Source organism: Budorcas taxicolor, chromosome 5 (assembly GCF_023091745.1).
Source record: "Budorcas taxicolor isolate Tak-1 chromosome 5, Takin1.1, whole genome shotgun sequence".
Classification (NCBI taxonomy): Eukaryota; Metazoa; Chordata; class Mammalia; order Artiodactyla; family Bovidae; genus Budorcas; species Budorcas taxicolor.
This window is the reverse complement of record NC_068914.1, coordinates 93044268-93188446: the sequence shown is the minus strand read 5'-3', so window position 1 is coordinate 93188446 and position 144179 is coordinate 93044268. Positions and strand designations below refer to the sequence as shown.

Below are 144179 nucleotides of genomic sequence, written 5' to 3'. Positions count from 1 at the left end.
CAAGTGAAAACAACTCAAATACCAACAGAGGAATGAATTAATAAGCTATTATTACTGGTACAATGGACTACTTACACAGCAATGAGAATATGCAAACTAAGATCATGACATTGGTCCCATCACTTCATGGCAAACAGATGGATGAAAAATGGAAACTGTGACAGACCTTATTTTTTTGGGCTCCAAAATCACTGCGGACTGTGACTGCAGTCATGAAATAAAGACGCTTGCTCCTTGGAAAAAAGCTATGACAAACCTAGACAGCATATAAAAAGCAGAGACATTACTTTGTTGACAAAGGTCCATTTGGTCAAAGCTATGGTTTTTCCAGTAGTCATGTACAGATGTGAGAGCTCATGTACAGATGTGAGATGTGACATCATGTGAGATGTGGACCATAAGGAAGGCTGAGCACCAAAGAACTCATGCTTTCGAACTGCGGTGTTGGAGAAGACTCTTGAGAGTCCCTTGGTCTGCAAGGAGATCAAACCAATCAATCCTAAAGGAAATCAGTCCTGAATTCATTGGAAGGACTGATGCTAAAGCCAAAGCACCAATCCTTTGGCCATCTGATGTGAAGAACCAACTCGTAGGAAAAGACCTGATTCTGGGAAAGATTGAAGGCAGGAGAAGGGGATGACAGAGAATGAGATGGTTGTATGGCATCACTGATTCAATGGACATGAGTTTGAGCAAACTCTAGGAGATAGTGAATGACAGGGAAGCCTGGCATGCTGCAGTCCATGGGGTTGCAAAGAGTTGGACATGACTGAGCGATTGAACAATTGCATGCCACACAGATGACTCCTGTAGACCTCAGGCTGAGCTAAATAAGCCCAAAGGGTACATACTGCATGATTCCATTTACTAAAAATCTCAAAATAGGAAACACTATCCATGATATTAGAAGTCAAAACAGTGAAGGGATTGACTTTGGAAGGGGGTAATGATTGGAAGTAGCTATAAAAGGTGCTTCAGGGTGTTACTTATGTTTTGTTTCTTGATCTGGATGTTAGCTACATGGGAATGTTTATTTTGTAAAAATTTGTTAAATTGAATACTTATGATTTGTGCACTTTTCTATGTGTATATTTCAATAAAACATTTACTAAAATGGTGATTGCAGCCATGAAATTAAAAGACGCCTGCTCCTGGGATGGAAGGAAAGTTATGACCAACCTAGACAGCACATTCAAAAGCAGAGACATTACTTTGGCAACAGAGGTCCGTCTAGTCAAGGCTATGGTTTTTCCTGTGGTCATGTATGGATGTGAGAGTTGCACTGTGAAGAAAGCTGAGCGCCGAAGAATTGATGCTTTTGAACTGTGGTGTTGGAGAAGACTCTTGAGAGTCCCTTGGACTGCAAGGAGATCCAACTAGTCCATCCTAAAGGAGCTCAGTCCTGAGTATTCATTGGAAGGACTGATGCTAAAGCTGAAACTCCAATACTTTGGCCACCTCATGCGAAGAGTTGACTCATTGGAAAAGACTCTGATGCTGGAAGGGATTGGGGACAGGAGGAGAAGGGGACAACAGGGGATGAGATGGCTGGATGGCATCACTGACTCGATGGACGAGGGTTTGAGTGATCTCCAGCAGTTGGTAATGGACAGGGAGGCCTGGCGTGCTGCAATTCATGGGGTCGCAAAGAGTCGGACACGACTGAGCGACTGAACTGACTGACTGACTGACCTGATCATATAAAACAAAATTATAAAATATCTAGTAGAATACATACATGAGTGCTAAGTCCCTTCAGTCGTGTCTGACTCTTTGTGACCCCATGGACTGTAACCCACCAGGTTCCTCTGTCCGTGGAATTTTCCAGGCAAGAATACTGGAGTGGCTTGCCATTCCCTTCTCCAGGGGATATTCCAGTTTAACGGGTACAAAGTTTCAGTCTGGGATGATGAAAAGTTCTGGAGGTGGACAGTGGTAATAATTGCACCATAAGGTGAATATGGTGGCTCAGCTGGTAAAGAATCCGCCTGCAATGCAGGAGACCCCGGTTTGATTCCTGGTTGGGAAGATCCACTGGAGAAGGGATAGGCCACCCACTCTAATATTCTTGGGCTTCCCTGTGGCTCAGCTGGTAAAGAATCTGCCTGCAATGTGGGAGACCTGGGTTCAATCCCTGGGTTGTGAAGATCCCCTGGTGAAGGCAACAGCTACCCACTCCAGTATTCTGGCCTGGACAGTCCATGGAGTCACAAAGAGCCAGACATGACTAAGCAACTTCTACTTTCAATGTGAATATATTTAATGTAATCTTAAAATGTTAATAGTAGCTCTCTCAAGTTATTTTCTCCACTTATTTTTCCTTTCTTCTTTTTGCTTGGTTTAATTTTATTTGCTTATTGTTATATTCTAACATCTCTATAACAAAAAAGTTACTTCAATATTGAAAATTATTGCTGAAACAGTAGCTATGGATTCTTGTGAAAGAAATGGAGGACACTAACTGTCACATTAGCCACTTCTATCTATGAAGCATTTGTTTTATTAATTTACTCCTCACAAAAGTTTTGTCAGGGAGTCACTATGCATGTTTATAGAAGAGGCTCAGTGAGGTTAGGTAACTTGTATAAGGTCAAGCAGTGAAAACTCCACAGAGCCAAACAACCTCAGGAAAGTTTAATTCCCAAGTCTGTGTTCATGTCATATAGAGCTCATGACTATGGCCTTTTAAATTATTAAAGAAGCAGGTCCCAGTGAAACGAATTAAAACTCCACCCAGTTTGTGAAGCCACATCCTGTATGAGAAATCATGACAGGAAGGAAGGCACTGGGGTCTGCAGTCGGACCTGAGAGTTGAGTTTGAGACGGACAGAGAGGTTGGACCCATCCAGGAATGTAACTTTCCCAGGCAAGAGACAGAGAGCTGAAAAGGACGGCAGAACACAAATATGTTGTTTCAACAATAACTACACAGTTTATGTGAAAGCACTTCGTAATCTGCAAAGCCCCACTCATAGCTAGTATTTTAGGAGCTCCAGCAGCAGCGGCCTGAATAGCTAAGATGCATGCCTGCCCTCACCTGGACGTCTCAGGCTCTTCTCAGGACAGAGGAGTGGGAGGGTTTTCTTGTGCTCACTGATTTCTGAAGTCTCCGGAGCACTGTGAATCTTCCTCCCTTGATTCTTCTTTCCAGTTTATTTGCTAATCTTCTAAATTCTAATCTCATCTGAAAGTCATCACAGACACAGACATCCTAGAACACAGACTCCTGAAGCAACAGACAGTTCCATGGGTAACAAATACTATACAAAGGAGCTTTTTTCAGAATGAGCCTCAAAAAAAAAAAAAAAAAGAAAGAAAGAAAGAAAGAAAGCAGACCAGTTTTGACATAGAACTTTGATGAGGCCATTTTGCCTAGAGCAGAAGCAGACACACCACTTTCACTTATCCTTTCGAGAGGGCTGTTTTGGCACCACTAAGAATGGTACAATTACCACCACAAGATAATCCTCACTCCTTCCTTCCTTGAGTCTTTCTGTTTAGTAAGGTTGGGGGATGGCAAAGAACTGACAGGATGGGTGAAGACATCTAGTTTGCACACCACTTGGGAAAAGAAAATCTTGTGTCTGATAGTTTGCAAACATTCTAGAAAAAATATAGGTGAGCATTTGGCAATCTTTCTAAACTAACACTCCAAACATATGTGTGGATACACATCATATATATGTATGAAAGATACATATATAAGATATACATATGTATCTTTACCTATATAGATACATATATATATATATATAACCATATCCATATCTACATCTCAGGGATATAAGAAATAATATTAAAAGGTAAATGATATCCTGAGGGAAATGCTGGGTTAGGTTAAAATCCTTCAGTTAAGTTCAGTCACTCAGTCATGTCTGACTCTTTGTGACCCCATGGACTGCAGCACATCAGGCTTCCCTGTCCAGCACCAACTTCTAGAGCTTGCTCAAACTCATGTCCATTGAGTTGGTGATGCCACTCAACCATCTCATCCTCTATCATTCCCTTCTGCCTCAATCTTTCCCAGCATCAGGGTCTTTTCCAATGAGTCAGTTCTTCACATCAGGTGACCAAAGTATTGGAGTTTCAGCTTCAGCATTAGTCCTTCCAGTGAACACCCAGGACTGATCTCCTTTAGGATTGACTGGTTGGATCTCCTTGCAGTCAAAGGGACTCTCAAAAGTCTTCTCAATACCACAGTTCAAAAGCATCAGTTTTTGGCACTCAGCTTTCTTTACAGTCCAACTCTCATATACATAAATCCTTAATAAAGACAATTCTTGCCAAAATTTTAAAAAGAGATGACTTTCCAATAGAAAAATGGCAAATATGGGCAAAACACCAGATAATTAACATACACATACAAATAAATTTAAAACTATGGCTGTTTAAAGACATGGAACCAACCGAAATATTCACACACAACGGAATATTAGTCAGCCATAAAAAGAATGAAATAATGCTATTTGCAACATGAATGGACCTAGAGATTGTCATCCTAAGCGAAGTAAGACAGAGAAAGACAAATATCATATGATATCGCTTATATATAGAATCTAAAATATGACACACAGGAACATATCTACAAACAGAAGCAGACTCAGACATAGAGCACAGTCTTATGGTTGCCAGGGAGAGGGGAGGGGAGGGGGGTGGATTGGGAGTTGGCGATTTGCTGATGCAAATTATTATGTATAGAATGGATAAGCAATGAGGTCCTATTGTATAGCACAGGGAACTATATTCAATATGCTGTGATAATCCACAATAGAAAGGAATATGAAAAAGAATACATATATATGTATAACGAATCACTTTGTTGTACAGCAGAAATTAACACAACATTGTAAGTCAACTAAACTTCAATAACATTTTTTTTAAGCTATAGTAGTTTAGCATTTTAAGATATCCACCTTTGCTGGTAATTGTAGAAATGCAAATAAAAACAATGAGATTATTCTCTTTAACCTTTCATTAAAGAAAAGATGAAAATGATTGATAGTATTCTGTTGCGAGGGTTAGGAATTAGTGCAGTCTTTCCAGAGAGTTATATGGTATCTCATATCAACATTTATTTATTTAAATGTTGAATTTTGTATTTGAGTATGGCCAATTAACAATATTGTGATAGTTTCACGTGAATAGCAAAGGGACTCAGCCATACATATGCATGGATCCATTCTCCCTCAAACGTCCTACCATCCAGGCTGTCACATAACATTGAGCAGAGTCCTCTGGGTTATACAGTAAGTCCTTGTTGGTTATTCATTTAAAAGACAGCAGTGTGAACATGTCCATTCCAAACTCCCTGACTATCCCCTCCCCCCATCCTCTCCCACCCTGGCAACCATGAGTTTGTTCTCCAAGTCTGTGACTCTTTCTGTTTTGCAGGTAAGTTCATTTGTATCATGTCTTTTTAGATTTAATATACGTCTTTTTAGATTCCACATATAATGATCACATCAAATTTTTTTCTTTTTTAATTTAATTTTTATTTTTTTAACACCAAAAACATTTTGTACTAGGGTATAGCCAAAAAACCTGTGGCTGATTCATGTCGATGTATGACAAAAATTGTGGTGACAAAATTGTAAAGTAATTAGCCTCCAGCTAAAAAAAAGAAAAAAGTGTTGTGATAGTTTCAGGTGAACAGTGAAGGGAGAACCACATATATATACATGTATCCATTCTCCCCCAAACGCCCCTCCCATCCAGGCTGGCACATAACACTGAGCAGAGTTCCATGTGCTATACAATGGGTTTTTGTTGGTTACCTAATTTAAATATAGCAAAGTGTATATGTCCCTCCCAAACTCAACTATCCCTTTCCCCCCATTCTTCCCCTGCCCCGACAACCAGGGTTTGTTTTCTAAGTCTGTGAGTCTGTTCTATTTTGTAAATAAGTTTCTTTGTATTGTCCTTTTAGATTTCACACATATGTCTTTTTAGACTCTGCATGTAATGATCACATTAACGTTTTAGATAGGCGTATTCTTTTAACAAAAATTTTTACTTCTGAGAATTGATGAAATAATTAGATAGGAATGAGACATACATGAACAAGAATGTTCTTGACCAACTTTACTATATTAAAGAACTAGAAACAATTTTCATCAAAACTGAACAAATGACCACACAGTAGAATCCTTTGGTGCAAGTTAAAATTGGGTCTGGGATTTCTCTGGAGGTCTAGTGGTTAAGGCTCCGTGCTTTCACTGCATGGGTTCCATCCCTGGTGCGAGAACAAAGATCTGCATGCCATGGGTGGTATGGCCAAAAAAAGGGGGGTCTGATGGAATTTGTTGACATAAAAAGAAGTACTCATTATTTTAAATGAAAAAAGCATGGGTGATCATGGTACTCTCAACAGTATAATTACAGAATGGCTTAGAATATGTCTATGCATGTTAACATATTTGTGTATATCTGGACACTACTTATGTTAACAGTGATTAGATGATTACTTTATCACAGATTTTCACTTTCTTCATCTTGTTTAGTTTTATTATCTAAGGCTTTTACAATAAAGGTGTATTAATAAGAAAAAGCAGTAAAGCTATTTCAGTGGTTTGAAAAATATTTAATGGGTTTTTTCACCGCAAGCAAAGAGATTGAATCAAAATGTCATGTGCCTCTGCAAATGATGACTATTTGAGAGTCTGCAATAGCATCATTTGAGGTTAGCTATCAACAAGCTTGATTAAAATCAGGTTTTACAAAGACTGTTCTCATTTATGCAAGAATACCAAGGGACTGAATGCTGTCTGGAGCCTTGTTTATAATATATTTATAGTCCCACAAAATTTCACCTTCTCTTTGGGCTTTTAGTACCACTTGGGAGGCAATGTGGAGTAATGGAAAAAATACAGATTGTGGAAACAGGACAGAGTCCTCCCTTCCCTACACCCCATCAACTGAATATTTGAGGATGCTTTGTTTGATTAGCTACTTCAACTCAGATTTAGTTTAAGGAATGTTTCTGGCTTTAAAGTGTCTGAAATATAATAGGTATTTCGTGAGCATCTGCAAAATATACATGGAAAGATTTAATGCAATATTTGGATCCAAATGGCTCTCTCCTGTAAATACTAGCTTCTTCCAAGTTACTAGAGACTGTCTGCAAAACTTTACTCTCAACAGAGGTTATTCGAATGGCGTAAATGTCTTGAATATTTATCATTAATGTATATGAAGCTATATAACTTGGGCCTCAAGAAGAAACTTTGCTCTGCCCTTTGGTTATTACAATAAAAACATTACCATTAATAGACAATGGGGACATAGGTCTAGCTTCAGAATCTGCAAGAACTTAGCAGCATCAACTAGTATCTCAGAAAACTAAAAACTCTTCTCACCTAAGAAAAAACTCTCTTCATAATTAAAAAACATTTACCAAGGCTTTTATAAAATATACTGTGGAAGCTGCCTTATTTAAAACCATAATAAGGGTTGAATTCTCTCTTGCATTCATTCCTGAGGATACTCAAGTTTCTTGAGGCATTTTTCTCTGGTGAACATAACACCTTTTCTTTCCATTCATGGAAATAATCACAATCAAACAGTGCCAGTTTATGTGACTGGCTTCATTTATGTAATATACTTAGGCCAAAAAAAAAAAAAAAAAAAGGGGGTTTCCCACATGGCTCAGTGGTAAAGAATTTGCCTGCCAAGCAGAAGATGTGGGTTTGATCCCTGGGTCAGGAAGACCCCCTGGAAAAGGGAATGGCAACCCATTCCAGTATTCTTGCCTGGGAAAATCCCATGGACAGAGGAGCCTGGCGGGTTACAGTCCATGGAGTCACAAAATAGTCAGACACGACTTAGTGACTAAACAATAACAACTAAGGCAAAACAGATTTTTGCATGTAGTAACCTTAAAAAATATGCACTTGTGAAGTTTTGAAAGGACACATTCAAAATTTTCAAGGGAGATTAATTGTGAAAGTAAGACCTATTGAGGAAAAAATACTTTGGCAGAGTTAGGTACAAAATAGGAAATTAATTGTGTTGCTTTGAAGTTGATGAGGTTTTCAGAGACTGTTTCAGGCTAAACAAACTCAAAACAGAACTGGGATAAACCAAATGATAATCTGTTAATCTCTAATATGGGGAATCTATTTTTGGAGACTAGAATATAAAAGTCAGCACTCCAAGACTTCCCTTTCCTAGTATGAAGGTACCTGCAGAATTCACTTGGTAATCAGAAGATCTGTGAATGGTGATCTCCACTGAGAGTCTTGGCTGGCATGAGTTACTTCATCTTGGCCAGCGAGTCTCCACTGCCATCCGCCGGGAGGCATTTTAGAAATGCTTTGTGGGGATGCTTTTGGTTATTACAACAGTTGGAGGGCACTGTGGGCTCTTAAAGGGTGTGAGCAGGGATAGCAGATGTCCTGCTATGCACAAGACAGGACCACACATGAACTGTCCCAGAGTCTACGTATCTTTTGATGACTGCATTGGAGATTTATGTAGATGAAAACCTCTTATAAGTATCTGAACCTAGAGACCTAGCTCCATTCTACATATAAACATACAGTTGTTAATATACACTGAATTTCCAGAAGGGCAACTACTGGGAGTAGTGAGATTCTGTGAAAAGTAAGACTGTATTTGGTTTTGTTTGGATCTTTACCAAGAATTATTCACCTTTTGGAAAAATCACATCACACCTCTGCTTTTTCATTTCCTTATACTTTTATATATAATACCTTCTTATCTTCTTGTTTCCCTTAAAACCAAACTTTTCATTAAAGTAGATGCAAACATCCATTTGGATTTTATTTAAGGATCATAATGGGGGAATAACAAAATATCTAAAACATTGGATTAGCCAGAAGTTAACTGGGTTTTTCCAAAAGATGTTACAGAAAAACCTGAATGAACATTTTGGCCAACCCAATAAAAAGGCAACTTTGGGGCAGTCTAGGCTATATATTGGGAGAAGACAATGGCAGCCCACTCCAGTACTTTTGTCTGGAAAACCCCATGGATGGAGGAGCCTGGTAGGCTGCAGTCCATGGGGTCGCAAAGAATCGGACATGACTGAGCGGCTTTACTTTCACTTTTCACTTTCATGCATTGGAGAAGGAAATGGCGACCCACTCCAGTGTTCTTGCCTGGAGAATCCCAGGGACGGGGGAGCCTGGTGAGCTGCCGTCTATGGGGTCGCACAGAGTCGGACATGAGTGAAGCGATTTAGCAGCAGCAGCAGCAGCAGCAAGCTATATATTATGTAATACCATTTATGTGACATTCTAGAAAATCAGGGATACATCAATGGTTGCCAGAGGCTAGGGGTTCCCAGAAAGGTTTAATTACAACCGGGCATCAAGAGGGAATTTCTTGGGGACAATGTTAACTGTTTTGAATCTTGACTGTGGTAGGGACTACTATATGACTGCATGCATTTGTTAAAACTCAGACATGTATACCAAAAAAGGTTGAATTTTACTGTATGTGAATTTTTTAATGTTTAAAAACTGTGGGGAGAAACCCACAAACAAAACACAGAAAATAAACAACCAAAATGGTAGTGTTGGGCCTTAGCGTTGAGAACCACTGGACTAAGCCGTAGACACCCTGATCATATCTACGTTTCCACAGTTCACATCTCTGGTGACTGAACCACTCATTCTCCTCAGTCTTCCATACAGTGTCAGATATGTGGAGAGGTATAAACTCCTCTTTATAGCACTCATGACAGTGAAGGAACGACATCTCAATCAAAGCTGGCAAGTTATTGGCAGTTAGGACTAAAATCTAGCCACTTAATTCTAGTGATAATTGACTACATCATACAGCCTCACTGATGGCTCAGAGGGTAAAGCGTCTGCCTACAATGTGGGAGGTGGGGGTTCAATCCCTGAGTCGGGAGGATCCCCTGGAGAAGGAAATGGCACCCCACTCCAGTACTCTTGCCTGGAAAATCCCATAGACTGAGAAGCCTGGTAGGCTACAGTCCATGGGGTCACAGAGAGTCAGACACGACTGAGCGACTTCACTTCACTTCACAGCCTCACTAGTTTTGTGCTTCAGTGGAAGAATGTTGTGAATTCTTCAGCTTTTCCACTCACTGCTATGTTACAACTCTAAAGTAAAATAAAATAAATTACCAGGACTCACATTATACAACCTCATGAGTTTACTAAGAAAGCAAAAAAAAAAAAAAAAAATCTCTTTTTGAGAGAAGAAAAGTGTACTATAATATTACTTCTACAAGAGAAAATACAAGTCTCTTGTATTTTTATAAGGTGTTTACAATTAGTCAGTGTTTGGATTGGGGTGTTAAAGACCTTTTGCCATTTACAGTATTTATTCTTCAGCCTTCTGAAACTGCTTTGGGAAATTTTAACATGTAGAAATGTTTAGTTCAGTTATTGTAGGTGATTAAAACAGTTAAGGAACATTAATAAATGCCTTAATTTGGGTAATATTCAAATAATAGATGTCAAAATGATGAATTACTAGCTTTTTACATTTTCTTATCTAATGATTTAACCAATTAAGTTATATTAATATGTAATAAGGATATATGGTCAGATAATCATTAATTGATACCTGTGCTAAGAATCTGTAATTGATATTCAGTATGTTGGCTTTCTAAAAGAAGAATCAAATAAATGTCACTTCATTAAATTTGCTTACAATAATTGACACTGGGATTGAGTGTGAAGTCAAATGATTTAAAAATTGAAAAAACCAAACTGTACTTTATTGACAGTAAGTTGAACCATGGATTTGAAGGCAAGATGAAGCCTCCAATGCTGATACCGTATGTTCTATTATAGTATCTATTGTAGTGGCACATCATCAACCTTCAGGTGGCACTCCTATTTTACCTACTCACAACTGTAGTTGTGATTGTCCCATTCATCATCAATTGAAAATTGGAGGGGTGGGAGTGGAGATGGAGGTATAGGTGAAACACGATTGGCCGTGAGTAGATAATTATTGGAACTGAAACTTCCTCTGCTGCTATGATGAAGTAACTGGTGCTAGACTTGTCCTTCTATTGCAAACAACGAGAAAAAGTGGACAAAATATAAGAAGCAACTGTTTTAAGACATTGAATGATAGGAATTGTTAACTTTGTAAACCCTAAAAGAAAAGAAAGCCCAAGATCACTCTGGATGTTTTTCTGAAGGCACTTTCCTGACTATGGAGTAGAGAGAGGGAATTCAAGCAGAGCAAGTTAGTCTCTGGGGAAACAGAGATGGGGAGACCAAGGCAGATAGAATTTGTGAAGCAAAGAACTTAGAAGAGAGATTGTGGGGTTGGGAGGAAGCTCAAGAAGTGTTTGCAGAAGTTCCCTTACTAAGCTGAAAATCCACAGGGAGGAACTTCACAAGGCTGGTTAAGGATCTACTCAGAAGCAATAACCTTAAAAGTTCCCAGAGCTGATGCAGAGCAGGGAGATATTTGAGTTCCAATCAACCAAACTGTAGAGACTTCACTGAACACCTGAAGCACTTGGTGTGGAAGGATAATCCTTTAATGGCAGGGTTCAACTAGCTCTAGAATGCATATTACTCCAGAGTCACTCTAATGGCTTCCCTTGTGGCTCAGCTGGTAAAGAATCTGCCTGCAATGCGGGAGACCTGGGTTCGATCCCTGGGTTGGGAAGATCCCCTGGAGAAGGGAAAGGCTACCCACTCCAGTATTCTGGCCTGGAGAAGTCCATGGACTACACAGTCCATGGGGTCGCAAAGAGTTGGACACGACTGAGCAACTTTCACTTTCACTTTCCACTCTAATGAAGCTTAACAAGATTCAAATGGATCTAACTAACCTGCAAGTTAACTCTCTTCAAAAACAAGACTCAACCCTTAAAAAAAGTTTGTTTTTTTTTAAAATCCTGACATTTAAAACCTGAAATTCATAATGTCCAGCATCCAATAAAAAAATTACTAGATGTGTGAAGAAGCAGGAGAAGGTAATACGTAAACTACAAGACAAATGAATCAATAAAAAAGAGTAAGAAATGACAGAAATGATGAAATTCACAGATAACTACTTTTAAGCACCTACTTGAAACATGCTCAAGGGTTTAAAGGAAAACATAAATATAATGAGGCAAGAGATGGCAGCTATAAAAAGGATACAACTGGAACTAACACACTGAAAAGTGCGATATCTAAAATTTAAAAAATTCACTGAATAGGCTTCAAATCAGATTAGACATTACGGTAGTTTTCTATAAACTTGACATAGCACTAGAAATTTTCTAAACTGAAACACAAAGCAGGAAAAAGACTGAAACAAAATGCAGCTCCATGTCTACAGAACAACATCAAGCAGACTTACACATATGTAATTGAAGTCTCAGAAAGACATAGGGAAAGCAAGAAGGAAAAAGTGTTTGGAAAAAAGAATGCCTAAAATATTTCCAAATTAGATGAAAACTGTAAATGAGCAGATTCAAGAAGCTCAACAAATCCCAAGCAAGATGAACAGATGAACAGTGTAGATGAACACTAAAGCACATCTTAACCAAACTGCTGAAACCAAGTGATAAAGAGAAGAAACTTTAAAGCAGGCAGAGAGTAAAAGACACATTACTTATAGAGGAATAAGCTTAAGGCTTCTTTTTAGAAACAATTCAAGCTAGAAGAGAATGGATTTTACAGTGCTGAAAACACCACCTACCTAGAATGCTATATTCATTGGAAATGTTCTTGAATAAATTAAAATGAAACAAAAACTTTTTAAACAATAGTTGAGAAAACTTGTCATCAAAAATCTGATACAAAAAATACAAAAGGGAGATTATATAAGATGGAAATCAGAAAAGCTAAACATGAGGATAAATACAAAATAATCTTTTCTCTTTCAAACATTTCCTTTAAAGCAACTGACTCTTTGAAGCAAAAATAGTAATAAAGTATTGCGAAGTTTATAATATATAAAAGTAAAACAGATGACAGCAATAGCACAAAGAATGAAAGGGAAGAAACTAAGTATAGTCTTATTACTTTCTTTAGTATACTTGGAGAGGTACAGTATTATTTGAAGGCAGACTGTGCTTAGTTATAGATGAGTGTTGTACATCCTAGGAAAAACAGTAAAAAAAATAAAGAGGTACGGTTAATAAAATAATAGTGGAGATAGAATTCTAAAAATGATCTAAAAGAGGGGGGAAATGAAAACAGAATAGATATAATAAGTAGAAAACAAATAGCAAAACGGTAGACTTAAAACTAACCTAAGGGGCTTTCCCAGGTGGTGCAGTGATAAGAAAAGAATCCACCTGTCAATGCAGGGGACACAAGAGACGTGGTTTCGATCCCTGGTTTGGGAAGATGCCTTGGAATAGGAAATAGCAAACTTCTTGGAAAATTCCATGGACAAAGGAGCCTGGCAAGCTGTAGTTCATGGGGTTGCAAAGAGTCATACACAACTGGGCAACTAAGCACAGCATAAATCTAACTATATCTTTAATCACATTAACTGTAAAAAGTCTAAATACCTATTTAAATAGCAGAGATTATCATACTGGATTTTATAAAAGGAAGACTCAACAATGCTGCTAACAAAAGAAGTGTTTTAAATATAAAAACTCAGGTAGGTTAAAAGTGAAAGGAGAGGAAAAATGAAAAATGTGTATCAAGCAAATATAAGTCATAAGAAATAGAGGCATTATTAGCATCAGAGAAAACTGACTTCAAGACAAGGAATATAAGCAGAGATAATTGTTGAAGCTGGGTGATGGATATATGCCAGTTCATTATACTATTCTCTTTAGTCTTGAAAATGTTTGGCATTTTTCATAACATAACATTAAAAATTGAAAGATGAGAAACATATGTTAAAACAAAAAAAATTTTTTTTCTGTGTAGACTGAATATACTCATCCTTATTTCATTTACCCATTTTGAAACAAAAATAGCTTATGCTGTGGGTTTGCATTACCAGCCTTAGTACCATAGAAACCTACTTTTTCTTTTTTCTATTATAATCATTTTAAGAGAAATTAAAGTAATACATATTTTGAAATCATACTTAGGATCCTCCCTGGTGGCTCAGACTGCAAAGAGTTGGCCTGCAATGCAGGAGACCCAGGTTTGATCCCTGGGTCAGGAAGATCCCTTGGAGAAGGAAATGGCAACCCGCTCCAGTATTTTCGCCTGGAGAATCCCATGAACAGAGGAGCCTGGTGGGCTATAGTCCATGACTAAATACACAAGCACTCACAGGAGTATTAGAGAAGGTTAATAATTCCCTTGGTGGATGTGGATATTAGGTTCTGGAAAGCTGTGGGTGGATTTCAGTTTTATAGAGTTCCCAGAGTTACTACATATTTGGAACACTGTATTGCAATTCACATTTTATAGCTACTTTTTTCAAACACTCCCGAACAGAAAAGAATGTTTTCCATTATTAACAGAATATTTTTCTTTTCTCTTCTTTTTTGCAAAAAAGAGAAGCGATTTGAAAACTGCCAGATTGAAAATGGTATATAATTTACATGACAATAAACCATTTCACAGAGAATAGCCATACATGGCATTTAGCCCAGTTTAAAAAGATTTTGTCATTTAACTTCCATCTTCTCCATTGTTATTTACCATCCTTACTAGAGTTTCAAACAGTTTGTCACAGATAAGCATAATTTCCAATCTCAGACAAGACTTTGTAGATAAGCTGTGCTTCTCATATACAGAAGTCTATGCATATTCTTCCCTAATACACTAGGTAACATTCAATAAACTTCCAACAGAAACTGAAAGATAATGTTTAACAGAATTTTACCAAAATACACCTTAAACATGAAGCATTTTTTGTTATAATATTGAGATCTTCTATTTTTATAACACCATACTTATATACAGGGCTTCCCTGGTGGCTCAATCAGGAAAGAATCTGCCTGCCATATAGGAGGCCTGGATTCGATCCCTGAGTGGGGAAGATTTCCTCGAAGAGGCAATAGCAACCCGCTCCAGTATCCTTGCCTGGAGAATTCCATGGACAGAGGGGCCTGGCAGGCTACAGTTCATGAGGTCACACAGAGTTAGACATGACTGAGAATGCAGGCATGCATAGGTTTCAAGAAATATTTTAAAAAAGAAAACTTAAAAAAAAAAACAACCCACCTTTTTATTTTGTATTAGGGTATAGCCCATTAACAATGTTGGGATAGCTTCAAGGTAAACAGTGAAGGGAGTCAGCTATACATATACATGTATCCATTCTCCCCCAAACTCCCCTCCCATCCAGGCTGCCACGTAACATTGAGTAGAGTTCCATGTGCTGTATAGTAGGTTCATATTGGTTTTCCATTTTAAATATAGCAGTGTGTACATGTCCATCCCAGATTCCCTAACTATCCCTTCCCCTCATCCTTTCCACAAACAGCCCTTACCCTGCCCTGCAACCATAAATTCACTCTCTAAATCTGTGAAACTCTTTCTGTTTTGTATGTAACTTCATTTGTAACATTTTAGATTCCACATGTAAGGAATTTATATGATATTTCTCCTCTGTCTGACTTACTTCACTCAGTATGACACTCTCTAGATTCATCCATGTGACAGCAAGGGAGATTTCAAGTGGTTTAAAAGATACATTGAATGTAACTGGATGGCATACATTTTCAAGACAGGGATTCTTAAAGTTTAAATTAGAACATATAATTCACCCTGCTGCTCCCTTCCCTCTCATGAAGAAGCTTTTCAGTTGCTTACATTGTTCACATTAGCGGTTCTCAATCCTGGCTGCATATTAGTGATCTTGAGTGGCCACGGAGCGGGTCTTGGGTTCCCAGGCAGAGATGGAGGGTGGGTCACTGTGGTGAAAGCACCAGCTCCTAGCCACTAGGCCAGGGACAAGGGCCCTGGCCTCCAGCCTTGCAGAAAAGAATTTCCATAAAGATAGAAAGTAGTGAAGCAAGTATTTATTAAGAGGGGCAAAAAAGTACAGTACATATTGATAGGCACACAAGGGTCTCAGGGAGAGGGAGAATTACTGAGTCACGTCCTCATAGCAGTTTGTTCTTTTACGGGGCATTTTTTCTGGGTTTCTTTTGGCCAATCATGTTGATTTGCCTGGTTCATAGTCCATAGTTAATATATCTTGGGATCCTCCCATGTTTGTGCACACATCTTTTAGCCAAGATGGATTTTACTGAAAAGGTGTCTGGGTAGGACATCCCTTGACATAATTCCCCTGTGGCCTCCAAGGAGCCTTTTCTGTACCTGTGTAGTCAGCGAGGTCTCCTGACTCTGAAAAGAAATATGTGGTCTGGGCAGGGCTCAGCCTCCTCCCTTAATTGTCCTGCTATTCATGTCTTGCAGTTTCAGTCAATAGGGAATGAATCTCCTCAATTGCTTTACCCTGTCAAGGGTTGGGATGGGGGACGGGGTGGGCATCTGCTTCCTACCTTATTAGACTCTCATGGGGCTCTTTGGAAGCCTACCCATGCTAAGGTCCTAACCAAGCCCAAATACATCAGGATTGGCAGCATCAAGCTGGGACTTTCGTGGTGATTCCTATGTGCAGTCAGTGTGTGTGGGGACCTATGCCTATCCCCACACATATACTCTTTACCTCTCTGACTTCTATAACTCTTCCCTAGATCATTTCACTCCAGCCACACAGGCTCCTCACCAACTTTCTAGCCCATCCATCACATTCCCTACTCAAGGCTTGTGTATCTACTATTCTCTCCACCTGAAATATTTTTCTCCCAGACAGGCTTGCTCCCTCACCTCCTTCAGGCCTTTGCTCAAACTCATCTTTGCATTGAAGTTTCCTATCCCTCCTATTTAAAACCATACCCTCCTCCACCCTGCTCCAACATTTTCATCTCCCTCCCTGCTTTATTTTGATCGGTAGTCTTTCTCGCCATCTGACATATCTTACGTATGTTATACACTCTCTCATCTCTACACTCCCCAAAACTAAGTTCTGCAAGCTTAGTCTGTTCTGTTCACTACTACATTCCCAGGACCTGGGAGAATGCCTGGCACTTATTTAGCACTCTATGCATATTTCTTAAATCAATTAAGAGAGAGAGAGAAAGTAAAAGGCCTTATATAGGAGCCCCAGGGCTTCCCAGGTGGCTCAGACGGTAATGCGGGAGAGCTGGGTTTGACCCCTGGGTTGGGAAGATCCCCTGGATGAGGGCATGGCAACCCACTCCAGTATTCTTGCCTGGAGAATCTGCATGGGCAGAGGAGCCTGGCCGGCTACAGTCCATGGGGTTGCAAAGAGTCAGACACGGCTGATCGAAACAGCACAGCACACAGCACAGGAACCCTAAGTGTGACGTACTGGGCTGGCCAAAAAGTTATGGACATATCTGAACGTACTTTTTGGCCAACCCAGTATTTTACAGTTAACCGTTACCATACCATTAGGAAGAGGATACCTGTAATTCTTTCCACAGCTTCCCTCCTTCTAAGACCACCTTCCTGTAACATGGTACAGGAGAGATACTTCTCTGGACCACCGTGGGTTTTTTACTCCTCCCTGCCACCTGAAACTGCAAACCGCTTGTCATTGTCACGTGACGCTCTTAGCCCCACACAAAGATCAGGAAAAGTGACTGTAGGGTAGACCTCACTGTTGGGTCTTTTTCAACCCATCGGACTGGTCTTTCCTTTATGACCCAACCACTCACTCACATATAAGTACAGATAGGTGAGATTTTGATGAAATCTTGAAAGGGGGGTTAAATCAAAGACATGCAAACACACACTTAGACATCCCTTTTCCTTCAAGTTTTTTATTTGTTCACCTTATAGTTCCCACTGGCAAGCTTTCTCCCCAGGTCCCAGCCTTGTCCTCTCACTCTTTTTTCTTCTCTTCCCTCCCACACATTCTCCCTCATCTCTCAGCTGTTAGTTTCTCCACTAAGCACAGTTTAGGTAAAATTTCCTCTTTCAGTATATGCTCTGCAAGCCCACTTGCACTTTCCACTTATTGTTAAGATGTTTTCCTAAATGAAAACAGCTCTCCCCACCAATTATGGTGACGGCTGTAGAAATCATTCCTCTCAATGAAAAAAATGTATATACAATGAAGGGAAAGAGAGAGGTTAATGACTATCCAAGGTAAAATCTCTAGTAATCAGGATTCAAACCCAGGTCATCTGTGATACTTTGTGTCTTACTATGTTAAAAAAAAAGAATCTTGTGTTAGGCAGAGATTAGTGTGACCATTTCAGAGAGAAAGACACTAGCTCACAGCAATAGTGCCTTGTTCATTCAGACGTGTTTATAAATGTGGGTCAACCCATCAGACTGGTCTTTTTATTACATTATAATAGCAGCTGTAATACCTTATGCTAAGAAACCATCAGTTTAGTTCATATAATTAATAGAACTGTATTAGTTAATATAGCTAACATATCTGTAGCATTTTATTTTGAGGAACTAAAAGTTTAGAGAGATATATAATTACAGCCAACAATTATATGGCATTTACCAGGTGCCAAGCACTCTTGTAAGCATTCTACATGTGTCAGTGTATTTAACTCAGAATCTTGGTGAGGTCTCTAATAATGATGATGATGATTGCTTCCACTTGACAGTCAAAGTCACACAGCTAATGACAATGACAGCTGGGATTTTAAAACAACTAGCCTGATTCCAGAGTGTTGGTGCTTAGTCGCTCTGTAATATAAGGAAACCATCTCTCCTTTACATTCTGACTCCACCCAACACATTTGAGGATTGACTTATTGGCCAGGCTCTTCTACGTGCTTTACATGTTATCTCATTTAATCCTTACAAAGTCCGGTGAGGTGGGTACTCTTATTCACATTTTACAAATATGGAAACTAAGGCTCATAGTTAAATAATTCATATAAGATCATGGAGCAAATAAACAGTAGAGCCAAGATTTGACCCCATGTCTTATTTACTACACTGTATTCTCTTTTCAGAATATACAGTACCTATTTAAATGAACATATACAAATACATACATACCACATGGAATCTAAGAGCTCAATGAGCTTAAGAAAAAAGGCAAACATATGACCTTCTGATTTCATTTCTGATTTTAAAAATATGATTGGAACCACGTTTTCCCCTTGACCTTGAGGGCAAAGATGATGTCCTATTTTTGTTTATATCCCCAACACTAGGCACAGTCTTAAGTGGGTAAAAAAGGAAACATTCGTTCCCATGAATAGTGACTTACTTCTTAAATCATGAATATTGGAATATGATGGACTCCTGTAAAAATGACTTTTTATGCTTTTAGTGTGAGGGAAATTGGAAGTGACCATAAATATAAGAGACAGTGCAATATTTGGCAGATGTTTGGCTTCACAAATAAATTTCACTTTAGATATTCAATATAGCTCGTGGGATTCAGCCAAATGTAAGTTTGAAAAAAAAAAAACCAGCTATGAATAAGTGGAATTTGGTGACTGAAACTGCTCTTTGGGTTATGGAGAAAATTGCCACAGTCAACAAGGTACTTTAATATTCTGTGGGTGATTTAAAACAGAAAGGGGATGATAAAACAGTTTTTGAACAAAAAGGTAATTTGAACCTGGTAAGCATGCTTTAAAAATATTTTTTGAAGGAGAGTAAGGGCAGTGTACCTAGGTAGGTTTCTATACTGGACCATACTATTAAAAGAATGGGGTGGTGGGAACTGGGGTAGGCAGAAAAACGGCCCCCAAAGATTTCCTGTGTCCTAATCCCCAGAATCTGTGGATATATTACCTTGTGTTGTGTGTTAGTTGTTCAGTTGTGTTCGACTCTTTGTGTTCCCATAGACTATAGCCCGCCAGGTTCCTCTGTCCATGGAATTCTCCAGTCAAGAATCCTGAAGTGGATTGCCATTCCCTTCACCAGGGGATCTTCCCAACCCAGGGATTGAACCTGGGTCTCCTGAATTGCAGGGAGAGTCTTTACCTTAAATGACAAAAAAAAAAAAAAATTCAGATGTGATTAAGTTAAAGATCTTGAGGTGGTGAGATTATGGTGGATTATCCAGGTGGTCTCAATGTGATCAAAGGGTCCTTCTAAGGGAAAGTGGGAGGCAGGAGAGTGAGACAGGGGAGATGGAACAACAGAAGCATGGACTGAGTGATGCACTTTGAAGATGGAGAAGAGAACCACAGGCCACGGAAGGCAGGTATCCTTTAGGAGCTCCAAGAGGCCAGAAAATGATTTTCCCTCTTCAACCGCCAGACACAACACAGCCTTGTCTACACCTTCATTTTAACCCAGTAAGACCCATTTTGGATTTCTGACCCTCAGAACTATAAAATAATAGATTTGTATCATTTTTAAGCCACTAATTACGAGGCAATTTGTTACTGCAGTGGTAAGAATCTGATAAAGAAGCCAACTTATCCATCATTATCACAATTCAAACAAATCATTTTCAAAGAGCTAATCAAGCAAAAGAATATATCATAAAGAATAAGATTAATAAATTTGACTATGTAAAATTTCCATGTATCCAAAATAAAAGACAAATAACAAACTGAGAAAAATACCCAAGACAAATATGACAGAGAGAGAAGAAATCATCTTCGTATTGAAAAAGAATTCTATCAAACTAGAAAATTTCCTAGTGGAAAAGTGGACAAAGAACATAACTAGATAATAACCAGGAAGAATGCAAATGATAAAAAACATTTTTTAAAAAAATTCTCATTTTTAAGGAGGAAATGCAAATTAAAACAAGACTAAGATACTATTTTTAGTTTACAAAACCTGAACAGGGGACTTCTCTGGTGGTACACTGCTGCTGCTGCTGCTGCTGCTAAGTCGCTTCAGTCGTGTCTGACTCTGTGTGACCCCATAGACGGCAGCCCACCAGGCTCCCCCGTCCCTGGGATTCTCCAGGCAAGAACACTGGAGTGGGTTGCCATTTCCTTCTCCAATGAATGAAATCGAAAAGTGAAAGTGAAGTCACTCAGTTGTGTCTGACTCTTAGCAACCCCATGGAGGAGCCCACCAGGCTCCTCCATCCATGGGATTTTCCAGGCAAGAGTATTGGAGTGGGGTGCCATTGCCTTCTCTGGGTACAGTGGTTAATACTCCACAATTCCAATGCTAGAGGGCACAGGTTGGATGCTGGTCCAGGAACTAAGATCCCACATGCCCCATGGCCCCAAAACCCACAACTGGAACCCTTTAAAAAATTTCATATTCAAAGTTAGCAAGTGTTTCACCAGAGAGACAGTCAAAACCAATGCTGGCAGAGGTGTTTATTTATGAGTACTTTACAAAAAAAAATTTGCTATCATGTATTAAAAGGTATGGGGCATCCCTGGTAACTCAGCAGTAAAGAATCCACCTGCTAATTTAGGATAAGCAGGTTCGATCCCTGGGTTGGGAAGATCCCCTGGAGAAAGAAATGGCAACCCACTCCAGTATTCTTGCCTGGGAAATCCCCTGAACAGAGGAGCCTGGAGGGCTACAGTCCATGTGGTCACCAAATTGTACCAAATCGTCAGGTACAACTTAGTGACTAAACAGTAACAACATTAAAAGGTATAAAAATGTTTACATTTTTTTCTTCAGTGGTTCAGGTTTAGGGAGTGGCTGGTTTTTCTCTTTCTGTTCCTCCATGTCACCATTCCACCGTTCTTGGTTCTACTACATGTTGTCCACAGAAAGATCCCTGGGCTCCCTTGCTCCCTAGCTTCTAGTTGAGTCTAGCCAGTGAAGGGGAAGAGAGAGCAGAAAAGCGGAGGAAATCTGAGGACATTTACCTCCCATCACTTGATCCCTCCCTGCTGCCATGGCTTTGTGAACAACTTTGTTCCTTAAGCCATTGGTTCTCAAACTTCAGAGCATCAGAATCATTTGGAGGCCTTGTTTCCAAATTGGTAGAATGGGGAAGGGCCTGAGAATTTGCATTTCTGATAGATTTCCAGGTGTTGCTGATACTGCTGATCCAGGAACCACACTTTGAGAAGTACAGATTTAAGGCCATGGTTTCCTGTAGGGCAGCTCTAATTGCTCGGTTGAGACTTTCTTTGTGAGCCAGTAACAATGTGGCCCTTTTCTCTCTTGGGCTAGGCATGGGAAGTGTGTGTTTGCCAATTCCTGAGTGCTTCACCATTCCTTGTTGATTCCCTTTAACCCTGCCCACACCTCTAGTAATCATCAGTAATTTCATGAAGCTCTCTTGAATTAAACATTTGGAATAGGTCATCAATTTCCTGCTAAAACCCGGGCTGATGTAAGGGTTTACCCTTGAGAAATAATCAAAGGTGCAGACAGACTTTTGATCAAAAATGTTCTTTGCAGCATAATTTACAATAGCAGAAATATTAGAAACAAGGTGCATAGCCAACTATAGGGGTAAGGTGGAATATGAGGTAGTTATGAACAGCTAGCTGTATAACTATCGGCTAACATAGGGAATGCCCATGACGCAACGTTTAAGTGAGAATAAAATATAAATATAAAATATAAAACCATATTCAGCGAATGTTCACAATTCTTATAATTTTGTGTGGATGTGCTTATATAGGTTCAAACTGAAATGAAGTTGAAAAGAGAATAGTTTACGGAAGTAGGATTTGATTTACTAGTATTATTTGTATTTTTCTGATTGAGCGTTTTGAACCCAGAAGTAACTCCAATTAACATTTTCTTCCTTCATTTCTAGTTGGCTTCAGAATTAAAACCATACTTAATATTACATAAATATAAATATTTATATTATAATTAAGCGATTTAAATTTTATGATATTTAATTAATGAAATTAAAATGTGCTTAAATATGAAGGAATAGGAACCAATTCTTCATGTCATAACCTCTTTCTTTATTTTAAATACATGGATTCAGACAAATTTAATCCACAAATTTTTACTGAGTACCTTCCCTCAAGGCAGTAACAGTCTTGGAAGGCACATAAGATACAAATAAGCAAAAATAAACAAATGGGACTTAACTTATAAGCTTTTTGTACAACTTTTATACCATAAACAAAATGAAAAAACAACCCACGGGTAGAGAAAATATTTGCAAATTATGCAACTCAATTCAGTTCAGTTCAATTCAGTGGTTCAGTCATGTATGACTCTTCGTGACCCCATGGACTGCAGCACGCCAGGCCTCCTTGTCCATCACCAACTTTTAGAGTTTACTCAAACTCATGCCCATTGAGTCGGTGATGCCATCTGACATGCATCCATCATGATGCGACTGACAAGGGTTTAATTTTCAAAACATGCAAACAGTTCATAAAACTCCATAACAAAAAAACAAACAACCCAATCCAAAGATGGACAGAAGACCTAAATAGACATTTCTCCAAAGAAAACAAACAGATGGCCAATAGGCACATGAAAAGATATGTGCCTTTAATTCTCTAAATGCAAATCAAAACTACAATGAGTTACCACCTCACACCAATCAGAATGGCCAAAAGTCTACAAATAATGATGCTGGGGAGGGTGTGGAGAAAAAGGAACCTTCTTACACTGCTAGTAGGAATGTATATTAGTGCGGCTACTAGGGAAAACAGTATGAAGTTATCTCAAAAAATTAAAACTAGAGTTGCCATATGATCCAGCAATCCCATTCATGGGCATATCCAGACTATAATTTGAAAAGACACATGCACCCCTATGTTCACAGTAGCATAGTTCACAACAGCCAAGACATGGAAGCAACCTAAATGTCCATCAACAGATGAATGGATAAAGAACATATGGTACACGTATACAATGAACTATTACTCACTCATAAAAAAGAATCAAACAATGTCATTTGCAGCAACATGAAAGAGCCTGTTGAGATTAGCATACTAAGTGAAGTGAGTTCGAAAGAGAAAAACAAATGCCGATGATATCACTTACATGTGGAATCTAAAATATGACACTAATGAACACATCTACGAAAGAGAAACAGATTCAGAGACATAGAGAACAGACTTGTAGTTGCCAGGGCTAGGGGAGGGAAGGATTGGGAGTTTGAGATTAGCACATACAAGCTATTATATATCCAGAATGAATAAACAACAAAGTCCTACCGTATAGCGCAGGAAACTATATTCAGTATCCTGTGATAAACCATAGCAGGAAAGAATCTGAAAAAGAATTTATACATGTATAACTGAATCACTTTGCTGTACAGAAGAAATTAACAACAGCATTGTAAATCAACTATACTTCAATACTATTTTTTAAAAAGACACAAGATCAGTGTGGAATAGTGGAAAAACCACAACTTGGGATTAAAACACTAGAGTTTGATTTTAGGTTTTGTCACAACCACAATCAAGCAGTCCATGAAATCTTTCACAGAGTATGTAGTAGAACATAAATTATAAAGCTCAATTATGTAATCAGGGAATCAGGAAGAGCTTTTTCATCATTCTGAATGCTCTGTGGCATGCATAGCAAGTGTGTGTTTACTAAGCTGGAGTTAACATTAGTCTATCCTTTTAATTCTTCTCTACTTCAGAACAGATGTACACATTATTCTCCCTGCATATGCATAATTACGAAAGTTTTGGCATATTAGTTACACTGAGAATGAAAATTCAAAACCAGAGGATAGTTAAAACAGAGGCGGCATTTTTCATAGATGGGAAAAGCAGTATCTCATCCCTGATTCTTAACAAAGATATGTTTCCATGAAGAAAACTGGAAAGGCTGCTTAGGAATCTAGCTTATGGAAAAATAAGTAACTCAAATTTGTATGAGTCAGAGAAAAAAATTACTTTAAAAATTATACAACTGGAGGAAAGACAACCCAACAATGAACTGGTATCATCAAACTGTTAATGACTATGGGATTCAAATAAAATATGAATGTAGGATAAACCTGAAACTCTGAATTAAAAAGAATATGAGCAACTAAGATGCAAAGAGATTTTCAATTCTACCATTTCAGTTCTGATCACATCATTCTAATCATCCGTTTCTTTCACTCCTATTGAACCTCCTGGGCTTCCCAAGGGGAGCAGTGTAAAGAATTTGCCTGCCAATGCAGGAGGTGCAAGAGACATAGGTTTGATCCCTGGGTCAGAAGGATCCCCTGGAGAAGGAAATGGCAACCCCTTCCAGTATCCTGCCTGGAAAATTCCATGGACAAAGGAGCCTGGCAGGCTATAGTTCATGGGGTTACAAAGAGTCAGACACAACCGAGCAACTACACATGCACACAAACCTATTTGTCCAAATAATAAATTCAAGTTTTACTTTTCCCTGCTCTTTCATAATATCTGCCGGCTGCAACTTCATTTATCTCCCTATCCACTAGACTGGACCCTTTCATCACTACATAAATTTATGCCATAGTCTGTTTGGCCAGACCTCCACTTTAGGAATCCCTAATGTCTTTTCTTTGCTCAGACTCTGAAGCTGCCAAACCCAGCTGCAGAACCACAGTACTAACCTTATCTTCTGCCTAAAATTGTGAGAAAAGGCACAGCGAAGAATCTCTCCCAAATTGCCTCCTAGTTAACCAGGAAAAAAACTTATATGAGAAAACTTGTCTATGAACATATGGTAAAATAAAAGATATAGTCAGACTTTGTTAAGAAACAAAATAGTCCTGCCTATCTGCGAAGTAGGATTGAAATATCAAATAAGCTTGTTCTTGCTCATTACTTGTTGCCACAGTGACCATGGCTCAGTAGCTAAAGGCACTGACTTTCCATCCACTCTGAGCTACCTACACCATTTATTATCAGATAGGAAAGGCATAGAATGACTTTTAGGTATCCAAGAACACAGAAGTCATATTGTCTTTCCAAACAAATGCCCTAAAGGCTTGCTTCAGAATCCCAACATATAATAAAAATTTAGATTCAAGAAAATAAAAGTGATGGCTAAAGGAATTAGGGTAATCAATAAGGTAAATTAAATATCTAGAGAGAAGTTGAATTTTTACAAATAGTGTATAAATTTGAAATAAAGTTAAGTTACTTGAAACAGGTGATTTATACTATTTAACATAAAGATAATGATGTAATTTTTGACTACAATCTAAAATAACCCTCCCCCCACAGGAAAAAAAAAAAAAAAGAAACCACAGGAGAGAAAGGAGAAGCTTCACCAAAGGAAATCAAAGCCCTGGGTTTTGCATCCTTAGTAATAGGGAGTACAGTTCTTATGTTGCTCTTGATTTTAATAATTAGATGGCAAAAGTCTAAGAATGGTTTAATTGAAACAGGATGCCTTCCTTCTTAATTATCTCAGACTGTAAGAACAAACTAACAATCCATGTCTAAAAGAGGAAAGGGATTAAAACCTAGGAACTACAAAATAAGACCTTTGCTTTTTGTAACAATTAAGATGGTCATTTACCTCTTTTTCTGCCCAGAACCCCTGCATTTTTCTGAGCAAAGAACCTCATCCTCCATCCTCACTCTATCCATAGACTACAGATGGAAATAATACTGGTTTACATGATGTTATGTACCTGGCCTAATTATGTAGACGTGAATATCTGACTTAAGCTAAACCAGTCCTAGAACCTCACCATTCCCATCCACTCACCACCCAGCCCTGAACATCATACTCCTTTTCCAGGGTTTGTTCAGGAGTTGTGCAAAAGGGTTTTTTTTTAACTTTGAAGATAAAGCTGGGAAGATGGGTGGAGAGGTATGTGTGGACAGTATAGTAAGAGAGGCAAAGAAGGAAAGCGAAGCAAGAGGATCTTGGAGCCTCATGTCTCTGATTCAGGGCGTCTCTAGCAGCACTCTTGCCCTTTCTGGTCACAGGAGCCAATGCATTTCCATTTTGCCTAAGTTAATTCAAGATGAATTTCTAAATCTTGAAACAAACATACATGTAAGATTTATGATTATAAATGCAAATGAATTTAATTCTCTTAGTAAAAAGTCAAAGACTCAGATTCTAGTAGGAAATAAATCCAGTTTTATGGCCCCCTCTACAGTACCTGACATCTTGAAATCATCTGAGATTTTACTTCTGGAAAATTAATTTTTTATTTTGTGTATTAATAATGAATTAATTATAATTAATCTGTGATAAAGTTCACAGATTCCTTTATTGTGATAAATGAACTAACGCATGAAAAGTGATGCTTGGGAAACACTAATCATTCAACAGTATTTGCAGTGATGAAGAGGTTTTATCAACACTCCACACAGAGCCCCTTTCTCTCTGCACTCATCTCAGACACTAGCAAAGTAATGCTCAAAATTCTCAAAGCTAGGCTTCAACAGTACATGAACCAAGAACTTCCAGATGTTCAAGCTGGATTTAGAAAAGGCAGAGGAACCAAAGATCAAATTGCCAACATCTATTAGATCACAGAAAAAGGAAGGGAATTCCAGAAAAACATATATTTATGCTTTACTATGTCAAAGCCTTTGACTGTGTGGATCACAACAAACTGTGGAAAATTCTGAAAGAGATGGGAATACTGGACCAGCTTACCTGCCTCCTGAGAAACCTTTATACAGGTCAAGAAGCAACAGTTAGAACTGGACATGGAACAACAGACTGGTTCTGAATTGGGAAAAGAGTACATCAAGGCTGTAAATTGTTACTCTGCTTATTTAACTTCTATGCAGAGTACATTATGAGAAATGTCAGGTTGGATGAAGCACAAGCTGGAATCAAGATTGCCAGGAGAAATATCAATAACCTCAGATATGCAGATGATACTACCCTTATGGCAGAAAGCGAAGAGGAACTAAAGGGCCTCCTGATGAAAGTGAAAGAGGAGAGTGAAAAAGCTCGCTTAAAACTCAACATTCAAAAAATGAAGATCATGGCATCCGGTCCCATCACTTCATGGCAAATAGATGGGAAACAATGGAAACACTGACATTTTATTTTCTTGGGCTCCAAAATCACTGCAGATGGTGACTGCAGCCATGAAATTAAGACGCTTACTCCTTGGAAGAAAAGTCATAACCAACCTAGACAGCATATTAAAAAGCAGAGATACTACTTTGCCAACAAAGGTCCATCTAGTCAAAGCTATAGCCTTTCCTGTGAGAGTTGAACCATAAAGCTGAGAGCAGAAGAATTGATGCTTTGGAACTGTGGTGCTAGAGAAGACTCTTGGGAGTCCCTTGAACTGCAAGGAGATCATACCAGTCAATCCTAAAGGAAATCAGTCCTGAATATTAACTGGAAGGACTGATGTTGAAGCTGAAGCACCAATACTTTGGCCACCTGATGTGAAGAACCAATTCACTGGAAGAGACCCTGATGCTGGGAAAGATTGAAGGCAGGAGGAGAAGGGGACAACAGAGGATGAGACGGTTGGATGGTACCACCGACTCGACAGACATGAGTTTGAGCACTCGGGGAGCTGGTGATGGATAGGGAGACCTGGCATGCTGCAGTCCATGGGGTCGCATAGAGTCGGACAGAACTGAACTGAATGAACTGAATCCTCAGCTTTCACTGTCTCAACTACCTGGATGATTTCCAAACTGATGTCACCTACCTGGTCACCGCTCTTGGGCTCCCCTGTCTTATTTTCAATTTCTCATACAAATCATCGCTTAAATATTCCATTAGAACCTCAAGCTCAACATATCCAAATTAAACTACCTCCTAATTTCCCAATGCCAGCTAATAGAACAAGCATTCTCCTCATTCCCTAATCTGGAAAGCTTTGTTGATCCTCTTGCCCGAATCCTTCAACAAGACAGTGGAGCCCAATGCCCAGATCATGCAGCTTCTCAGTCCACGTTAGTCTTCTTCCTTGTTCTCCTTTAATTTCAATGCACTGCCAAGTCCTGTAAAAACTTTTTAAAATGCCACTTGTGCTTACCTTTCTCTTTATGACTCCCTCCTTCCAATGTATTACCTTTTACCAGAATTGAATTAGACTCCTAGTTTTCCTCCTAATTTTCCAGTTTCTTCTCTCTTCTGCTGTCCTTATAGATTATCCTCCTCAAACATGCCATTTGTGCATTTCTTATGTGTTACCTAACAGGTTCCCTGGTAGCTCAGATGGTAAAGAATCTGCCTACAATGCAGGAGACCCAGGTTTGATCCTTGGGTTGGGAAAATCCCCTGGAGAAGGGAAGGGTAACTCACTCCAGTATTCTTGCCTGAAGAATCCCATGGATAGAGGAGCCTGGCAGGCTATAGTCCATGGTGTTGCAAAGAGTCGGACACAACTAAGCAACTAGCACACACACCAGGTTCCTTGGGGCTTCCCAGGTAGCTCAGTGGTAAAGAATCCACCTATAACGTAGAAGATGCGGGTTTGATCCCTGGATCAGGAAGATCCCCTGGAGAAAGAAATGGCAACCCACTTCAGTATTCTTGCCTGAGAAATCCCATGGACAGAGCCTGGTGGGCTACAGCCATGGGGTCACAAAGAGTTGGACACAACTTAGCGACTAAACAAAGACTCTTCTTTGCTTTGAACATAAGTCTAAACCCCTCAGCTCAACACACCAGACTTTCTACTGACATGAGTCTAACCTACATCACCAACTGCCCCCTTTATGGACACTATGGGTCAGTCGACCTGGCACACTGGTTCCTACCCAATAACCCAAACACTTTCTGAATTCTCTGATATTTATCCTTGATATTTCTTCTGCCTAGAAAGTATTCTCGAATCATCTCTGCCTATCAAATCCCAGCTATCCTTCCAGGACTTTGTGAAATATCACCCTTGCCAAAATAGGCCTTGTGCACCACCTATAACTTGTTCTTTCTTTAAGCCACTATAGCATTCTGTACGTTAGTGATGAAAATATTTTTTTTCAAAGATTTTCAGAATTTGTTATCTTGACCTCTTACTGGATTTTAAGTGTTTAAGGGTTTTTGTCCCACTTATCTTTTAATTTTATGAAGGCCCTTTTAGTACAGCATATTTCACAGAGTTCAATGAATATTTATTAAATTTAATAAAGATTGTATCCTTTAAGACAGAGAAAAATTATTCTGAAAGCATGACCAATGTTTCTTGAGCAGACTATGTAAAACAAAGACTTGTTCAAATACAAAAGGCTATTTACTGTATGTAAATCTTTGCTTAGAGAATGAACTAGTTAAGTATGTCTTTGCACAACACAGACCTGAATGAATCATGTACTCTGCAAGAAAACCAGGCCACAGAAACACATGTAAATAGAGGTCTTTCTGAATATTTGATGAAGTGCCAGAAGTTAACCCTTATACACAGTTTATTTAGAAATATTTGACTCTCTGTTATTTTTGTTAACACGGAGATAATAATAGCTTTCACACATTACACTGCATAGCCTGAGTAGATGTAAGAAAATAATGGAATACAGGTCTAGGAAAGCAGATTGCAACTCAATTCTGGAGGACCCTGAATGCTAGTATTGAAATTTTATTTAGTAAGCAACTCATAAATTTTTGTTTCTGTTTTTTTCTTACTGTTTGTGCTTGATGTTGTTGGCACTATCATAGACATGTGCTTCAGGAAAATTAACTGCAGAGCAGCAAGTAGGTTGGATTGGAAGGAGAGCCTAGAGGTAAGGACCTAACGCATCTACTTAGAGTAGTAAAAGGTCAATTGGACTAAAATGGCATAAGTAATGGACAGGAGGGAAAGGATGCTGATGAAGGAACTATTACAAAGGACTTACCAAGTGACCTGTAAACGATTATGGTGGTCAGGGTAAGGAGAAATCAGAAATTGCTCTCAACGTTTTGACTCAGAAGGTGGAGACAGTACCATTCAGCGGGGGCTGGGATGGGGAGGAGAAGGAGAGAGAGGCCCTAGAGGAGCTGGAAATGTTATTTTCTTTAATCCTCTGGTGGTTCAGATGGTAAAGAATCTTCCTGAAATGCAGGAGACCCAAGTTCAATCCCTGAGTCAGGAAGATCCATCCCCTGGAGAAGGGAATGGCTACCCACTCCAGTCTTCTTGCCTGGAGAATCCCATGGAGGAGGCTGGTGGCTACAGCCCATGGGGTCACAAAGAGTCAGACATGACTAAGTGACTAACACTTCCTTCCTCTGAAAACAGGTTTTCCTCTTCCTTCTCCATCTTTTATATTGGTTACTCTTCATTTGTTTGCCCTTTAAAAGTTAGCATTTCAGACAAGTCACTAATACCTGGGTCATGCAAGCCAGTTAGATATCTCTTTTTGAATAGCAAATGGAACATAATTCTAAAAGATTTATCACCTGCAGTTTATCAGTGTGGGAAAACAGATTATGGTTATGTGCTCCTGGGGCAGGGAGAATATAAACTGGGAATTAGATTTTCCATTTAGAGATATGTATATGGTTTGGATTTCTACAGTTTAAATCAATTTTATTGAGATTTACATATAGTAAAATACACTCATTTAAGTGTATTGTTAGGTATTAAGATTCATATTTAAATCTTTGAGTGGATACGTTTCCTTTCTAATTGAGCAAATATCCAGGAGTGGAATTGCTAGATTACATGGTGAGTTTATGTTTGACCTTATGAGAAACTGCCAGATTGTTATCCAAAGTGGGTGTACCATTTTATATTCTCACCAGTAATGTGTGAAAGCATTGGTTGCTCCACATCCTTGTCAAACTTGGTGTTATCACCTTTTTGAATTTTAGCCATTGTAGTAGGTATGTTGTTGTATTTCACTGTGTTTTAATTTGCTTTAATAAGCAAATAACTCAAATAACTAGTGATGATGCACATACTGCCATGTGTTTATTGGCCATTTTATATCTTCTTTTGAGAAGTGTCTACTCAAATACTCTGCCCATGTTTAAACTGTGTTGCTTGTCTTCTTACTGAATTATAAGTATTTGAGATACATGTTCTTTATCAGATATATGTATTGTGAATATTTTCTCCCAGTATGTGGTTTGCCTTTTCATTTTATTAAATGCAGTCTTCAAAGAGCAGAATATTTTAGTTTTAATGACAATTTACCATTTTTCTTGATGACCATTACTTTAGGAACTCTAGTTTAAGAAAATATAAGCCTCAGCATTAACTTGCTACAAATTGCAAATTGTTATCAGTTTGCTTGCAAATTGCAGAATTAGGTTAGAATCTAGATAAACTGTACAAAAGTCCTTGAATGTGACTTCCACCTTTGTTTATATTATTAGGTATCATTTTGTGGGTATATTGTATACCATTTCTTTATCCAGGGGATCTTCCCACTGAAGGGATCCGACCTGGGTCTCCCACATTGCAGGCAGATTGTTTACCATCTGAGCCACCAGGGAAGCTCTGTACACAATAAGCAGTATAATAAATACTCCATATATTTCATTTAATCATTACAGAAAGCCTTAGTGAAGAGGAAACTTATTTGAGTAATAACAAAAGTAAAGGCTTAAATACTATCAGTGGCAGAACTAGAGTCTACCTGACTCCAAATCCCTTTGAATCTTAAACACTATGCAGTATCTTGTCTAGGAAATTTTTGTATATGTAAAAGTTATGAAGATATTTTCCTATGTTTTCTTCTAGAAATACTATACTTTTAGTTTTTATGCTTGTGATCCATTTAGGTTCATTTTTATATACAGTGTGAGGAAAGACTGGAATTCATTTCCTCCTATGAATTGAAGTTGCTCCGTCATCATTTTGAAAAGCGTCTCCTTTCCCCCGCTGAATTACCTTGACACCTTTCTGGAGAGTCAACTGGCAGTTTGTGTGGGTCCATTTCTGGAACCCACTGTTCTGTTCCATTGATTTGATTCTCTTATATGGATACCACACTGCATTGCTTACTGTAACTTTATATCTTTGTGATATTGTGATTTATAATAAAAAATATATAATTCTGGCACAGCACTCCTATAACCCTTCAAATTACTTAAGTGTGGAGAGTGATAAAGGTGTCTTTTATTATTCTGATGAGGTGATCTTTGGAATACTCCTAAATTACCTAAAAGTCAGGACTAGTCACCAGAGGAATCAGTGAAGTGATTAATGGATTGGAACTTTCGGTCCACGTCAGGAGCAGGCAGAAGGACTGGAGGTTGAATCAATCGTCAGTGATGCCTCCATAAAACCCAAAGTACAGGGTTTGGGAGCTTCTGGTTTGGTGAACATGGAGGCACTGGGAGGACTGAGCAGCTGGACAGGGCATGGAAGCTCTGTGCCCTGCCCAGTGCATCTCTTCCATCCAGCTGGTCTGAGTTATATCCTACCACAATAAACTGGCAATCTAGTAAGTAAAATATTTCTTTGAGTTCCATGAGCTGCTCTAGTAAATTAATCAAACACAGGGAGGGGGGTCTCAGAAACCTCTGATCTACAGCCAGTTGGCCAGAAGTACAGGTAACAACCTGTAACTTGTAACTGGTGTCTGACAAGCCTAGACAGTGTATTAAAGAGCAGATACATCACTTTGCTGAAAAAGGTCCGTACAGTCCAAGCTATGATGTCATAGTACGTAGTCATGTAGTCATGTACGGATGTGAGAGTTGGACCATAAAGAAGGTTGAGCACTGAAGAATTGATGCTTTCGAACTGTGGTGCTGGAGAAGACTCTTGAAAGTTCCTTGGACAGCAAGGAGATCAAACCAGTCAATCCTAAAGGAAATCAACACTAAACATTCATTGGAAGGACTGATGTTGAAGCTGAAGCTCTAATACTTTGGCCACTTGATGCAAAGAGCCGACTCACTGGAAAAGGTCATTTTTTAAAATGATCTACTTCTCTATCACAAATCCCTTTCTGCTTAAAATACTTCAGATGGCATCTCTTTCTAGCACTGTGATACACACACTTAGGAGACATTCAACAAAAGTTTAAGCAACCAGATATGAAAATAAACAGCCAGTTCAGGGACAGAAATTAAGTTCCTGAAAGAGACAGGTGTGGCAGACACAGTCTCCATCACAAGAAAACAACACACTAGCCTAGTTATCGGGCAATCAGAATCAACTTCAGGCCAGCCTATGTCTTCAGTCAGTAAACCTCTATCCTGGGGCTTTTGCGGCTCCTGCCATTTCCTATGCCTAGGAAGAAGTTGGACCCCAATTTGCTGGGCAAGATGACACCTTTATCTCAAGGTGAAGACATCTCAGTGATGACAATTAGAGAGATGCAGGGACAGGGCAATAAGCAGAGCACTTTAAAGCTTAAAAGAATAATTTCAAGGTGAATAAAAGGCAAAGCTACTTCATAAGGTATTTAGTATATGTGTGGTACTCATTACCCTCAAGATATGAAACAGATATATAGCTTTAAATGCATTTTTCCTCATAGACCATTAAGAACTGTAAGTAGTCAAACACGTCATTGAGCCTATTTGTCATCCAGTTTAGAAATCCCCTCCATGTTACTGACTAACAATTATACAACCCTTGCTTGAATAGAGTGATAGTTCACGATTTCAGAAGCCTGGCTATTCCACTTTCCTAACCATCAGAACAATCAATGGGATTCTGTTTTTAATGTCGAATACCACATAATTTCTCTGTAAGTTTTCTGTCTGAGGGCAGGCACGTGGTCTCTTGCTACTTTATCTCTATTTCAAAGTATCTCTGATAACCATTCCCACTCACAGAAAGCCTCAATTCCCTTTTCGGAAATCCTATTTCTTTCACGGTGTATGGTTTTCAGAAGAAAAAACCTGTCTGCTTGCCTCCCACTTTGGAAACAAAGGGCAAATCCTTCCTTTCTTTGCCCTCATAAAAGTAGTATATGGATGCGTCCTAGGTTTGGTACTACACACTTTCTCTTCAGTTTTTTAATCTTAGAATGTGGAATGAATTTTAAAAAATAGACATCATTCAACACAGAGGAGAGGCAGCGAGCCAATTGCAGTTTGCAGTTATGAGACAGTGGCTGCATTTCATCTTCCACATCAATTTGTGTTACCTTGGTTATTGTTCATTTTAGAAACTGGTTCTCTAATCTCAAGGCTAAGCGCTGCAATAGCCTCTCAATGGTTTAATTATCTTTTAGTGTTTGATTCCGTTGCTTATGATTCAAATCTCTAACCAAAACAATATATATGAATGAGTGGATAGTTTTTTCCCCTGAAGTGTTTAGTCTCTGCTTCAATTCAGTTCAGTTCAGTCGCTCAGTCGTGTCTGACTCTTCGTGACCCCATGAATCGCAGCACGCCAGGCCTCCCTGTCCATCACCAACTGCTGGAGTTCACTCAGACTCGCGTCCATCGAGTCTGTAATGCCATCCAGCCATCTCATCCTCTGTCGTCCCCTTCTCCTCCTGCACCCAATCCCTCCCAGCATCAGAGTCTTTTCCAGTGAGTCAACTCTTTGCATGAGGTGGCCAAAGTACTGGAGTTTCAGCTTCAGCATCATTCCTTCCAAAGAAATCCCAGGGCTGATCTCCTTCAGAATGGACTGGTTGGATCTCCTTGCAGTCCAAAGGACTCTCAAAAGTCTTCTCCAACACCACAGTTCAAAAGCATCAATTCTTCAGCACTCAGCTTTCTTCACAGTCCAACTCTCACATCCATACATAGGGACAATTTGGTTGCAATACATAGAACCCACTGTGGCTGACTCAAAAAAATTAGTTTTATTGAAAGAGTACAAAGAAACTTCAAGACACTAACAGCATGAATTAGAACTGGGTCCAAGAGAATTGGAGCAGGGAAATGGGAAGTCAGGAACTGTGGTTATTCTTTGCATCTCTCAGGGGTCAAGTGTTTCCATTCATATTTGTGTCTCTCTTGTGGCTTCACTGCCATTTTCTACACATATATTCTGGTGTCTATTCCTTCTAGGTTTCTGTTCAATCATCTCACACTGACTGCTCGTGACCTTTTAGCTTAACCTACAATCAAGTGACTACAAATCTATGTCAGATTATCCAAGGAAACAAAAATGTGCTCTCTGACCTGCCAGTAGATTGGCTGACTTTGAATTAGGTATTCATCCTGAGTCAAATCAGCTAGGAAAGAGGTGGGGGCAGGTTAATTGTATATCCCTCTGCAGGCAGTGGATGTGGCAGGTCAAGGTAGAAGGTGCAGTTGGGAGTGACTGGCAAACTGACTGATTGGCCCAGTGTGCGTTTGATGGCAAGTGCTCCCCACATGGTCAGACATTTTGAAAAACTGTAGTCTGGGAATTGGAAGTGATCCTTTTTTAAGAATCATCCAAGATTTCCTGTATGTATGCATGTATGTGTACGTGTGTGTCTGCTCAGTCATGTCTGACTCTCTGCAACCCCCTGGACTGCAGCATGCCAGGCTCCTCTGTCCGTGGAAATTTCCAGACAAGAATACTGCCAGGGAGTGAACCCACAATTTCTGTGTCTCCTGCATTGGCAGGCAAATTCTTTACCTCTGAGCCACTAGGGAAGGCCACATTTCCTATTCACTAAGAATAATCTTTCTCACCAAAGGACACCAGCTTGTTTGTAAGTAGTCATACTGACCAGTTGTTGCCCCTGAGAGGCTGACAGAGACCCATCCTGTTTCTCCTCATTCCCTGTCACATTCCAGGGTGTCTACAGACCTCCTGCATTAGAATCAACTGGGAAACTTGTTTAAAATGGAGATGGATTCTTGGGATTCACTCCAAACTACCAAATCAGCATTTCTGCAGTGGCAGGATTGGAAGGAGCTGCCCATCTATCTGAATTTTAAATAAATTCTCTAGGTGATTTTCAAGTACATTAACATTTAAGAACCACTGGACAAAAATATAAATTACTTGAGGACAGGGTACAGTTAATCTTATTCAGCATTAAACCCCTTATACATTGCCTGGCACATAGAAGATACATACAGAATCAATAAATTATCTCTTGCATTAACAACATAATTCTGATTATACAGAAACATGTATTGGCGATAAGGCTTAACTTAAAATTACTGATTGAATCATAAACTTGATTATATTACAATACCAAATTATTTCTATCTATTACTAAGAATACTTGTAAGGTGTCAAACATCTACCAATTATTAAAAAAAAAAAAAAAAATAACTCCTTGCAAACAAAAGTCTAGGACCAGATGGCTTTACTGGAGAATTCTACCAAATATACAAAGAAGAAGTTATACCAAACCTTCTCAAATTCTTCCAAAAGGTTGAAGAGGAGAGAATATTCCCAAAGTCATTTTATGAAGCCACCATGATCCTGATACCAAAACTAGACAAAGACACTGTCAAAAAGAACATGACAGGCCAATATCTTTGATGAATATAGATGCAAAAATTCTCAACAAAATATTAGTAACTGAACTCCAACAACACATAAAAATGATCATACATCAAGTAGAATTCATCCCAGCATCACAAGGATTGTTCAAGTTATATAAATCAATCAATGGAATGCACCACATCAACAAAAGACAAAAACCACATGCTAATCTCAGTAGATGCAGAGAAAGCATTTGATAAAATTGAATATCTATTCATAATAAAATTTCTTCCCAAAGTAAGTACAGAAGGACCATACCTCAACATGATAAAAGCCATTTATGACAAACCCACAGCCAATATAATACTCAATGGTAAAAAGCTGAAAACCTTCCCACTAAACCTGGAACAAGACGAAAAGGCCCACTCTCACTGCTTCTACTTGTCATAGGATTTGAAACCCTAGCCACAGTAACCAAACAAGAAACAGAAATAAAAGGCATCCAAATTGAAAGGAAAGAGGTAAAACTGTCATTATATGCAGATGATGTGATACTACATACAGAAAATCCTAGAGACTCCATACAAAAACTACTTGTTGTATCCTACAGCAAGGTAGGAAACAAGTTTAACAAATAGAAATTATTTGCATTTCTTTATATAGCAATGCAATATCAGAAAGGAAAAGTAAAAGAAAAACAATCCTTTTTATTTTTTAAAATTAATTTTTTTGGAGTATAGGTCATTTACAATGTTGTGTTAGTTTCTTCTGTACAGCAAAGTGAATCAGTTATGCACATCTCTACTCTTTTTATACTCTACTCCCATATAGGTTATTATAGAGTATTGAGTAGAGTTCCCTGTGCTATAGAGTAGGTTCTTATTGGTAATCCTGTTTTATATATAGTAGTGTGCATATGTCAATCCCAATCTCCCAATTTATCCCTCTCACTTCCCTTTTCCCCTTAGTAACCATAAGTTTGTTTTCTATATCTGTGACTTTATTTCTGTTTTGTAAATAGGTGCATTTATACAAAAGCAATTCCTTTCAAAATTGCATTAAAAAAAAATACTTAGGAAAAAACCTGACCAAGGAAGGGAAAGGATTATATGCTGAGAACTGTAAAACATTGATAAGGGAAACTTAAGATGATTTAAATGGATAGCTGTCCTATGCACTTAGATTGGAAGAATTAATATTGTTAAAATGGTTATACTACCCAAAGTAGATGATCTTTATCAAATTATCCATGATGTTTTTCACAGAACTAGAACAAATAATCCTAATATTTATATAGGACTATAAAAGACCCAGAATTGCCAAAGGAATCCTAAGGAAAAACAACAAAACTGGAGGCATAACCCTCCCAGATTTCAGATACTACTACAAAGCTACAGCAGTCAAAACAGCATGGTATTGGCACAAAAACAGACATATGGATCAATGGCACAGAATAGAGAACCCAAAAATAAACCCACACACCTATAGTTAATTAATCTTTGACAAAGGAGGCAAGAATATACAGTGGAGAAATGACAGTTTATTCAGCAACAGTGTTGGAAAAGTTGGATAACAGTAAATTAGTTAGAACACTCCCTCACACCATACACAAAAATAAACTCAAAATGGCTTAAAAATTTTAACATAAGAATGACACCATAAAATTCCGAGGGAAAACACAGGCAAAATATTCTCTGACATAAAACTGTAGCAATGTTTTCTTAGGTCAGTTTCCCAAGGCAATAGAAATAAAAGCAAAAATAAATGAATGGGACCTAAACAAGTTTATTAGCTTTTGCAAAGGAAACCATAAATAAACAAAAAGACAAGTTACAGACTGGAAAAAAAATATTTTCAAATGATACAACTGATAAGGGGTTAATTTCCAAAATATAAAAACAGCTCATACACACAAAGAACAAACAACCCAGGAAAAAAAATGTGCAGAAGACCTAAATAGATATTTCTCCAAAGAATACATGCTGGTGCTGCTGCTAAGTCACTTCAGTCGTGTCCGAGTCTGTGTGACCCCACAGACAGCAGCCCACCAGGCTCCTCCATCCCTGGGATTTTCCAAGCAAGAGTACTGGACTGGGTTGCCATTGCCTTCTCCACAAAGAATACATACAGATGGCCAAAAGAGGATTAGCAGATACAAACTATTATAAATGAAATAGATAAACAACAAGGTCCTACCATATAGCACAAGGAGTACATATATAGTTAAATATAAAACAATCACTTTGCTTATACCAGAAACTAACACAACACTGTAAACCAACTACACTTCAAAAAAATTTTTAAAAAACCAGTCAATTTTTATGATACTTTTATTAGAATCCTCCTTTGTTTTTATGTTAGACTAGCCTCCAGCTCACATTTCAATTCTTCTTCTCCCAGTGGCATAGGTATGGTATTCATGTCCTGTGAGTCCAATTTCAATAAATTTTACATCAGACCATTTCAAGGTAGAAATAATCGTCTACATTATCCTTGCTGTTCATTTTCTGTTAGTTACCTTTTTTGGGGGTCACATTCTTTGAGACTTATGGGATATTAGTTCCCCAACCAGGGCCTGAACCTGGGCCAGGACCGTAACAGCACCAAGTCCTAACCATTGGAGATCCAGGGAATTTCTCTATCAGTTACTTCTTGTGTTTCATAGTTGTTGAGTGCATGAAATGACTGTGGGATGAATGGGCATGTGGGGTGGTGATGGTCATGTAGGTAACTTGCTAGTAGTAATCCCAAGTGACTCTTTAAGAAAGTGGTGGGTCATAGTCTTTCTTTGATCTTTTATTTTTGTAAAAATGTATTGTTTTTACACTATTGCAGAACAAATATAACAGCAGTTTTATGCTTTGCAATTTATATTGCTAATTTCATGAACTTTTAGAAACTCTATAATATTTCTGACAGTTATGAATGTTGTCTCCCTCTGTGACACTGTGTCAAAATGCTATGACATTAGAGGGAGAGGAAAAGACACATGTTCCAGCTCAGCCCACCCCCTACTCACTTCCTCTCTTGCCACTGAAACGTCTGCCAGTTGGCATGTTCCCTCCTCCTGTTCCCATTTCCCCTTCCAACACCATCCAAAGATCCTGGTGCTATCTTCTGGAGACAGAGGGGTTTAAATTAAGTTTAACCTAAAAAAAACCTTCATGTATATGAAATATACCTCCAATTCAAAACATACCCAAAATCCAATCACTGCTCTTTTCCTGCACTGCCACCACCCTGGTCCAAACAACATCAACTCTTGCCTGATTATTTCAATAACCTGATTTGCCTCCATGCCTCCACCCTGGCCCCACCTGCAACAGCCTACTCACAATAGAATTCCCAGAAATATGCCTCAAAAACACATGAGATACAGTCACTCTTCTATCTAAGCTCAGTTCTCTGCTCTGTGATGACCTAGAGCGGCAGAATGGAAGGGTGGGAGGGCGGCTGAAGAGGAAGGGGATATGTGTATACATATAGCTGATTCATGATGTTGTACAGCAGAAAGTAACACTGTAAAGCACTTATACTCCAATTTAAAAAAATCCTCCACATGGCTCCCCAACTCATGCAGAAACTGGCCAAAGTCTTGAAGTCCTGGTGGCTTAGATTGTAAAGCCTCTGCCTACAATGCAGGAGACCAGGGTTCAATCCCTGGGTTAGGAAGATCTCCTGGAGAAGGAAATAGCAATCCACTCCAGTATTCTTGCCTGGAAAATCCCATGGACAGAGAGGGTCCTGGCAGGCTACAGTCCATGGGGTCAAAAGAGTTGGACACAACTGAGTGACTTCACTAAATACTAAAAGGCCCTATCCTGACATATAGTAGGTATTCAATAAGTTTTTGTTGAATGAATGAATAAATTTAAGGAACCCTTAATTCTTATTTTCAGATTAATGCTCTAGTTCCTCAAAAGTTCCTCAATGGCTCAAATCGTTTCCAGACTTTCATTCTGGTCATCCTCTCACACAAATTTCAGGTGTTTAGTGTCCTTTCTAAACTCTGTCACTATGATTAATATGGTGATCCAATCTTAGTATAACCCACACAGCTTACTCCATACATCCTTTTATCACTGTCATGTAGGATTACAATAGCTTTTTTGGAAGCCATGTTATAACATTGAATCGCATTCTGTTTTTAATGAACAAAAATTCCTATTTTTGTTCACCCAGAAATTGAAGTTAATTCAAATCTACTCATCTTTGCCTCTGTGCAGTAGGTATTTTGAAACAATGTAAGGACTGACCAAAAATTACTTCCTTCACAGAATTTGATTCTTTTTGTTCAAAGACATTTGCATCAATGCTTCTAATTGCTCAGTTTTGCTACTATGGCAACACTGTTAGTTGTTACTATTTTTTCAGCCATTACATTTTCCATCATCACCCTGTCCCCCTTGTCTTCCAACTGGTATACAACACAAAAGGGTTGTTTTTTCTTTTTTGCTCAGATTATATTCTGAGATCATTTAAATGATTCTTCTGATATGATTAATTATAGTACAGAAAGAAAAAGTAAATAAATTCAGAAGACCTAGGTACTATCACATTTTCTAGCTTTGTGATCTTGGAGAAGTAAATGAAACTCTATGCCTCAATTTCATCACCTATATAAAATCAGAATGATGGTAACTTGCTTTTGCTATTCAATAGGGTTGTTCAGTGAGATCATGGAAGTGCCAAAGCAGTACTGATATAAAATAAGAAAAATGGCCAAAGATCCTTAACCAGGTACAACTAAATAAGCTTCTCTTATCCTGTTATCCCCCCCCCCCCCTTAAAATATAGCTATATAGTACGGAGAGCTGGTCTGAAGTTAGGATGCCTGGGTTCTAACCTTCATTTTCTCACTAACTAGCTAAGGCACCTTGGACAAATAATATAACCTTCTAAGCTTTATTTTCTTAACTTAAAAACAATAGGATTTGCCTACATACTTTCTAAGATCCCTCTCAGCTTTTAAATTTTTGAAAATCTGTCATGATGGCCCACATTCAAGAACAACACAAATCTTATGTGCACATTTGTCTGCATTAAGGTACATGTCTGGTGGCTTTTATAATGATTGAGATACTTATGCTGCATTTCAGATAGGAGTAGAGATGCAGTGCCTGTAAGAGCTAAAGGCTTTTTAAAAGAGTTCTAAAACACCAAACTGAAACCAAAAAGTTTAGGTAAGTAATTAAAGAACCACTTGAGCTAAACTAGAAAGAATTTTCCAGTTACTGAATGTGAGTTTTGTGGCTCAGACCCCACCCAAAACCCATGGGTACTACAGACTTTAATAACAATAATACATCTTATTTAAATAAAAACAGTTAACCTTTTATATGAAGTTAAAACGGTTCAGACATTAGCCATCAATTACTTCTTTCCTTTAGAAAAAATGCACTACTTGGACTTTTCCACAAGAAAGTCAAAATGCGAAGAAGGGAACATTAATATGAACGAAGAAGAGAAAGATGACTTGGGACATTATCTCAGATTCTTTTATGAAGTTTATTTTTGTTAAAGATCCAATTGAGCATTTAAAGTGAATAAAGCAAAATTAATATTATTCATAATCCCACTACTGTATGAAACTTTATAAACACTTGCTAGTTTTTCATTTACAGGCATATATTGAGTTCCTTAACTTCTGGGGAATAACCAACTTTAGGCCTGCATTGGAAGAGCCTATTATCCACAGGGAGAGTAGATGAGAAGAATCTTCAGAAATGTGGCTTAGCACCTTCCCAGACATCACTTTCTTAACTTTTTCTCTATCTCACATACCACAACCCTCTTTCAGTGTCCTCTCTGTTGGTTTCATGTTATCTTCTCTTTCCCTAAATGTTAGAATACTTCAGGGCTCAGTTCTCTTATCTTCTCTTGTTTCTGTGTAGTTATTTTCTGTGGCTGTGAATTCCATCCATATGTTGCTGATACTTATATTTATAACTTTAGCCCAGACTCCTGTAATACATCTGCTTATTAGACTCTTCTATTTGGAAGTCCCAAACGTAATATGTTACAGAGGTTCATAACATTCTACAGGAGGCAGTGATCAAAAACATCCCCAAGAAAAAGAAAAGCAAAAAGGCAACATGGCTGTCTGAGGAGGCCTTACAAACAGCTGAGAAAAGAAGAGAAGCCAAGCGCAAAAGGGAAAGGAAAGATATACCCATCTGAATGCCGAGTTCCAAAGAATAGCAAGGAGAGATAAGAAAGCCTTCCTCAGTGATCAAGCAAAGAACTAGAAAAAAACAATAGAATGGGAAAGACTAGAGATCTCTTCAAGAAAATTAGAGATACCAAGGGAACATTTCATGCAAAGATGGGCTCGATAAAGGACAGAAATGGTATGGATCTAACAGAAGCAGACGATATTAAGAAGAGGAGGCAAGAATACACAGAACTACCATATAAAAAAGATCTTAATGACCTAGATAATCATGATGGTGTGATCACTCACCTAGAGTCAGACATCCTGGAATGTGAAGTCAAGTGGGCCTTAGGAAGCATCACTATGAACAAAGCTAGTGGAGGTGATGGAATTCTAGCTGAGCTATTTCAAATCCTGAAAGATGATGCTGTGATAGTGCTGCACTCAATATGCCAGCAAATCTGGAAAACTCAGCAGAGGCCACAGGACTGGAAAAGGTCAGTTTTCATTTCAATCCAAAGAAAGGCAATGCCAAAAAATGTTCAAACTACCACACAATTGCACTCATCTCACACACTAGCAAAATAATACTCTAAGTTCTCCAAGCTAGGCATCAACAGTACATGAACTGAGAACTTCCAGACGTTCAAGATGAATTTAGAAAAGGGGAGGAACCAGGGATCAAATTGCCAACATCCACTGGATCATAGAAAAAGCAGAGGAATTCCAGAAAAATATTTACTTCAGTTCCATTGACTATGCTAAAGCCTTTGACTGTGTTGATCACAACAAACTGTGGGAAATTTTCTTAAAGAGATGGAAATAACAGACCACGTTACTTGACTCCTGAGAAATCTGTATGCAGGTCAAGAAGCCATGGTTAGAACTGGATATGGAACAACAGACTGGTTCCAAATTAAGCAAGGAGTCTGTCAAGGCTGTATATTGTCACCATGCTTATTTAACTTCTATGCAGAGTACATCTGGAGAAGGCAATGGCATCCCACTCCAGTACTCTTGCCCGGAAAATCCCGTGGATGGAGGAGCCTGGGAGGCTGCAGTCCATGGGGTCACTGAGGGTCGGACACGACTGAGCGACTTCACTTTCGCTTTTCACTTTCATGCATTGGAGAAGGAAATGGCAACCCACTCCAGTGTTCTTGCCTGGAGAATCCCAGGGCCAGGGGAGCCTGGTGAGCTGCCATCTATGGGACCGCACAGAGTCGGACACGACTGAAGCGACTTAGCAGCAGCAGCAGAGTACATCATGAGAAACGCCAGGCTAGATGAAGCACAAGCTGGAATCAAGATTGCCAGGAGAAATATCAATAATCTCAGATATGCACATGACACCACCCTTCTGTCAGAAAGCAAAGAGGAACTAAAGAGCCTCTTGATGAAAGTGAAAGAGGAGAGTGAAAAAGCTGGCTTAAAACTCAACATTCAGAAAACAAAGATCATGGCATCTGTTCCCATCACTTCACAGGCAAATAGGTGGGAAAACAATGGAAACAATGACAGACTTCATTTTCTTGGGCTCCAAAATCACTGAAGATGGTGACTGCAGCCATGAAATTAAAAGATGCTTGCTCCTTGGAAGAAAAGCTACGACACACCTAGACAGCATATTAAAAAGCAGAGACATTACTTTGCCAATAAAGGTCCATCTAGTCAAAGCTATTGTTTTTCCAGTAGTCATGTATGGTTGTGAGAGTTAGACCATAAAGAAAGCTGAGCACCAAAGAATTGATGCTTTTGAACTGTGGTGTTGGAGAAGACTCTTGAGACTCCCTTGGACTGCAAGGAGATCAAACCACTCAATCCTAAAGGAAATCAATCCTGAGTATTCACTGGAAGGACTGATGCTGAAGCTGAAACTCCAATACTCTGGCCACCTGATGGTAAGAACTGACTCACTGAAAAAGACCCTGATGCTGGCAAAGACTGAAAGCAGGAGGAGAAGGGGATGATAGAGGATGAGATAGTTAGATGGCATCACAACTCGATGGACATGAGTTTGAGCAAGCTCTCAGAGTTGGTGATGGACAGGGAATCCTGGTGTGTGGCAGTCCATGGGGTCAGAAAGAGTCGAACACAACAGAGCTTCTGAACTGAACTGAAACATAACATATCCAAATAAATCTCTTGACTCTCACTGAAACTTATTATATCTCCAGGTAGCTACATCTCAGTAAATAGCAACTCCTTTCTTCTGGATACTCCATCCCCAAAAGTTGGAGTCACTCTTGATTCCTTTCTCTCAGATCCAACATCCAACTTGTAAGTAAATCCTGCTTAGCTCTACCCTTAAAATATATTCAGAATCCAAATGCTTCTTACTTCCTCACACTACTGCTCTGTTCCAAACCATAACATTTTTCACCTGAATTTTTGCTGTAGCCTCCTAACTTATCTCTTTTTCTTTCTCTTTCCCCTCCTAAAATCTATTCCAAACATAACAGGTCTTAAATGTAAATTAGATCATGTTGCACCATTCCTCAAAACCTCCCCTCTGTTCATTAGTCTTTCTGTGAAAGCAGGATCCCACCTTGTGTATTCCCACTCTGGTTTTCGCCCTTGCCATTCTCTTCAGATGCCTACACAAATGGCCCTTTATTGGAAAGGTCTTCCTAACCACCCACATAGTGTCACCTACCTACGACTTGTAGTCCCTATCTCATTTCCCTTGCTTTGTTTTTCTCCTTAGCACCGTTCATTAACTGACACATTACATGTTATTTGTTAATGTCTATCTTCTTGAGCTAAAATGTAAGGTCCATGATATTATTTTGTTCATTGTAGTATCTCCATCCCCTTGAACAATGTTTGGCCTACAATAAGCACTCAATAAATATTTGTTGAACAAGTCAATGAACAAATCCTGCAGTCTTAACTAGAGATGACAAAATATTTACTTTTAGCACCTAAAAAGTAGGCATGCCATTCATTGAATTGATATAGTGAAAATGACTGAATTGGAGCTATACATATCTGAACTGCACAAATAAGGTATTGATCAAAAATATAAGTTGCAGAGAATATACAAGGGAAAAAAAAGACAGTCTCTTCAGCAAGAGATGATGGGAAAGTTGCACAGCTACATGTAAATCAATGAAGTTAGAACACATCCTCATATCATACACAAAAGTAAACTCAAAGTGGCTTAAAGACTTTATAAGATATGACACCATAAAACTCCTAGAAGAGAGCATAGGCAAAAATTCTCTGACATAAAGTGTAGCAATATTTTCTTAGTTCAGTCTCCCAAGGCAATAGAAACAAAAGCAAAAATAAACAAATGTAACAAAACTTACAAGCTTTTATACAGCAAAGGAAACTATAAACAATCGAAAAGATACCTATGAGTCTGGGGGAAACTATCTGCAAATGATGCAACCAACAAGGGCTTAATTTCCAAAAATATACAAAGAGTTCATAAAATACAATAAAAACCCCAATCAAAAAATGAGCAGAAGACCTAAACAGACATTTCTCCAAAGAAGACCCATATATGGCCAACCGGCACATGAAAAGATACTTAACTCTGTTAATTATTAGAGAAGTAATTTGAGAAATAATAATTCTCTAATAATTATTAGAGAAATGCAAATTAAAACAGCAATGAACCATCTCAAATGGCCATGGTTAAAAAGCCTAGAAATAGCAAATGCTGGAGAGAGTGTGGAGAAAAGGGAACCCTCGAACACTGTTGGTGGAAATATAAGTTGATGCACCCACTATGGCAAACAGCATGGAGATTCCTCAAAAAAATGAAACTAGAGTTGGCATATGATCCTGCAATCCCACTTCTGGGCATGTATCTGGACAAAACTATAATTCAGAAAGACACACACACCCCTATGTTCATAGCAGCATGGTTGACAATAGCTAAGACATGGAAGCAACCTAAATGTTCATGGACAGATGAATAGACGAAGAAGCTGTGGTACATGTGTGGAATGGAGTACTACTTAGTCATAAAAAAGAATGAAATGCCATTTGCAGCCACATAGATGGACTTGGAAATTATCATACTAAGTGAAGTAAGTCAGAAAGAGAAAGCCAAATACCAGATGATATCACTTCTATGTGGAATTTAAAATATGACAAAAATGGACCTATCTATGCAACAGAAACACTCACAGACATGGAGAGCGGACTTGTGGTTGCCAGGGGAAAGGAGAGGCGGGGAGGGACAGAAGGGGATTAGGGGTTAGCAGATGCAACTTTTATATGCAGAATGGATAAACAGCAAGGCCTTACTGCATAGCACAGGGAACTATATTCAATACCCTGTGATAAATCATAATGAAAAACAATATATTTATGTATAACTGAATCACTTTTCTGTACAGAAGAAATTAACATAACTTTGTAAATCAATAAAAATATAAGTTCAGAAGAAAACATATTTTATACATATATAAAATTTTTAAATAGCTTAAACATACTTTATAGATATTATGATATATATATTGTATATATATTATATGCATATAGAGAAAGACAGAGACAGAGAAACAGAGAGAGAGAGAGCAAGAAGAAAGGGAAGATGCATGAGAATGCTAAATACCAAATTAAGACAACAAAATGGATATTTGAAGGAGGTAATATGGGCATAGATGTTCACAACATAATTCCTTTTGTATATGAAAACAAAAAAATTAGTTATGTATACTTTAAATGGCAACCCATTCCAGTGTTCTTGCCTGGAGAATCCCAGGGACGGGGGAGCCTGGTGGGCTGCCGTCTATGGGGTTGCACAGAGTCGGACATGACTGAAGTGACTTAAGTGCTTCATGACTGAAGCAGCAGCATACTTTAATGAAAAATTCTTGGGCGGTTAAAGGAGATAATCTTTCCATCTTTATGGATAATACAATTAAATAAAATTCCCATTATGCAACATTGTTTACCTTCAAAAACCTTCTTACAACCAGGCATGAGGTCTTTACCTTTTTAAAATATCCTTTTTATTTTGGAGAATTTCAAACATGTAAAAAATGTAGAGAGATTAGTATGTTAAAACCCCCATGTACGAGGAGTCCTTCTCTTCAAAATAGAGTAACAGATTAGATCTATCCTCTGACCTTAAACAACTGAAAATAAACTGAAACAGTTTCAAGACATTGTATATCAGGCAATGAAGGACACCAATCACTGAGAAAGGAGGGAAGAATGAGGTGAGCCTGATGCCCCAACTTTATCTGGACAGAAGTTTCAAGCCTGACATCAGAGGGGAACCCAGTGAACATCACTGTGGATCTGTTCTTCAGGGGCCAAATGCACAATGAAAGAACACACACCATTCAGAAATGTTCCTCTTGTTTGGGTGGGCACTAATGTTCTTCTTTAGAGGCAAGCAGAAGCCAGGAGCAAGTTTCTGTCATGAGTGATGGGAGACAAAGCTTTCCATCCCGTTGACTAAAATCAAAAGTGGTCTTCTCCCTCTGCTACCCACTCTGTCCAGGCTTAAACTTCTGGGAAGAAAGGATAAGAAATATCAAAGGATACATAACCAAAAGTTTGAAAGTATTATAAAATACAGACTTGATAATTTTCTGTGCCTGTCTCCTATCAAGTTCTCATATCACAATCAATATAACACAAAGTAACGATTTAGTAGAAAAATTGGATAATCATAAACTGAGCTATTCAGATCTCTTTACACCATTGTTTATAAGATATGAGGCAGAAAACTTTGGTGTTAAGATGCTTTTTGCTGCTTAAGGAAACCAAATCTCTACAGCAGCCTGGGTCATGAGCCTCTTTGCAGGTATGTTTCTTAAACTTCATGCTGAATTTGTAGATTCACACTTTTCTCCTATTTCTAGCTAATTCTATAGGAGTCTTATCTCTGATGTATTTCTTCTTTGTGTGCCACCTCATAGTCTTTCTAATACTATTTTGTGACATGTGGTATCACTTAATAAGCCAGGCCCTTGGAAGGATGGAAATTTCATTCAGACACAGATCCTTATCTCAAAGAACATATAGAGAGAAATAAACCAAGTATATAAATAAGTCTAACGTAAATGCACAATAAGAAGTACTATATGAAAGTACTTTCAGAAAGTTTGGAACTTGTAAGAGATCTTAACGGTCAAGCATTCTTACTTAATTTTACAGATGAAGAAACTAAATGAAAAAAGGTTAAATGATTTCCTCTGTGAAGTACAATCTTCTCATGTGAGGCATTGTGGTGCCCTGGAAAAAACAGTGAACTTAGGGTAAGACAATCTAGGAATGATTTTGGATATCAGCTAGTAAACTCTCATTAAGCACAAATTATCAAACTTTCTTGAGCCTTAGTTTTCGCATCCATAGAAACAGGATAATAATGCTTGTCTGTTAGGGTTGTCAAAAAGATCAAATGAGATCATGAAAAGGCTTTCTTGATTGTGAGATAATATACAAATATCAAATATTACTACAATTAATTAACTGCAGAACGGGAATAGACCTCAAATCCCCTCATGTTGAGACCTATGTCTATCATATATTAATGTGAAACACTCTCCATGACTCCTTTACATGACTTAGCAATTCACCTTCTTGCACAGGGTAGATTATAATTATCAATCATATGTATGTTGTTTACTTGAGTTGTATGAGCATTCATCACCTGTTTGAGTTATATACAGCAAATTAAAACAGATGCTCTTTCTATGAAACTTTCTTGGCTAATTCTCACAATTACATAGGATAAGAATTTTATCTAACATTTCTCAATACCATGTTGTATTTTCAGCCTGTTTATTCTGGCTTCTTCCTTAGAAGCACTGTTAGTGTTGAATAAAAGTTGAGCAATTAAAAAGAAAAACATCAGGAACTTTGTAGGTCAAAGACATCCTTGAGGCACTTTAGAGAAGTTAAGTGATAACATCACTATAATATTGTGTTACTTCTTTGATCTGCTAAGAACTTAAACAAAATAATAAGCTTTTTTATTTCTGAGTTTTCTTTCCAATTGTTGCAGGTAGCAATTAAACTAAGGAATAGGTTAACTGTAAAAGCTTTTGCCCTCTTACTCACCTCATTACAGACTCCTTTCTCTTTAGGATGGGTGAGAAAAGTGGGATCTAAGTTTATTTTCACACATATTACTGTATGATTTAAGAAAAGTATTCAAGAGGTTGTGTGCTGTACTAGAAAGAACATGAAATTTGGATTCTGATGCCATGGGTTTCAGTTCTCTGTCTGGCCCTTTAGACTTGAGTCAAGAAACTTTTCTAATGTCAGTTTTCTTATTTGTAAAAGATGAAAACTAATAGAATCTACCCTTTGGATTGTCCAGCGAATTGTATGATACTCCGCCCAAAATCAAAAGACAGCAAAAAGATGTACATCATCTTTGGAAGAGAAAGTAAAATTAAAATCATTTTATTGCAATTAGCAGAAGAAAGAGTATAATAAGACTGTTACTGCCTTGATCACATGTTGCTGCTTGACGATATAAACCTCCCCTCCTCAGTAAGAAGCGGGGCACAGTTCTTAAAGCACTAGCCTACTGTGTTCTCCCTTTGCCTGGCAAAGTAATAAAGCCCCTCTTTCCATCTCCTCCATAAAAAATCATTTTAAAAATGAGGCACATGAATATAAAGTTAGAAAATTTATATGGTGTTAGCAATGCAACTGATTTATCAGTATACTCCATACAGCTCTAAACACTTGCTATCAGTTCAGTTCAGACACTCAGTCATGTCCGACTCTTTGCAACCCCATGAATCGCAGCACGCCAGGCCTCCCTGTCCATCACCAACTCCCGGAGTCCACTCAAACTCATATCCATCGAGTCAGTGATGCCATCTAGCCATCTCATCCTCTGTCATCCCCTTATCCTCCTGCCCCCAATCCCTCCCAGCATCAGGGTCTTTTCCAATGAGTGAACTCTTTGCATATGGCCAAAGTATTGGAGTTTCAGCTTCAGCATCAGTCCTTCCAATGAACACCCAGGACTGATCTCCTTTAGGATGGACTGGTTGCATCTCCTTGCAGTCCAAGGGACTCTCAAGAGTCTTCTCCAACACCACAGTTCAAAAGCATCAGTTCTTCGGTGCTCAGCATTCTTCACAGTCCAACTCTAACATCCATACGTGACCACTGGAAAAACCATAGCCTTGACTAGACGGACCTTTGTTGGCAAAGTAATGTCTCTGCTTTTTAATATGCTGTCTAGGTTGGTCATAACTTTCCTTCCAAGAAGTAAGCGTCTTTTAATTTCATGGCTGCAATAACCATCTGCAGTGATTTTGGAGCCCCAAAAGAACTTCCTGATGTTCAAGCTGGTTTTAGAAAAGGCAGAGGAACCAGAGACCAAATTGCCAGCATCCGCTGGACCATGGAAAAAGCAAGAGAGTTCCAGAAAAACATCTATTTCCGCTTTATTGACTATGCCAAAGCCTTTGACTGTGTGGATCACAATAAACTGTGGAAAATTCTGAAAGAGATGGGAATATCAGACCACCTGACCTGCCTCTTGAGAAATCTGTATGCAGGTCAGGAAGCAACAGTTAGAACTGGACATGGAACAACAGACTGGTTCCAAATAGGAAAAGGAGTACGTCAAGGCTGTATATTGTCACCCTGCTTATTTAACTTCTATGCAGAGTACATCATGAGAAACGCTGGGCTGGAAGAAGCACAAGCTGGAATCAAGATTGCTGGGAGAAATATCAATAACCTCAGATATGCAGATGACACCATCCTTATGGCAGAAAGTGAAGAGGAGCTAAAAAGCCTCTTGATGAAACTGAAAGAGGAGAATGAAAAAGTTGGCTTAAAGCTCAACATTCACAAAACAAAGATCATGGCATCTGGTCCCATCACTTCATGGGAAATAGATGGGGAAACAGTGGAAACAGTGTCAAACACTTGCTATGGCTGGGACATAAATTTGAGTCTGAACTTCCTAGCTGTCATCTCAAAGAAGGAAACAATGGCAAGTCAGCAAACCAATGAGCTTCCCTGCTGGGTCAGTGGTAAATAATCTGCCTGACAATTCAGGAAAGTGGCTTTGATCTCTGGGTCAGGAAGATTCCCTGGAGAAGGAAATGGCAATCTAATCCAGTATTTTTGCCTGGAAAATCCAAGGGACAGAGGAGCCTGGCAGGCAACAGTCCACGGAGTTGCAAAAGAGTCAGACATGACTCAGTGACTAAACAACAGCAACAACAACAGCAGACAAATAGTGTCCACACACAAAGTGAAAAAGAAATTCATAGTTTTCCAATTCCTCAAAAAGTGAAACACATAATTACCATATGAAATGAAATTCTTAGGTACATACCCAAAATAACTGAAAAGAGGTATTCAAGCAGATAGTTAATATTGATGGCAGTAGTAGTCACAATAACCAACAAGTAGAAACAACCCAAATTTCTATCAATGGATGACAGATAAACAAAATGTGGTATATCCATAATAGGAAATACTATTCAGCCATAAAAGGAAATGAAGTGTTGGATACATGTGACATCTTGGTGAATCTCAAAATGCTAAATGAAAAGAGTCAGATGCAAAATGTCACATTATTGTATGAGTCCATTTATATGAAATATCCAGAGGAGTTAAATCCATAGAGACAGGAAGAAGATTAGGTCGTGAGGGAGCTGAAGAAGGGAAGAATAGGGAATGCCTGCATAATGGGTATGGGGTCTCCTTTGGGAGTGTTGAAAATTTTTTGGAACTAGATAGAGGTGATGACTGCACAACTTTGTAAATGTATGAATTGCCACCAACTGTATACTTTTACATGGTCAATTTTATGTTACATGAGTTTCACTTCAATAAAATAACAATAATAAATAAATAAAGCAAAATCCAAAACTGAAACAAATGAGTTGTCTGGAAAATTGCAACAACTGATAATATTGAGGTCAGAAAGGACACTTTCCAAGGAAATAAACCCTTTGCAATATCACTGAACATAATGTGTCATCATTCTTTGGAAGGTCCTTCAATATAGGCTAATGTCATGATTATTAATGGAAATACAGCAAAACGTATATTCCTGGGAACCAGGAGGAGTATGGTGATAGTAATGTGGCTCAAGCTACACTGGTCTCTGACAAGCAGGCTTAAGGCATATTAAAACATATTAAACATATTAAAATACTAAAAATACATAGAGGAAGAGATAGATTATCTATTCTTCTGTAATACTTCATAAATTTTCCTTTAGTCAAAATTTTGGAAGCTCTAGCAGGAGTGAGTTTGAGACTGCACTCCCTGTAGAGCATGTGGGTGCAATTTGCTAATTTAGAGCCTGTGCTAAGTTAGCCAATCTGGAAGCAAGAGTAAGAACCATTGGTAAATGAGGAGAATGTTGGAAGTGAGTAGCGACAGTGCTGAGCCAGTGAAGGTTCTCCTGAGAAATATTAGATCTGCTCAAACAAAGGGTAATTATAACCCCACAGTAGTTCCATGTAATAAATCATGCCCTCAATATCTTGAAGGAGGAAAGGTTTCTAATAGAGGCCATGGGACTATGTATATAAAAACTCTTTGTAAAGTATAAAGTTTATACCAATCATAGTTTTCATTTTTATGGATATCTGGCTATAATACCTAACAAACAAACAACATATTTGAATAGCATTTTCATATACAATATTCTTTAATTAGTCTTAACAAATACTTATCGAATATTATTTGTGTACCCAAGAAGGATAGACTATATTATCAACATTTTAGAAAATAATTGAGGTTCTGAGAATCTGAGATTTCCTTAAGTCACATAACTTGGAGACTCCAGACCTTTGGTTCCTAGATCATTCCAAACTTTCTGCCCCAAGGGCTGAAATGACTAAGGGCTATGGTTGCCAAATTCCTTCGTCTTCCTTAAGCACTAAATGTGATTATTTAACACCCTGGGCAAAGATTCATCATTTCTATTTCTGTCTGTGCAGTGGTTCGGGTCAGTTCAGTTCAGTCGCTCAATGCTGTCCGATTCTTTGCAACCCCATGGACTGCAGCATGCTAGGCCTACCTGTCCATCGCCAACTCCCGGAGTTCACTCAAATTCATGTCCATTGAGTCGGTGATGCCATCCAGCCATCTCATCCTTTGTCGTCCCCTTCTCCTTGTGCCTTCAATCTTCCCCAGCATCAGGGTCTTTTCAAATGAGCCAGTTCTTCGCATCAGGTGGCCAAAGTATTGGGGTTTCAGCTTCAGCAGCAGTCCTTCCAATGAATATTCAGGACTAATTTCCTTTAGGATGGACTGGTTGGATCTCCTTGCAGTCCAAGGGACTTTCAACAGTCTTCTCCAACACAACAGTTGAAAAGCATCAGTTCTTCGGCCCTCAGCTTTCTTAATGGTCCAACGCTCACATCCATACACGACTACTGGAAAAACGATAGCTTTGGCTAGACAGACCTTTGTTGGCAAAGTAATGTCTCTGCTATTCAATATGCTGTCTAGGTTGGTCATAACTTTTCTTCCAAGGAGCAAGTGTCTTTTAATTTCATGGCTGCAGTCACCACCTGCAGTGATTTTAGAGCCCCCCAAAATAAAGTCTGTCACTGCTTCCACTGTTTCCCCATCTATTTTCCATGAAGTGATGAGACCAGATGCCATGATCTTAGTTTTCAGAATGTTGAGTTTTAAGCCAGCTTTTTCGCTCTTCTCTTTCACTTTCATCACGAGGCTCTTTAGTTCTTCTTTGCTTTCTGTCGTAAGTGTGGTGTCATGTGCATATCTGAGGTTATTGATATCTCTCCCAGCAATCCCGATTCCAGCTTGTGCTTCATTCACCCCAGCTCTTCTCATGATGTACTCTGCATGTAAGTTAAATAAGCAGGGTGACAATATACAGCCTTGACGTACTCCTTTCCCAATTTGGAACCAGTCTGTTGTTCCATGTCCAGTTCTAACTGTTGCTTCCTGACCTGCATACAGATTTCTCAAGAAGAAGGTCAAGTGGTCTGGTATTCCCATCTCCTTCGGAATTTTCCATAGTTTATTGTGATCCACACAGTCAAAGGCTTTGGCATAGTCAATAAAGCGGAAATAGATGTTTTTCTGGAACTCTCTTGCTTTTTCCATGATCCAGTGGATGCCGGCAATTTGATCTCTGGTTCCTCTGCCTTTTCTAAATCCAGCTTCAACACCTGGAGGTTCACGGTTAACGTACTGTTGAACCTGGCTTAGAGAATTTTGAGCACTACTTTACTAGCGTGTGAGATGAGTGCAATTGTGCAGTAGTTTGAGCATTCTTTGGCATTGCCTTTCTTTGGGATTGGAATGAAAACTGACCTTTTCCAGTCCTGTGGCCACTGAGTTTTCCAAATTTGCTGGCAAACTGAGTGCACCGCTTTCATAGCATCATCTTTTAGGATTTGAAATAGCTCAACCAGAATTCCATCACCTGCACTAGCTTTGTTCATAGAGATGCTTCCTAAGGCCCACTTGACTTTGCATTCCAGGATGCCTGGCTCTGGGTTGGTGATCACACCATCATGATTATCTGGGTTATGAAGATCTTTTTTGATTAGTTCTGTGTATGCTTGCCACCTCTTCTTAATATCTTCTGTTTCTGTTAGGTCCATGCCATTTCTGTCCTTTATTGTGCCTATCTTTGGTTGAAATGTTCCCTCGGTGTCTCTGATTTTCTTGAAGAGATCTCTAATCTTTCCCATTTTATTGTTTTCCTCTATTTCTTTGCATTGATTGCTAAGGAAGGCTTTCTTATCTCTCCTTGCTATTCCTTGGAACTCTGCATACAGATGGGTATATCTTTCCTTTTCTCCTTTGCCTTTTGCTTCTCTTATATTTACAGCTATTTGTAAGGCCTCCTCAGACAACCATTTTGCCTTTTGGCATTTCTTTTCCTTGAGGATGGTCTTGATCCTTGCCTCCTGTACAATGTCATGAACCTCCATCCATAGTTCTTTAGGCACTCTGTCTATCAGGTCTAATCCCTTGAAACTATGTGTCACTTCCACTGTATAATCGTAAGGGATTTGATTTAGGTCATACCGAGTGGTCTAGTGGTTTTCCCCACTTTCTTCAGTTTAAGTCTGAATTTGGCAATAAGGAGTTCATTATATGTGCTACAGTCAGCTCCTGGTCTTATTTTGGCTGACTGTATAGAACTTCTCCATCTTTAGCTGCAAAGAATATAATCAACCTGATTTTGATATTGACCATCTGGTGATGGTATTTTCTTTAGTTGCTGTTGCACGGAGTTCTCTCTCAGAATCCATGCTTACCAAATACACACACAGTGCTTGGCTGTACATTATTGGCTAACATATGAGTGTACCTTGTGTGTTAGGTGTGGTGCTAAGAATTACACAGACATACTTTCATTTAATCCTTAAAATGGCTTTCTGAGGAAGGTTTATCATCTCTCCTTTGATAATATAGAAATTATGACTCAGAAAGATTAAATAATTTGACCAAAGCCACAGGCAGAAATATATACAAATAGTCTGACAATCATTGTGGGAGAATATTAAAGATTCCTGAAAATCCGAGGCTAACCTCTGTGATTCCTACCTGAAGAGCCAGTAGGGTGTGAAACAAATGTTGAAAGTTCGTGACAGGATTGGGTCTATATCCAATTTTGCTTAACTTCAGACTCACAGCTTAACCACTCTGCTATTCTGAGACACAGGCCTAGTATGTTTGTAATCATTTGATTCCCCACCCAGACAATTATGTTAATAAATTTTGGGTCATTATCATCATAAGTGGCTAAACTTTTCTATGTCAAATTCTCTTTAAAATACTTAACAGTCATAGAATTCAGGAACATTTATGGATTTTAAAGTCCTCTGATGAATGACTAGGAAGTGCCTGTTCATGTGAGAGTATTTTTGAGGAGATGGCAAAAGTAAAAAATTCAGATTACTGAGTATTATTCTGCTGCTGGATTCAGGATGTCAAAAAACTAGTATGTATGCTTTTGACTAACATATTTTCCTGTTCAGATGTGTATAATGTAAGAGGGCAAAATAATTCATTTGATGAAGACATCGTGGTATGTCAGATACTGTGGTAGATGCTGCCACATAGCTGCTAGGGTTTGAGTATTCAAGAAGTGTCAATCTGCCAGGGTTAGAGGAAAAGGGAAATGTTCTTTACCAAACAGGGCAAATCTCATCTCTCTGAGAATCATTTCCTGTTCTGTAAATGAGGGGGTTGGATCTCCAGGTCTTAATTGATTCTGTTTTTTGACTGTATGGTTTCTTCTCTTCTGCCACTACTCTCATGTGAAAATATTCTTCTCACACTGTCTTAGCTTTGCAATGCATTAGTTTGACAAACGTCTACTGAATTTCTACTGTCAGGCACTAACGGGGTGAATGAAGCAAGGTTCCTCCGCACATAAAGCCTACAGTTCAAAAGCATAAGACAATAAATAAATAGGAAGACAAGTGCATAAAAATAATCATTAATAATAAACAAATAACTATAGGTTGGAAAGGTTCCAGGAAGAAAATAAGCAAGATGGCACGTTTTTGTTTCTTCAGTCATATGATTGGCTCTTTCAATTCCCCAAATGATGACCTATCAAGGTTATCAGATTTTAAAAGGAAAAAAATGATGATACCTTACAACTAACTCAGGAATCAATAAGCATTACTCTTGAAGAAAATTGTATTGGGGCTGGTTTACTCTGTATCTTTTCCTTGAAACATTAGAGGAGCGGCTTCTCAAAATGAGCCTCGAGACAAACTTTTCTTTTTTTTTTTCGTGAGTCAAGCGGAAAGACAAAGTGAAAAGAGAGAACCAGGGCTCAGGAAAATTTGCCAATCACCTGGCCATCAAGATTTCTTTAAGTCTCTAGGTTCCCCTTGGCAGCGGGAATCTGGATGAAAAGAAAATTAATGCCAAAAACTTCAAGGCAGATTTCAATTATTACTGCCCGGTGGCAGGAACCTGGAAAGAAGAGGTCAAGGTGTGGCTTGGCAAGAGGCAACTCCCGGGAAAGGCGCTGAGACGGGCAGGGCGGAGAACAGACGGAGAAGGAGACACCCCGAGATGAAAGCGCAGAAAAACTTTCGGCCGCTGAAGCCGCGCGCGGCTCAGGTGGCCCTTTCCCGCTCAGGTGAGCTCCTCCCGTGCCTCCCATTGGCCAAGGCGCCCGTGGCGCTGGGAGGGCGACGCAGCCCGGTCTAGTTCAGGGTCTAGGGCGGCGCGTCACTTCCGGTAGCGCGGAGCTTGTAAAACACCCTGGAGAGAAAATGGCGGCGGCAGCGGCTTCGGCGCCTCAGCAGCTCTCGGATGAGGAGCTTTTCTCTCAGCTCCGCCGTTACGGCCTATCTCCTGGCCCAGTGACGGAGAGCACCCGCCCGGTCTACCTCAAGAAGCTGAAGAAGCTTCGAGAGGAAGAGCAGCAGCAGCACCGGTCCGGGGGCCGCGGCACCAAGACGCGGAACAGTAATAACAATAACACGGCAGCCGCCACGGTCGCCGCCGCCGGACCAGCGGCGGCGGCCGTGGGGATGGGGGTCCGGCCGGTCTCCGGCGACCTCTCCTACTTACGGACTCCTGGGGGCCTGGGCCGGGTTTCGGCTTCGGGCCCGGAGACCCCCTTGGGAGGGCCTGGGGGCGCCTCGGTCACCCTCACGGCTGGCAGCAAAGTACTGCTGGGCTTCAGCTCGGACGAGTCGGACGTGGAGGCCAGTCCCCGGGACCAGGCCGGCGGCGGCGGCGGGAGGAAAGACCGGGCTCCGCTCCAGTATCGCGGGCTTAAACCGCCGGCGGCGCCCCTGGCCGCCAGCGAGGTGACTAACAGCAACTCGGCCGAGCGGAGGAAGCCCCACTCGTGGTGGGGGGCCAGAAGGCCGGCGGCCCCCGAGCTGCAGAGCCCGTCGGGGAGAGATGGGGTGGCGGACGACGAGGAGCAGGAGGGGGACGACGGCGAGGACAGGGACCCGGAGGCCGAGGAGCCGCTGTGGTCCGGCCGGACGGTGAATGGCAGCCGGCTTCTGCCCTACAGCTGCCGGGAAAACTATTCGGACTCGGAGGAAGAGGAGGACGACGACGTGGCCTCCAGCAGACAGGTATTGAAGGACGACACCCTTTCTCGGCATCGGCCCAGGCGGGGCCACAGTAAGCCTCTCTCGCCGCTGCCTGCGAAATCGGCCGTCGGCCGGCTGGAGACCTCAGTTCAGGGAGGGGGAGGAATCGCGATGAATGACAGGGCGGCGGCCGCCGGGAGTCTAGACAGGAGCCGAAACCTCGAGGAGTCGGCGGCGGCGGCGGAGCAGGGAGGAGGGTGTGATCCGCTGGACTCCAGCCCCATTCCTAGATACCGCGTTAACGCTAAGAAACTAACCCCTCTCCTGCCGCCGCCGCCACTCACGGACATGGACTCAACCCTGGATTCGTCCACAGGCTCCCTTCTTAAAACCAATAATCATATCGGCGGCGGGGCCTTCGGCGTGGACTCCCCCAGGATTTTTCCCAACAGCCTCCCTCCCAGCGCGGCGGTGGCCGCCTCGAGTTCACTCAGGATCAATCACTCCAATCATACAGGCTCCAATCATACCTACCTGAAGAACACATACAACAAACCGAAGCTTTCCGAACCCGAGGAGGAACTTCTCCAACAATTTAAACGGGAGGAGGTGTCCCCAACGGGGGGTTTCAGTGCCCACTATTTGTCCATGTTTCTCTTAACTGCTGCCTGCCTATTTTTCCTCATTTTGGGACTGACTTACCTAGGCATGAGAGGGACAGGAGTATCCGAGGATGGAGGACTCGGCAGTAAGTATTCAACCCCGTGGTGAAGGCAACAAAGGGAATGCTGTTAGTGGTCGGCTCTAGCCGCACTGGGCGTTTTACCCGAGGTGACTTCAACCTGCAAGCACATGGTTTAATAGTGCAACACAACACATTGAGGGCATTCGTGTCATCTTTCTTTAAGAAAGAATATGGTTATCGTGATAAGAATGATAACCCCGTGGCTGGTTTTAAGATTTTTCTGTATGATGTATTGGGGAATTCAAAACATCTTCTAAAAGAACGAAATATTATAAGCAAGCCTGTTAGTAGAGAGCATTTAAAATGTGTGACTTAAATTTTCTTTGGGCCCTAAGTAGTAACCATATGTGGAGATGCCAGTCCAATTACTCAAAATAAGTTATGTTGATGGTTCAGGCATCATAAAGGCAGTGGGTTTTTTAAAAATTGAGTTGTTCTAAAAGACAGTGTAAGATCTCTTGAAACTGTAGTTAAATATTTTGTAATATTGCACTGTTATATTTTGTAGTATTAAGTATATGTGTAGATATCTCTAATTTCTTTAAAGTGAATGAATGCAGAAAGTCAGAAGTCATGCTTCTAAACTGATTGATTTCCCAGCCCAGAGCAGCTCCACTTCCACCAGTGGAAAATAGTAGTGGAATGGCAGTGCAGGGTTTTGCAGTCATCTTAATTTGGATTGGTCTCCCGGCCCTGCCTTTTGCTTTGCTGAATGGCTGTGGGCAGTCTCTTCACTCATTCATTAAGCCAGCATCATCTGTATTGAGCACTCAGGATACAGCAGTGGTAAGTCAAGGTGTCCCTGCCCTTCAACACAGGAAGAAAATGAATACTGATCACTTTATGTTCTATGAAGGATATAAGGATGGTGTAATTGGTGTACTCTACTATAGACAGGGCTCTAGTATAGGGGGCTTCCCTCATGGCTCAGTTGGTAAATCATCTGCCTGCAATGCAGGAGACCCAGGTTTGATTCCTGGGTCGGAAAGATCCCCTGGAGAAACAAATGGCAACCCACTCCAGTATTCTTGCCTGGAGAATCCCATGGACAGAGGAGCCTGACAGGCTACAGTCTGTGGGATCGCAAGGGTCGGACACGACTTAGCGACTACACCACCACCACCACTGTAGACATGGTGATGGTGGGAACTTTGTGAAATGAGACCCGAAGCAGGACAAGACGACAGCCTTGTATTAGACAGGAGAGCATTCTGGGCAGAGGTTACAAGAGGAGGAGGAAAGGCCTTGAGTTGAGCAAGGGGGAGTGAGCTAGAGCGTGAGCTTCCCTGACATAATCTGTAAAATGATGCTAATCTTGATTAGAATGATGCCTGGGAAGATTAAAAGAAAGTAAATTTAGTAAGATGTATTTTAGATGTAATTTAAAGAAATTAGAGATATCTACACATATACTTAATACTACAAAATGTAACATTTATAATATTTAGAAAGATGTACTGCTGAATAGGTAAGTTCTCAGTGTTAGGTTCTTCTCCCTTGTACCCCTGAAACTTTCTACCCTTTTCACTCAACATGAATTCACTGTCATGGTTTGTATTTATAAAATTGACTTAGAAATAGTCAAAAGATGCAGTTAGTAGACTTAAAGAGTGTACTGAAAATAGTGTAAGCCTCTGTTTGGATATAGCCAATTCTAAGATAGTCAAATAATAGATTATGATAGTCCTTAACTATAGCGGGATTAGAAGAGGACTGAAATCCAGCACTCATGTTACGGTGCCCTGGGAGCAAGAGGGACACTATATGTATATAGTGTCCTACCCCACATATTACAGAGACAAGAAATAAAGTCTATTATCTAGAAGTTACACTAGTAAAATTCACATAAGTGACATTACCTATGATCAATACCTATCTGCATGCTTGTTTCTCCAATGGAACTGCTCTGTTCTGTGAACTGGCCCTTTTTTAAGAAATACAGGGTTTGCAAGTATTATTGCTGAATCTGCCCAGCAAACTCACAGAGGCAGATGGTGTCATCCTCACTTTATAGGTGAGGACAGTGAGACTCACAGAAGCTAAGAAATGTACCTGCAGTTAAACAGCTAGTGAGTGACAGGACTAAGATTTGGTTTCAGATTTTTTTTCAACTATTATGCCCATCCTACTTTGGGTATTATTTGTAGAGAGCTTTCCAAATTAGAGGATACTTTTATTAGAATTAAAATAATTGAATACTTGGTAGGATTTCATACAGAATTACTATATGAAAGGTGCACAGTGCTCAACTAAGGTGACTAACACATCTTTCTTGTCACTGTTAAGATGAATGACTAATATTTTCTTAGGCACGAAAATTTTAAATGGACTCGAAAGGGATAGGATTGCTAGAGCTTAGGTAACCGCCAATCACTTTCACCAGTGTGGAAGGAAGGAAATTATAAAGTAGTTTGCACTTTAATAAATGGTAAATGTAAGGTAGCCTGGGGGATGGAAAGAACAGTGGCTAAGAGACAGAGAATCCAGGTCTTAGGACTTGTCAAAATGACCTTAATCAAATTAACTTCTGAGCCTCGTTTTCTTATATATTAAATGGGAGAAACGGTTTCTGCTGTCTGTCACAGTTGTGAGGATCAAATGACATAGTTTGTAAACAAATGTAAAGTGATATTCAAAAGTTTGGACAGCAGTTGTATTCCTGGTAAACTACAGTATATATGTGAAGAGAAATGGTTGTCATTTTTTTATATTTACTAGAGTATTTCTTGCCTAGTCAACATTTAATTTTTATTGAATTCTGTTAAATACATATTGTAGATATTGATATAGAAATTTGAGTCAAAATGTGATGAATCCTTAAATGTATTATATACCTGCTGCTGCTAAGTCACTTCGGTCGTGTCCGACTCTGTGTGACCCCATAGGCATCAGCCCACCAGACTCCCCCGCCTCTGAGATTCTCCAGGCAAGAACTCTGGAGTGGGTTGCCATTTCCTTCTCCAGTGCAACAAAGTGAAAAGTGAAAGTGAAGTCACTCTCTTAGCCACCCCATGGACTGCAGCCTACCAGGCTCCTCCATCCATGGGATTTTCCAGGCAAGAGTACTGGAGTGGGGTGCCATTACTTGACCTACTGTATATCCTGGTAGAAAGTAAGTGCCTGTTAGTTTAGTTAGTGTGCACACTTAACGGTGCATAACTTCACTCCCTATATTTATGTATTCTGAATCCTTTGTCACAGTATAATGCTTAGTCAGTGCTTAACTGTAGGTTTCGTTAGTCAACCAGTGTGCTTATGAAAATAGTTTACTTTGAGTAATAATTTCACCAGAAGATTGTAAGTTAAATGTGAGAGTAAGCTTTAGCGAGCTTTTATTAGTTATCTTTTATATGTGTAACACATTGTAGATTAGCCCTTTAAATAATTTCTAATCATTTGATCTTTAAAAACTTCTTATCAGTACCCTAGTTTTAGTAATTAAGGTACTATGAGTCTCTGCTTTCTCATCTGTAAAATTCGGGGGTTGCCTTAGATAATGTCTATGTTCTTTCCAGCTCTAAGTTTTAAGATTCTGATTTTGAACTGCCTTACCAAAACAACTCAAGGACCAGCTTGAAGTCACATTAGATCATGACAACCCACCAAAAGAAAATAGAAAGGCAGAATAGATTTACTTTCTTAGGCTCATACGATCATTATTTAAAAGTTGTTTTTCAGTTATAAGAGACATGATTTTCTTAGAAAATTTGAACTGAGATCTATGAAGCAAAAAATGAATCAGTATTGTATGCCTCACCCCCTAGTCTCACACTCAACCCTGGCATAAGTTCAAATAATATATTGCTTTGCATGTAAATATCAGTGTATGCATACATATGTACATGAGTGTGTGCACACAGACATTTTCATTGAACAGTAGAGTGCCTATTACGTGCCAAGCAATATTTTAAGCTGCAAGGATATGTGGAGAACAAGGCAGATGAAATCTCTCCTCTCATAGAGTTTACATTCTAGGGGAGCTGGGGAGATGGACACATAAACAAATGATAGTTTCAGTTCGTGATGGTTGCTAACAGAGAGATAGTAACTTGAAGGCCATAGAAGTGACATCAGACTATACATATTCTTCAGCTTATTTTTTCACTTAATATTGTATCATGGTTAACTTTCCTTATATTAAGCTTAAGTACAAAGCCATAATTTAAAAATCTCACACTTCACTGGTCCCTTCCTTTGCTGCTGCTTGGTCACCAAATTGTGTCCATCTCTTGTCACCCCATGAACTGTAGCCCGCTAGGCTTTTCTGTCCTTGGGATTTCTCAGGCAAGAAGACTGAGTGGGTTGCCATTTCCTTTTCCATCTAATCATATAAAAATGCTAAAATCTCTGCCATCCTGAAAATGCTCTTTAACCTTGTTCTCTAGCTGTTACTCCTTCTCAGCCAAGATTAATGTCTCTTTCCTCCCCTTTCCTCTTTCACATTCACTCAGCCCCCATTTAGTTTAGCTTTTTTTTTTTGCTTCACACCCTTTTCAGCATTTATTATTTGTAAACTTAAAAAAAATTATTTATGTATTTTTGACTGTGCTAGGTCTTTGTTGTTATGGCATCTTCTTCTAGTTGCAGCGATCAGGGGTTACTCATTGCAGTGGCTTCTCTTTGGGGCACTGTTTCTAGGGTGTATGGGCCTCAGTGGTTGCAGCGCACAGGCTCAGTAATTGCATCTCGTGGGCTTAATTGCTGTTTGTGGAATCCTCCCAGACCAAAGATCGAACCTGTGTCCCCTGCGACTGCAGACTGATTCTCATTCTCTGTGCCACAAAGAAGTCCTAGTTTAGCTTTCTTTACCATATATTACCTCTGTAACCTCACTGTTTGTCCTCAGTTACTCAGTTGTCAAATCCAAGAGGTTTAAAGTTCACCTCTTTGATACATTCAATACATCGACAATTCACTTTTCATGAAACTCTCTCCTTTCCAAACTTCTGTATCACTACTCTTTCCTACTTTTCATTTATTTGTCTGCCTGTATTTTAAATATTGGTGGTCTTATTCTTTTGCAGTTTGTCTAACTAGTTTCTCCTGGCTGCTGCTGCTGCTGCTGCTAAGTCGCTTCAGTTGTGTCCGACTCTGTGTGACCCCATAGACGGCAGCCCACCAGGGTCCCCCGTCCCTGGGATTCTCCAGGCAAGAATACTGGAGTGGGTTGCCATTTCCTTCTCCAGTGCATGAAAGTGAAAAGTGAAAGTGAAGTCACTCTCTTAGTGATCCCGTGGACTGCAGCCTACCAGGCTCCTCCGCCTACGAGATTTTCCAGGCAAGAGTACTGGAGTGGGAGGCCATTGCCTTCTCCCTTCTCCTGGCTAATGCCTCCCAATTTTATATTTTTTGCCTTAGATTTCTCTCTCCTGAGTTCTTGACGTAATCATTTATTAGACAGTTTCTTCTGGATGTACCAGAAGTAACAACACCGTCTGTCCTTGTCAGCTTTCATTCTTTTACTTTGTTTCTCCTGCTTTGTTCCCTGTTTTAGTTAGCATTTGCATTTAATAACATGGTTCATTTCCATCCACCCAGAACTTAAGCTAAAAATCTTAAATTTGCCTCGATTCCTTCCTTTCCTCCATCTTGCTTCCAAACTCAGAGCACAGTCTAACTTGTTACCAAATCCTGAAGTTCTACCTCCTACATATCTTTTGAATCAGTCTCTTTCTCCTCATTCCCCACTGTCTTGCCTAACTGTTTTAGCAATTTCCTAATAGTTGTCTATGCTTCTGGAGTGTAGCTTTTCCAGTCAGTTTTTCAGTGCCAGAGGATTATTTCTAAAAAAAAAAAATAATATTTCATTCATGCTTATAATTACTCAATGGCTTTCCCTTACTCATTAGATCAAATCTAAACTCCTTGGCTAAACTGTTCATGATCTAAGTATTCCTGCTTTTTCTTACTTCATTTCCTAATAGTCCCTCTTATCACACTTTACTTTCTGGAAAACTGGAACTTTCTGGAACACTACTTGGTGTTCACTGACTGTCATGAGGTTTTTGTGCCTTTGTGCATGTTATTCACGTCTTTGAGAAGGATGTTTCTTCTTAGTAACTGCTCTTCATTCTTAAAAGTCTCACCTCTGTCTACTCTTGACTCCCTATCCTCTTCACCCTGAAATTTGGCTCATCATTTGCTGCTCAAATAACATCTTTCACATTCTTCATATCATTTATTTCAGCGATTATAATTGTGTATGCCCACTGTGCCACATAGATTACAGCTCCTTGAGGTAATGTTCCTACAGGAGGAATTGAGTACACTGGTAAAGACCACAGGCTTTTCACTCATTCTGTGTTTGAATCCCTCCTCTCTTGCTTGACCACAAGGTCATGAGCCTGGATGACTGAGAGAACAGTAATACCATTGACGGGGATTCAGTTCAGTTCAGTCGCTCAGTCGTATCCGACTCTTTGCCACCCCATGAATTGCAGCACGCCAGGCCTCCCTGTCCATCACCAACTCCCGGAGTTCACTCATACTCAATGTCCATCAAGTTGGTGATGCCATCCAGCTATCTCATCCTCTGTCGTCCCCTTCTCCTCCTGCCCCCAATCCCTCCCAGCATCAGAGTCTTTTCCAGTGAGTCAACTCTTCGCATGAGGTGGCCAAGCATTGGAGTTTCAGCTTTAGCATCAGAACACCCAGGGCTGATCTCCTTTAGAATGGACTGGTTGGATCTCCTTGCAGTCCAAGGGACTCTCAAGAGTCTTCTCCAACACCACCGTTCAAAAGCATCAATTCTTTGGCGCTCAGCTTTCTTCACAGTCCAACTCTCACTTCCGTACGTGACCACTGGAAAAACCATAGCCTTGACTAGATGGACCTTTGTTGGCAAAGTAATGTCTCTGCTTTTGAATATGCTATCTAGGTTGGTCATAACTTTCCTTCCAAGAACTAAGCGTCTTTTAATTTCATGGCTGCACTCACCATCTGCAGTGATTTTGGAGCCCCCAAAAATAAAGTCAGCCACTGTTTCCACTGTTTCCCCATCTATTTCCCATGAAGTGATGGGACCAGATGCCATGATCTTCGTTTTCTGAATGTTGAGCTTTAAGCCAACTTTTTCACTCTCCACTTTCACTTTCATCAAGAGGCTTTTTAGTTCCTCTTCACTTTCTGCCATAAGGATGGTGTCATCTGCATATCTGAGCTTATTGATATTTCTCCCGCCAGTCTTGATTCCAGCTTGTGCTTCTTCCAGCCCAGCGTTTCTCATGATGTAGTCTGTATATAAGTTAAATAAGCAGGGTGACAATATACAGTCTTGATGGGGATTAGAGATGCTGAGGGACTTGGCGGGGGGAAGGTGGCATAGAGAAAATTAGTTTATTTGAAGCTTATTTTTTGAGTTATTCAAGTGGAAATAACCTGTATGCCATTGTAGTTACACAATTGGAATAAAAGTGAGAGAGTGGTACATAATGTGAAAGTAAAGTGCTGTTTATTAAAGGAATAGATAGCTTTTTAATATTTAATGTGGGTTTTTCTTTTTCAAGACAAAATCAAGTGCTACAAAGGGTACCGTAGTTTTTTTAAATTATATTTTTACTTTTTCAAGCAGTTTGACTAGCCGGAATATCTAAAACTTTGTATCTGTAATAAAATAGGTATAAAGAATTTTGAAAATTATTTGTTGCTCTCATTCTTGAAGAGTGAAAGCTGAGTGAGCTTAAAGTTTTTAAAAGTTGACCACTTTGTAAGAAGAAAATTCTTAAACTTCCAAGAACATTCATGGGAAAACCAGGGGTTGGTATACCTCAGTTTGATGATTTGAGAAATTAAAATCTACTATATAAAATATCTTTTATCTGAAAATTATCTCTAGCATAATTTAAAATAAAAATCATCAGAAAACTTGTAAATTCCCTATGAATATATTCATGGAGTCTAGTTTGAAACACTGGCATAAATATCAGGGCTTGGGTCATTAAAAAAGAAACCTGGGTTTGAATTTGGGCCTTTCCTCTTGTTAGCTTTTTTATTGAAGGCAAGTTGCTGAACCACTTTAAACCTCAATTTTCTCACCTGTAAAATAGAGTTGTGAGAATTAAATGAAATAATGCCTGTAAAGTACTTGCCTTACTACATGACACATAGTAATACTACTACTACTACTAATAGCAGCTAATCCTTATGTATGGGCTTCCCTGGTAGCTCAGATGGTAAAGCATCTGCCTACAATGCAGGAGACCCAGGTTTGATCCCTGGGTCGGGAAGATCCCCTGGAGAAGGAAATGGCAACCCACTCCAGTATTCTTGCCTGGAGAATCTCATGGATGGAGGAGCCTGGTGGGCTACAGTCCATGGCGTCGCAAAGAGTTGGACACGACTGAGTGACTTCACCTCACTTCACTTCAATCCTTATGTAGCACTTTGTGCCAGACAATTATAATTGTTATGTAATCTTTATGAGGCAGGTATTTATCAGATTTTGTAGATAGGGAAACTGAGACACAGAAGTTACGTAATTTTCCTGGGGTCATGAGTGCAGAGGCAATGTTTAGACCCAGGTAGTGGCCCTTAACCGCTCTGCTAGATTGCCCTTTAATGTGTGTAAGTACATAAAGCCTCTGTATATGTCCTCTACTATTATTATTATCTAGACAATTATCTGGAGAAGGCAATGGCACCCCACTCCAGTACTCTTGCCTGGAAAATCCCATGGACGGAGGAGACCGAAAGGCTGCAGTCCATAGGGTCGCTGAGGGTCGGACACGACTGAGCGACTTCACTTTCACTTTTCACTTTCATGCGTTGAAGAAGGAAATGGCAACCCACTCCAGTGTTCTTGCCTGGAGAATCCCAGGGACGGGGGGAGCCTGGTGGGCTGCCATCTGTGGGGTTACACAGAGTCGGACATAAGTGACTTAGCAGCAGACAATTATCAAAGATGTGGATAGGTGAAGCAGCTTAATACATGAAATCCTAGAGTGCCAAGGGTAATGTGTGAAACAATTTCCTTAGGACAACAAATTACAAATTTTTACTCACTTGACATTTAGGAATGGTGTGGAACCATTTATCCTTACTTAGATTTTAGATTAATCAATTCACTGATTTATGAGGAAGGCAGTCTGCTGCAATATAATACAAGTTACATAATATGTAAAACCATAAGGAATATGATACTATTTCTAATTCTTGAAAGATTGGCCTAGTCTCAAAAGGGGTGGGGAAAGTGGTCCTCTGATTTATATTACCACTTTAAAACTTACGCTTTCCATTGTTCATTTTCAAGATGTAAAAGTCTTTTAAGTATAATACATTTGTTCTCTCATTTTTGCACCTTTTAAAAGAGCTTTGTATGTATTTTCCTATGGTTATAATTTATTTCAGTGGGAATGAAGCATTCTAAAATTTCCGGGATTTTAAAAAAATTAGATATTTTCATTATTTCTCAGTAGAGTTATGAAGTCTTAAAATAACTTCTCCTTACTGAGAAGTATTTTATTTAAGTGAAAGGAACCTCTGACCAGAGGTTATAACATCAGTGCAAAGAGATATTTATCTAGTTCATAAGAGTTTAAAACTGAAGTAATCTTTAAAATATATGGTAAGCAAGCAATAGTAGCTTCTTTATGAAAAGTATATTACTAATGGTATATCTTTATTCTTATCCTGTATCAATTTAGTATACATGCAAAATTGCTACTATTTAATTTGGGAACCAAATTAAATACTAATTGTATAAATTATTATAACAGTTACTGTCTCATAGCTTTAGATTTTGACTTTCATACTCATAATTTATTTTTAACAGATGTTAAAGTGAACCGGTAGCAGTGTATTTGGATTTTGCTGTTTTAATAATGTATGTTTTAACCTGAATCTCACAAGTGGTAGTTTAAAAAACAAAACAAAACTTGATCTAGTTAATAGTCTTCATTAACATCACTCTGAAAAATAATTTTTAAGAGGGAAGTGTTTAGGTTTTAGTTTTTATCAAACATTTTTATGGTTAGGTTTTACATGTTTTATCTTATTCTTTTGAAAATACATTTCTAAGGAATTATCTTTTTAAAAGGATTATAAAAATTTGTACTAACAGGTAATAATATCTGAAAATAAAGTAACAAGTCTATCATATAGAAACCATCATTATTACTTTTACAAAGTCTTAATTGTTTTTCTTTATTCTAGAGATATAGATTTTAAGGAGGCTTCCCAGGTGGTTCAGTGGTAAAGAATCACCCTGCCAATACAGGAGATGCAGGAAGGCAAGTTCCATCTCTGGTTTCAGATAGAGGAAATGGCAACCCACTCCAGTATTCTTGCCTGGAAGATCCCATGGACAGGGGAGCCTGGTGGGCCACAGTCCATGGGGTCTCAAGGAGTTGGACATGACTGAGTGACTGAGCACACACATAGAGTTTAAAGTTACGCCATTTGCTTTGTCTTGGTAGCAGAGTTACTGCTCTGTGTCCATAGTTTTTTGCTTAAAATGTTTTTGCACAATGGCTTATGCATTCATTTTTATGGCTGTATTGATATCAAATGGCAAGCTAATATTTAGAAATAAGGCTTGGGTGCAGAACTCTGCAAGTTAGTGATAAGTGATGAAGAATGTACCAACAAAATTGCTCCCCTGTCTTGAATATACATGAATGGGGAAAAAATCCTTTAGGGGCAGTGGACATTTTAACACGTGGAACATCAATTTTATTTTGCAGTTTGAGACCTCTTTTACATGTATATATGTACAAAAGGAATTTGCTAATTGTGGCTAATTCCTAAAAGCACTTTGTACTTATAAAGGAAACTTTTGCTCTGTAGGAATTCACCTATGTATAATTTTTTTAATTTACATAAAAAGAGAGTAGTTGAAAGTAACTGGCAGAGGGAAATCTATAGACTGTGTGTTTCTTCTAGTCCCTGGGGTGTGGCCTTTGTGGCCTAGAACCTTGTTCAGCCTTACTAATGACTTCCTAGATTAAGGATACCTATTAAAGTAGAAGTGGAGTCGCTCAGTCGTGTCCGACCCTTTGTGACCCCATGGACTGTAGCCTACCAAGCTCCTCTGTCCATGGGGTTTTCCAGGCAATAGTACTGGAGTGGGCTGCCATTTCCTTCTCCAGGGGATCTTCCCATCCCAGGGATCGAGCCTGGGTCTCCCGCATGGTAGACAGACGCTTTACCGTCTGAGCCATACCTATTAAGGTATCACAAATGCTTGCTGTCTTGAATTAGTTCACTTGAAGAAACATTGTTTCTCCTAGTCATTCATCCATTTACTCACTCATAAATTATTTATTGGGCACCTCCAACCAGTCCATTCTGAAGGAGATCAGCCCTGGGATTTCTTTGGAAGGAATGATGCTGAAGCTGAAACTCCAGTACTTTGGCCACCTCATGCGAAGAGTTGACTCATTGGAAAAGACTCTGATGCTGGGAGGGATTGGGGGCAGGAGGAGAAGGGGACGACAGAGGATGAGATGGCATCACTGACTTGATGGACATGAGTCTGAGTGAACTCCGGGAGTTGGTGATGGACAGGGAGGCCAGGCGTGCTGCGATTCATGGAGTCGCAAAGAGTCAGACACGACTGAGCAACTGAACTGAACAGATGTGATTCTAGAAGATGAATATACACTTTCTAGAACTGTAGGAGTGATACATTTTCCCAACACACCACCTTCCTCCTCTCCCCTTGCTTTCTCTTCCTCCTCCTAAATGTATGGACTAGCTAGCCTTCAGAATTAAAATCTCATCACTGTGCATCATTGTTTCAGATTTGTATATTGTAACTTGGGAAAGGTGACTCTAAAAGTTAGTTTCTGCAAATATGAATACTCCCTGTGATGAAGTTTACCACAAAAGAAATAGTTTCATTTCTTACAGGACTTTAGAAGTAATAAAGTGTATAGCTGGTAAGAAGTTGCTGAATAGCACAGGGAGCTAGGCCTGGTGCTCTGTGATGACCTGGAGGGGTGGGATGGGGGAGTGGGAGGGAGGATCAAGAAGGAGGGGATATGTGTATAGTTAGGGCTGGTTCACGTTTTTTTGTGCAGTGGAAACAATGTCGTAAAGTGATTATCTTCCAATTAAAAAATGTTAAAAGTAAAAAAGAGATAAGAATGAATTTATCCAAAATGAAAATGTTATCAACTTGAAACGTTTATGATTGTGGTTCAAGATATTCTAGAAGTATTCTTACAACAAAAGTCTTGTTTTGTTTTTTTTAAATGTCATCTTTAAATCTCCCTTCTTTTGGATTGTAAAGCCTTAAATGATAAAAGCGTTTACTAAGAACTTTCTGTATTCGAGCAGTTTATCTTAATTTACATGAAGGGAGCTGTTAATATTTATCTCCATGGGGAAACTGAAATACAGAGGGAAAATGGCTAGGTTTGCCTTGTGTTAAGATCCCACCACCACTAAGTTTTCAGGCCAGCATTTGAACCCATGATCTGACTTAAGAGTCCACAATCTTAGCCACTGGGAAGCAGTAGATTTTCTTAATGTATCTTTTCTCACCTAATAACTTTATTGGGGCAGGTAGGTCACTCGTAACCTCTGGGCCTTGATTTTTGCATCTGTCAAATGAGGGGATAGTAAAATCAACTTTACTTGCAGCCATGACTTCTGTAGGGCACCTACGTGATGTTTGTGGAAATGCTTTCTAGAAATTAGAAGTGATGTATAGCTATGTTATCTTTTATTTTTTTAATTGGAGGATAATTGCTTTATGGTGTTGTATTGGTTTCCTCCATATAACAACGCAAATCAGTCATAACTCTGTGTGTGTACGTGTGTATCTCAAGAGAGATTTTGAGCCCTCATCCCACCCCTCGAGATTGTCACAGAGTGCCAGGCTGGGCTTCCTGTGTTATATAGCAGCATCCTGCTAGCCATCAATTTTACACCTGGCAGTCTATATATGTCAACCCTACTTTCTTAATCTGCCCCACCCTCTCCTGTTATTTTTAATGTCATAAGTTAGAATTTCCCAACAATAGTATTTTAAGCAGCATGTGTTCAGCACTATGACATATCCTGCTACTGCTAAGTTGCTTCAGTGTGTCCGACTCTGTGACCCCATAGACAGCAGCCCACCAGGCTCCGCCATCCCTGGGATTCTCCAAGCAAGAACACTGGAGGGGGTTGCCATTTCCTTCTGCAATGCATGAAAGTGAAAAGTGAAAGTGAAGTCGCTCAGTTGTGTCCAACTCTCAACGACCCCATGGACTGCAACCCACCAGGCTCCTCCATCCATGGGATTTTCCAGGCAAGAGTACTGGAGTGGGGTGCCATTGCCTTCTCCCATTATGATGTTAATAAGTAAAAGAGTTGGTTAAATTTATAGCTCCTGTCAGAATTTTTTAAAGCTGTCTCTCAAACTGTCCGAGTAGATAAAAGGAGTCATCTTTTTATATTACCTAATTAGTGCCTTGTTTCTAGGTGCTGAAAAAGAATTTTCTTATACTTGTTGTTGTTCGGTCTCCAAGTCATGTCCGACTCTTTTCAACTCCATGAACTGCAGCATGCCAGGCTTCCCTGTCCTTCACTGTCTCCCAAAGTTTGCTCACACTTATGTCCATTGAGTCATTGATGCCATCCAACCATCTCATTCTGTCGCCCTCTTCTCCTTTTGCCTTCAGTCTTTCCAAACATCAGGGTCTTTTCCATTTGATCTCCTTGCTGTACAAGGGACTCTCATGAGCCTTCTCCAACACCACAGTTTGAAAGCATCAACTCTCCAATCCATAAATGACTACTGGAAAAACCAAAGCTTTGAATATATGTACCTTTTTTGGCAAAGTGACTTCTCTGCTTTTTAATATGCCGTCTAGGTTGGTCATAGATTTTCTTCCAAGGAACAAGCCTCTTTTGTGGCCTCAGTCAAGTGTCCGCAGTGATTTTGGAGCCCAAGAAAATTAAATCTTTCACTGTTTCCACTTTTTCCCCATCTATTTGCCATGAAGTGATTGGACTGGATGCCATGATCTTGCTTTTTGAATGTTGAGTTTTAAGCCAGCTTTTTACTCTCCTTTTTCATCCTCATCAAGAGTCTCTTTAGTTCCTCTTGGCTTTCTGCCACCATCAGGGAAGCCCCTTCTTATCTTTACAGTTATATTAATTTAATAGGTTATGAAACGGTGTGAAACTAGATTTTAGTCTCCTTGACCGTTAGAAGTTAGATTTGCTGATATGAAAGATGGGGTACATTGCTTTAATCCAAAACATAGTAGTGAATTTGAAACAGAAAAGCATCTCTTAGAAATATAGATGGGTCTTAGAGTAAGCTTCTGTTAACATTATCTGAAGAACAGACAGTACTTGCAGCTGGTAGAGAAGAATGGCCTGTCACATGCTGTTCTTCATCTAGTTTGTAAGATAGGATACCATGAGTACTGTTACTGCTAAAGTGGGAAGATGAGATGTGCCCCTATGAATAGGCAGTAGATTGAACAGGGAGTAATCAAGAGATTGGGGGATAAACTATCATGCTGATATAATAAGGAATTAAAGGAGTTTAAAGTGCATTAGGATTTGTGGTCAGTGGCGCAGGTGGCTAGTGGCTACTCTGTAGAATAGCACAGGTCTAGACCGCCCTGAGGTATGGAGTTATATTGTTGGTTTAATAAGATCTAACAACTGCTGATTTTTGAATCTTACAGTGTGCCTTGCATTGTGTTCTCTATAATATTTTCACTTAATCTTTATAATAACTACATGATGTAGCTTTTGCTGTCTCATTTTGTAAGTACGATGAGGTATAAGATGTTAATTTAAAGTCTAAGGTCAAACAGGTAGGACAGCAGGGATTTAAAACCAAGTCTGACCCTAAAATCCTTGTCCTTTTCACTGTATTGCACTGTTGTAAAGCATAGTCACTTGCCTGAGGCAGGTTGGTGAATGAGATTCAGTTCTTCCACTGCTCAGTCATTTTTGATTCACTGCAGTGACTTGATTTAATTAATCCTTATTTTAAAGTATAAATACAGATCATTTTAGTTTAACCTAAAATGGAAGAGGTATCCCCTAAATTCTTCCTTATATTTCTTATGGGGAATATTCTTTATATTCTTTTCACCATTTCCTGTTGTAAGCTGCTTTGTATAGCTCTTCAAACTAGACATGTAGGAGGGAAAAATGACATTTTGATTCTGGCACCTGACTGTTTTGGGAGATAAGGAAAAGGTCAGCTACTATTGAGAAAAATGAAAATAGAAATAACTAATAAAACTTTTGTTGTGGTAAAAAAAATTCATAGGTTTTAGTACTTTGAGAAAGATTTCAGTCAGTCAGTTCAGTCTTTCAGTTGTGTCCAACTCTTTGCAATCCCATGGACTGCAGCACGCCAGGCTTTCCTGTCCATCAGCAACTCGCAAAGCTTGCTCTAACTCATGTCCATCGAGTCGGTGATGCCATCCAGCCATCTCATCCTGTGTTGTCCCTTCTCCTACCGCCTTCAATCCATCAGAGTCTTTTCCAATGAGTCAGTTCTTCACATCAGATGGCCAAAGTATTGGAGTTTCAGCTTCACCATCAGTCCTTCCAGTGAACACCCAAGACTGATCTCCTTAAGCATGGACTGGTTGAATATCCGTGCAGTCCAAGGGACTCTCAACAGTCTTCTCCAACACCAGAGTTCAAAAGCACCAATTCTTCAGCACTCAGCTTTCTTTATGGTCCAACTCTCATATCTGTACATAACTACTGGAAAAACCATAGCTTTGACTAGATGGACCTTTATTGGCAAAGTAATGTCTCTGCTTTTTAGTATGCTGTCTAGGTTTTTCATAACTTTTCTTCCAGGGAGGAAGCATCTTTTAATTTCATGGCTGCAGTCACCATCTTCAGTGATTTTGGAGCCCAAGAAAATAAAGTTTGTCACCGTTTCCATTGTTTCCCCACCTACTTGCCATGAAGTGATGGGACCAGATGCCATGATCTTAGTTTTTTGAATATTGAGTTTTAAGCCAGCTTTTTCCACACTCCTCTTTGACTTTCATCAAGAGGCTCTTTAGTTCTTCTTTGCTTTCTGCCATAAGGGCGGTGTCATCTGCATATCCGAGGTTATTGATATTTCTCCCAGTAATGTTGATTCCAGCTTGTGCTTCATCCAGCCTGGCATTTCGTGTGATGCACTCTGCATAGAAGTTAAATAAGCAGGGTGACAGAATACAATCTTGATGTACTCCTTTCCCAGTTTGGAGCCAGTCTGCTATTCCGTATCTGTTCTAACTATTGCTTCTTGACCTTAGAGTAAACTGAACTTAACCTTAAACTAAACTGAGAAAGATTAGGGGTGGTCTTATTCATCATGCTCTTTGATTTATAAAACATCTCAGTTCTTTTGCATGGTGTTATTTTATGGTGAATTTACACTTAACATTTAATGAATTTGAATACCTAATGTTTGCTCATAAAGGCAAGTTGTTTACTTCTAAAAGGAAAAATCAACAGTCTGTGATTTATGAATGGTTGTCTTCCAGATCATGTGTAAAATAGTTGTTTAAACTTGAAACATGTCTAACTGTACTGTTTTAAGTTCCCAGGCTAGCCCATAGAAAGTTATTTAAAACCATATCATTTTACGAAACTAATTCGAAAAGATACATTCACTCCAGGGTTCATAGCAGCTGTATTTACAGTTGCCAGGATATGCAGCTTAAGTGTCCATGACAGATGAGTGGATAAAGATGTGTGTATACACAGATGTGCACACACACACAATGGAATACTACTAAGGCATTAAAAGGAACAAAGTTTTGCTTTTTGCAACAACATGAATGGACTTGGAGGGTATTATGCTAAGTGAAATAAGTCAGAGAAAGGCAATTCTATGATATCATTTGTATGTGGAATCTAAAAAAAATACAACAAACTAGTGAATATAAGAAAAAAGAAACAGTCTCACAAATACAGTGAGCAAGCTAATGGTTACCTTGGGAGAGGTAGAGACGGGAAAGGGAAGAGGAGCAACATAGAGGTAAGAGATTAAGAGGTACAAACTGTTATGTATAAAATAAGCTACAAGGCTATATTATACCACACAGGGAATATAGCCAGTGTTTTATAATAACTATAAATGGAGTATAACCTTTAAAAATTGTGACTTACTATAACTTAGATAATATTGTGAATCAACTATATAATATTGTACATAAAAAGTATATATCCTGTTTTAGCACGTGTATCAGTTCAGTTCAGTTGCTTAGTCATGTCCGACTCTTTGCTACCTCATGAACTGCAGCACGCCAGGCCTGCCTATCTGTTACCAACTGCCGGAATCTACCCAAACCCATGTCCATTGAGTCGGTGATGCCATCCAACTATCTCATCCTCTGTCGTCCCCTTCTCCTCCTGCCTTCAATCTTTGCCAGCATCAGGGTCTTTTCAAATGAGTCAGCTCTTTGCATCAGGTAGCCAAAGTATTGGAGCTTAAGCTTCGACATCAGTTCTTCCAGTGAACACCCAGGACTGATCTCCTTCAGAATGGACTGGTTGGATCTCCTTGCAGTCCAAGGGACTCTCAGAGTCTTCTCCAACACCACAGTTCAAAAGCATCAATTCTTCGGTGCTCAGCTTTCTTTATAGTCCAACTCTCACATCCATACATGACTACTGGAAAAACCATAGCCTTGACTAGACAGACCTTTGTTGGCAGAGTAATGTCTCTGCTTTTTAATATACTATCTAGGTTGGTCATAACTTACCTTCAGTATTGTTATAAGTTTTAGGTCCTTAGAATATGGGGATGTTCCGTGGGAGTTGCATTAGGAGACAGCAAGTTTATTTTTGGCTTTTTGTGTTTTCTTTTCTGTCTCTTAATTCCTGTTCTTATGCTGGCCTAAGCTTCTTGCTATTCTGCTATTATCTTGGTTAAACATCTAAGTGCTCAGTACTTCAGGTTTTTTTTTTAAATTGAGATTTAATTGACTTAGTGTATTAGTTTAAGGTATGCTGTTAATACATAATGATTTGATGTATGTATGTTTTGTGAAGTGATAATCACTAAGTTTAGTTAACATCCATCACTATATATAGTTACAATCTTTTTCTTATGATGAGAACTTTTAGGAGTTACTATCTTAGCAGCTTTCAGTATACAGTGCAGTATTATTAACTATAGACACCACACTGTCCATGACATCCCCAGGACTTATAACTGGAAATTTGTACCTTTTGACCACCTTCACCCATTTCCCCCACCGCCCTACCCCCGCCTCTGGCTGCCACCAGTCTGTTCAGTGTCTATACGTTTTGTTTGTTTGTTTGTTTAGATTCCACATACAAGTGAGATCATACAGAATTTGTCTTTGTTTGATTGATTTCATGTAGCATAATGCCCTGTAATAAATAGTAGGTCCAGTTATTGGGTGTTTGGCAAGTATAAACATAAATGTTTACACTTAAGCATTTAAATCTTAAGCAGTTTGTTTACATATTATGACAAATGAAGAATTTGTAATGGAGGGCTAGGCTAATCACTTAGTCCAAGATTGCAGGTCAGAGAGAGGAGTTAGGGAGTTAGGTTGTTGGTTGAACTGTGGCAATATGAATTGAAAGCTCACCCCCTAACTATTTTACTGTATTGCATTTCTCTCACATTCCCTCTTTCCCTTTTAACAACTTGTAACTGATTTTCTGAGTTCAGCTGCTGCTGCTGCTGCTAAGTCGCTTCAGTCATGTCCAACTCTGTGCGACCTCAGAGACGGAAGCCCACCAGGCTCCCCCGTCCCTGGGATTCTCCAGGCAAGAACACTGGAGTGGGTTGCCATTTCCTTCTCTAGTGCGTGAAAGTGAAAAGTGAAAGGGAAGTCGCTCAGTCGTGTCCAGCTCTTAGCGACCCCATAGACTGCAGCCTACCAGGCTCCTCCATCCATGGGATTTTCCATGCAAGAGTACTAGAGTGGGGTGCCATTGCCTTCTCCCTGAGTTCGGCTGCTTTCAGCTAAATGATAAGAGAAATTCATTTTTTTGAATTAATTCACAATATAGAATTCTGATAATAAAAATATGATTTTATAGTGTGATGATCTTTAGTGAGAACTGAGCCAGTATGGAATCAGAACTTAATCCTATTTCTCTAAATCATCCTTCATTCTTATATGTGTTGTAGTTGGGTTGCCTCCGTTTTTCAGTTAGAAGTTAGGTCAGTACTCAGTGTAATGGGCTGAGAACATTTGGGAACACCACCCATTACAAGGTATTGTCTGATGACCTAACATGATTTGCCCTTCTCATAGTGTGCTGTTATTTTTAACTGTGTATCAATACTACCATGATTAGAATATAAAAAATTACGTATTCATGATAGAATTTTGTCATATTTTCTTAGTGTGTGAATACTAAAAATACTACCTTGGGGATCTGAACATCTTGATGTAAACGAAATCCTTTTACTTGTAAAGAAATACTGCTTAAAACATGCTATAAGGAAGTTATATACACTGGTTATATTTTAGAATTTGTTTTCAAGGCAACCATAGTGAATAATGGGAAATCAGTTGTAATATTTGAATCAATCACTAGCTTGCCAACCTTCAACTGGTAAAATCCCTTTAATCTTCTCAGAGGTGATTCTGCTTTAAATACAAGATCTTTATTAACCCAAATTCTCTCTCTGATTAGCGAAATTTTGGGTATTTAGTATAAAATTCAGATAAGGGGGTTTTGGGCAGAAAGCCTTGCCTTGGGGGGCTTCTGTTTTGTCTCTTTCTAACTTAAGAGTTTCTGAGGACTGTCATTTCTTCCCAGTAGCTCCAGGGCAGAGACAAGTGAGGAATGGAGTAGTGGCGTATTGTGTTATTTTGTGAACTGAGTGCCGTCTATTTTTTTTTTTTTAATTTCATACAAGGACTGGGAAAAAAATGAAAAAGCTAAGATTTATTAATCTCTTTTCTCCCCACATTGCTAAGCATAATCACAAACCATCCCATTTTATGTTAGTTTGCTAGATAGAGTCTGAAAGAGGGTGACCTGCCGAAGGTCCCAAGTCATAAATTTTGGAGCGAGTATTCCTTGCTCCAGAGATTTTTCTTTTTCATTTTATCTCACTGCTTTTCAGTGTGAAGAGTTATTTTTCATTCATCTAAATGACATGATATCAGAAGTAAGCATTACTTGAGGAAATTTTTATTTAAATTATAAAAATTTAATTTGTAATTTTAGATTAAAAAATTGTTTTTGGCTGCACTGGATTGCTTTTGTGGGTTTTCTCTAGTTGCAGCAGGTGGGGATTGGTCTTAATTGCGGCCTTCTCTTGTTGCAGAGCACTGGCCCTAGAGCATGCCGGCTCCGTAGTTGGCACCTCCCAGGCTCTAGAGCACAGGCTCAGTAGTTGTGGCACATGGGCTTAGTTGCTCTCGGCTTGTGGAATCCTCCCAGACCAGGGATCAAACCCCTGTGTCCCCCTGCACTGGTAGGTGGACTCTTCATCCACTGTGCCACCAAAGAAGTCCTGTAATTTGAATTTAAAAATTTTAATAGGTTGAATATAATATATTAAAGTTATAAATTATGTTAATATTGTGTCACCCAAGAAGGAAAAAATATAAAGATACCATCCAATTACTTTGAAAATATTTAGTACCTTTATAAGAATTCTGTAATATTTGAGCTAGAAAATGAGAGAAATAGAATGATTTAGGGTCATTGCCTAAATTTTATTGTAGGCAGAATATCAGTCCACATACATTTTAAAAATAGTGGTACAGTATTCTGTTGGGTTTGTTTCAGTCAGTTCAGTCACTCAGTCATGTCTGACTCTTTACGACCCCATGGACTGCAGCACACCAGGGTTCCCTGTCCATCAGTAACTCCCGGACCATGCTCAAACTCATATCCATCGAGTTGGTGATGCTGTCCAACCATCTCATCCTCTATTGTCGTCTTCTCTTCCTGCCTTCAGTCTATCCCAGCACCAGGGTCTTTTCTAATGGGTCAGTTCTTCACTTTAGGTGGCCAAAGTATTGGAGCTGGAGCTTCAGCTTCAGCATCAGTCCTTCCAATGAATATTCAGTCAGGATTGATTTCCTTTAGGATTGACTAGTTTAATCCCCTTGCAGTCCAAGGGACTCTCAATAGTCTTCTCCAACACCACAGTTCAAAAGCATCAATTCTTCAGCGCTCAGCTTTCTTTATGGTTCAGCTCTCCCATCCATTCATGACTACTGGAAAAACCATAGCTTTGACTAGATGGACCTTTGTTGGCAAAGTAATGTCTCTCTTTTTTTGTGGGGAGGGGGTTAGTTTAGATTGCTTATTTAATTTTATTTACTTTAAGCAAATACCTCCTTTCTTTAAAATTCTTTTTTGGTAATTTTGTAATGGATTTTGTAAATACATGGTGATATGGATTTTGATGTTTTAAAGCAAGATTGAAGCTTGTAGAGTATACATTTGCAGGGGGTGAGAAACAGCTTAAAATAGTAAATCAAAATTCTGGCAAGTCAGTTTGCTAACTAGAAGAGACATAACATGAATGTAAATATATGTGTAATCTTGTGCTTTAATTTATAAGACTTTTTTTCTGCCAGTTTATTACAGATTTGTTGCCATACTTTTTTGGAGAGGGGGCCTATTTTTGTTAATAAATTTTGATTCTAAGGGAAGGAAGTTTCCACTGAATGAATAAAAGTAAATGAAAAAAGTCAACATTTTTGTCTTACACAATCACCTTAGAGTTTAAAGGACTTTTAGAAGTCACTGGCTGCTTTGGACAGTGGGATGTGGGAGATGTTTTAGTTCATCTCTCAAGAGTCGTAAACTGGAGGTTTACTCAGGGTGTCTGTGGACTTGGACTGTAAAGACTTTAGGAATTAATTCAGGTCAGGGTACTCTGGGTCTGTACTGCATGCAGTTATTTCACTTCTTAAAACAATCCTGAGAGCCAGGTGGTGTTATCATTCCCTTTAGATTAGGAAACTGAGGCTTAGGGAAGTTAAGAAACTTGTCTAAAGTTAGTAAGTAGCAGAACCAAGATTTCAGTACAGAGAATCTGGCTTCTGGCATGGGATCTTTGTCCTTGTACAGTACTGTCTACCTGGATTTCATTTGAAACTATCTTCACCAGCTCCCCCTCCCCCAAAAGTTTTATATTCTACTCGGCCAGGAATTCTTAACCCCCTCTGGTCTCTGAACCTTAAAGAAGCCATAAGTGGATTCCAGGTAAACTCCTTGAAATTAGATGCAAATTTTGAATGTGTATTCATTTTCCTCGGGATAGGGTCCATAGATTTTGGCAATTTCTCAAGGGTCTCTGACCCTCCAAAGTAGTGAGAATCACTGTACTGTAAGCCGCTTTGAGGAAGGTACTATGAGTTTTCATCTTTGTATTCCGTAGCATGTGGTTTTTTGATTGCTCAAAAATATTCATTGAAGAGAATTTAACAAATAAGAGATAGTATGTGGGGAAGTAAGCTTAGAATGGGTCATAATTTGGGAATTTTAAGATACCTTGAAATGTTTACTAAATGAGTATGAGAACATTAGTTTTATTTACTTGGTTCAGAAAATTGTTACTGACAAGTTTGAATTTTCAGCTCTAGTATATAGTAGCCCTATGAAGTTAGGTGTTTTGAAGTCAGAGCATAAATTAGCAAAATTTAAGTGTGTTCAGAAATGCCATTGAAAAGTCCTCTAGATCAAGAGGCTGCTATGTGGTTTCTCTAAAAGGCCAGTTTTGTTTGTGTTTTTTGTTTTTTTCATCCAATTTTAGTACTTGATGGAGCTCTAAGGTCCATAGTACATCTTTAAACATTAAAATCATACTCAGTGCTTAAAGTATTCCTGGTTATGAGAGCCACATGGAAACAGAGCAGCTGAGGGAATGGCAGTGTCATATCTCCCATCTCAGGCTTTGTCTAGAGCACATGTGTTTTGACTGTATCAGGGTAGATTGGTTGTTGGGAATTGCATGCTTTATTTTTTTTCTAAGTGATTGTTCATGTTCACACAGATTTATTTGTATTCTGTCTCTACTACAAGTAGGAGTTAAAAGTAGACATTAGGTGAAAATCTGATGATTCCAGCAAATGTTGTACTTTCTGTTCATTGTGTTCAAGCATGAGTTTTACTCTCAAGATTTCATATATTTTTACCAACAAAAAAGTTTCTTACTTAGACTGTTTTACCATGTCAAAACTGCTTACATTTTGTTTTATTGAATGTTTTTCTTTTTTTTTCTTGGACCTAATGATGACATCTTTAAATTCCTCTATTTGCCAAATGACTTCAATTTCATCTGCTTTCTTCCAGAGCTAAAAGGCAAGATGTAACGTTTGAGCACATTGCTCATAAAGTCGGTGTTGAGGGTTTTTTTTTTTTTTTTTTCTGTTAGCTCCAAATTCAGTTTATATGTTAGTTTTGGTCATGCTTTAGTCTCTGTGCTTTGTCTTTGCAGATAATGCCCCTTTCCCTTGTCTCTGTTTAATGCATAGAATAAGAACTTTTTTTTTTTCAGTTTTATTCACTTTCTCATTGCACTGCAGCTTTTCTCTCTCCAGTTTTCTTATTTGAATAATGTCTCCTTGCTGCTCAAAAGTAACCATGCATTGTGACTGAGAATGTTACTAAATAGAAGGAAGGTGTTAGTCGCTCAGTGTCCGACTCTGCAACACCATGGACTGTAGACCAGCAGGCTCCTCTGTCCATAGGATTCTCCAGGCAAGAATGCTGGCATGGGTTGCCATTTCCTTCTCCCGGGGATCTTCCCAACCCAGGGATCGAACTTGGGTCTCCCACATTACAGGCAGATTCTATACTGAGTCACGAGGGAAACCCTAAGTAGAAGGAAAATCTCATGAATTTAATTGTATGGGAAATGCATGTTGTTTTATTGCATTGTGCTAGAGATTGGTTGTACAGTGTATCACAGATTCCTTTCAGATATCTAAATTCTCTTTTAGCAATATTCTTTTAGAACAGCCTCTTTGTAATACAGTTTCTTTTGTATTCTTGGCAACGTAAACCTTGAGGAAGTGTTATAACCAGTCTCTAGTGTATAACAGTTAATGTTTAAAATCTCTTAATACAGTGAGCTGTCACCATGTTTAATAAATTATAGTATTGCATTAACATAAATTCCTTTGGGTGCCAAGATATCTGTTGCACAGATGCTTTCTGTTATTTATAGGTTTGTTTCTAACCTTTGTAGGTTGACTTTTATTTTTCTGTTCATTTGTCACCATGCAGTAGCATAATTCTTTAACTGGCATATATGCAAAATAGTTTTCAGGAAGAGACTTTGAAAGTACTGAAAAAGCAGATCACTCAAAACTTTTGGACCTTAAGCAGTATAGTACGATAAAGTTGCATAATTTAAATAGATATATTGTCTTTATTTGAATGTGTTCTTATATGTCCTTTCTTCCCAACATTGGGTAGACTACAGAAGTGTCTTTATCTGACAAAACTAGATGGTGGCAGTAGCCCGATCGTTTCTCTTTGGTTTTGAACCTCTGAAACCACCAGGTGTTGGGGGTGGGGAAAAATTCATATGTTTGTATTTTATTTTAGAGTAAGCTGTTGGTATTTTCTGTAAGTCTGAGTCTTCTTTTATATTAAACATTTTTTGAGTGGGAACTTCAATTTTATTTGCTAGTCAGATTCAGTAATCAGTAACTCAGATATTCTTCTTTAAGTTATGGATACTCTTAAAATATCAGAATTAATTTTTAGAAGGAATGTGTAATATTTTGATGTGCTAGTGATCTAATTTTCTAATTTGTAATTATTTTAGGTAAATGAAGCCAGTTTTGTAAAATCATTGGTAGATGAACTACCTCCAGCTCAGGAGATTAAATGTATTAGAAAATAGTTTTGAATATTTGTAAACATTTAGTTTTTAAAAGTTACTAGACACAAACTCCTACATTTTGCTACTTCCCTATATGCCAAGTTTCTCACACTATTTTAGTATAATAGGATAAAATCTTATCTGTAAATGTAAATTATGTGAATTTTTAAAAATAAGACTATATTAGCCAGGTCTTTCTAAAACAAAACAAAAAAACTCTTACATTCCAGTAACTCTTCTAGCTTTTTGCATAAGAGGAACTTTTCAGTTTTCAATTTGTTAAGAATTTAGACTAACTTGGAAGAAAAAAGGAATTTTTTTGTACAGTAAGCTGCAGCTATTATAATTGGGGTTTTAACCTAATATATCTAGGGATTGAAGTGGTCTTTTACCAGTTCTCTGGTAGGATTTTAGCACCATTAATGAATGGGGCTTCCCTGGTGGCTCAGTGGTAAAGAATCTGCCTGCCAATGCAGAAGATGGGAGTTGGATCTTCAGGTCAGGAAGATCTCCTGGAGAAGGAAATGCCTACCCACTCCAGTATTCTTGCCTGGAGAATCCCATGGACAGAGGATCCTGGTGGGCTACAGTCCACAGGATTTTGAAAGAGCTGGACATGACTTAGCGACTAAACAACCACCACCATTAACAAATACTTATTGTTTTGCTTTTTATACTTTTCCTCCCCTAGTATTTTATTATGAAACATTTCAAACAAGAAATTGAAAGATTGTGCTGTGAGCACTGTAGATTCTACAGTTTACATTTTCTGTATTTGCTTTACTATGTATCTTATTCGTCATTCTATCCATCCACCATTCTTTTTAAAAAATATGTCTAAGTAAATTGAAGATATTAGAATATTCCACCCTTATATACTTCATGAATGTTAGTAATTAAGAGTGAGGTTCTTTTTCTTTTTAGGTAAAATTTGCATATAGTCAAATGCATAAATCTTTTATGTACCATCAGATGAGTTTCAAGGAACACATCTAGCCGTGTAACATAAACCCCTGCAGATACAGAACATTACCTTCACCTCTTCTTCCTCCTGCCCAGTCAATACCCTGTCACTGTTCTGTTGTTTTTACTATAGATTTATTTTGCTTATTCTAAAACTTCGTATAAGTGGATTCATAGAATACTCTTTTGTGAGGCTTTTTCACTCAGTATGATCTTTTTGAGGTACATTAATGTTGCATTTTCTAGTAGTTCATCCCATTTTATTACTTTTGGTTTATTTTGAAACCTCCGGTGTACTTTACACAGAAATTATTTGTCCCTTTCTGAATTCTTAAAGCACTGTATACTAAATTCTAAGTTATTTGTTGTATCTTAGATACTCATTTATCTTCACTACTACGTAAGCAACATGTTTTCATAGCATGGTGTATAAAATAGGCCCCACTAATACTTGTTGAACAGTCTATAGTTAAAAGTCTTTCTTACAGCTTTTGTTACAGAGATCCCAAACTTGAGTTACAATTATAATGTAAAATCAGTGCTTAGATGACTGGAGAAGGAAATGGCCACCCACTCCAGTATTCTTGTCTGGAGAATCGCATGGACAGAGGAGCCTGGTGGGCTTCAGTCCATGGGGTCCCAAAGAGTCAAGAGACGACTGCAGGGCTAACACTAGTGCTTGGATGAAGAATAAATAAAATTTTAATAAAATTTTAATTATAGTCTGTTGTCAATTTTTTCCAAGGGAGTCTTCATTTTTATGGTGAGCAAATGTGAGACTTTCAAATGACCATAAGTTTGAAAGAGACCATAATGATTCTTAGCATATAGGGGTGAAGAGTGGGAATCAATCAAATAATAAGACTATTGCCAATTTAATTTTGACTTTGATCTTTTATTTCTCTGAATACATTATTTCAGTTTTCATTATATTCTTGGTACTTTGATAATCACATTTAAAGTCCTTTTATTTTATAGAGTCACCGTGTACATTTCTTATTCTTTAAAAAAACTTATTTGGAAGTAGTACAGGATCGTTGCCTCTCAGAATAGGGCAAGTGAAAAGTTGGGAGTCTTATAGGATATGAAAAGTGAAGAAGCATCTGTGTTTTTGCCCTACTCATCTCTTTCACTCATTATCCCAGTCTAGATCTGTACCTCTGTAAATCCAGATAGATAGGTCGGCTTCATATGGAAAGGTTATTTATGAGTAGAACATGATGATACAAGTTTGCCTTAGGCAAATTTTATAGTAGACAGTTCTTGTCCATAAAATTCTGCCTATTTTGATTGCAGATTTAATCTCAATATTCACAGTGATTTACTAAGTACATTTGAAGTGAGCTGTTCCTGAGCTTTAAAATGGCCATGGAACAATAGGTGAGCTCTCAGAGAACAAATGGGCAGCAGTGCTGTGTTGCGAAAGAATGGACTGCCTTGTTCACCATGTCCGTTTTTAGATCAGTCTGGCTGGCAGTGAAATGCAGAAGTGCTTGCCACACAGGTGCAGTGTTCTGCAGCTGTTGGAAACATTTGCCCTCCCACCCACCCCCAATTCCCGCCCCCCCCGCCCCCCGCCGCCACTTCTTCACAGATAATTATGCTCTGTTTAAACTGCTAATGCTAGAAGATGGGATTTGAGAGTTTGAATGTCTGTTTATAACTAGGTACAACTCAGAGAGATAATTGGTCATTTAAGCAGCTGGATTTAATTGTCTAGATGACTTGAAGTTTCCAAAAACTAAAAACCTAGCCTTAAGGTCAGAGTTTTAGAATTACAAGAGACTGCCTTTACCTTTGAAAGAGCATGTCTGCAGAGTTACTGACCTCCAGACTGAACTTCTTGAAGACAGAGCTTATATATATATTTTCATTTCTTAACCTGTTGCAATAAGCATAATGCCTGGCACCTAGTAGGCACTTGATATATGTTTGTGAGAGTCTTAGATTAGCAGATGAAGCCAAAATATTATTTAGATGTGTTATGGTTCTAAATCAGAAAATTATATTGTTGGTTTTTTTTAAGCAAATGCCTCGTGGTAAGTTTTATAGCAGCCTTGAGAACAAAGTGCTGCGGCAGCAGAAAGAAGGGGAATGGTCAGTGCTGCCCATGGTGGTTGTCAAATACTCTATGTTTTGATATATCGTGGAAAATCTTTTCCTAGACTACAGTTTAGAGAACTTGGTTTTGTAGAGTTATTATCATCTTAACAGACATCAGTGTATTTTCCCTAAAGCAGTGTCTTTTCCTCCTTATCCCCATTTTAGCCAGTTTTCATGCATTACGTAAGGAGATTAAAGTTTAATGATTCCAAATCTGAAAGTTCTAGAGAAGAATGTTTTCCGTAAACTGACTAGAACAAATATTTTCTTTTCTGTAGTTGCCTTTTCTTTTCTGAAAAGAAAGTAGGCTTTGGAGTCAGACTTAGGTTTGAATCCTAGCTCTTTAAACAGCATTTACCTGAAGGAAGCAATTTAACCTAATCATGCATCAGTTTCTCTGTCCATAAAATAGGGGTAGTACCTGCTGTAAAATAGTGGTATTAGGAGAAATAAGCTACTTCCTAAAAGCGTGGCATCAGTATTCCTGGAACGTATCAAGAATTTAAGAAATATTACTTTCTTTTTATTCAAAGGAGAATCTTGTGGAGTGAGCAGGATTGTAGTACTTCTCTAGCATTAGGGAAGCTGTTGTAGGAGGCTGCACTATGCCTTCAGGCTTGTGTTCTTTCGACATATATTAGTACACAATATCTGCAAGGCAGGTAGAGATTTTGCAGTCTTGTTGGTGGAGGAAACAAAAAACTGATAGTTAAATTATAATGTAAGATAGGGATACTGAGAGTAAATACATAGAGGTTCTGAGAAGAGGAAGGTCCTGATAAACTGCAGTTATTAGGCATCCTTCATGACTGTAAGAGAGCTGCAAACTGGACCTTAATGACAGAATGAAGGAGAAAGAAAATCATTAAGAGGATCAGAAGGATAAAAGGTGCAGAGCCTTTCTGGCAGAAATTTTTTTCCACCTTTACTCAGATATAATTGACATACAACATTGTATAAGTTTAAGGTGTGCAAGTATGTCAATTTGGTAAATTTATATGTTGCAAAATTATTACCACCTTAGCATTAGCCACCACTTCCAACCTATCACAGAATAGTATCATTTCTTTTTTGTGGTGAGAACACTTAATATCTATCGCTCTTAGCAGCCTGCAAGTTTTTAACAGTATTGTTAGCTGTAATCACTGTGCTGAACATTAAATTCCCAGAATTTGCCAATCTTGCAACTAGAAGTTTACCCTTTGATCCGTATTTCCCCCATTACCCCCACTGCCCATCCCCTGGTAACCACCACTCTACTCTGTTTCTCTGAGTTTGGCTTTTTTAGATTCCACAGATAAGTGATAACATACTGTATTTGTCTTTCTCCATCTGAATTATCTCACTTAGCACAGTGCCCTTAAGGTCCATCTATGTTATTGCAAATGGCAGGACTTCCTTCTTTCTCGTGACTGAATAATACTCCATTGGTACACATGTACTGCATCATCTTTATCCATTCACCCAATGACAGGCTGTCCCCATATCTTGGCTGTTACAAATAATGCTGTGATGAATGTAGGGGTGCAGATCTCTCTTTGAGATCATGTTTTCATTTCTTTTGGATGTATACCTCATAGTGAGATTTGCTGGATCATATGGAGTTCTGTTTTTAATTTTTTGAGGAGCTTCTATACTGTTTTCTTCTGAGTGAACTCCAGGAGTTGGTGATGGACAGGGAGGCCTGGCGTGCTGCGACTCATGGGGTCGCAGAGTCGGACACGACTGAGTGACTGAACTGAACTATACTGTTTTCCACAGTGACAGTACCAATTAACCTTCCCACCAACAGTGTATAAAGCTTCCCTTTTCTCCCCATTCTCACCAAATTTACCTCGTCGTTTTAAGGATAGCCATTTTAACAGATATGAGGTGATATCTCACTGTGGTTTTGATTTCCCATTCCCTGATGGTTAGTGATGTTGAACACCTTTTCATATACCTCTTGGCCATTTGTATGTCGTCTTTAGAAAAATGTCTGTTCAGTTTTTCCTGGCAGAATATTTTTATATGGCTGGTAATAGTAGTTTCAACTATTTAGAACAGAAAATTGTTGGGCTGACTGAAACTGTGCTGATGTAGAGGAAGCAGGAGGAAAGTACCCTGAATGTATTATTTCAAGAGTGACCTGTCACTTATGACCTGTGTCTTTCTTTTAAAGCGTAAGCCAGGTAGCATGCTTTCTATTCTCTGAGATTTCTTGCTCAGATTAATAGATAAAAAAATCTCCAAAATCCTATATTATCTTACCTATTAATTCCCTTAAATAACCTTTGACTTCATTTCTTGCTGTTTGCTCTCTCATCCACACAGCTCTGTTTCCAGGAGTAATATGACTGACATGCTGCCACTCCACAGCCTGCGGACTCCTTTCTGTCTGTAAACCTCTTCCTCCAGGTATCCAGATGGCTTGTTCCCTCAGCTCTCTCAGGTTTCTACTCCAGTGCAATCTGAGGAAAGAGGAGAAAAGGGAACTCTTGTACGCTGTTGGTGGGAATGTAAAAATTGGTACAGGCATTAGGGAAAACAGTATAGAAGTTCCCTCACATGTCAAGTGCCATTCTTACTGTTTTATTTCCAAAGCACTTAGAACCATTTGACATATATTGTAAAAAGTGCATTTGTTCATTGTCTCTTCTGATCCTTCTAAAATATAGACTCCTTGAGGGCAGATACATTTTTTTTTTATTCACAGCCACACTACCAGTGCCTAGCGCAAACTAGACAAGAAATACTTATTAAATGAATAAACTTTTTCTTTCTTTCTGAGTTGTAAAAGAACTTTGGTCACCGTAGACTTTTCTTTCCTTTAGTTCCGTTGAATGACCAAAACGGGGCCTTCCTGAGGAAAGCATCAGTTCATTTGGTTAACATTAAACATGTACTTTGCAAATATAGATGTGCCTCAGAGATACTGTGGATTTGGTTCCAGACTTACTGTAATAAAGTGAATATTGCAATAAGGGGAGTCACAGGAAATTTTTGTCTCCCAGTGCCTACAAGAATTACGCGTATACTATACTGTCTAAAAAAGGTGTAATAGCATTATGTGTAAAAAAAAAACCCTACATTTGTAATATACTTCATTTTTCCCCCTTTTTTATCTGAGAATTCATAATGATTGACAAATCTGATCTCACCCTAAGAGAATGGAAAAGGTTTACACTTGGTTAGAAAGGGTCAGTAAAACTAGTAACATTTTTGAAATTTATGTGAGAGAAAGAGGTTTAGAGAAGGGATATCAACAGTATGTCTTGTAAGTAGGAAAATACCACAAGATTTGAATTAGTTCCTTGAAGCAAACTGTGATGGGAAATGATTGAATGATTTTGAAGAGTCTAGTAGTATAATTAAAGATATATTTTAAGGACTTTTATTTTTGCTAGGACAGTCAGAAGAAGAGAAGTCAAAATTTTAAGTGTATTTATAAAGAAAAGTTTGCTGTATTTGAGGTTTGAAGTAATCTGAACAAGAAAAATGAAGGGAAAATGGCCACAACAGGAGAATTTGAGAAAAAGCAGAAATGAGACGCTGTTTGGGATGTAGGGAATGTAGGAGGACAGTGTTTGAAATACCAACTTGTTATTATCATTGCTTTAGGATAAGCGATAAGAGGGCTTCCCTAGTGGCTTAGTGGTAAAGAACCCACCTGACAATGCAGGTGATGCAGGTTCGATCCCTGGATCAGGAAGATCCCCTAGAGAAGGAAACAGCAACTCACTCCAGTATTCTTGCCTGGGAAATCCCATGGACATCGGAGCCTGGAGGGCTTTACAGTCCATAGAGTCATAAAGAGTCGGACATGACTAAGTAAGTAAACAACACCAACAAAGCAATAACTACAATTTACTCTCAGTTTCCATCCTTAGAAAAGAGGCTAGAAAGTGAGGTGACAGTTTTTTTGGGGGAGGGAGCTGTAAATTGCTTTTGGAATATGGTTTCTTCTCTACAGTGGCCTAATTAGCAGGGGAGGGAGGAATGTTTTCACTAGGGATAACAGTATGTTTTTTATCCATCAATGATCATAGGTAACGTGGGTGAGAGAAAAAGTACTGATGTAATTTCAGAAATACTGAAATGATTTGGGGGAATAAAACTTAGATGCATAGAAATGCTTTTGCTTTGTTAAAATTGCTATTTTTAAATGGAGTTTCCTTTCGAATCTTAACCTCAAGACTGTGTTTACTTTTTTGTTAATTTAGTAGGTCTGTCTGTTACGTTAGTATGTGACAGTTTTCACGGAAGTCAGGGAACATTTTGATTTTTTTTTTAGTAGTAGGTGTGTATATTGTTTGCCTTTTAGACATGTTATACTCTCAGCTAGCTAAGTGTGCTAGATAAGAGGCCGAAACCTAGAAAGAAACAAATGGCAGAGCAGTGTTTTTCAAAAGAATTATTGTTCTGCTCTTTGGCTTTCTCACTGTCATTCTATACATCTCCCTTCCCAGTTGCTCAGACATACCCTTTTCCAGCCTCCTGCAAAATCTAACGCTTCTGCTTCTATGTTAACGCACAGCATTGAATAAAGAAGGGCAGATTTAGCCTAGACGTCTCAACAGCACTTTTCAAGCACTGTTTGCTGAATACTATGGTTGACTCTGAGCATACAGACCTGAATACACATGATCCCTTGTGAGAAAGTCACAGCAGAGCAATCTAGTGGGAGAACATCCACAATCTACAGTAATATTTTCATAGAGATACTTGAAGAGCTAGTTTCCATTTAGTAATCTTGACAAAAACAAATGCATAAACAGTCAAAAAGTGGTCCTCTCATGGCTTTTCTTCATAAATATTAAAACCTATATTTTAGAATTGCATGTTTTAATGTTTTTTTAGAATTTCTTTTCAGTTCAGTCGCTCAGTCTGATTCTTTGCCACCCCATATAGAGAGCAAATAAGATACTTGTGTTTTTAGAATCATTTGACCAATTTAAGTAGATTGACAAAGCATTTTTAGTAGTATGTTGAACTAAATATGGCTTTATTTTAAATTATTCAAATTTTACATTAATAAAAATTGGTGTATTAAAAAGGATCTTTTCAGTCCAAGCATGTTCTGTTTCTTAACATTTTATTTAATTTTTAAGTTTTATTCTCCCTCCTATTTCCTATTGAGTACTTTCGATTTTTTGTTTTTAAAATATTTTTCTTGGCATGAAAACCCTATTGCTTTATAGAAAAATGCTGTCTGAAAATTCATTATCGTATCTTTTTAAGATGATAGCAGAATATGTTTTTCCCCCTTTTTTTAATTGTATTTTTTTTATTTAAACTGGTCTTACACATGAACTTTCTTAGAATCAAGTAGTTCCTGGTTCCTATGGGACTTCCTGTTTTCTCAAATAAAAATAGAAAAGCACCTCAGAAAGGAAACCTGGTCAGTGTGAACAACTTTGTAGGCTCAATTAGTCTTAGTTGTGTCCTGACTTACAGAGATCCAGGTATCTGAAAGCTTCGAATATTTTTGCATATAATTTTAAAGTTAGAGGGTAAGGAGGAGATTCTAAATAATAACTGGAAAAGTGCTATATGATATTCAGCCATAAACTTGTTTGAATCTTTTGGGGAAGGATGGATGTAGGGAGGTTGAATGGAAAATGGTAAATCCTTTCTTTATAATATTTATTAGAAAAAAGTTGTTTAATATTGATACCTAATTCTTAGCTATTTTGATGTGTGTGTATGTTTCTTGACACTTTTCCAGATGTTAGCAAGGACTAGGCAGGTTTGTCTTTTAATCATTGCAAGTAAGAATTCTAAATGAATTACTCAGTTTTAAAGCATCTTGCATATTTCCTCTAGTAGTAACTGACTTCTATATTTTGAAGAGAAACCAAGTTAAGGAGCCAAAATGAAGTCACTAATAGTAATGATCATAGGTAACATGTATTAAGTGTTTGACACTGTATCAAGCATTTTATATGATTTATCTCATTTAATCCTAACAACTGTATAAAGTAGGTGTCATTACATCCTTCCTTTATAGAAGAGGAAACTACAACTTAAGAGTGGCTTAAGTAGATAGTAGGTCAAGGTCACGTTGCTAGCAAGCAGTGGAGCTAGGACTGGAACCAAGTCAGAGACCAGAGCACCTACTGTTAATTATTATAGAGCAAACTACAAAATCATAGTGAGAATGGTAAATATAGTAAGTCTGAAAAATTAGTTCTCTAACCTTTGTTATCATCAATTTGTTTATATTTTCTTTGCATATTTATATTCAGTATTAGCAGAGTACGTTTTAGCATTTCTGAGGGCTTGGTTAGGGGGATTCTTATTCTTAAATGATACTAACAGTTCTCTCTTTTTCTTTCCTTGATAGTAAAAAACCCCTTTGATGAAACATTTGGAAACATACAAGTAAGTAAAACATCTTAATACTGATACTTTATGTTATGTTTTTTATGATAAAAGTATTAGGATGAATATCAACTGACAGTAGGAATTTTAAAGGTTCTTTTATGCTGAGGCAATAAATTTTCTTATTTTTGAGTATTCCTTTTCTATAATATAATTAAATCTGACACAGATTTTCTCCAAAGAGCAGAACTGTTTATCATTTAAAGATAAAAGCCAGTCGCAAAGTAAAATGGCAGTGGCATGTCATCTGGGGATCTGATCTTAGCCTTTAAAGTGTGTGTGTGTTTTCTTCGTTGTTGGATACTCTAGCAGATTTTGCTCTTCTTTTGTTCTCTTTGGATTTTTTGCTCATTGGCAGGCCTTTTTAACTGTCAGGAAGCAAAGGATTTAGTTAGAGTCTTATGCAACCTATTTATGATTCCTTTTCTTTTTAAAGGATTTATAATATTAATTTTAACCTAAGTGTTATGTGGAAATATTTTTCATTTGCCCATCATCATTATAGGCAATACAAAGGTTGTGATATTTAAGTTTATATCATAATACACAATTAGTTTTTTTTTGTTTGTTTGTTTTATTGTTATAGGAACTGACAGTAATATAGATAGACCTGTATGGAAAACATTGTTGTGCTAAAGGATATGTGATAATGTGAAGTCAGATCCATAGATTGTAACTTTAGGTTGTTAGTATTGATTATTTTCAGTAGTATTTTATTGTGACAGTACTTAATTTTTTTTAAAGTTGACTTGATCAGTTATGATATTAACACTGCTATGGCGTTGTAGTTTAAATTTGCAGTATATACTCACTGAACATTGAAAATGCAAGACTTTATTTTCTTCTGTATAATTTTCCACTTGGAGGAACCTCAAGTTCCTAACCTCTGAATAATAGTAATAAATATAATGAATATAATGGCTAGTCACCTATATTAAGTGTTTATTCTGTGCGAGACACTGTGCTAAGTAATTAAAATCCATTATTATCATTTAATTAAGGACTTGATACAAATACAGAAAATATCCTTGAGACAGTTGGATGAGATAGAGAGGGGAATATTTCAAGGTGACACTATATGAGAAAATTTGGTGGAGTCACCCTATAGTTTGACTTTCCCTCCTACGAATCAGAATGATTCAGAGAATGAGATTTGCTTCAGAGAATGATTTGTATGACTAAAAAAAAATCTGGAGCTTACCAGAATACACAATTAGAAGGTAGCTATTAATATTTCAAATGTAAAATTATTTTTGCTAATGAAAGGTTAGTTTTGAAAGCTTACTTTAAATATGGATTTGTTTGTAGATCTTTAACTTGTTTTCAGGGTGATCAGTAGACACATTTCAAGCCAAGAATTATAAGAGAGTTTGAAAAGCAGAATGGAAGAAGTTTATAATGAAACTATAAGCCAATATAAGTTTCTCTAAGAAAGTAACTTTGGAATTTAATATACAGACCTTTCAGGTTTACCTATAGTTTAGCATAATGGTGCTAAAGATTATTGAACCAAAGCCTTTCGACTCTTCAAAGTTGATTTGTTTCCATTAATAAAATATTCCATGAAAACTATTTAGATCATAATTTAGTTGATCATTTGGATGGCACTTGACACCCTTGTAGTAATATAGATGGTCATTTTGAATGAGTTGCCACTGGAAAAATAATTCTTGAAAAAATTACAGTTGAGATTTTGGGGTGTTTAAATTCTTTGTATGAGACTATAATAGCATATATGTTATCCAGTATGAGATCCAGTTATGTATGATTAAGTTTTGTTATTTTTTTCTACTTGTCTAGTCCAGTGTTAACAGATGTGAATAAAAGTATGACGTTTATTCCCAGGCCTCTGATGTTCATTAAAGATATAATCACAGAGGACAGTTGTCAAATATTTGGCTTTAGTTTTGATTTTGAAAGGGGTGTGGGGAGGGGCATAATCAAGACATGTAAAACAGAAAGGAAATCAGTCTCTTTCCCAGATAAGGGAGGAAAGAGACTGAAAATGCTCAGCTATTTTAGTACCAAAGCTTAGTCAGATTTACCTTGGTTTTATATATCAAGTCTAATCTACGCAATCAGTGGGACACCTCATCTTATTATATTGAACATATTTATTAAAAGTGATTTTGTGGTTTAATCTATCACAGATGCATAGCTTTCAGAATCGTGTATTTCAGTCCCTGCAGTTACTTTTTGATGTCTGATTTTTACAGTTTGGATGTTTAATCTTATTTGATAAGGACTGACTTGATTCAGAATCTGATTGAGGTAGAGTTGAGGGGGTGAAAAACCAAATGGGAAAAGCAAGTAGTTTGCTGCTTGCTACTTGGAAAGCAAGTAATGCTGAAGGATTGTCACCTAACTCTATCTCTATCAACCGTCTCACATAAAACCAGGGACTCTGCTAGTAGGATTGTGGCACCTCTGATGAATTTTCTTCTTCCTCCTGTCACTCATTAAAGCTTCATTGACAAAAGTATGCCATGCATATGCAAACTTGTCTCTTCTGTCCTTGAACATACAGCGTGAAAATAGATGGGTGTGACTGCATGTCATTGGGCATATGAACTTTACTTTCCTAGCTTTTTACATCCTGTATGAATTTGTTCCTGGTCACATTTACCCAATAATTCTATTTTGTCAGAAACTTCAGGAGAAAGGAAATCATAAAGACATAACCTCTCATGAATCATGCATTTATTTCAAATAGTTTGATAAGCTATTCTTACCCTCCTCCATTGTATATATCTATCTGTGCTAACTGTGATTACTCTTAAATTGAGGTCTCATTGCTTTAGCCTTCTTGAGAGGGTGCTTAGGTGTTGCAGGAGTCTATACTCTGGTTTCCTTTCATATGGTCAGAATAATATTCCTGACACACATTTCTGTTTAACTTTTCTTCTCCTAAATGTTCAGGATGAAGTCAAACTCTTTGTCTTGGTATCTAGGGCTCTCTAGCTATTGATTCCAAACTACTTTTCCAGGAGTTTGCTGAGTCAAAGTTGGCTACTGGTTATGTAAGAAATATAACCAAAGCATTTATGCTTTCAGGCCTATGCTGTGCCTTCTGCTTGGAATGCTGGTCAATTCTATTCTTTCTGTGAAGCCCAGTTCAGATATTCCCTCTTCCATAAATGGATCTTTCCACCCCTCTGTCTTCTGTATTTACATTGTACTTTGTTTGCAGCTATAACATTTAGTATGTTTTTTGCCCTTAAGAACAGGAATCATCTTGTTGGTGTGTATTCCTCGCTTTTCTGAGAACAGTTCTTAACTCCCAGTTGTGGTTGTTCAGTCACTCAGTTGTGTCTAACTCTTTGCTACCCTATAGACTGCAGCATGCCAGGCTTTCCTGTCCTTCACCATCTCCTGGAGCTTGCTCAAACTCACGTCTGTTGAGTCGGTGATCCATCCAACCATCTCGTCCTCTGTCTCCCTCTTCTCCTGCCTCCAGTCTTTCTCAGCATCAGGGTCTTTTCCAGTGAATTGGCTCTTTATGTTAGGTGGCCAAAGTATTGGAGATTCAGCTTCAGCGTCAGTCCTTCCAGTGAATATTCAGGGTGTAGATACTTACTAAATGTTTCTTTCACTTTAATGGTTCATAAACGTATGCACAGCCACTTTGGGAGCCTCGGAGTGGTTTGAGGGTTAATCAAAAATGTCAGGTTGGTTGACATTATGTGGTTATCAGGTTAAAACAAAACATGAAGAAAACAGTCAATATGCATAAGTATGCATTGTATAGAGGGGAATTGGGAGCATTGCTTTGATGGTGGGGGGAGTTTGCTATGTAGGAGACCTTTTCTGGCACCAAGGTTAGTACAATATCGCAATCATCCTCAAGAAAGTAGAATATTTAGATAGTTTGGATTCTTAGATTAAGGTTTCTTTAAAATATGGTAGCCATTGGTTAAATATGAATTTGCCTTTTATATTATGTAGCTTCTATGATTGTTAAATTTATTTACTATTTTTCTTTTCAAACAAAGATTATTATTTGGTGCATTTTCCCTTAAGATCAGATGTTTTATAATGTTTTTCTTTTAAATTTAGGAAAGTGAGAAAAATCTTATGATGAACACTTTATACAAGCTTCATGATCGATTGGCACAGCTTGCAGGTAATTGTCTCAACATTCATAGTATGTAAAAATGTTTTGAAAATTAATTTGTATATGTAGCATGTGATATCAGTAGAAATGGTTTTTCCAAAGTTCAGTGTTGTTATGTTACGTACATGTGGATATTTTCTCTTTAGAAGTTTTTATTCCCTGTAGGGAATGGGTTTTTATTTGTATAGATTTGTTTAATCAAGGCCTTTATTCTGCCTGACATATGTGTATGATGAAATATAGATATATACTGTATTATGTAAGTTATCACTTTTTTATTGCACCGATAGTAGCAGAATTCTGAAAGCTTGTATATCAGTTGAATTGAGTAAGCAACAAATTAACTAAAATCATAGATCTAATATAAAAGTACAGATTTTCTTTTTGTGAAGGTATAGGTGTCATTTCTTTGGATAAAGTAAATAGATTACAGAATTTCTTTCTCCTGACATGTTGCATTTTCCTCATATTCTGCTGTAAGTAAGTCTGAAAATTCTCAGGTGTGCAGCATATCTGCAGTTAGAACAAGAGAAGTGAATTGGCATCAAGTTTAGCATCTCTAAGCTATAGTAGCCACCTTGTCTTTATTATCTTTTAAGTTGTTTCACTTATTTTACATATAATCTGAAAGAAGAGACTTTAGATTCTCTTCCTATAAATAGTTACAAGGAAAGAAAAATGTAATTTTACAAACTTTTGTATGTAGTAAGTCCTTTTGTAGAAATTTGTACAAGCTTAGTAGGTAAATGTGGAGAAGGCAATGGCACCCCACTCCAGTACTCTTGCCTGGAAAATCCTATGGATGAAGGAGCCTGGTGGGCTGCAGTCCATGGGGTCGCGAAGAGTCGGACACGACTGAGCGACTTCACTTTCACTTTTCACTTTCATGCATTGGAGAAGGAAATGGCAACCCACTCCAGTGTTCTTGCCTGGAGAATCCCAGGGACGGGGGAGCCTGGTGAGCTGCCGTCTATGGGGTCGCACAGAGCCGGACACGACTGAAGCGACTTAGCAGCAGCAGCAGTAGGTAAATGTGGAACTTCTCTAGTCCAGTAGATGCATTTAGAATCCAGATAGTTCCCCATCCTCTCACCAAGGTTTTTTTTGGGTGGAGGAAGTTAGTTCTTTAATTCTGGTCAGTGTTTTTGGCTAATAATTCTGTGTATATCACTAAAAGCTTTTTTTGCATTGACTGATGGACTGTTAACATACATATGTTGCAAACTAATGACATTAATTTGATAGCTGTAGCACCCAGAAAGAGAGTATATAATCTACATGGAATTCCTGATATTGCTCCTATAATACAAGCTTCTACAGTTGTCTCTATAGCAGTTTTTTATGAAGTGTGTTAGATCACCATAATCTGGAGTGCTTTTAAAGATACAGATTCCTTCCTATAGAGCAGGGGTCTGCAAACTTTTTATCTGTAAAGGGGCCAGATAGTAAATTTTTAGGCTTTGTGGGCTAGACTGTCTCTGTCACAGCTACTCAGTTCTGCTGTTAGGGCATGAAAGCAGGCATAGATAATACATAAATGAATGAGTGTGGCTGTGTTCCAATATAACTTCACTTATAAAAACTGGTGGTAGGCCACAGTTGGTCTTTGGGTTTGCCAGCCCTTGCTATAGATCTGTAGAATCGGATCTCTGAGGATAGATTATAAAGTTTGAAGACTTTTTTGGGTTCATCTAATAGGTATTCTCGTTTTACAACTATGACCATTAAAATCTGGAACAAATTTATAAAGCTGGAATATGGTTGCTTTTATGATAAAAAAAAAAATTTGCCAAAAGTTTTACTTTAACTATTATACTTTTATGTTAAAAAAGTTATTTTTAAGTACTTGAAAGAAATAGTAGGAGAAACAAAATTGAAGTTCACTGTAAGGATAATTGATATCTCATAACCATCGAGAGCCTGGTGGGTGAATAAAGGTTTGGATCCTCTTAAAAATAGCTATGAGAAAAGGAAAATGTAGTCTTCCAAACTTTTGTATGTAGTACACCTGATTATAGCTAGATGCTTCTATCTAATTTCCCTGTTGATCTGTGTTATAATATTTTAAGTTTTGCACACGCCTTGCTAAAAGTAGGCTTAGTAATACTCCAAAATGGACATTTTAATTCAGATTTACTTGAGTCTTGAATTATTAGCTTTAGTAATAGATGTACAAGTTAGCACAATGAATTTTCCCCCTTGAAAAATATATCTATAGAGGACTTTCTTTGCACCAAGACCTATGAATAGGCATCAGTGAGCACTACTTGGTTCTTACCCCTAGCTAACAATTTCATTAGGAGTATAAAAGGAAGGTATGTTTCTATGTAGATTGAAATGCATATAAAAGTTGTGGTTTATGTAAAAATACTTGTTTACATTGCCTATTGGAAGTTTTTTCTAGACAATATAAGAGTGTTTGTCTTCTTTCTTTACTGATTATAGTAATACAATCTATAATTGTGTATTTTATAAAACTGTTTTGATTAATTATATTTGTTTTTTTTGTTTAACATAGTACTGATTCAAAATTAATATGCTAATCTTTTCAGGAGATCATGAATGTGGCAGTTCTAGTCAGAGAACACTTTCTGTCCAAGAGGCAGCTGCATATTTGAAAGTAAGCAGTGAAATTAGAATTTTAATAGCTCTATTCTTAAAGTTAATATAAACTATTACAATTTATATTTATCATCTGATGCATTTGATTACTTTTACTGTTAAAAGTTTGGGCCTGCTGTTTGGTGTAATGTGACCAGCAGAATTACTCAGCTGTTTTAAAGTACTCTATTATGAGAGAATGCACAGTAGTTTGGAAAGGGTACAAACACCATTGGTGAGAAAGAAATTGAGATAGGTAAGTAGTACATAAGAAAGCAGGTAAACATCTAACCATTGTCATTTATTTCAGTCCTTCTGCCCTGCAATAATTCCATTTCATGGTTCTAAGAGAACTTGCAGATACATTTTTCTATATGACTGTGAATAATGTTTAGGAAATCTTAAATGAAAGGAAAAGTACTAGAAGGTTAAGATGGAGAAGGGTCACTCTGATTGCTAAAGAGGGAGAGTGGATTTTGAAAATCATACTAGGGAGCTTGATGTTAGTCCAGTTCCATAAAGATGTGAATACTTGCAGATGGAAATACTAATCCCTAAAAGTTGGCATCCATTCATTGAGAACAGGTCATGTCATACAAACTTCACTGTAATTGTGGTAAAAAAACACATAATATGAAATCTACCATAAAGTGTGCAGAATTGTTGACTGTGTACATGTCGTTGTGCAGCAGATCTCTCAGACTTCCTCATCTTGCATTACTGAGTCTGTGCACCCATCGCACAGCAACTCCCCCCTTCCTTCTCCTAGTCCCCAGTCACCACCATGCCGCTTTCTGCTTCTATGAGCTTGACCGTGGTAGATACCTCATGTAAGTGGAATCATGCAGTATTTGTCTTTCTGTAACTGGCTAATGTCGTTTAACACAATGCCCTCAAGGTCCATTCATGTTGTAATAGATGGCAGAATTTCTTTTTTTTTTTTTAAGTTGAATAATACTCTACTGTATATACCCCACATTTTCTGTATCCATTGATGTGTTGGTGGGCATTTAGCTGTTTCCACTTCTTGACTATTGTGAATAATACTGCAGTGAACATTGGAGTGCAAATATCTCTTAGATCGTGTTTTCAAAAGTGAGATTGCTGGAACATGTAATAATTTTATTATTTTTTTTTTATTAACTTCCATACTGATTTTGTTAGTGGCTGCACCATTTTACATTCCCACCAACTGTTTACAATGTGCGTGTGTGCTTACTCTGTTGTGTCTGACTCTTTACAACCCCATGGACTGTAGCCTGCCAGGCTCCTCTGTCCATGGGATTCTCTCGGCAAGAATACTGGAGTGGGGTGCCATGTCCTCCTCCAGGGGATCTTCCCAACCCAGGGATTGAACCTGCATCTCTTACATCTTCTGCATTGACAGGTGGCTATTCTTTGCCACTAGCACCACCTTGGAAGCCCACAGTTTACAAGGATTCCCTTTTCTCCATATCCTTGAATACTTCTGTTTTCTTTTGGTTTTGGTTTGTTTTTTTAATAACGGCCATCCTAACAGGTGTAAAGTGATATCTCACAGTGGTTTTGATTTGCATTTCTCTGATTAGTGATGTCAAGCATCTTTTCATATACCTGTTGACGTTCCTTATTTATTTTTGGATATTAACCCTTGTCAGACGGTTTGTAAATGTTTTCTCCCATTCCACAAATTGCGTTTACACCCTGTTGATTGTTTCCTTTGCTGTGCAGAAGCATTTTAGTTTGATGTAGTCCCACTTGTCTCCTTTTGCTTTGGTTACCTGTGCTTTCAGTGGCATATCCAGAAAATCATTGTCAAATCATAATTTAAAAATCATTACTAAGACCAATGTCATAAAGTATTTCCCTGAATTTTCTTCTAAAAGTTTTATAGTTTCATGTCTTATGTTTAAGTCTTCACTCCATTTTGAGTTGATTTTTGTGTAGTGTATGGTAAGGTTTCAGTTTCATTCATTTACATGTGGAAATCAGTTTTCTCAGTACTGTTTTTTGAAGAAACTATCCTTTTCCTATTGTGTGTTCTTAGCATGCTTGTTGAAATCAGTTGACCATCAACGTGAGTGTGTCTCCATTTTATTCCATTGGTCTATATGTCTTGATGCCAGCACCATATTGTTTGATTACTGTAACTTTATGATATGCTTTGAAATCAGAAATATGGGGCCTCCAATTTTGTTGTTCTTGCTTAATATTATTTTGGCTATTTGGGATTCTTTGTAGGTCCATATGAATTATAGTATTGATCTTTCTATTTCTGAAAAAAAAAAAATAACTGCTACTGAAATTTTGATGGGAATTGCATTGAATCTGTAGATTGCTTTTGGTAGTATGAATGAATGAATGAATGAATGAAGTCGCTCAGTCATGTCCAACTCTTTGCGACCCCATGGGCTGTAGCCTACCAGGCTCCTCTGTCCATGGGATTTTTCAGGCAGTAGTACTGGAGTGGATTGCCATTTCCTTCTCCAGCGGATCTTCCCAACCCAGGGATTGAACCTGGGTCTCCCGCATCGTAGACAGACTCTTTACCGTCTGAGCCACCAGGGAAGTCATTTTGGTGGTATGGACATTTTAATTAAGTCTTCCAGTTCACGAACCCAGGATGCCTTTTCATTTATTTGTGTCTTGAAATTTCTTTTGGCAGTGCTTTGTAGTTTTTAGTGTGTAAGTCTGTTACCTTTTAGATAATGTTGATTCCTAAGTATTTTATTCTTTTTGATGCTTTTTGTAGATGAGATTTTTAAATTTTCTGGTTGTTCATTTTTATGTATAGAAATGCAGCTTCTTTTTGTATTTTTTTTTTCAGTCCCACACCCTTGCTGAATTTACTTAAGTTCTAACTTTTTTTTTTGATGGAGTCTTTAGAGTCTTCTATGTATACAATCATGTTATCTGCAAACAGATAAAATTTTACTTCTTCATTTCAAATTTGTATGCCATTTATTTTCTTTTCTCACCTAACTGCCCTACTCTATTGAATAGAAATGACAACAGTGGACATCTTTGCCTTATTCCTGGTCTCCAAGGAAAAACCTCAGTTTTTCATGATTAAAATTATGTTAGTCATGAGCTTTTCATATATGGGCTTTATTGTTTTGCGGTAATTTGCTTCTCTTCCTAGTCTATCATGTGTTTTTAATCATTTAAGGTGTTGAATTTTGTCAAATGCTCTTTCTGTATTTATTGAAATTATTATATGATTTTTCCTTCTGTTAATGTGATGTATTACATTGATTGGCTTTTGTGTGTTTGTCCTTTCATTCTTGGAATAAATCCCACTTTTGATCCTTTTAATATGCTATTTAATTCATTTTGCTAATATTTTGTTGAGGATTTGTGTCTATATTCATCAGGGATTTGGTCTGTATTTCCGTTCTTGAAGCATCTTTGATGTCAGAGTAATGGTGGCCTCATAAAATGAGTGTGAAAGTGTTCCCTGTTAAGTTTTTTGGAGGACTTTGAGAAGGCTAAATGTTAATTTTTAAAAAAATACTTGGCAAAATTCTCCAGAGAAGCCATTGAATCCCAAACTTTTCTTTGTTGGGAGGCTTTTGGTTACTGATTCAGTTTCTGTACTAGTTATAGGTACATTCAGATTTTTTCTTTGTTATTTAGTCTTGATAGGTTATATGTTTCTAGGAATTTATCCATTTTTTTCTATTATCTAGTTTGTTGACAAATAATTTTGCATAGTAGTCTTTTAAAATCCTTTGTATTTCTCTGACATCAATCTTAAAAATCTCTTTGATTTCTCTTGAAAAAAACTTTTGGGGGGGGCGCTTTGCTGGGTCTTCGTTGCTCTGCGTGCTTTTCTCTAGTTGCAGCGAGCAGGACCTGCCCTCTAGTTTTGGTGTACACAGCTTCTCATTGCGGTGGCTTCTCATTGCAGAGTGGGCTTCAGTAGTTGCAGCACGAGGGCGCAGTAGTTGTGGTCCACTGGCTTAGTTGCTCTGCAGATACAGGATCTTCCTGATTCAGAGACTGAACCGGTGTGTGTCTCCCGCACTGGCAGATGCATAAGGCCCCTTCCTCTTTCATTTCTGATTTTGTTTGAGTCTTCTTTCTTTTTTTATTAACTAAGGGTATGTCAATTTCGCTTATCTTTTAAAAAACCACATCTTTGTTTTGTTGGGTTTTTTTTCCTTCTATTTCCTATTTTGTTTTTGCTCTAATTCCTATTTCCTTCTGCTAACTTTGGGCTTAATTTATTCTTTTTCTAGTTCTCTGAGGTGTAGAGATGGGTTATTTGAGATCTTTCTTTTTTAATGTAGGCATTTACCATTGTGAAATTCTCTGTTAGAACTGCTTTTGCTGTATCCCATAAGAAGCTATTGGGTTTCTTACATCTGAATGTCCATTTCTTTCCACAGATTGAAAAGTTTGGGTTATTATTTCTTCAAATAAACTTTCTGCTCCTTTCACTCTTCTCCTTCTGGGACTTCCATAATGTGTGTATTGGTCCAGTTGATGATGTTCCAGAAGTCCCTTAAGCTTTCTTCACTTTTCTTCATTCTCTTTTCTTCCTCCGACTGGATAACTTTAAATGACTTAGTTCCATGATTCTTTGTTCTGATGGATTTAAGACAGCTGTTGAACCCATGCTGTGAATTTTTCAATTCAGTTATTGTATTCTTCAGCTCCAGAGTTCCTGTTGGTTCTTTTTAGTATTTTCTCTCTCTTGATATTCTCATTTTACTTATATGTTGTTTTCCTGAGCTCAGTGAGCATCTTTATGCCAGTTTATTATGAAATTTTTATTGGATAATTCATATACCTCAGTTTTTTTAGGGTCGGTTTCTGGAGATTTATTTTGTTGTTTTAGTTGGGCCGTGTTTCCTCATTTCTTTTTGTGTGTCTTGCTACTTTGTTTTGGGATATTCCTTTTGAAAACACAGCTACATCTCCCAGTCTTTAAGAACTGCCTTCATGCAGGGAAAGACCTTTACCGGTGAGCTCAGATATGCTGGGGTCTCCTCAAATCTTTACTGTGGACTTGTGGGTGTATATTCCCAACTAGAGAGGTTTTACAGGTTTCTTTTTGTTTTTTTTAATAGTTCCACTATATATTACAATTATTTTTTAAGTACATAAATTTTTAGTTGGAGTTTCAGTATCAAACTCTCAAAAGTTAATAACAGAATGAGTAGACAGAAAAGTAGAAGGGTATAGTAGATCTGGAAAGCACTATGAACCAACTCAACATAATTAAGATTTATATAATTTTCACACAACAATGGGATACAAATTCTATTCAGGTTCCCATAGATTATAAATCAGGAGACGCTGGAACATATCCAGGAATGTAAAACAAAGTATAAAAATTTCATGGTCTGAAGGTATTGAAATACAGAATCTGTTCTCTTATCACCGTGGAATTAAGTTAGAAATCTATCAAAAGATATTTGAAAATAGCCCATATAGCAGCAGCAGCAGCACGTATTTTCAAGTGCAATGTGACGTATACCAAGAGAAATCTTTGACTTAGCCATTGAAAGCCTTGATAAAGTTAGAAGACTTAAAAAGTGCAGAGGGCGATTGCAGAGAAGAGAACATTTAAATGAGAAGTTAATATCAGAATAAGAAATTAATACCAAAGATACTTTAAAAATTCCATGTATTTGGTAATGTCCACTTTTAAATGATGGATGTATCTAAGGAGCCATAACAAGAAAAGAGTTGTGTCCAACTCTTTGCAACCCCCATGGACTATAGCTTGCCACACTTCTCTGTCCACGGTATTCTCCAGTCAAGAATGCTAGAGTGGGTAGCCATTTCCTTCTCCAGGGGATCTTCCCGACCCAGGGATCAAACACAGGTCTCCTGCCTTGCAGATGGATTCTTTACCATCTGAACCACAGGGAAGCCCCACATCAAGGAAAATTAGAAAATATGCATGACAGAATAAAAGTGAAAAGAGATTTTATCAGAATTTGTTGCATGCAGCTAAAGCTGCTCAGTGCAGCTGAATACAGTGTGGGATCTTGAATGAAGTATGAAAACAAATAATGGGCACTGATATAAAATTTTGTGAAATTTGAACAAAATCTTTTTATAGGAGCTTATAGTCTCTTGCTCCCTCCAGTGCCTGTCTGCTGTACTGCGGGTCCTCTGGAGCAACAGCAAGCTGTCCAGCTCCTTTTTATTTTCAGCAACTCCCAGGCATCTAGCTTATGGCAGGTCTCGGTATTTTGAAACAGGTAATACAGAAACCAGTCCTTTGGGTAGCTCCCTGAGAAACTGAAACATTGGACACACGTTCCAGCTCTTTCCCTCCTCAGGGAGAAATGAGGAGTTAGGGGTTTTCTAACACTTATTTTGCACTGAGCTGCAGGCAGGGTCAGTGGCAAGTGAGTGTGTGCTAGTTCATGGCCCTTGTTCTTGGTGGTCCCCAGCCTGGTGCCCTTTGACCTATTAGTTGCTTAGATTCAAGCACGACAGAACCCCATCCTTCTACTACTGCTAAGTCACTTCAGTCATGTCCGACTCTGTGCGACCCCATAGGCGGCTGCCTACCAGGCTCCCCCGTCCCTAGGATTCTCCAGGCAAGAACACTGGAGTGGGTTGCTGTTTCCTTCTCCAGTGCATGAAAGTGAAAAGTGAAAGGGAAGTCGCTCTGTGTCCCTCAGCGACCCCATGGACTGTAGCCTACCAGGCTTCTCCCTCCATGGGATTTTTCCAGGCAAGAGTACTGGAGTGGGGTGCTATTGCCTTCTCTGCCCATCCCTCTGGTGGCCCCCCAAAGTCTGAATAATTTAGACAGTTACTCCAGTAATTACTCCAGAGTAATTTAGACAGTTACTCCAGTCTTCTATTTCCCTGCTCAAGGAGAAGCCAGGAATTGGGAATTTTCTCCCCATCACATTATGCTGTACCAGGGGCAGGGGCTCCAGTGAGTGTGTTACAAATTTTCCTTCTTTCCTGCAGCTGGTTTTGTACTTCTTTGGGATGCAAGAACCTCTTAACTGGTATCTGGGTTTCTTATCATACAAAGGGAATTAATCTGTGTGCTGTTGAATTTGTGTCTCTAGCAGGGAAGGAGGATCAGGGTCTTCCTATTCAGCTGTTTCGCTGACGTCACCCCCTCTTTTTTGTTTTTAGATTCAGAATAATGTATTGTTCTAAAGCTTTCAGCAAGGTTTTGGTGGCAATCTCCCATGATATGCTTGTCAAAAAAGAGAAATATGGACTCAGTTTTTAACTTAATTCGTAACTTACATGTAGATACACAAAAGATGTTAAGACAATATAATATGATGAGGAGTAGATGTTGATTCAAATTGTAGCACTGGCATGTAGAAGCTTTGTGTCTTGGTAAAGTCCCTTTACTTCTCTGTACCTGTGTCTCAGTGTAAAAGTGGGACTATTGTTATTAATGACTATCAGAGTTGTTAGGAGAACTTAAGTGAAAGTATAAAGTACCTAGTTCAGTTCCTGATGGTTATACTAACTTCCAATAAAATTTATTGCTTTTTTTGTGTGTTTCCTAACTAAACCAGTGTGATTCTGGAGAGTTTTCTTTAACATGCTGCACATTTTGTCTGTCAGCCTCATTCCCTCCTTCATCTTCAATTGTGGCCTAGATGACAACGTTAATGGCAGGTAAACTTGTGGAGAGTGTAGTAGCTAATAGTTTGGAAAACTGAAGGATCAGGATTCAAAAAGGTCTAAATAAGGAGGGCTTATAATTACAAGGCTCTGTCTTAAAGAGTAGAAGAATTGCTAGATGAATTATTCAGGTGAAGGCAAAGATAGGATTGGATTGAGTAGGCTAAAGGGAACATAGAGTCAAATAGTCCAGGAAAAGGGCAGAACATATGGGAATCCAAAGCCAGCAAGTGAAAGTGTTTTTACTTTTAGCAGTAGGATGAACTGATCCCAACCAATGAGTCCCTCTTGGTTTCCCCTTTTTTCCCCCCAGTTGATTCTCTCTTGGCTTGGCTTGTGGCTTGGGCTTCCCTTGTGGCTCAGCTGGTAAAGAATCTGCCTGTAGTGCTGGAGACCTGGGTTCAATCTCTGGGTTGGGAAGATCCCCTGGAGAAGGGAAAGGCTACCCACTCCAGTATTCTGGCCTGGAGAATTCCATGGACTCTATAGTCCATGGGGTTGCAAAGAGTCGGACATGGCTGAGCAACTTTCACTTCACTTGACTCTCTCAGAGTAGTAATGGCACAGATAGATAGCAGATATGTGCTATCGTCGGTCATAAATTCCTGGGATAGGATTAAGTTACTTTTCACAAGAACCCTGAGATTCTTTAAATCTACTGAATTGTGTTGGAAGGAAGGACTAAATGGATGGGATAGGGCTTGGGAACAGGATAAGGCTTCATCGGTAGTTAGGTTGGAGCTGGAGAAGTCAGCGGTTGGTGTGGAAAGGTGATTAACTACATCTTTTTCCCCTCCCCAGCCATTTGACTGGATAAGGTAAAAAAGAAGGGACATAGAGCCAGAGTTGGGACAATTGAAATCTAAGCCAAGCAGCAGTGGGTACAAAAGATTAGTTCTATTAAAATCTGGCAGCAAAGAAGTTACTAGAAGTACCCCTTCATGAGTTGAGTAGAGAACTGTCTGTATTGAGGTGTTTTTTTTGTTTTGTTTTGTTTTTTAATGATGATAGTGAATTCCAGTCTTAAAAGATCTTCATATCTTTTCTCTGGAACTGTTTTATGTTTCAAATTAGGTTTTACCTTTTTAAAAAATAAATTTAGTAGAATATATAATGTATATTTTTACAAAAGATTTTGGATTAATTTCTTAATTAGTTAAATGAAGTTACTTTCTGTAGATAATATCCTTTTTGTTATACATTTAGGGGCGTGTGTGTGTATTCTTCTTGGAGTTTCATTTTCAGGTTTTCAGTTGCTGTGAAATCTGATACGACCTGTGCCAAAGATGCAGTTTGGACTGCTACTAAAAGAAAAACCTTAAACAGAAATTTTTCCCAAAAAATAGTTTTATGGTCTAGATAAAAGTTTAGGTGCTGTTTTTAATAGGTTGCTGCTTTTTTTTTTTTTTTCAATATAACATTACCCCATGTTTATGATTTAACTCATATAGAAAATAAAAGGAAAACTGCATTTCAGATTCACCACCTAAAGTTAGGCACTCATTTTGGTCCATGTTTCTCTAGTCTTGCATTTCCGCCCTGAAATTAGTATCAGCATAAATGTTATAAATACTGATATTTTTTCCTTAAAGTTGTTAGCATTTTCCCATGTCATTGTTCAGGCTTTTAAAAACTGTTTCTTTTTATTATTGAATAATATTTCTTTACATGTTTTTATTCTCCTGGATTGTGGGATTTCAGTATTGTGAAAGCATGCTAATTTTGCATTATAGTATTTGACTTTGTGATTATTTCCTTAGGAAATAGTCCTAGAAAGGAAATCACTTGTTCAAAGAACTTTTGTTAATACTTTCGAAATACGTTGCTAGATTACTTTCTAATTGGTAATGATAATTTTAGCATAACCTATTTTATTTTACCGAAGTTCTAACATAAATATGGAAGAATCCCACTACAATTCTGGTATCAAACAATGACAACCATAGGTATATTGTAGGCTTTCTGCTTATGGAGAGAGAGCTTTTATGTGCTTGTACCATGGTTTCACCTGCAACACAATTAAGTTTTTGCATTCAGGAATAAATGAGCTAGAGAATGTGTAGAACTCCTATGCTGTAAGCTGATTTTCCCTCAGCGTCTGGTGCATTTTAAGTAAATATTTGATGGAGTGAAAGGAATGAATTGTTTAGTTGCTAAGTCATCTCCAACTCTTTCGTGACCCCATGGATTGTAGCCCACTAGGGTTCTCTGTCCATGGGATTTCCTAGTCAAGAATGCTGGAGCGGGTTGTCATTTCCTTCTCCAGGGGATCTTCCCAACCCAGGGATTGAACCTAGGTCTCCTGCACTGGCAGGTAGATTCTTTACCACCGAGCCACCAGGGAAGCCCCAAATGAGTGAATAAGCCTCAGTAAAAACTTTTTTCACTTTGAGTCTTTACATTCCATTTTTTTTATTTTTCCCACTTTCTTCTTCAAAGAAAATTTAAGTAAATGTGACAATTAATTTAAATAACTTTAACATTTTTTTTTACTCCTACAGTGTTTTTCTTGGGCTTTTTAATTCCTCATTTTTGAGATTGAAATCTAGTTTTGATTTGTGAAAAGAGGTCCCTCTGGTGGAACATTTAGGAAATATGTAGCACTATATTTTCATGAAAAGACATAGATGCAAAGTTAAATGATTGGAGCTTTGTATGATAGCTTAGCAATAGAATGATGAAATGAATGGTGGTTCATTTCCTAGGTCACTTTTAAGACCTGTTTAATTTTAAACACAGTATGTTTTAAGATTTGTGAAGACTATAATAGGAAAGAAGATTGCAAATATGCCAAATTATGGGCTGAATAAATTTTTATGGACTAACTTGGAATGTTAATCGCTGTTAATAAGATTGTGTCTTTGTGGGAAAGTAAGTATCCTAAAAAATGAAATGAATTAATACCTTTCATAATCATTATAGTATTTCAAGTATAATTTGTCTTGGTACTTTCTGTATGCTACCTTTGATTTCACAGTGATGCAACAAGGTAGGTGGTTTCAGACTCACCTTTATAAAGAAAATAAAGCTCAGAGGGGTTTAATAAGTAGGTCATCCAGCTAGTAAGTGATGGAACTGTGAATAAAATCAAAATATCTGCTCTTTTCACTATACTGTTCTGCCTCTTACATGGAAGAGGCAGAGTTTATAACCCATATCCTCATATTGAGTGGTCAAGAGACTGACCCTGAATAGGGCTGAGAATCTGAAGAAGTGAACAAAGTATATGCATCTGCCTACATGGCTTATTTTCTCTTAATGTCCTCTTGTGATTATACATACAGCAAATTCAGTAGTGGAGTCATAATCTGATTCCAGGCCTCTTGGATTCTAAAGACCATATTCTTTCCATTATTCCTGGAAGTAAAAGATCAACTTTCCACTGAAACATTAAGAACTAAATCATACTCACTGTTGATTTCTGTGTGTCATATTTTACGTAATTTAAAGGTAGCATCTATTAAAATTAAAATAAAAAACTAAAAAATAAAATAAAACCTAAAAAAAAAGTTAAAAAAAAAAAAAAAAAAAGAAAAGGTAGCATCTAGTGTGTATTGTTTAGCCCCTAAGTCATGTCTGACTCTTTTGAGACTCCATGAACTATAGCCCAGTAGGCTCCTCTGTCCATGGGATTTTCCAGGCAAGAATACTGGAGTGGGTTGCCATTTCCTTCTCCAGGCTATCTTTCCAATGCAGAGATCGAACCCGTGGCTCCTACTGCGTCTCCTTCATTGCAGGCAGATTCTTTACCACTGAGCCACCAGAATATTCACTAAAGCCACACAGCTATTAGTGTCATGCAAATTATCCATTTGTGGACTTTATCTGGTAGATGTTTAATGTTCGCATAACTTTTCCCTGTACCACTATCCTTTCCCCTCCATACATTTTGTTTCTTTCTTTAATGAACTGAATCCTTTACATAAAGCAGTATTGTTTTTGTGCTTTGAAACTGTAATCCAAGTTCAAAGCATCTGATATGGGTTTTTAAATTACACATTTTGGCTAGTTATTTTGAAAATAAGGTAAATTTGTAATTGGGAATCAATTACAGTATATTAAATAGATTTAATTTGTTAAAGATTTGGGAAAACTTCCTTTCAATTTAGAAAGATTTCTGTGATGCTGTCAGCAGTGTGTTAGCCGAGCTGTTGCCTATAAATAGTAACAAGTAATTATGTTAATAATAGACCTACTTTAAAAATTAAAAACTTGGTTTCCTCCTGAGTTTTGTCATCAGTTATTTGAAAATGGGTGTTTTATGATACAGGAATGCTTTACCTCGAGGATTGGCAAACTGCAGCTCATGAGCCTGGTTTTGTATGGCCTGCTGAGGTTTTACAATATTTTTAAAGGTTGCATTAAAAATATGTAAGTGACAGAGACCAGAAGTATATATGTTGCAAAGCTTAAAATATTTACTGTCTGCCCTTTGCTGAAAAAATTGACTCACCCCTTGCATTACAGCTTTCCAGGTGGCTCCAAAAAGTGAATAAAGCACTTCAGACTTAAAATCAGGTATATGCTGTATGCTACAGTGTTAGCATGAACTGTTTAATTCGCATATGCCAGAAAAGAATTCAACTTTTACTTCTACAAAAATTCCATTTTATGATACTATAGAACTCCATGTACTATGTCGAATATTTGTGGAAGTAATGGTTTATTTAAGAACTCAAACTCTGTTAAATCTTTAATGAAAGTTTTAAATAAATTATCATTTGTTTTTTAAAATGTTTATTCATAAAGGAACATTCCGTGGTTCTGTTGTATAGCAAGTAGTGGTTGGATATCGAGGGGTATTTACATAGGAAAGGAGAACAGAAAATGGAAAAATAACAACAGATACCTTTTTCTATCCTTCTACTGTTTTATAACTAGAAGTGTTAAGCTCTTTGTTCTTCCACATATTTAACTTATTAGAGTAGCTGTCCTTGTTAATTTGAATCATTATGTTTGTTTTTAACAATAATTAATGAGGGCAGTCATGCTATTTATAATCTTTAGCCTCCATTTTTATATTTAAATTACACAGCAAGTAAACTTGGAAATTCATTTATTTTAGCATTACTTGAAATATGTTTATAGTCTAATTTTTCACATTCTATATAGTAGTGAAAAAATGTCATAAAATACTGCATACTGCATTGAATAGAAACTGAAAAATGTGTATGTAAATACAAGTTAAATACAATGTGTGTACTTCATTGATTTTTAAACTATCCACATCTTTCAAGGGTGGTATCTTGTTTGTGTCTTTGAAGGATACAGTCTTTGAAAGGAACTAAATGAGTACTAAATCCTTGTAAAAAACCAATATATTACAAACAGGAACTAACACAAGGTCTTCAGCTCTGTGTCATTTCAGTTCAGTCACTCAGTCGTGTCCGACTTTTTGTGACCCCATTGACTGCAGCACACCAGGCCTCCCTATTCCATCACCAACTCCCGGAGTTTACTCAAACTCAAGTCCATTGAGTCAGTGATGCCATCCAACCATCTCATCCTCTGTCGTCCCTTGCTCCTCCTGTCTTCAATCTTTCTCAGCATCAGAATCTTTTCAAATGAGTCAGTTCTTCGCATCATGTGGCCAAAGTATTGGAGTTTCAGCATTATTCCTTCCAATGAATGTTCAGGACTGATCCTTTAGGATGGACTGCTTGGATCTCCTTGCAGTCCAAGGGACTCTCAAGAGTCTTCTCCAACACCACAGTTCAAAAGCATCAATTCTTCTCACTTTTCTTTATAGTCTGACTCTCACATCCATACATAACTACTGGAAAAACCATAGCCTTGACTAGAATGGCTTTTGTTGACAAAGTAATGTTTCTGCTTTTTAATATGCTGTCTAGGTTGGTCATAACTTTTCTTCCAAGGAGCAAGTGTCTTTTAATTTCATGGCTGTAGTCACCATCTTCAATGATTTTGGAGCCCAAAAAACAAACTCTGTCATTGTTTCCATTGTTTCCCCATCTATTTCCCTTGAAGTGATGGGACCAGATGCCATGATCTTAGTTTTCTGAATGTTGAGTTTTATGCCAACTTTTTCACTCTCCTCTTTCACTTTTGTCAAGAGGCTCTTTAGTTCTTCTTCACTTTTTGCCATAAGGGTGGTGTCATTTGCATATCTGAGGTTATTGATATTTCTCCTGCCCATCTTGATTCCAGCTTGTTCTTCATCCAGTCCAACATTTCTCTTGATGTACTCTGCATATAAGTGAAATAATCAGGGTGACAATATACAGCCTTGACATACTCCTTTCCCAATTTGGAACTGGTTTGTTGTTCCATGTCCAGTTCTAACTGTTGCTTCTTGACCTGCATACAGATTTCTCAAGAGGCAGACAGGTCAGGTGGTCTGGTATTCCCATCTCTTGAAGAATTTTCCACAGTTTGTTCTGAACTACACAAAGGCTTTGGCATAGTCAATAAAGCAGTGGGTGTTTTTCTGGAACTCTCTTGCTTTTGCCATGATCCAGTGGATGTTGGCAATTAGATCTCTGGTTCCTCTGCCTTTTCTAAATATGGCTTGAAGATCTGGAAATTCACAGTTCACATACTATTGAAGCCTGGCTTGGAGATTTTTGAGCATTACTTTGCTAGCGTGTGAGATGAGTGCAGTTGTGGGGTAGTTTGAGCATTCTTTGGCATTGCCTTTCTTTGGGATTGGAATGAAAATGGACCTTTTCCAGTCCTGTGGCCACTGCTGAGATTTCCAAGTTTGCTGGCATATTGAGTGATGCACTTTTACAGCATCATCTTTTAGGATTTGAAGTAGCTCAAGTGGAATTCCATCACCTCCGCTAGCTTTGTTTGTAGGGATGCTTCCTAAAGCCCACTTGACTTTGCATTCCAGGATGTCTGGCTGTAGGTGAGTGATCACACCATCGTGATTATCTGTGTCGTGAAGATTTTTTTGTATAGTTCTTCTGTGTATTGTTGCCACCTCTTCTTAATATCTTCTGCTTCTGTTAGATCCATACCATTTCTGTCCTTTATTGTGCCCATCTTTGCATGAAATGTTCCCTTGGTGTCTCTCATTTTCTTGACGAGATCTCTAGTCTTTCCCATATTAATATTGTTGTATGGAATTGTCAAAATCTTGCATTGCTTGTGCTTTATCTAATCCTCATCAATGCAGTATAACCAGAAATATGATGTTTCTTTATCAAAGCTTTAATCTTCTCTAATTTAGAGTAAGTGAATATGAGTTCTGTTTGATTTTTTAGTTATATGCAAAGTGATTTCTGGTGTCTACTTACAGAAATTAAAACAGTAATTATTGGGAGGGAGGTTCAAAAGGGAGGGGATATATGTATACCTGTGGCTGATTCATATTGAGGTTGACAGAAAACAATAAAATTCTGTAAAGCAGTTATCCTTTAATAAAAAAATAAATTAAAGGGCAGAAATTGCCTGAAATTATCTTGTATAATTGCATAACTTTTTGAAGCAATACTAAACAAAATTTACTTTTTCTTATTTTTTAGTTCTTATTCACATGAGTGTATCTTTCATAATTAGTAATAGTTGAATGCTGTATTTTACTTTTTAAAGTATATAGCTATTTAGCTCTCATCATGATTATTTCTAATTTAATAATATCCAACAGAAGTGATCTCATATATAAATCATCTTTTAATTAATTGCTAACATTGACTACAAATTTTTTGGTATTTATAAATAATGCTGAAATTATCACACTTAAAAAAAATAGCCTATAGGTTATCTTTAGCATCTGAAAATCCTGGCAGTAGTTACACATAAGTAATGATGCCTAGCAAGATTAGTTTTGCTTCATAAAATTCTTTATTATACTTTCAAATTTGATATATTGAAATAACATTAGAAAGTAAACTGAACAAATGAGAACATTGTAATTTCCAATGCTGTTGAAGAATCTGTTGCTAAAATGCAATAGCTATTACATATAAATATTTTTAAAGAATTTTATAAAGTGACTTCTTGTTTCTACTTTTAGAAATTCATTTTTTTGCACTTCCAAAAGTATATAAAGACATACTTTTGAATAGAATACAAGTTCCCATGAGTGTGGAGAATTTTGGCTTTTTGCTTAGTGCTACAGTTCTAGGTCCTAGAATAGTACCTGGCACATAGTGGGCCCTCAGTTAATATTTTGAATGAAAGAATTTTAAAGGATGTTTATTACAGTATTATTTGTTATACTCAAATAATTGAAACAATTTCATGTTCATTAGTGAGAGGGTGATAGTGTAAAATAACCACACAATGGAATACTACCATGCTGGAAAAAATTGGAGTTGTGCCGTGAATATTTATACTGATATACATTGACAGCACCAGTTCATTCTGTGAAAAAAAGCAAGTAGAAAAAAGAGTGTGTATAATACAACACCACTTTCATTTTTAATATTTTGATTTAGAAAATATATAATCCACTTATGCATAGCACTTCTTAAACTTTCTGGTTTCAGGATGCTTTTGTAGTCCTAAAATTACTGATGATCCTAAATGGCATTTATTTGTAGAATATATATGTATGTATTTATTTATTTAGATATGTATTTGCCATATTAGAAATTAAAGCATTTTAAAATTTACTTATTCATTTAAAATAAGAATAATGACTTTATTACGTTAGCATAAATAGTGTGTTTTATGAAAAATACTATTTTCTGAAGTAAAAACATTTAGTTAGAAGTGGCGTCAGTGTACATTTTTGCAAATGTCCAGCTTAATAAAAGACAACTGAATTCTCATATCTGCTTCAGTATTCAATCCATTGTGATGCTGTTTTGGTTGAAGTACATCACGAAAATCTAGCCTCACACAGATAGGTAGTCAAAACAGGGAAAAGTATTTTAATTCTCAAGTCAGATAGATACTCTTCTTTAATACAGCATCAAAACTCTACAAGTAATAGTTTCTTAAAGATTAGTGTAGTATAGAATTTAAAACCATGGCAGTGAACTTTTCATACTCATACTTTTCATACTAAGGCCTTTTCATCTGTTTTGCAGTGAGAATGGATCTTTTACCTATGCAAGATTTTATAGCCTATGATTGGTCATTTTGAAACTATTGGGTCACTAGTTACTCAGATCTTCCAAATGTTGACACATTTTAATATGCTATACTCTAAAGTCACATTTGTGAATATCACAGCACAGTTTTATTTCAAAAGTTTTTTAAGCACTGTGAAATTGTTAAGCTCATAATAATGGATGTAAGTTATTTAAAATTCTGCTTTTCACTTCATTTGAAAGCTTTAATTTTATCGTGAATAACACAATCAGTTGTTTCTCTGAAACTGATGGGCATATTTCATTCCCTTGTTGAGAAAATGGCTATGAAACCAAGTCTAAGTAATTTGTCATTTTGTTCATCTACAAATAGTGTTCCATTAAAAACAAAAAATGACTAATTCACTCTTACCACGATACTTGAAAAGCAGTGTTTAAAAACAATCTAAGTTTATTTTTTAAATAAAAAATGAAAAAGCATAGCAAAATGTTAACAGTGGTTATCTTAGGGAGGTGGGGAAATGGTGACTTTTTTCTTTTATTTCTTTTCGTTTTTCTGTATTGAATAATATATTTTTATTATGTAGTTTAAAGTGTTTTTACATGTGGAGAAACCCCAAACAATAAAGGAAAAGACCCCCCCCCAAAAATAAATAAAGTGTTATATAAGGTATGTTATTTATAGGACAGCTTACACATAAAATCAAGTGAATGTGAATTATTAAGGTTATTTTCATTTTTCTTATTAGGATTTAGGTCCTGAATATGAAGATATATTTAACATCTCATTACAGTGGATTTTTGAAAATGGGAAAGATGTTGGAATAAGGTAAAAGATTTGGTTTCTACTTTGTCTGTTTTGTAGCCTAAGCGGTGGTTTTGACTCTCAATTCTCCCGTAATTGTTTTTGCATAGGTGTGTTGGTTATGGCGCTGAGGAAGAATTGACGGATATAGTTGATGTTCAGTTCTTACAATCCACAAGGCCACAGATGTCCTTCTGGTGTCGTTTTCGACGTGCTTTTGTTACTGTCACCCACAGGTTATTGTTGTTATGCTTAGGTAAGTTGTGAGAATGAGAAAGATACATTGTAGTCTAGATTTTTGTATCTGTATTTCATCAAATGCCAGGTTTGAGAATATACTTCTGTGATAGTTGTCATTATAAATCACATCCAGAAGTCTTCACTAAGATATAGGAATATTGAGGGGTTTTATGTCAGTTGGCTTACCCAGTGGCTCTGATGGTAAAGAAATCTGCTTGCAGTGCAGGAGACCCAGGTTTGATCCCTGGGTTGAAAAATCCCCTGGAAAAGGGAATGGCAACCCACTGCAGTATTCTTGTCTGGGAAATCCCGTAGACAGAGGAGCCTGGTGGCTACAATCCATTGGGTTGCAAGAAGTGGTACACAACTGAAGGGATTAACACACACACAATGTCAGTATCATTCTAAGGGCTTAGGAAACAGTGCTATGAGAAGTAGGAATCAGACTTGGTCATATGAATGTTACAGAAAAAGCAAATACAGTGCATAGATAGAAATCTACTTTAGGAAATAGAGCAGGAAGATACAAAAATTAGCTTATTTTTAAAATACTGGGTTAGAAATTAACTTTTTAAAAATTATTTTTCATTAAAAAAAATTATCCAAATTAAAATTTTCATTCAGACCTCCTAATTTTATGTGGCTATTATAAATATCTTCTGTTTTCTACCCAAGTCCTTTAAAAATAATTTAGTTTACTTAAAATTAAATGTTTACATTCTCATAAGACTCACTTTTCTAGTAGCTTAATGCTGCAAAGAAAAAGGTTTGTGAAGCATGTTACTTTGTATTTTTTAAAAAAATGGAATTTAAATAAATGTTCAATTGTCAACCTAAAGAAGAAATGTTTTTTTCTGGGAAGATTAAGTGACACACTGGGAAATGTTTAATAATTAAATTTTTATACTTAATTTTATTATGTAGCTAAATCAAACCACTGTCTTGAAGACTTATTCCACTATCCCATTATGGCAGTTAAAATAATCACTGTAGAAACTGTCAAAATGGCTTTTTTTCCCTTTACTTTGTTATACCAGATTTAACAGCTGACAATTGTTTCAGGTTGCAACAAATATTACTGAATGCCACTGAACACGATTTTAAAACACAATATATGTAAATATTACAGGTGTAGTGATGGTTTGTGTTGTTCTGCGTTACATGAAATATCGCTGGACAAAAGAGGAAGAGGAAACAAGGCAGATGTATGATATGGTGGTAAAGATTATAGGTACAGTATTTGTAAAAATCTAAACTATTTCTAGAATAGTCATCATGTGATAAATTACATGGTGTCCAGTAGTTGCTTTCTTTATAAATTTGTTTGATCTACTTTCAGATGTTTTACGAAGTCATAATGAAGCTTGCCAGGAAAATAAAGATTTACAGCCTTACATGCCTATTCCCCATGTGCGAGATTCTTTAATACAGCCTCATGACAGGTGTGTTCAAAGCATTATGAGTTGAAGTAAATCAGAATGTTACCTTCTGTGGTCATGAAAATTGCATTGAGAGTTATGACCCTTCTCAATAATAGCTGTTTTACTATACAGGTGTCTTTTTGTACTTTAAACTCTTTTCTAAGCTTTCATCTATTATCGGCCTGATTTTAAGTGGCATAATAGACAACTGGATTTCTAAGCATACTTTTCTTACTTCTTAAAAGTCTCTACCTTATTTCCTTCAATTACATCCTGATAAATAAACAGAGACAGACAGTAGCCAGTGATGTTTTACTAATGTTTTAAAATACTTTATTTCGTTGTTAATGAAGCTTTTTAAATAAAAGAATTCAACAACAACTTCTTGAAAATAAAAGATGATGTCACATCCTAAAGCAGCATTCTTACCTGTGTAAGATGTGTAGCAACACATCCGAATCATCAGTAGAGCTTTTGAGAGGGGAAAATACCAATGCGTTGTTCCACCTCTGGACATCCAAATATGGTAAATCTGAGGAGAGTTTCAGGCACCTTAATCTTTTTGGAAAAAACTGCATAAGCATTGATAAGAACAGCCCTAATTAAGAATAACAACTACTACTTCAGTTACTGATATTTGAAAAAGATTACAAAGATGATAGTAAATTTGTCATTTTCCTTCAAATGATAGGAAGAAAATGAAGAAAGTCTGGGATAGAGCTGTTGACTTCCTTGCTGCTAATGAGTCTAGAGTTCGCACAGAAACACGAAGAATAGGTGGTGCAGACTTTCTAGTTTGGCGGTGGATCCAGCCTTCTGCCTCCTGTGACAAAATATTAGTAATACCTTCTAAAGTGTGGCAAGGTCAAGGTATGTATGCTTAAACAACAAAAAAAATAGATAATTTTTTCAAATATAAAATTCTTATGTGTTTAAAATAGTACAGCTGAAAGATATATGATAGCAAAGCTCCCTTACAGCCCCATCCAATAGAAGGATCAGTGTTAGCTTCTTACTGTCCTCCCACTTTTCTGTGTGCTAATACAAATGACATGGTTTGTCCTCACAGTGATACAGTACTAGATACATTACTTTGATTTTTTTCTCTTTCACTTACTAAAAGCAACCTAGTATTAAAGATCTAACTGCATTCTTTTCCCCTGATATTTTTTGTGCAGATAATTTGTAATATATAATATATATATTTTACTTATATATACATATTTATATATGTACAAGTATATATTTATTTTATATTTAAAACATATGTAAGTGAAATCATAACTTTTTGACTTCTCTTTTTTTCTATTTTTGTTTGCCTTTTTCATTAAGAGTCTTTCACCAATGAGATACTTGCATATCTCATGCCAAGTCACTTTTGTGGGTTTCTTTCCATATTTTTCTTAATGTTTGTATAGTTGCAAAAATAGATATAAGTTTATAGGAGGATTTGGTGTTTGGTTGCCTTATGTACCCAAACCTCTACAAGTAGTAACTGTTAGCACATTTCAATTTTTTGTATGTTAATGGTTAATTGCAAAAAGAAATCTCATGGCTAGTTTAATTTGTATTTCAGAACTAGTAGTGAGTTGAGTTTCTTTTAATCTTGTTGGATAGAAAGCATATTTATCAATGCTTGCTATACTTAGACTATATGGGAAAGGTAGGTTAATTGTTTTGAAATTGAAATAAAATCCAATCTCTCCCTTTTTTCTCTAATTGAGTTTCACTTTCAAAGACCTTGAGTAATAGGATCTATAATCGTGGCATAAAAATGAAGCTTTGTTGCCAAGATGACACTAATTAACTCTTTGCTTTAAAGGGTACATGCTGGGGAATTCCCTAGTGGCCTGATGGTTAGCATTTCAGGCTTTCACTGCCATGGTCCAGGATCAGTCCCTGGTCAGTGAAGTGAGATATCCCACAACTGAGTGTTGTGGCTAAATAACAAAATGGTGCGTGTCTGAAAAGTTGGTATAATAGTTACAGTAGTCTTTTGAGTTCACTGCCACTGCAGGCTATTGTCATTTAATGGTACTTTCCCCAAGTAACTGTTAAATAATCAACCTTACTGAATTTTCAGTTCAGTTTCTAAATAGTACTTAAGTAAGAAACGGATGATAATATTAGTATGTCTAAAGGTATTTTAAAGCACCAGTTAAAAATTAAACACTATCTACTGGGAAGCACAAGAATTATCTATGCTTCTGACAAATGTCATGTTTGGAATAAATAGCATTCACTTGAAGGACCCAAAGGTAGCTCCTGAGGTATTTAAAATGTATCATTCAGTAGCTACTGTTTCTTTACATTAGAGTAAAGAAGCCATGGGAATTAGAGTTTAGTTAGATCAATCAGTTTGCTCTTTTGGACTACTTTCTGACTAGAATTGGCCAGGGATAGTTTCTTCCAGGTCTTTTATTTTCTGGAGTCTTGGGTGTAGGCTAAAATAAGGTGATATGAATGTTTCTGTTTTCTCTGGTTGGACCCCTGCTAACCTAAGTCATTATTAGAATTTCAAGAAAGTCAGACTGTCTACAGCTAAAAGGTCATCTAAGAACAGAATCTATGTACTGCTAGAGAAGTTTGGAAGGTACTAGAGGTTCACAGACCTTCTTGATGTGAGATTTGGCAAAGATTTTTCATATCTAGTGACTATACCTCCATCATACTCCAGATGTTTCTTATTACTGACACTTCTGAAATCTTTAATTGATACACTCTGGTTTTTGTCATGAACTCATCCTTTCAACCTTCTACTCCATGTATTTGGGAACTCCAGAATCTCTGATTCTTCAATGTACATTCTTTCTCCAGTTCTTTAGCCTTTCTCCTATCTTTACTTCTTTTCCTGTCCATCTTAGTTTCCTTGGTCCATCTTTTCAGTCACTCTTTTGCTAGTACCCTTCTGTCATCACCTGTCCTTAATCTTACCCTGGTAAATTCCAACCAAGGATGGAACTGTTTATCTCTGCTTGCCTATATGCTAATGACTGAGCATAGCAAGGAAGGTCAGAACCACTTGGCACACTGGCACCTTTATAAATAATTAACTGCAAGTAGGTTGTCAGTACTACTTGCCTTTCTTGTTCTTACCATTTTTTGCTAGTCACTTCAGTTTCCTATTCTACTCAATAGCAGTTTTAGATCTTGTCCCCTCTTTTCAAACTTTTGCTCTTCTCTGTCTTCTGATTCTCAGTTGATGACTCAAATAGAAGCAATCAGATTGTACCTGCCTCAAATTTCCACCACCAAATCCATAGAATTACCAGAATTTGTTCTATCCTGGTAGCTCAGATGGTTAAGAATTTGTCTGCAGTGTGGGAGACCTGGGTTTGATCCTTGGGTTGAGAAGATTCCCTGGAGAAGGAACCGGCAGCCCACTCCAGTACTCTTTCCTGGAGAATTCCACGGACAAAGGAGTCCATGGTGTTGCAAAGAGTCAGGCATGACTGAGCAACTAACGCACATACATGCTCATCCTTACCTCCTGTTGCAATCAAGGAGCTCTCTCACTTAACAAGGACCCAGCCCTTCTCTTTAGAGGATCCCTCTGGATCTCATTCCCTCTAGTCTTCTCAAATATCTTCCCTTACTGTGTTTTAAATTCCTGTCTCTCCTGGATCTCTTCATTAGCACTTAAACATATTATAGTCTCATCTTTAAAACACATTGTTGCACTATACATTGTCCTGTAGCTGTCATCCTGTGTCTCTACCTGCATATAGCCAAATAGCATTAAACAGTTTACTCACTGTCTTTACTTTATTCTTTAGCTGACTTCAATCTGTTATCCATCCCCATCATTTCAAGGAAATAGCTCTCAGACTTCGATGTTGCTAATTTCAATGGACATTTTTCTTTCTTGTCCTTATTTTACTGAGCAATATTCACAATTGAACCTGCCTTGGTACTTTCTTGTTTTGTGGTTGCCACTTTCTTCTGATTTTCATCCTACTTCTTAGCATTTCTTAATTCTTCTTTTCCAGATTTTCCTGGACCTCTAAGTATTGAGGTTTTTCCAGGCCGTCTTTTATCTTCTCCTGGTCTTCTCAAATGATCCTATGCTGCAATTTCATTTGCTATATATATGTTGATAACTTTCAATTTTATATCATGCACTAAGTCTTCTGTTTTGACTTTCAGATTTTTATACCCAGCTGTGTACTTGTCTTCTGTACTAAGAAGTGCCAGACTTTCAACACATGCACGAACATAATGTCATCTTTCTCCAGACTGACCTCTCCTCCAGTGTCCTGTTTAATTAATGATACCGTCCCCTCTTCAGTCGCTTCTGTCAAAAACCAGGGAGTCATCCTTAATCTCTCCCTTAGTCTCTACATTAAACAAGTCATTAAACAAGTCATGTCAAATCTATTCCATAATGTCCTGATTCTGTCCACTTATTTCCATCTTCATCATTGACCTCTCTTATCCACATTACTATCATCTCCCTCTTGGACAACATAATAACCTCTAACTGGTCTCCTTGCATTCACTTCTTACTTCCATCTATTTTCCACATAACAGTCTATGTAAAAATTTTAAGAGATCCCATCTTACTGTTCCTGTCCTTAGAACATTTGAGTGGATTCCCATTGCTCTTATGGTAATATCCAAGTACTTTAATGCAGCTTACATAGTCCTCCATAATCCAGCATCTTCAGGGTTATCTTTCTGTTGTTCCATCTCTAGTCACAGTGACTGTCTTTTAGTTATTTGAATATATCAAGTTCCTTCTTGCCTTGGGCTTTGTATAAGCTGTCACCTTTGCTTTAGATGTCCTTTACACCTCTCTTTATTCTGCCTATGTTTATTTATTCTTTAGATTTCAGCATAAATGTTTTCTTTTTTAATTGAAAGATAATTACTTTACAGAGTTTTGTGGTTTTCTGTCATACATCAACAAGTATCAACCATAGGTACACCCTCCTTAGTGTTATCTGATATTCACAAATGGGCTTAAGTACATACATTGACAGCTTTCTATACCCTTCTTTCTTAGAATTTGCCACAGTTATAATTTCTTTGGTGATACTGTTTTTCATCTGTCTCCCCTACTGTAAAGTGTGAGATCAGTGACTCTGTGTCTGTCTTGTGACTGTGTCTGTCTTTTTCACCTTGATCCAAGGATCTAGCTCATAGTAAAAGCATGCAGTGAATATTTTTTGAACAAACTGACTGAATACCTTTCAATAAAATGGAACAGTGGAAAATAGTAAAACTAATTTGTTTTTTTATAGCATTTCATTTAGATAGAAGAAATTCACCACCAAATAGTTTGACGCCATGTCTGAAGATTCGAAATATGTTTGATCCAGTTATGTAAGTATTATGACAAAAGGTACATGCAATTTTTTAAATATCTGGATGAAAAATACATGATAGTCTTATAATGCTGTGTCTATAATTGAAAAATCTCTTTTACTTCTGAATCTTAACTACCAAAATTTGAAACAAAGTTTTCCGAAAAGACACAGGTGTATAATGATTTGAAAAACTTTTTAAAATCTTTGTATTTACGGTGAATCTATAGAAGACAGATGGCTTGAATCAGATTAATGACAAATATGATGATAAATAACAGTATCCTTTATTAAATGTATGTCATGTTTGCCACCACTCTTTGCCTCTGTAGGCAATATAAATAAAAATATCTGCTGTCTTAAAATTTCCAAACCCTTATTATAAAAAGTTTTCTACGAAAGATGTACATACCCTCCTTTCTATAAGATTTGTCTACCTGTCATTGCAATATTTGAGGAACTTTTATGTCCATTTACCATTGAGAAACTTTTCTATATAATTACAGTGACACATGCATTCCAGAAAATAGTCTAGTCAAAAGTTATTTCTTTAAAATCCATAATATTTTACATATAAGCTGTAATAATCTTTTGAATTTGCTTCCTAGAGGTGACTGCTTATCTGTCCAATAATAGGACAAATCAAATTCTGTTTGTTTTTTTTTTTAAAAAAAAAGCTGATAGTGGAAATTGTATTATATATAAAATATGTATAATTCCCATCTGATAACTCATTTATTTCAAGAAATAGTTAATATGATAGACTAAAGAACAGCGAAATTGTTAATGTGACAAACCACTGTCAGCATACACACACACACGCACCCCCTTCGTTTTGCAGAGGTAGAAATGACAGTGTGGTGATCCCTCTACTGGGAGTCTCACCCCATACCTTAGAGATTAGGAAGTCTGTGCCAGCCCAGTACTTTATTACCCGAGATGAAGATTTATGATTTGAAGTGGAATGGCCTTTTCCTCTGCCCCACCATCTGTATCTCACAAGAAAGACAAATGTGTGTTACTATAACAGAACCTCTTTCATAATAGTAAAGTGACTTATTTTTGCAAAATGTTTGTCCTGTATAAAGTTTCTAATATTTTGGGAAAAAACAGCTCAGAATATAATATTTACTAAGAATTTTCCTTAAGTTAGGAATTTGAAAATGTCATTAAAAAATAATCCTTAACTTTTATAAGTTTACCACAACTCATTGAAGTGTTTGTTAACACTTGTTTAGATAGAAAAGAGAAATGACTGTAAGTGCAAAGGATTTTAAACATAAAATTGAAAACATATTTATTTTGCTATGGTAGGCTGATCCTTCAGTGCCTCAGCTTGTACATTCTTACACCAGAAAGTGAGAACATAGCTGGCACTTCTGAATGCCAACATTTTTAAAATCTACCTACTGCTAGTAACAAGCATTTATATACTATTAGTTTTTTACAATATATGGTTTTTAAGCTATCCTAATTCTAGTTAGGTATATGGTGATGCTAGTGGTAAAGAACCCACCTGCCAATGCAGGAGACATAAGAGACACAGGTTCAATCCCTGGGTCAGAAAGATCCCTTGGAGGAGGGCATGGCAACCCACTCCAGTATTCTTGCCTGGAGAATCCCATGGACAGAGGAGCCTGCCAGGCTACGGTCCATGGGGTTGCAGAGTCAGACACAACTGAAGCAACTTAGTATGCACTCATTGAAGAGACAGAAAACTTCTTTCTGAGTAGGAATGTGGCTGTTGATTTTTGTTTTCATTAATTTTTTAGGGAAATAGGGGATCAGTGGCATTTGGCAATTCAAGAAGCAATTTTAGAAAAATGCAGTGATAACGATGGCATTGTTCACATTGCAGTAGACAAGAACTCTCGTGAGGTAAAGTAGCTTTCACTATTGAATTCTTCATGTTGAATTGTTGCTATTAAACTAAGACTCTTTCTTTCTTCCTTTTTGTTTTCTTTTTAAAATATTACAGGGTTGTGTATATGTTAAATGTCTGTCTCCAGAATATGCTGGGAAAGCTTTTAAGGCATTGCATGGCTCTTGGTTTGATGGTAAGAAACTTGAATACTACAAACATTTTGAAAAGATAAATTATGGCTTACTGTTAAATTCTACCAGATTTTAAATGAAAGAATCTTAGGTTATCATTTATAGAGTAATAATTTTAGATTTTTTGTGTGTGTTCATTTGTCTTTTACCACAGTTTGATTTCTATTAATATTAAGCACATTCACACAGATCTAAAATGTTATTTTTATCTTACAACAGGGAAATTGGTTACAGTAAAATATTTACGACTAGATAGATATCACCATCGCTTTCCCCAGGCTCTTACTTGCAACACTCCCTTGAAGCCATCAAATAAACACATGAACTCTATGTCTCATCTTCGTCTTCGGACTGGCCTAGCCAATGCTCAAGGAGGTTCCTGAAAAGACTTTCTTCCACTCCTAAGACTGTTCTTTACAGTAGGAAAATTCCTGTTTGGCTTCCTGTCTCCCTTTTTAAATGCTTTTTGTATGTAATATTTTTATTGAATACAGCTCTATTTGAACGTTCCAGAAATCTTAAGGTTCCAAAGGGACTTAGCAGTGAGGCAGCAATGCTGAGTAGATAGAGTAATTGTTTTGTTCAGTTTTTGGAGTTCAGTTAAGCCAATGCACTTAAAAGTTTTGCATGAGGAACATTGACCTTATTAAGCATTTTCAGATGTGATGGTTGTATTTTTGCACCAAGAAGTGTTTGAATAACCACACAAAAGCATGGGGAAAAGGCTTCTTGTTTTTCCATAATTTCCTGTAAACTGATATTGTGAATTTTTGTATACAGTCACCTAAATAGTTCCTTACAGGCTAATGTGGTAAAACTATTAATTTCCCAATTTAACCTTAGGTTTCTATTGCTTGTAAGAGATTCATTTGCTACAGCTGGAATATGGGAAAATCAATTCGGGTTTAGTGGTTACATAAACGTGTAAGTGGATGTACATGTACTTAAACTGGCTTTTGTATATATGTATAAATGCTGGTGATGGCCAAAGTAGTCTGTTTTGTGAGGATGTCTGCATTAAAGCAGTAAAATAAGCTTCCTATTTTATTCATAATCTAATGTGTGTATATATATGTATGTGTATATATGTGTGTATGTATATATATATGTGTGTATGTGTATATGTGTATATATACACACACATATATACATATGGCTGTACTATCATACAGATCAAACAGCCAAACACCTGGAAGTATTAGATACAAGCTTAAAATAACTTTTATAGGTTTTATATAAAAATGTCTGAGTATGATTTTGTGTGAAAGTTCCAATATCAGTTGTAACAGATTCAAATTTATGTGAGCAATAAAAAAGCAATTGGCAGATATTGGGAAAATATTTTGTGAAAAGCTGTATTTATTATAAATACTAGGGCTATGACATAGTACCGCTGGGATTAAATCATTTTCCCAATCTATTTATAATTTAATGAAATGTTAGCTTCCCTGTTGTATGTCAAGTTTAAAACAGGGCACATTGTCGCAGCAAAATGTGTATTTGAAAAATTCCGTTCGCAATTTTGGGTTATGAAAGTTCGCAGTATATTAAATGCACGAGTGATGGTCACTTTGTGCCTGGGTATTTACTTTGTTTCAGTAAAGTTACTTTATTATGGTTTATGATTTCAGATTAAAATAGTTAACGGAGTAAAGTTTACTTGTAATGTAGCAATTGGCTTTTTAAAAATAACCTGTTGATATATCATTGTCAGTCCAAATGAATATGTGAAAAAGCTGAAATTGTACCAATTTTGATTTTGTTTAAAGCTCAGTTTCCTTTTATTTAAAATTGTATATGTGTTAGGTTTGCAGCATGAACTTGCACAGTTAATGCACGTTTCCTGGTTAAGTAAACATGATGCACACTGTTCTGTAACAGAAAACCTTATTGTGCCTTACCTATGTGCTTTTGTGGGCACCATGTTTATGAAGAATAAAAAATGATTTGTTATCTGAAGAGAATAAATTTTACATTCTCAGTTTATGTCTCAGATGCTAACATGTGAAAATATAAATATATATATAATATATATAATAACCAATCTTTCTGTATTTTATGTGCATCACAGTGATTTATCTGAGCTTAGTGACCCCATCTTGTGACCTGTTACAAGAGTGAACGTAAAAAAATAGTTGTGGCATTTTAAGAGGTCGCCTTTTGATGCATATGCATCTTTTTCTTGCTTCTAAAACATATTCCATGTAAGCATTGTACACTTACTATTGTAATATATACTATTATGCAGCTTATTTTACCTGAAACTGTTAAGCCGACCAAGATCCCTCCCTGCAAGACAGATGGGAATGTGTATAATAACTAGATATTTGAGAAGTTCTGAAGTTTGATGTAATCTGTTACTTGTCCTGTTTAAAAAAAGGAAAAAAATTCTAATTAAAAATTTATTAGGTTTTTTTTTAATGTGTCTTTGCTTTAAAAAAAAAAACTTTTAAAGTGCTCTGTGTCTTTATTTTATTATATTTTTTTAACCAGTGAAAGTAGATCCCTGTATTTTTAAACATTTTGGGTATTTGTAAATATACATATGCTATAAAAGTAGATGAAAGTTAATTTTAACTTTCACCCATAAAGTTAATTTTCTTTATAAGAATGTCTTTGTCTAACTGTCAAAGTGTTTGGCTCAAAGTGGGGCAAGAATATAGGTCAGATAGCATTGCTTAGTTTAGCTAAACATTTTTTCATAGCAAGACTTGCTCAAAAAAGGAAGCCATTCTTTCACACATTCTGGCTCAAATGCCTTATAAACAAACAGTCTGTGGTCTTGCTACTTTGAGTAGCATTGGTTTAGATTTTTAGATGGTTTAATCAAGTAAAAAGAAGACTTGACTTAGTTGGTAGGATTTTATTGATTGCTAACAAATGTCAGGCATTGTTATTTGTTAGGAGTGCAAAGATGAAAAAGACATGACACAATCGTCAAGATGGTCACAATCTAGAGAAAGAATATAGACAGCTTACTTAAAAGGTACTGTTGAAAATATAGTGAGTGAAGAAAGCAGAACAACTTCTGGGAGTATAGAGAGGTACCTTATGTATCTTGGTAGTTGGAAAAGATACCAGGACAGATGAAGTATTAATAACATTAGACACTTTTGAATTAGTATAGATACAGTGATATGTCTCTTTTCTCCTGAGCTCTCAGGGAAGCTTCTGTTCTTGTGATGAGCTCATAAAAATTAATGTGTGGAACCTGAGTTACTACAAAATCCATTTTCATGCTCATTAGTGTGCAGATTCTTGAATATCCTGTGAATATTGAAGCCTCTTATTGAACTTTGTTATATTTTGTGTGCTATTCGCTGTTTGGATGACAAGTTGTAATTTCCAAGTGAACAATGTCTTGAAGTATCATATGCCCAGAACATTTCCTTTAATCATATTGACCTTACAATTTTCATTCCTTGCTCCTGGTGACATTACATTACTATAGGTCACCTACATGGTGGCTTCACCCTTTTTCCCTAGACTTATCTCATCAAGTCACTTCTTCAGATGACTCAACAAAGAATGTAAATCAAGCAGACTTTTGGCAGCCACTCTTGAAAAGGGTGTTCAAGAACAGGTATTTAATTGAAAATTAGAAACCATTAGTTGTGGTCTAAAGAAACTGCCCATAATGCTGATTGTGCTGGTCTAGTGAGCATGACTAGCTACTCCCTTTAAGTCTCATTGGAGAAACTTTATGACTAGAAATACATCCTGACTGTAGATTTCTATACCTAAGAATCTCTGCTTGGGGCAGCAGGATAGATGCATTTTGTTGATTCTTAGACTTTAAAACCAGTAGAACCTGAGTACTTTAGATTTACTGTTTTTTGCATGGGTGGACATTGGAGACCTGCACATGCTCCTTAAAGTTGGAAAGAAGGCCGTCTAGGTATAGAAAGATCCATATGGTGAAAGCTATGGTTTTTCCAGTAGTCAAGTATTGATGTGAGAATTGGATCATAAAGAAAGCTGAGTGCTAAAGAATTGATGTTTTTGAATTGTGTTGTTGGAGAAGACTCTTAAGAGTCCCTTGGACTGCAAGAAGATCAGTCAATCCTAAAGGAAATCAGCCCTGAATATTCAACAACAATGCAGCAACTTTATTATACATCATTATACAACAGACAAATTCAAAATCTGTTTGGCTTAGGAATTTTACTAAAAAGATAGCTGGCCCAGAGATAAGCAAGCAGCAACTGAAAGAGGCAAAAATTGTTCATTTTTTAAATTATAGTTGATTTACGTCATTGTGTTTCAGGTGTACAGCAAAATGATTCAGTTATACAAACCAGTCAATCCTAAAGGAAATAATTCCTGAATATTCATTGGAAGGACTGATGCTGAAGCTGAAGCTCCAGTACTTTGGCTCCCTGATACAAAGAGTCAACTCATTGGAAAAGACCCTGGGAAAGATCGAAGGCAGGAGGAGATGGGGGCAACAGAGGATAAAATGGTTGGATGGCAACACTGACTCAATGGACATGAATTTGAACCAACTCTGGGAGATGGTGAAGGACAGGGAAGCCTGGCGTGCTGCATTCCATGGGCTCGCAGAGTTGGACACACTGAGCGACTGAACAAGGCATAGAGAACACATGAGAAAGAAAGATGAGGAGAAACAACCTAGTGCATGTATAAACTACACACAGTTTCTCATGGTTCAATTACTGAGTACAAGACAATATAGAGACATGAAAGGTAGGTGATGATCAGCTCATGGAACACGTAGGTTATATTCTGAATTTGGATGAAGGTTGTTAAAGGGAGATCAGCTGAGGATTTGTTGGGCTGAAAAATGGAGAAAGGATTTGAAAAATATGCAAGAGATAAAATGGGAAGGACTTAATTAATTGGATATTGAGGGAGAAATTGGTGTCCAATTTTCTAATATAGGAATTCTAATCCAATATTTGGAGAATAGGTGATAAGTGAGAAATTGGATGGGAAAGATGATTAATTGAATTTTGGGGTATGTTGAGATTGGGATGCCTATGGAATATCCAGGTGGATATGCCTAGTAGGTGATTAGATTTTCAGTTCTGAGGTATTCTGAGAAAAATCTGAGCTGGAGATAGATACAATTTGGGAGTTTAAACCACAGAGGTGAATTAGATGACTGAGAGAGAGGGAGTCCCTATAGAGACAGAAATTTCATTTAATCTGAATTCTGCCATATATAGCTATTTGACTCTTCTGTGGAAATTTGGGTTGGGGTGAGATATTAAAATTCTGAAACAAGAGGGTAGAATTTGAAAAGGTCTTTGAATGGGGTGGTGTTGAAAGAGAATTTGGTATGACTCACATTTCTAGCTTGGGCAACAGGTTAGATGCTGTTGACATTCCCTAATTTTGGATGGGGATGGGGGGTGGGGAGCCAGATGGTAGTCAGGATACTAGATAAGACTTTCCAGAATTGCAAGAGTTAGGCTAAATAGTCCTTCTGACTTTTATTTTTCTAGTGTAGGGCACTGTTGGAGGAAAGGTGATAGGGACAATCTAACTTCCACAAGGTTCTAGCATTGCCTATGATTGTCTAAGATTGATTGAAAATTTTCCTGATTGTAGAAAATGAGATGTTGAGTATATCTGTAAACCTATGACTATTGAAAGAAGGAATAAATACAAAAGTTGGTTTTTAAATAGGATTGTTTGTAAATGGTTTGCCATTTACATGACCAGGAACTAGTTTGTTGCTGTATATTATACCCTTATAAAGCCTTTGTAAGCTAGTCAGGTTTTACAGGCCTGAAAACCATTTTTTTCCCTTGGTGACTTCATTTCTCCTTTGATTTATTGAGTTAAATAAAAAAATGTAACTTTAAAGGGCAGTTTTAGTTTAATAGTTCCAAGTGCTACAATACTTCCTTTTACTTAAAAAAAATTAATGTGGATATTTTGAGATTTCAGTGACTTTATTTACTACTGAGTAATAGCTAAAGCTCAAGTTGGCCTGTCTTTCTCTAGACCAGTGCTGTATAATACTTAGTATAATGTCAACCATGTATAATTTTAAAATTTCTGATGGCCACATTGTAGAAAGTAAAAAAACAGGTGAGATTAATCTTAATACATTTTATTTAACCTTATATATCCAGGATATTATTATCTCAATATGTAATAAAAGATTAATAATTTTTTACATGCTTTGGCATCTAGAATATAGATTACGTTTACAGCTAGGGTGACCCTGTGTTGTATAACTTACAGTACTAAAACTTGTACAGATGGTCACCTTGTTTATAGCCCATCTTTCAGATGCTACATTTTCACTGAAAATGTTTGATCTATATTTAGGTTTCATAAAATCTGCAGTTTGAAAAGTTTATTCATATACCCAGTTTCTTCCAAATAGACTTTAAAATGTTCCTATAACTAAATCAGGTATCAGTTGTTAAATTTACATTAGTTGCGTAGTTGCATAGTGAAGTCGCTCAGTCGTGTCCGACCCTTTGCGACCCCATGGACTGTAGCCTACCAGGCTCCTCCCTTCAGTTCTTCAGTTGTCCCAGCCACATTCTAAGTGCTCAGTAGCTACATGTAGCCAGTGGTTACCACATTGACAGTGCCAGTTTAGACAACCTGTACGTTTCTAGCTAAATCCTAGTACTCACCCAGCCACTGTGCTACAACTAAACTGCACTGGTTGCGCTTCCCCTTCATACTTAACTTTTGCTTGATTCTGACTTTACTGGCATTGTTGCTATTCTTTTTGCCTGAAACATGCTTCGTTTCCTTCTTTTATATACCCAAATGTTGCTCCTCTTCTAGGAAGTGTTACTGTTTGCCCTTGGGCTGGAACTAATTTCTATCCTGTGCATTCCTGAAGTATTTGATTTCACTTGTCTTATGATTTTGGCAGTTTCTGTCTTGTGTTCTAATATTCATTAATCTGTACTAGTTTGGATTCTGTCCTTATTACCCCTCTGAAATCACTCTTTAGGGATCACCACAAACTTCCTTTTGCCAAATTCTAGAGTAATTTCTATGTCCTCATCTTTCTTGAACTCAGCACCAACTAATACAGCTGATCATTACCTCCCATTTTACTTAAAAATTTTCATTATGAAGTAATTCACACATACTAGAATACATATGAAGGCTTCCCTGGTGGCTCAGACAGTAAAGAATCTGCCTGCAATGCAGGAGATGTGGATTCGATCCCTGGGTTGGGAAGGTCCCCTGGAGAAGGAAATGGCTACCCACTCTAGTATTCTTGCCTGGGAAATCCTCATGGACAGAGGAGCCTGGCAAGCTACAGGCTCCAAGCGACTTAACACTTTGACTTTCACTTAGGAAGTGTATATTTTACTTACATTTTGAAGTACAACATCATTTAAAAAATAGAACATTAACTTTGAAGTGCCTCAGTGTCTTTAGGAGAAGGCAATGGCAACCCACTCCAGTACTCTTGCCTGGAAAATCCCATAGACGGAGGAGCCTGGTAGGCTGCAGTGCATGGGGTCGCGAAGAGTTGGACACGACTGAAGCGACTTAGTAGCAGCAGGAGCACCAGCAGTGTCTTTAATGCTTCTCTTTCTTTCCTAACTTCCAGATGACAACTATCTGAATTTTGTGTCAATCAATCTTTATTTTTCATTATAATTTTACTGCTGGGAGCCAGCGTGGAGAATCCCACCCATGGCAAAGGTCACGAGGAAGAGGCCTGACGGGCAAAGGCGAGATCAGGACTCAAGGGACCCCTGAACTTGCTCAAGCATCTACCCCTGAACCAGAATCTGTCTGTCTTATTATTTTATATCTTTCACCAGCTTTTCTGACATTAGCAGGGGTCTGTCCCTGACCAAAAGAGTTAACTTAGGGCTCTAGTTGATAAATCTCCTGGGCGTGAAAGGAGTGTTTTAAACCCCCTGTTAGCATTCTAGCTTACTTGGCGGCTTTATCCAGACTCTTGGAACATTGTTGAGCCTATGCAATGCTTGCTGCCAAGTTCTCACATCCCTTATCCATTGTGTTCCTGGGAGTGCATATAGTCAGGATGTAGAAAAAACAAGTATTAGCCTTAGCATTAGCAACATTAGACTTTGAGTTAATAAGTTCTTTCTTTGCTGTAACCTGCTGAATCTTTGCTCCATAAAAATGTAACTCTGTACTTTAAGGGTGACGCAGGCTAAGAATTTAAGAAGAAACACTTTGAGGAAAAATCATTGTTCTGGTGTTCTGGCTGACCAAACTTTATCAAAAGGAGGTCATGGAATATCAACAGGCCTCCGGAATAGAAGATGATGTACAGAAAATAAGACTTTGGCAGGAAGGAACCTGATATCGATAAAAGTTATTACTGATGGAATGTTGAGTTGACTCTGCATTTTTCACCTTGCTGTATGTATAACTCAGGGTATAAAAGCCCCGAGAAGAATAAAGTAATGGGCCTCGCTCGAAGAAGCTTGGTCACCCCGTGTCTCTTTCTTTATCTCTTTATCTATCTTTTTTCATTCGCCGACGTTCGTCTATCCTGAGGATATCTCTGGACTCTGCTGAGGCTGGACCTCGGCATTTTACCACATGTTTATGTGTCTCTATCAGTACAGTATTTCCTGCTTTTGGCTTTTCTGTGAATAGAATCAAATTACATGTATACTTTAGTGATTGTTTTTGCTCAACTTCATTTTTGAGATTCATCTGTATAGGTGCATGTAGCTATCACTCATCGTCATGGCTATATAGTATTCTATTACAAAATGCATACCATGATTTATCCATTCAACTATGGACATTTAGATTAGTTTTTTTTATTATTATAAGCAAGGTAGTTACGAAAATTTCTTCTTGGACATGTTTCCAGCTGCACGCATTCAAGTTTCCTAGGTCATTGAGACTCAAGAAATATGGTTCTTCAATTAGCAGTATAAACATTACTTGGGAACATATTAGTCCAAGCGGATTTGGGGCCCCACTCTAGACTTACTGAATCAGAAATTTTGAGTTGGGGCCTGGTACTCTGTTTTAAGGGCTCCCTTGTGGCTCAGGTGTTAAAGATATCTGCTGCAATGAAGGAGACCTGGGTTTAATCCCTGGTTTAGGAAGATCCTCTGGAGAAGGGAAAGGCTACCCACTTCAGTATTCTGGCCTGGAGAATTTGGGTCACAAAGAGTTGAACACGACTGAGCAACTTTCACTCACTCTGTTTTAATAAATCCTCCAGATGATGCTGGTGGCGTACTCAATTTTGAGAACCATTGATCTAAAGGTGAGATTAATTTGCACCTTCTGATTATGATTTTTGGCTTCCATATACTTTTTGAAATACTGTTTAATATTTTTCCCCTCTATTTTTCCGTGACACTTGAGTACTCCTGATGAGGAAATGATTTACAACTGATGAGGAAATGATTTACAACTAAGAAACTAGACTGAAAAATCACAAAGAAAGCCTGTCAGGTGTATTCTACCATGACACTCTCAAGGCTCTGGCAAAGCCATAAACTGAAATAGTTTTCTTTTATGATAAAGTCAGCCTGCTCAAAGACAGTCTAGCTGCCAATTAGTTCATTAAAAAACTGTATAAACAAGACTTACTGTTTCTAAACTGTCTGCAATTTGTTCTCTCCCTTTTCCCATCTTTTGCACATTTTTTTGTCTTTTTTGCTTTGATAAGTTTTTGATTATGTCATGTGACTAAATCTGCATACAAGTAACTAATTAAGTATTTTTGAGTATCCTTTCACACACCACAATTCTGTTACTGTTTTTTTTTTCTCCTACTTAACTGGTTACTCTTTTTCAGTCCCCTCTGCCAGCTTCATCCCCTTTACTCAGTCTTTTAATATTGCAGTGCCCTGGGCCATAGTCTAAGCTCCTCTGCTATTCTCTATCAGGATATTTGCTCTAAATAGTCCTGTTTTATGGTTTAGTTGCTAATACGTGTCCGACTCTTACAACCCCATGGACTGTAGCCTGCCAGGCTCCTCTGTCCATGGGATTCTCCTGGCAAGAATATTGGAGTGGGTTGCCATTTCCTTCTCCAAGATAGTCCTACCTGAGCCTAATAAGTGACGCAAATTTTTATCTCCAGCCTTGACTCCTCCCCTAGGTCTAGACTTGTTTTTTTCAGGTCAATACTTGATATCTCCATTTGGATGACTAAAGGTTTTTCACCTTTTACAAAGCAAAACAAAATGCTGATTTCCATGGCTAACTGCCTCCAAACTTACTCTTCTAGTCTTTCCTTTCTCCATCAATTACATACATCTTAAACTGAAAACCTAAGAGTTATCCTTTATTTCCTCTTTTTTTCCTCAGTTACCACATTCAGTTAGTCCTTTCAGCTCTTCCATATCTATCTAATCTCCAGTCTATCCATTCTCTTGATGCCATCATTTATGTCTTGCCTGGGTGGCTATAAAAGCTTCCTAAGCTGGTTTCCTTGTTCCCTGCCCAGCAACAATTAATGTGACATGCAGGAATCAAAGTTGTCTTCAGAAACATGTATCAGAACATGACATTCTCTAAAACAAAATCTTGCAATGATTCCCACTGCATTTCAAATAAAATCCATATATTTTATCATGGCCTTCAAGGCCCTCTATATACTGGACTATGCCCATCTCTTCAACTATTTCTCCTATCATGCCTCAACTTTCTCCACTCATTCTGGTTTACTTTCTACTCCTCTGATACACAGCTTACCTTCGGGCCTTCATACTTGTTCTGTCTGGAATTCTGTTCCCCTGGGCCTAGATCTTTATGTTTGATGAAGTCCAATTTACTATTTTGTCATTGTTGTTGCTTGTGTTTTGCTTCCTAAGCCTTTGTATAATCCTAGATCTTGATAATTTTTTTCTTCTAAGAGTTTTATTATTTTTCCTGTCATGTTTAGGTCATTGATCCATTTTGAGCTACGTTTTATATAAAATGAGAAGGTAGGGGTCCAGCTTCATTGTTATATATGTGAATATCTGTTTTGGATGTCCTGGCACCATTTGTTGAAAAGACTATTCTTTGCTCCTCTTGAATTATCTTGTTACTCGCTGAAAATTAGGTGACAGTAAAAGTGAGTGTTTCAAGCCCCATAGGGCCAGGGAGGCACCAGCTGCCCCACGGGGAGGAGGCTGAGTCCGCAGTGTGAGGGAGTCCCTGGCCTCTCTGTGCCTATGTCTGGCAGAGCCGGTGTGAGATGAAGGAACAATCCTTCCCAGCCACTGGGATCATCAAGAGTTTTGGCCAGACCTTCAAGCACACACCGAGATAGCAGCTAGATGAAAAGCACAGACTATGGTGCTGAAACAGATTAATAAGGAACTTAGTAATTTGGCCTGTGACCCTCCAGCACAATGTTCTGCAGGTCCAGTTGGGGATGATATGTTCATAGGCAAGCCATAATTATGGGACCTAGTGACAGCCCATATCAAGGTGGTATATTCATTTTCCTTCAGACTGCCCCTTCAAACCACCTAAGGTTGCATTTACAACAAGAATTTATCATCCAAATATTAATAGTAATGACAGCATTTGTCTTGATATTCTAAGATCACAGTGGTCTCCTGCTTTAACTATTTCTAAAGTTCTTTTTATCTATTTGTTCACTGCTATGGGATCCAAACCCAGGTGATTCCCTAGTGCCAGAGATTGCACGGATCTATAAAACAGACAGATAAGTACAACAGAATATCTCAGGAATGGACTCAGAAATATGCTGTGTGATGCTAACCTTAAAGTCAGAATAACCTGCATTATAACTGGAGTAAACTTTACTTTTCCTTTTTCGATTTTCTTATCTGGCTGCTCCCCTATCAGACCTCATCTTTTTTAATTTTATTTTTTATTTACCTCCCTCCATTCATTCACATGCTCATCTGAGAAGACTTAAGTTTTTCCAGCTTTGAACAATAACTGCTTTTAGAAACTGTAAAGTAGTTACAAGAGAACAGTTGCCCAAGATTCAGAATTTTTTAAAAATGGAGCATGTGTATTATGTGGTCAGTGTCTTCACTCTAACTTGGTTATGAGACTAAAACCATCCGTCACTGCTCTTATGTGCTGAAGAATCATCTAAGAGGGAGGAAGATGTCACATCAAAGGAAGCAGCATTATTCTAGCAGCATCCATTCTTGTTTAAGCCTTCCACTGTTGGAGATTTGAGGTTACATGATATACTTTATGCTCATAACTGATGTGGCTGGATAATTGGTATTGAATTTATAGTATCAGCAGAACAGAAAATGTGATTATTTTCTGCATGTCAGTAAAGATGACCAGTTCTGGTTCTACAGAGAATGGAAATTGGAAGTCAAACACCCTTTGTATTCCAAAATAGGGTCTCAAAACATTTTGTAATTTTCATTTAAATTGTTAGGAGGCTTGGAGTTACTAGGTAATCTATCTTCCAATATACTGTTCAATATAGCAGAGAATAAATGATGCAAGTTGTCAATGGAGGAGTGACCAACTATTAGCTCTGCTAGTAACTGGCTTATTTTTCTTCAATAAAGTTGCATAAACCAATGAATTAGCTGCCTGAATTAATCCGTATGGGAAACAATCTTTTGTAAGTGCAAAGCCATTTTTTGTATGTGCTTTTGGGATTTGCCTCATTGACATCAAATGATGTAAAGTTCAAGACAGTGAATATTTTGCCATGTTCAGTTAAAAGTGTGGAGTCTGTTACAAGTTGACATATTGATTGACTTGATTTATACAAAATCAATAAGCTATTGAGATAGCGTAGCTTTACTATGCTGCACATGATACTGGGAGCCTGGGAGTTCATAGATGGGCTTGGAACCCAGCAGTTTTGAAATGTATATATGGAGTTTAAGAAATTTATTTTCCAGGTGCAACCCCCATATAACTAAATTTTTTCTTCACCTTGCACACTTGACAGCTGAAAAGACCATAACATGGAAGTGACAATGGGTCAAAATTTACAAAATAAAGTACTCTTTTGGTGTGGAAGTTGACATGAGGCTGTGTTGAAGTGACTACCTATGTGGGATATTGAGTTTTTTAGTGGATTGAATATCCATTAAAATGGATTTGTTCAGCCATTTACGTTAATGAGCATTTAAGTGCAACAGATACCACTTCAGGTGACTTAGTTCAGTCTCTCAGTATAGTCCGACTTTCGCCTCCCCGTCCATCACCAACTCCTGGAGTTACTCAAACTCATGTCCATTGAGTCAGTGATGCCATCCAACCATCTCATCCTCTGTCATCCTCTTCTCCCACCTTCAGTCTTTCCCAGCATCAGGGTATTTTCCAATGAGTCAGTTCTTCGCATCAGGTGGCCAAAATATTGGAGCTTCAGCTTCAGCATCAGTCCTTCCAATGAATATTCAGGACTGATTTCCCTCAGGATGGACTGGTTGGATCTCCTTGCTGTTGAAAGGAATCTCAGGAGTCTTCTCCAACATCACAGTTGAAAAGCATCAATTCTTCAGCACTCAGCTTTCTTTATAGTCCAACTCTAACATCCATACATGACTACTGGAAAAACAATAGCTTTGACTAGACAGACCTTTGTTGTCAAAGTAATATCTACTTTTTAATATGCTGTCTAGGTTGATCATAACTTTTCTTCCAAGGAGCAAGCGTCTTAATTTCATGGCTGCAATCATCATCTGCAGCGATTTTGGAGCCCAAAAAAGTAAAGTCTGTCACTGTTTGCATTGTTTCCCCATCTATTTGCCATGAAGTGATGCGACCAGATGCCGTGATCTTCGTTTTCTGAGTGTGGAGTTTTAAGCCAACTTTTTCACTCTCACTTTTATCAAGAGGATCTTTAGTTCTTCTTCATTTTCTGGTGTAAGTGTGGTGTCATCTGCATATCTGAGGTTATTGTTATTTCTCCCGGCAATCTTGATTCCAGCTTGTGCTTCATCCAGTTCAGTGTTTCTCATGATATACTCTGTATATAAGTTAAATAAGCAGGATGACAACATACAGCCTTGACATACTCCTTTCCCTATTTGGAACCAGTCTGTTGTTCTATGTCCAGTTCTAACTGTTGCTTCTTGACCTGCATACAGATTATTCTCAGGAGGCAGGTCAGGTGTTCTGGTATTCCCATCTCTAAAAATTTTCCACAGTTTAATTCAACAAATAATGTATAAGACATGTGAGGAAAACTTTTCTAAAACAGATCAAAGAAAATAAATGGAGACAGTCATCTTTCCTTGATAGAAAGACTGAATATGAATATAGCAAATAGGCTCCCTAATTCTCCCTAAAGTAGTGAAGAGGTTTAATGCAATTCCACTAAAGGTTTCCATAGATGTATTGGATTGGTGCAAAAGTAATTGTGGTTTTGCATTGTTGAACTTTGCTGTTCAACAGTGCCATTTAAGAATGTATTGGGATACATTCTTAAATAAATGTGGTTATTTTATACATCATTTTATTGCACATTTCTTGCTTCATGTTTTTTTGCTAATGACTTATTGCTGTTTATTTTATATTTATTTTAGACTAGGGAAATGATGTCTAAAAGCAAAAGACAAAAAAGCAAATTTGAGCGATTTTCTTATTCGAGTTCAAAATGTGTCATAAAGCACTGGAAACAACTCGCAACATAAACAATACATTTGGCCCAGGAACTACTAACGAACATACAATGTAGTGTGGTTCAAGTTTAGCAAAGGAGACAAGAGCCTTGAAGATAAGTACAGTGCCTGGCCATTGGAAGTTGACAATGACCAATTAAGAGAGAGAAGTTAACAAAGAACTGAACATCAACTATTCGACAGTCATTCAACATTTGCTGCAAATTGGAAAGTTGGAAAAGCTCAGTAAATGGGTGCTGTGTGAGCTGACCAAAAATCAAAAAAATTGTTTTGAAGTGCTATCTACTCATTCTATGCAACAACAATAAACCATTTCTTGATCTGATTGTGACATGCGACAGAAAGTGGATGTTAGACAACAACCAATGCCAAACCACTCAGTGATTGGACCAAGAATAAGCTCCGAAGCACTTCCCAAAGCCAAACTTGCACCATAAAAAGGTTATGGTCACTGTTTAGTGGTCTGCAGATGGTCTGATCCACTACAGCTTTCTGAATCCTGGCGAAACCATCACCTCTGAGAAGTATGCTCAGCAAATCAATGAGATACACCAAAACTGCAACACCTGCAGCCAGCATTGGTTAACAAAAAGGACTCAATTCTTCCCCACAACAGCAACAGCACCCTGCCACACATCACACAACCAGTGCTTCAAAAGTTGAACTAATTGGGCTACGAAGTTCTGCCTCATTCACTGTAGACCTGACCTCTCACCAACTGACTACCACTTCTTCCAGCATCTCAACAACTTTTTGGAGGGAAAATGCTTCCACAACCAGCTGCTGCTGCTGCTGTTGCTAAGTTGCTTCATTCGTGTCCGACTCTGTGCAGCCCCATAGACGGCAACCCACCAGGCTCCCCCGTCCCTGGGTTTCTCCAGGCAAGAACACTGGAGTGGGTTGCCATTTCCTTCTCCAATGCATGAAAGTGAAAAGTGAAAGTGAAGTCCCTCAGTCGTGTCCGACCCTTAGCGACCCCATGGACTGCAGCCTACCAGGCTCCTCCATCCATGGGATTTTCCAGGCAAGAGTACTGGAGAGGGATGCCATTGCCTTCTCCATCCACAACCAGCAGGAGGCAGAAAATGCTTTCCAAGAGTTCACTGAATCCTGAAGCACAGATTTTTATGCTACAGAAATAAACAAACTTATTTCTCATTAACAAAAATGTGTTGATTGTAATGCTTCCCATTTTGATTAATAAAGATGTGTTTGAGCCTAGTTATAATGATTTAAAATTCATGGTCCAAAACCACAATTGCTTTACTAGTAAATTAATGTCTTGGGATTTTAAATGAATTTATAGAAAATCAGCTGGAAGGAATAACAAAGATATTAAATTATTGAATTAAAATATGATTAATAAGGAGAGATTGGCATCAGGTGTTAAATCTGTGTTAACATTGTTACACAGATATATAGTCAGACAACTAATGCTTTGAAACAGATACTTATCAGTGCGTAACTGATACCAGAAGGTCACTTAAATCTATTTAAGGGGAGCCAAATTTTCATAAGTAGTTTCACTAGAACTTTTAACTTGAAATTTTTTGCTAAGACTACAAAAAAGCTTACTTTCTTGTAGTTAACTTATAAAATATTTTAACTCTTAGAAATGTTTTTTGACAAAATCATTTGAAACATGAAATGATAATCTTCATGTTGGCTGTTCCATAATTGAATCATTTTACAAAACATCCCAGACTTCATCCATTTTTGTAAGAGTATCTTCTAGTCAAATCTTCTGTCTTTGACTTTTTGTTCTTGTCAGCTTTAAGAGCTAGTTGCACTGATCAACACAGTCTATGGCTCTGCTCATGTCTTGAATAGTTTTCCATAAGTTCACTTCACAGTCAATTTTCATTGCACTTGCATTGTATTTTTGAATGACAATCTGTGAGACAGTGGCAAACACAGACATTAACACAGGAGGTACTAGGAAGCAGGAAAGAATGTTTGAGGAAGTGTTGATTTCTCTTTTTTTTTGGCTACACTCTCCCGCTTGCAGGACCTTATTTCCTCAACCAGGGGTTGAACCTGTGCCCTCAGCGGTGTATACATGGAGTTCTAACCACTGGTGGTTGTTTAATTGCTAAGTCATGTCTGACTCTTGTGACCCCATGGACTGTAGCCTGCCAGGTTCCTCTGTCCATCGGATTCTCCAGGCAAGAATACTGGAGTGGATTGCCATTTCCTCCTTCAAGGGATCTTCCCGATCCAGGGATTGAACCTGTGTCTCCTACATTGGCAGGCGAATTCTTTACCACTGAGCCACCTGGGAAGCCTCCCACCAAGCTTTAATAACATGGAAAAATCAAAATCACTTTCCTTGGTTTTCCCCAAAGGCAGCTGAATATACTTAAAACACTATTTAGGGACTTCCCTGGTGGCACAGTGGATAGGAATCTACCTGCCAATGCAGGGAACACGGGTTTTATCCCTGGTCCAGGGGAATTCCACATGCTGTGGAGCAGCTAAGTCTGTGGGCCACAACAACTGAGACCACA

The 144179-nt window shown here is 37.8% G+C and overlaps 1 protein-coding gene across 1 annotated transcript; it reads left to right on the top strand.

Moving 5' to 3' along the window:
- The first annotated feature begins 58281 nt into the window (after positions 1-58281).
- LEMD3 (LEM domain containing 3) lies at positions 58282-129424 on the top strand. The gene is made up of 13 exons (XM_052640260.1): positions 58282-59809; positions 93955-93992; positions 98049-98115; positions 100659-100726; positions 118067-118146; positions 118233-118378; positions 119492-119593; positions 119702-119804; positions 120475-120653; positions 125027-125108; positions 126862-126967; positions 127068-127146; positions 127364-129424. The coding sequence occupies exons 1-13, from the start codon at positions 58282-58284 to the stop codon at positions 127525-127527; spliced, it is 2742 nt and encodes a 913-aa protein (XP_052496220.1). The 3' UTR covers positions 127528-129424.
- The last annotated feature ends 14755 nt before the right edge of the window (positions 129425-144179 follow it).

Bases quoted from the DNA above. Each gene is read 5' to 3' on its own strand.
- LEMD3 (XM_052640260.1), top strand. From the start codon at position 58,282: ATGGCGGCGGCAGCGGCTTCGGCGCCTCAGCAGCTCTCGGATGAGGAG. The intron at 59,810-93,954 runs GTAAGTATTCAA...TTTCCTTGATAG, and splicing joins CGAGGATGGAGGACTCGGCA to TAAAAAACCCCTTTGATGAA. The intron at 120,654-125,026 runs GTATGTATGCTT...GTTTTTTTATAG, and splicing joins TAAAGTGTGGCAAGGTCAAG to CATTTCATTTAGATAGAAGA.